This window comes from Dermacentor andersoni, chromosome 1 (genome assembly GCF_023375885.2).
Source record: "Dermacentor andersoni chromosome 1, qqDerAnde1_hic_scaffold, whole genome shotgun sequence".
Lineage (NCBI taxonomy): Eukaryota > Metazoa > Arthropoda > Arachnida > Ixodida > Ixodidae > Dermacentor > Dermacentor andersoni.
Window position 1 is genome coordinate 101032305 of NC_092814.1, and position 107528 is coordinate 101139832.

A 107528-nucleotide genomic window follows, 5' to 3' on the forward strand; every position below is an offset into this window, starting at 1 on the left:
CAGACGTAGCCTTCAATAAACGGTGGGTCTTCTAGATCCCTGAGATGTGTTTCGCATAGCGCGTATACACCTACTTCTTCGTCCTTTAACTGCTGTTCTATTTCTAACCATTTCGCTCTCTTTCTACCGCCTTGCATGTTTATGTACCTGATCCTGGTGTTAAATTTCTTTGTAGTTTTCTTCCTGGACCTCCTAGTGGCCATTTTATTGGCGCCAGCCTCTATTGTTGCACTTTCTACACTGTTTCTACCTACCCCTACGCCCTGAGGCGCAGTGGACCCCCTAAAAAAGCTACTGCCCGGCCTGCCAGGCGCCAGCCGTTCTCAGCTCCTAGCCTTCCATTAAAGTGGATGCCATCTCATGTAAAGCCTCCGCCAAAGCCTGCTCTATGCACTTCTCTGTTTATGTCTGCCACTTCAAATCCTTTCTCCTGGCTTAGCTTTCTTATCTCACGATTAACAGCCACAACGTCCTTGGAAATTGCTCCGTTCCTTCCTTGCACCTCCGGCACTGTGCATACCACGATCTGGACTTGCTGTGCTATCGCCCTTAAATCGTCAACTCCCTCCGCTAATCTTTCCACTACTTTTGCGGCTTCACCATTCAAGACATCATTTAGCCCCGCCGCTACCACTACCAAATTGCGCTCTGCAACATTCTCAGAAAGCTCGCTTTTTGTTTCTCTCAGTACTGCGTCCATTGTCCTGCCTGGGAACGTCCCGACTTTTACCCGCTTATCACCCTTTGCACACTCCATTATAGCTCTTTTGCACCTCCTCATATTTGAATCACCACCGATAAGTACTAGGGCATTCGTTCCCTCCCTCCTAACTTCCAGGTTATGCTTATCATTGGCTACGAGCTCATTCCTTTGGGTTAGCTTGTTCCCCTCCTCTCCACTGTCATGGCTGTCACGAGCGCCCTCTAGGTACGAGAAGCAGACGAACGATCAAAGTAAAGCCCCTCCATCCACGTGCCACCGCCGCTTGCGTGCCTTGAGACGACGGTTTGTGGTGGTTTTGATGGCGGTATTTTCGTGAAAAGGCCGGCTAGTTGTGTTGCGTATTGCACACAAATTCCTTCACTAGCAAACGGAGCACGAGTTTATTTCGATTTCCGTCCTAGAAGAGCTGTCCGGCGAGGAAAGCAGCATGGATAAGCGACGGCCGGAGATGCCATCACAATACAACTTGCTCGCTCGATCCTCGCAGAGCCGGTTCTCATCGCGCTGCTTGCGGCTACTGACTTGTCTTATGCCAGCGCCGCGAGTTTATTTCGGCCTGCAAGATTCGAGGCGCCCTTAAACACAGCCGCGTTCTGCCGGAATGTGGAAAGCTCAAGATGGACCAGGACGGACAGCGCTTGCGAAAGCGCAGTGGTGTCCCTCAGTTGTCGCGGACATGCGACAAAATTTCTGCAATATTTGAGCAAAGACAGTGCAGCGGTGTGCGCAAAATCTTTTTTTGAACACGCACAGCCAAATATTAAGGAGCAAAAGCCATCTGCGACATCTACCCCTGGTGCGGCGACACACACCCTACACTCTTTCACATATCGTGGGGGTGCGGGGGCAAACCTCAACATTTAAAGACGCCTAGCACGTCATTTGAGGGGTGGGAGGTACAGCTGACCGGCGATACCCTGGCGGGACAAGAAGCTCTCGTCCAGCAAGTACGTCGAGCAGCCATGGCCAGTGGAGTCCTGGAATGAGGATACCACCCACTCGATCTCGAGAGCAACCACCTCGATGGTCCGAATAAATGTTTTCTCTCTCTCTCAGATTTTCTCGCGCTCGCTCTTACTCGCGCCTGCGCACAAACAGCTGGCGATTCCTCAAATGAACTTCTCGACGCATTCATACGCTGTGCACGTGATCAATATGGCATCCTCCAGCTCTCCATGAAGTGAAGCGTGTTTGTTGCTGTTAGGTCAAGCTGGAATCAGGTCTTCTCGAGTTGTATAGGCTTTTAGTTTTTCCTATCTCTTGCATGAATGCATCTCTTATCCACAGTGAAGAAGTGCACAGCAGAACGTGCTTATTGATAGGTGTCTATGTTAAATGGTTCAGAGAGTTCAGAGTGCTTACCGACTACGTGCTTGTGAAGTACAAGAATGAAAGCTGCGAAACACACTCTACGCCGATCAGGGCCGTCCTGTAGTGGTGAAAAAACTGCGCTGCGCCCAAACGTCTACAATGTTGATGCTTCCGTACGTGGATACGCCGGCCGAGGTTCGAATCATGACAGCAGCAACCATGCGCAGTTTTCACAAGCGCACCACGTTGACAAGGACACCAAATCGTACTTTACGATGGCGTGTGAGAGATTTCAGGAAGAGTTCGAGGACGACGAAGATAAAGGTAGTTTCCTTGATATTTTGTGCACTGGCGATTCCGATCCATACAAACCACGCTTATCGGCACGTGTCATTTCAATCGTGGAATAACTTGAAATACTGCACTTTAATGCTGCAAACACAAACTGTGTACTGTCGGTGGTCTTGTAAGCCGTGATGGATGACGTCAACTGCCTTTCTGCACATGCATGCAAAAAGGGTGGAACGGTGACTGCGCCCAATGAGCGTTGTCCATATTCAAGCTATGACAGGGATAAAATGTCTGGGAATGTGGGACTACCGAAGTGGACCAGTGGCTTCCATGCATTTCAGCAAAAAATATAGGTGGACATGGCAGTACAAATCACAGCTGGCACAAATCATAGCTGGCACACTACAACCACAGCTGGCTAACACTTCCAGGGTTAGTTCTAATAGTAACACGTAAATACCCCAGAAAGTGGTTGGGAAGACGGCGCTGCAGTAGCTCAATTGACAGAGCATTGCATTGTAATGCAAAGACGTGGGATCGTTCCCCGCCTGCTGCAAGTTGTTTTTTCATCCACTTTCAGTTCCATTAATTTATAATTTCTTTATTTCAAGTAGTAAGTAGAAGGTAATTTCCCTTGTGTTGTCCTTGGTGTTTTTGTTTGTTAGCTTGTTCTGTGTAGTTCTTTCTTCATCCTAGTTGTTCGCAGCTCCTGTTACCATGAATCAACACCAACCTACTTGCCCAATTTTTCCATTCTTTTGAGACTCTTGAACACTTACTGCCTTGTTACATTGTTCACACCATGTAGCCCACCCATTGTGCACACAACTTGCGTATTCCAAGAATGTGTCACAAGGAAACTGAACAAAAAAAAAAAAACACCTAGTATGTGAATATACGTGCGCACTGTGAAAGAAAATTCAATGATAGCTGGAAAAGTTAGCCGAGTGAAATGTTTAGCATGGTATTGCTCGTTTAATAAATTGCAACTGATTAAAAAAAATGAGGAAAAAAGTGCACACACGTCCACTCTCACACAAACTTGAAAATGCAGGCAACAGTGAGTGCTATGAACAAAGTGGAAAGTGTAGCTTCATGGCACCATAAATAAACAAAATGTTATCCATCTATGTCCCTTTGACTGCAGCAGCACACACCCTGTTTAACATAATTGAAAAAAAAAACAGCTCTTAATAGCTTAGAAACGTAGGTAATGATATTCTCTCAGGAAACAACTATATCATACAAGGGCAGAGGCTTGGGCATGTTTGTAATACATTGTAACACAAGCACAGCGCAAAAGACAGGGACAAGATAGACACGCGGTGCCAAAAGTCGTCACCATGTGTGTTTTCTATCTAGACACCGCCTTTTGAGCTGTGCTTGTGTTACGATAAATATCATATCTTTTTTTTCAATACTGGACCTAAAGCCAGTCCGACTCTCGGTTATTTATTATATTGTAATTATAATTATATTATAATTTATTATGTATTTATTAGCTTGATTCATTGATTGCATCATTGTTTTGGGGCCGTGATTCTGAGTTGTTGCACTCGAAGTGAGTGGACATGCGTTTCAGTAGTTGGTTGCCGCTTGGTGTGCGACTTCAGCTGTGCTCAACAGTGGGAGCTTGGCAAAACTGTATCTAAGATATATACATATCTTGCACAGCATTTTTGTCTGTTTGCAATTTACAGTGCATGCGACTAAATCTGCCTTGCGTGAACACGAAAGTCTAATTCACACTGCACTGCAGTTCAGACTGACATATATCATGGGGCAAATCCTCTATTGGGCAAATCCTCCACCCTTTTCAGGACATGCAGCCAGCTCTGGTATTGTTCCTGGCTGTCTGGCAGGAACAGGTTGCAAGTGTGTGACCAAGCTTTGGAGGAATTAACTTTGCTTCTGGCTTTTGTGTTCCAAAAACTTGCATAAGCAGTTCACTGTCTCTGCAGCTGTAGAGAAGCGGGTTATTGATGAAGTATTTTGAAACCTGCTGCTCTGAATTCACTGCCAGGGCTGCCTGACACTTTTCACTACCTTGGTCCAAGACATGTCTGATGTCATGGAGTGGCAGCTTGGGTGTTCACACCTGTGAACTTCCCCAATTTTTTATTATTATTATTTTTTAATGTTCACATATTTGGGCTCATTCTAGGAGTTTATGAATGGTTGTGTCAAGTTATGAAAATATAATATGTTGACCAATGGGGCAGTACATGATTGAAAAAGAATGCATAAAAAAAATAGTGCTGGTAGCTGCGCTGTCTAAGACACCATATACCAGAGGCATACTTGCTTTGAAAGTGTTTGTTCAGGCAAGTCCTTGGAGCAGGCCAAATCGGTAGCAGCAAAGCCACTATGATCTCGAAAAATTGTGTTGCTAGTCCGTCTCTGATGTTCCACGTTTGCTGCTGCTTGTGTGCTGTGTATAAAGATAAATCATCCTTAATAATGTGCTTATGTATCCCACAAAATGTGTGTGCTGAGGGCAAACATTTTACTTTAAGAAATGCATGCTCCCCCTCCCTGTCATTTCTGTCATACATATTTACAAATATTAAAGTTCACAGGTTGGCAGGTATTCTTATTCACTTTTTCTGTGGAAAACACAAAGCAGTTACTTTGGCACTTGCTTTTAAATCCTGTACATGAGGGAGCAATTTTGGGGCCATGAAGTACATACATCACTAATAAATTTATCCATATATAGTGCAATGAAAAACACTTGGATTCAAAGTCTTAGGCACCAAAATGTAATATCAGAGGCAAATTTGCCACGCCAAAATTTGGAACAGGACCTTGTATAATATGGGGGCTTCTGTGGTATTCTAGTAACACCACCCTCCCTTTCATACTGATAGAACTTGAATACAATTTACTTAACAATACACAGCGTATTCTTTGGTTGACAGTTCAGATTGGGTCTGCCAATGTAGAAGCAGTAATGTTCTCTTTTGTGTTTTTATATGGCAAGACTTTCAGATCTGTAGAAGGGTCACATAGGTTCCTGGATGATACTAGTTTTTGTAGGAAATTGTGCGTAAGTAAATAAAAAGTAAATATGAGATCGGCAGCTACATTTATCGAATACCTGGACAGTAGTGAGGAGGGAGTACCCGCTGCTCCTTGCTGTCTGTGTTAATCTTTACTGCTAATGCTCTCTGTGGGGAACTTGCTTAGGTTAAAACCTTTGGATAAATAGTATGATAAAAAAGAAGTTTCCATTTTGAAATATGGCTTTGTGATTCTTAGATGTCTTTTTTTTTTTCTTGGCATTTGTGCTGCTATGTGCAATTTTTAATTCGCTGTGGTTCTCTCCCCATAACTAGCGCTCTTCTTGGAAAATGTAGCTGACCAGACCTGTGGAAAGGAGGTGCAGCTCTCGTGTGATGACTCAACAAGCCGCTGTATGCAAATGCTGCTTATTAATACAAGAAGCATCAGTGTACTGACTCGTTTCATGTCCTCATTCTTGGACAATGTTAATTTAATGTGTACCGATCACAGTGGGGCCTTCGTGATACAGACTCTTCTTGAAGCTGCATTGAGGTATCTACAGTCACCCACCACTGTAAGTTGGACATCTATATCACACTATATGTTGTGCATGTTCTGAATATAAATGGGCTGCCTTTCATTGTCACCATTTCAGAATTACCATGAAAGCAGCCCAATTAAATTATGCAGCATTATTAGGCAAATATATCATGTCAATTATAACTTTTGTTATCACTAGTTAGCGAACATGAAAATAGAAAATTATTCTGGATTGCATTAACCACTTTCTTGGCCCAGACCACCATTGTCTGCACAGCTAGTGCTAATTTACGGGAACCCACGCTTTGTCTGGGTTTTCCTGTTATTTGTATTAACCATACTTTTTTGCTTTAATTGTGGAAGAATTAAACAAATTCTGTTGGCCAGGGTTTTCTTCACGGTAAGTAGTGTAGACAAACTCGCTGCCCTTCACCAGCCGATAGTACCTACCATTGGTGCAATATATGGCAGTGGTGTGCTGCACACTTGTGAACAACCACTGGGTGCACAAGAGATGCATTGTGCATATAGTTTTCTGGATGCATTGTGTGACACACACAGCATGTAAGTGCATGCATTTTACAGCAGGATGGGTACCCAATGAATTTGATGCTTCAGCAGTTACTGCTGCACATCATCGATTATGTGCATCAGCAATTACTTCTGTTCGTGATGGGTTGGTGACTTCTGTTAGTGTCGCGGCACCACCATGAAACCCATAGGGTCAATGTATAAGAACATCTGAAAATTTCGGATGCAAAAAACCTTCGCCGTCCGACTTTCTGGACTTTTTTCCATGACTGCAGGTCCGAAACCGCATTAATTGAAGCCACCACAACCGCCATTTTGATTATTGCACCATCTCAAGCCGGCACTCTCGCATGCAGATCCGCTGGCAGCCATTGTATGGTGGCTAGAAGGGGGCAGTGTGACAGGCGGCTCATCTGTGCCGTGCGAGGGAGAGGCGCAATGAGCTATGAAATTTCCTGGTGGCACTAGGGGCGCTGAAGCGTGCTGGTGTGCACGAGGTTATATTTGAATAAAAAAAGAGCGTGAAAGAGAACTAGATGGAAAAGGAGCTGGTGTTGACAAATTTCAACTGGAAGAAAGCCGAAGAGAAAATTCCTAAGCACACAGCCACAGGACTAGATGAGGTTCCCGTTAGGGTGATTAATGAACTAGGACCAAAAAGTAAGGAATTCTATGGCGAAAGCAGTGGAAGAAACTTTAAAAGATAGACGAATACCAGACAGTTGGCGACAAAGTAGAATGAATAAATAAATTATGGGGTTTTACATGCCAAAACCACTTTCTGATTATGAGGCACACCGTAGTGGAGTACTCTGGAAATTTTGACCATCTGGGGTTCTTTAACGTGCACCTAAATTTAGGTACACGGGTGTTCTTGCATTTTGCCCCCATTGAAATGCGGCCACTGTGGCTGGGATTCGATCCCGCGACCTCGTGCTCAGTAGCCCAACACCATAGCCACTGAGCAACCATGGCGGGTGAAGTAGAATGAATTTATAAAGGTAAGGGAGAGAAAGATGGAATTCACTCGTCGTATAGACCGTTGACCATTACATCGGTAATATACAGGTTAGCAATGCAAGCAATTAAATTAAAGCTGCAAGCATGGGCAGAGAATAATGGCATTTTGGGAGAACTTCAGAATGGCTTCAGAATAGGTAGGTGTTTGAATTATAACTTATTTGTTCTTACTCAGTGTATTGAAATATCAAGAGTAGAAAGCAGACCCTTATATGTGGCCTTTTTAGACATTACAGGAGCGTATGACAACGTAGACCGCAACATTTTGTGGGATATTCTGGAAGGGGAAGGCTTAGGCGACAATTGTCTACAGCTTTTGAGAGAGATTTACCTAGAAAATACCATTTGCTTTGAATGGGAAGGGATGAGGAGCGAGGAGAAAGTTGATATCAGCAAGGGACTAAGGCAGGGGTGCCCTTTATCCCCACTGCTGTTTATGATGTACATGGTGAGGATGGAGGGGGTGCTAGAAGGAAGTAATATCGGGTTTAATCTCTCATACAAACAGACGGGTACAGTAGTAGAACAGCAGCTTCCAGGTTTATATTATGCGGATGACATTGTGTTGCTAGCTAACAAGCAAAGTGATTTGCAACGTCTGGCTAATATCTGTGGAAAGCAAGGTGAGAATTTAGGCTTGAAATTTAGCTTTAAGAAATCAGGTGTTACGGTATTCAATGAAAACAGTGAACAGACACTAGCGATAGAGGGCCAAGAGATACCTCGGGTAAAAGAATATAAATACTTTGGTATATGGATAAACGAAGGCAATATATATATGGAAGCACAGGAAAAAACAATAGCAGTAAAACAGAGCGCTGTGGGGATACAATAGGTACGAGGTGCTCTGGGGTATGTGTAAAGGTGTAACGCTTCCAGGACTTACATTTGGAAATGCGGTTGTTTGCTTGAAATCAGGGGTGTCCTCAGGACTAGATGGCAACCAAAGGTCAGTGGGACGCCTCGCTCTGGGTGCTCACAGGAAGACTACAAATGAAGCTGTGCAGGGTGATATGGGCTGGACTAGTTTTGAAGTGAGGGAAGCTCACAGTAAAATTGATCATGAATAACCACTGAGGAATATAGAAAAAATAAAGGGGCTGCGAGAGTGTTTAGATATTTGTACAGGAAAAACATTGACTCACAGTGGAGGAAAAGAACTAGGAAACTTACCAGCAAATACACAACCAGTATAGTAAGTAACATGGCAACTAAGAACATCAAATGCAAAGTGAGAGAGGCTGAGATAATATCATGGGTGGTGGCAATGGATAAGAATCCTGCCATGAGTAACTACTTAAGAGGAAGAAATGAAATCAGGAAAGAAACAATTTATGATAACTCAAAGGGAAGCTCATTTACCTTTCGAAGCAAGATCAGGATGCCTTAGAACACGCACCTATAAAGCGAGATATAAGAAGGAAGAAAAAGCATCTGCTTGCTGTGGTAAGGCTAGCGTAACGATGGAGCATGTTTTATGAGAATATGAAGATATCTGCCTAGCGATCGATTTAGGCACCACTGGCCTCCTTGAAGCCCTTGGGTTCAGCGAGAGTAGGGGGAAAGGAAACATGTCCAGAATAGAGATTAGTAAGAGGCGATTCGAAGATTGGTGGAAGTAGGGAAATGACAAAAAACGAGGACATACAAAAACAAAGTTCACAATAGGGGGTCAGAAAATTTGGTTATGAGGATTCATTGTGTTTTATTCTTTTTTTTTTTTTTTTTCCTTCTTTAACCTAGGTAGCACATTAGGCAGTATAATAGCATGAGCTTGGTGGCGCAACCCACCGCTCTGTTCCAGAGGGGGCGCTCATAACATCCATCCATCTATCATGCAAGGACAAGCCGCAGCGCATCCCTTGCCAGTGTAGCACCAGCGAGGTCTGCCAGGCAAGCCTAGGCGTCTAGAGTGCACTTCTTTGCACATCAGTCACAATCACTTGGAAGCTGGGAAGCATCACACATGTGCCACTGGTATTATTTTGAGGTGCGTAGTGCACGATATTGTGCTGTTCATGCGTTATGTATTAGACAATGCGGCGTCCCCTCATGGCGTCGAATGCGCGAACATGTTTTGTACAGTTTAGTTTAATGGCAAAATTTCTTGCCAACGCTGTGGTTCTGGCCTCACATTCTCCGGAGAAGCAGCTGAATGCAATGCAGACAGCGTGTTCATGCAAAAAATTTGACAGGGAGGCCTATTGTACCCTGGAACACATTAATGTGCTAGAGGATGCATTCACATTATTTTTTTCAACAGAGAAGCTTTATGCTTTCAGTGTGCATAAATTTGTGCAGTTCTTGAGCAGTTTAACATTCTGCCAAGTGGGATGCGAGCTCCATTTCAAAGAGCTCACTGCAAAAATTATACAGTTTGTGATGTTAACTAGGCGGCACTTTTTCACAAAATCTTTGAACAAGGACAAGGCTCTTCAAAGGGAGCGCCAGGAAGATTTGAAGTTAAGGAAAATGAAGTAGAGCCTACTGGTGAACTCAGTCTGATGCGTGCATGTGGATTACTGTACTGTGTAATTAAGTGTTTCCTCTCTTCTTGCGGACCTGTTCAACAAAAGCAGGGATAGAAAATAGTGTTACAGAAGGATGAAAGCAGACAGAGGAGGAAGAAGATCGCGGGACGCTGGCTGCTGCGTGTTGTTGGTGGTCAAACATCTTAACTACTCTGACTCATCCTGTATATATATTGTAAATATAGTCTTTATATACTCCCAATATCCCCGTAACAATAGTTAGGGCGTGTTGAGGTTTGCTAAAGCGCCCACATATCTACCTAATTTTTTTTACAAAGTTAAAGCTTTTTAAAGGGCATGTTGCTGGCGCATGCGGACGCGGAGCGTGAACTGAACTCGACAAGGGTAGCTATATAGGCTTGTTGGTCGGTCATCATTGAAAGGTATCTGTATAGTACAACAAAACAAGGACAAGAAAAAACGAAGACGTCTTCGTTTCTTCTTGTGTCCTTGTTCTTTTTTTTTTTTTTTTCGCTATACAGATACCTTTCAATGGTGAACTGAACGACGTGGTGATGCTATTCCCCGGTTTATTGTGCGCAGATCCAGCGTTGTTTTTGTCCATTTGCGTGCACGATTTTCTCTGCGCCCAATGACTATATTTGCGGCAGATGAGCCAATGAAAAAAAGGATGAAAGTCGGCGTTTCGGGTTGTTTGTGTTCGTGGTCCACATTAACACGAAGTGTTTTAGTGAGAACCAACTCGTCCAGAGTGGTCTTCAAATGTGATCTTCCTCCTTTTTTAAATCGCATGGCTAAACATCTGTGCGTTCCGGTGTTGCAAATATCGCATCTTTCCATTCTCTGCTTCCCAAAGAAGTGTAACCCTTCATAATAATGCATCTCTGAGTTGCAAACGCTTTGTTTGCATCGCACATCACATTAAAAATTCAAACGCGACTCAAAGTGAACTGACGTGCGTGCTAGCTGCCACGCGCCACCCCCTTCAAAAGCCGCGAAAGCTGCACACCAGCTGCATGTAGTGCCATCTACAACTTTCATCGCTCCTCTGTGCGCCCCGCCGGCTCCCACCCGTCACACTGCCCCCTTTTAGGCACCATAGCCGTAGCCACACCACGGCAACGCTAGGCCTTAGCTACTTCGATGTTCGCTACCAAGCTTCTTGCTGTTCAGTGCCGTGTTTTTCATTGAAACAATTCACCACTGTTAGCAATAGTGCCGTCTCCGCCTTTGTAATTTTTGCCACTGTCTTCGGAGTGCGGAAAGCACGGCGCAATGCATAATGTCGGTTCCCGAAAGTCAACTTTGCTCCAATACAGCATCTTAAGCGGTGGAGCATACCAAAAGTTCGAAGGGGCAATTATCATGGGACATATGTTTCCTTTTATTAGAGAGTTTTAGAATTGGGGGCCCAAGCGGCTTGGGGACCCAAGAAAATTGCGCGCCACAAGTGCGCATGCGCAGAACCCAAGCCAGTCTTGGGTTCTTGCATTCGCGTTAACCCAAGACCCAAAAATGGAAAACTAGCGTGGGCCCCCAAGCCGTCTTGGGCCGCCCTTGCGGGTGACAACGATGGCGTACAGCAGATGGTCGCAGTGCAACTTTCCTGTACTTTGACTGATTTTTTGCCATTTCATGCAGGTGAACTCGCAGTTTTTTCACACTGCGTCACAAGAAAACACCAACTAAGAGCACTTGGCTTCGATTGGCTTTGCTTGGCTTAGAATTGCACACTTAATTCACAATACTAACCGGTACTAACACAGTGATTACGTTTCTTACATTTTATTGTTCGCTCCTCTTGCTCAAAAATGCATTCTGTTCGTTTTCACTTGTAAGAGTTTTTTTCCTTTCAAACACCTTTCCATTTTCCACACTGCGGCCTCCCGAGCGCTCAACCCAACGCTGTCTGCATTTGACCCAATCCTCAAACTCTACTGCTCCTCTAAACCCAAGAGCAACCGACGCAACGCCGCTTGGGGGCCCAGAGCTTTGCGCCCCAATTCTAAAACTCTCTATTATACGCGCATGCATCCGCCGCCTCCTATTACAGTATGAGCACCGATACGTCTAATAACTGACTGTAATTTGTAGATACGTGTGAACTAATCATGTGAACTTCCTACTTATGTGTTAGCTCAGTGCACATGTGGTAATGCAGGAAAGTCCTCCATTCAATTAGCTTCCTTTAATTCGAACTTTTTTCAATTCGAACAAATTTTTGCGACCCTTCGAGTTCAAATTATCGAAATTCGGCTGTGTGTGTGTGTGTGTGTGTGTGTGTGTGTGTGTGTGTGTGTGTGTGTGTGTGTGTGTGTGTTGGTTTTCGTGACGAAGGCTAAACCTGTATGTATTTAAAACACCTTGATCATCTAGAGATACACTCATCTAATGTATATTTTTTATGTATTTACAATAAGAGATACTCATCTAATGTATATTTTTTATGTATTTACAATACTGCTACTCTCATTTGAGAGCGTGGCAATTGGGTGATACAGTATACATGTATATCAGTACGCATCTAGGCAGAACAGTTAATTGAAAAAAAAAGGAAGAAAAAGAAAACAATTGCCCAAGGATGGCAATATAAGAAGGAAGCTGAGATTAGGAAGAAAAATGCAATTTTACACATGACAGTTAATTAACATGATACTAGCAGTGAAGAACATGTAAGTAACCAGTTATGCATGACATAGGAGCGAACTGAAAGATAACACTTAACGCATCAAGAAATTTTAAAGTTGTGTGAAGAGATGCACTTAAACATATACACTTTGAGATCGAATGGAAAAAAAGAAATCTAGGCAAGCAATTAGCAGGAAAACGGCAGTTACGACAATCATCTTAGGACTAGAAGTAATACAGTAATGAAGTTTTATTTTGGGAAGAGAGTGTACCATATGTCCGCATAAAGACAACCAACAAAAAAATGGAAAAAGAAAAGTAGGATGTCAAAAGCAGCACAATGCAAAATTTGTGACGATGACACGTGCGATGATAAATTGTTTTATTTACGCACTGCAGCTTCTACTTGTGAGGTAAATTCGGACAACGATTCAATGGCGGTTATAGCAGGATGAAGTCAGTTCCATTCAGCTATTGTAAGGGGGAAGAATGAATACTTAAACGTGTCGTTGTTATGTGTTTTTCGAGCCTCAGAAAATGAAATGTACCTGGACACATCTATCTTATAGGTATTTTTTAGAAGCTGAAACAAGAACTTCAGGCGAGCGTGTTTTGCCCTGGTAGATAGCGTTTGCAATCCAGACTGCGTTAGAAGATTAGTCGGCGAGTCAGTGCGTTTATATTTGTTGTGAATGAACCTTATAGCCTTTCTTTGTACTGCCTCTAATTTTGTTGTTAGTCTTTGTATGAGGAAACCAGACTGTGTTTGCATATTCGAGAACTGGCCTAACGAACGTTGTGTAGGCCAGTAGCTTCGTTGATGTCGTAGAGAGCGCAAGGCTTCTTTTCAGGAAGAATAGTTTGCGTAATGCTCCTGCTGTGATATTCGAAATATGTTTATCCCACCTGAGGTCTGAGGTTTATGTAACTCCCAGGTATTTATGTTGTTCAACTTTAGTTAGTGGTATGCCATTAATCTCATATGTAAAGTTAGATGGTCTTGTTTTCCTTGTTACGTTCATGGCCACAGACTTTTTTACGTTAATTGACATCTGCCAATTAGAGCACCAAATAGCTAGAGTGTTGAGGGATGTATTAAGTGCAATGTGGTCGCTATAGTTAGTGATTTCGCTATAGATAATGCAGTCTTTGGCAAACAGTTTTATATTACAACCAATGTTAGCGGTGATGTCATTAATATAGATTAGGAAGAGTAATGGCCCAAGAACTGAGCCTTGGGGAACTCCGGAAGTAACGGTGACAGTGTTAGCATTTTTTCGTAGATTACAACATGTGAACGATTGGCTAGAAATTCTTTTATCCAGGCTGAAAGGAGCCCTTTCCCAACAACACTTTCAACTTTAGCGATTAATTTGTTATGGCATATACAATCAAATGCCTTAAATAGATCAAGTAAAATCATGTCAGCCTGGCTGCGGTGATTGATAGTATATGCAAGATCGTGGACTAGTTCTGTTAGTTTGGTTACTGTTGATAAACCACTGCGAAAACCATGTTGGTAGGGAGATAACTATATAATATATATATATAAGATAAATATTATATAATTCAAAAATAAAAGTTCTTGGCAATGGCTGAGTTATTTGAAGAAATCTGCGTTTAAAATTATAAATCTGTATTCGACATTACGGCCGGGGACTCAGCCAAAATGTCAAAGATAAATTTGCTTTGTTTTTCTTCATGGATTATTGCAAAAAAATATATAGGAGGTTTGAGGATTATCATTGCATTAAGAGAGGCAAAAAATTATCAGCAAGAGTAATCTTTGTCATTCACAGGCCTGATAATCAATCACACATGAAGAACCATTACAATCTAGCTTAGCCAAAATTTTGAGATGTGTTTCGCTAAAGTGTGACAAAAAAAGTCATTAAAATTTTCTAAAACTCTCAGGTGACTTTTAAATGACGCAGGCATCTTAGAACATAATATAAGCTAACATGAAGTAAATCATTTACCCAGACGTTTCACTTTTGTCAAATGTCCGTGCAGGTGACTGATAAACAGTGAATTTACCGACAGGGTGTAGAGGATATTCATTCATTTATTTACTTATATTGCAATCCCCATTGGGGGTTTGGCAATGTGGGTTATAAAATAAAACTTTTTGCAAAATCATGTTGACCCTAAAATGTAAAAAGATACTACTGCCGAAGCCAAGTAAAATATTGCTAAAAATAGGAAAACGTGTTTCGATTGTCAAGACGCACACAGCTTATTAAAAATAAATGACCTAACTTTGTACTGTAGGGATGCTTATCTATATTCTCATCTCGAAATAATTTGCATAAAAGAAAAGGGGTAATGTTCATTATGTTTATTTGTGAAATATCCATGTAATGATAGCCAAAATATCACTTGCCATTTTAGTGGTGGCGCTGCTGTGAGTAGATCAGAATAATTGAGCGGGTCCAAAAGGTAGGGCTCGCAAAAGTTGCTCAACTACTACACCGCATGTTTTATTTTAAGATTACCAGAATTATTAAATATCGCCTGTGGCAATTAGTAAAACTCTACTTATTGAACTGGAATACTAAAAGAGGTGTATATTTTACAATGGAAATCAATACGTATAATTGACTAAATAAACAAATTCATGAATTAACTCAACAAATTGGTTTTACACGTATACTGCATAACGTTAAGAGACCGAAAGAGAGTGGTTTGGATCAGAGAGCGAATGGGTATAGCAAGTATTCTAATTGACATTAAGAGAAAAAACATGGAGCTGGGCAGGTCATGTAATGCGCAGGTTAGACAACCGTTGGACCATTAGGGTTACAGAATGGATACCAAAAGAAGGGAAATGCAGTCAAGGATAGCAGAAGACTAGGTGGAGCGATGAAATTAGTAAATTCATGGGCGCTTGTTGGAATTGGTTGGCACAAGACAGGGCTAATTGGAGATCGCAGGGCAAGGCCTTTGTCCTGCAGTGGACATAAAATAGGCTGATGATGATAATGATGATACTGCAATTTTGAGAAAAGTGCAGTCATACTTGCAGTAAGAATGAACCGTTGTTCCACTTAACAAAATGCCTTTTTATGCATTGAAGCTCAGAAGTTACTGGACCACAAATGCATTTCGTCATAAAATTTGAGAACGCATATCTTGAAACTGGTGTCATCCTCAGCATTCATTCCAAGTAGATACGACTTTATAGGTCACTGGCTCCAATTCCTAAATTGTAAAATGTGATGTAATTACTTGAAAACTTAATTAGAGAAAATTTCTTCATAAGTCAAATATTCATTTTAATTTTTTGTTGAAATGTTTGCCTCTGAGATTATTCTAACTCAAGAAGTATAATTGTACTACATGTCATGATTTAATAAAAAAAAATTCTGTTAACAGTAAAAAAAAACACCTTGTATATTTGCATTCTCTTGAGCCCTAAATAAGACGCAAATGAAAATTATACATTAAATTATATGACAATCGTAAAACAAGGTATAGAAATCGGTCACTTTCCCATATAATAATAAATGTTGTCAGGCATGAAATACAGACACAAACCACAGGTTACAAAAGAAAAAAACACAATTTCATGACTATAGTTTTGAAGCGAAAGGTCACCACTTGGTGAAGACCTTCATTATTAGTTAGACTGTTCTACTTATTTATGACTGGGAAAAAAGGAGTATGTGAAGCAATTAATGCATGTGCGAAAGGGAGATACTGTTCAACTGTTCCTTTGTCTGGTAACATATCCGGGTGACGAAGAGATTACTTTTGATATATCTGTGGTTTAGTTAGTGCTCATTAATGAGTTGGTAAAATAAATTAAGATGGGAACAGTGGTTCCTCTGAGATAAGGCAGGTAAGTTAGCCTTGGTGAAAAGAGCTGTTATTGAAGATCGTCCAGAACTGTTATATGTAAAATGGACAACCCTTTTTTGTATTTCTTCTGTTTTGTCAGTATCAATTTTTGTAAAAGGGTCCCAAATTATAGAAGCATATTCTATAAGTGGTGAGACAAGCTTTATAGGCTAGCAACCAAACAACAGGGGTTGATAATTTTAAAGCTCTATGGAGACTGAACAGTTTCCCGTTTGGGTTAGCTGTAACGTGGTCAGCGTGCTTTGACTAATGAAGGGTATTACTGATCAAATGTCGAAAGTACTTCAAGTGAGTGGTTTCATCAAGAAGCAGATAATTTCCAGACTAGCTAAATTTTAAGGGTTTTCGTTTTAGAGTAATAGTGATAAAAACAGTATTTTCAAAATTGATCTTCATTCGCAGTAATTGAGACCATTCAGTAATATTCTGGATGTCCTGATTCAGCTTGTGTTATTCAGAAACACACAATTTCATTTTAAGTGAAATATTTGTTACTATGCCAATAATGAATACAGGAAATAAAAGCAGTGTAAGCACACATTCCCTGTGGGATGCCAGTGTACTGAAAGTCATTCTAAAAAGTGGTCTTTGTAATCAACGTATTGCTGCCAGTTCCTTAGCAGGGTGTCTACCAACCGGGAAAACCGGGAATTCTCAGGGATTTTGAGTAGTCTGGAAAAAGTCAGGGAAAACTCAGGGAATTTGGGCCTCTATCAGGGAGAATTAGCGGCAATTTTATTGAAAGGGTCGAAAGTCGCGGTAATGCTGGCTGGAGTAGCAGACAGGAATCATAATGAATCGTCTTTGACGCCCTGTCGTCGGCAGGAGGAGTTGCCAGTGTACAGTCAACGAGCGACTTTCCGGATTCCCGATAATTTGGACGGCTTCGCGGCACCGCCACGTACCCCATAGAGTCAACGTATCAGAACGTGTGAAATTTCCGACGCAAGAACTCTTTGCCGTCCGATTTTCCGGACGTTTTGCCGTGACCGCAGGTCCGAAACGGCAATAATCAAAGGCACCACCGCTGCCGTTTTGATTACTTCGCCACCTCGAACCGGCTCTCTCGCACGCAGATCCGCTGGCACCCGTTGCCACCACTGCGGCAACGCTAGGCCTAGCTGCTTCGACGTTCGCTATGAAGCTTCTTGCCGTTGGGTGCCGAGTTTTTTATTGAAAGAATTAGCTGCTGTCAGCAATGGCACGCACTCCACCTTAGTGGTCCTCGCGATTGGCTTAGAAACTTAGAAAACACGGTGCGCTGCATAATGTCGGTTCCTGAAAGTCAGTTTCGCCTCTGTACAGAAATGTTACTTGGTAAAGCTTACGGAAAAGTATTGCAGTGAAGCATAACAAGCGTGGGAAGGGGCTATTGCCACGGAACACAGTATGTATTCCTTAATTATACACCCGGGCACCCGGTATTTCCTGTCAGAGTACGAGCACCGGTATGCCTAATATGTGTACCGACAGGCCTTCAGAGCGTTTTCGAACGTGCCTGTGGCGGTTTGAGCCCCTAAGGGCAGTAAATGACACGCATTTATTTTTTTCCAACTGGCCGATTTTTCGGACGTTTTCGCGGCCCCTAGGGAGTTCGAAAAATCGGTCGTGGACTGTGCAATTGATCAAGATGCTTCAAATGGTCCTTGGGGCGAACGAGTGGCGGAAGGCGGACAAGAACAGAAGTGACCTACGCATTGAGGAATAAACGAGAAAAGAAGCTTGCTGCCGCCGTTTTGAAGGAGCTTGAGCTCAAAACAAAGTTTTGGCTTATGCCGAGATGCACGTGTCCCTCATCGAAACCAAAATAAACTCTTTAAAGCAGTGAAACGCAACACTCGGGCGTCGTGCGCGGGCTGAGAGTATGTTAGGACTGTTGAGGTTGACTTACGAGCTGTTGAGAGAGAATCTCAATTGTGACAGAGTTCGGGCCTCATCCCACTGAGGTTGCTATCAGTTGATAGAAATAGCTCATATTAGAAAATATTTGCTTCTATATGCATCTCCTTTTTATTCGTATTTGATAATGTCCGACCCCATTTGCAATTTTTTTCGAAGACACTTTATTTGCTGTGCATTTTACTAACCCCTGCCTTCTATTCTGTTTTTGAATAACATAAACACTGCTCCTTAGTATTCAAATTGGATTAAGTCGCTTTGTTATTTTTTTCATGTGCTTACTAGAGAGTAACAGCATCAGGCGGTATGGTTTCAGTCCGTCTTGACATAAAACATAGTTCTGCATCACTCAGGGAAATTTGCAATGGCACTCAGGGAAAACCTGGAAAACTCAGGGAATTTGGAAATGTCAACTTGGTAGACACCCTGCTTAGGTAGGCTGACAGGAACATTATGAATTGTAGATATTTGAGGACTTCATTTAATTTGTAATGTAACTTTTTGTGGGAAATATTGTCGAATGCTTTGCTGAAGTCCATAAAAATTGCGTCAGTTTGGTTGCCATTATTTGTTATTGCAAAATTATGAACAGTTTAATTAGCTGAGAATAGCCTTTTCTAAAACCATGTTGGTATGTTATTAATATATTTACATGATGGATGATGGCAGCTGAAATGCTGCATTTATTTTCAGATTTTAAGGTTGAAAAGGCGCTCAGTCCACATTATCCCTCATTTTTTCTTGTGCTCGATGTTCGCTACAAGAGAACTAAATTCATTGATCGTTCAGTGCATGTTCTTAACATAACGATGACAGCTACCCGAACTTTTTACAGGTCAAATACTACACTTATGTCGTGCTACCTGAAATCTGTTGTGAAGATTGATTGGTATGAAAGCTGGGAAGCGATTTGTTCCAATTCATGTGAACAAGCTCAGCTGCTCCGATATTTTTTTTTTTTATTTAGGAATACTGTGAACCCTCTCTTGAGGGTCATTATAGGGAAGGAGAAAATTCTGCATACAGGCGTTTACACATATGCACACACTTATATACATATATGTATAAAATAAGTAATACTACCAAACAACAAGACCATAGCTGAAGCTCAAACTAATCATCAGAGTTAATGACGTAAATGCACCTCAAGTAAACAAATTAATTCAGAAGCATCATTTGTATTAACCAGATATTTTGTAAGGCTGTTCAATACCTCACTTTCATCAGGAAAAAAGAATATTGAAACACATTCATTCGAGTGAAATAAGGCTGAAGCACTAGCGTATGATTCGCCCTCTCACTTCGTTTCCCAGGCAATAGTAAGTAGTCGTTTTTTTTAATACTAAAATCTCCTTTCATCAATTGAAAAAGAAACTAAATTCTAAAAAAGCAATTCTAACTCACACGATCTTAACATCGCTGTAACTGAGTCATCCTTTGTGTACTTTGAACATATAAAACAGGTCGCAAGACGTATTCTTTCTAACTTATTTTTTAATATTTTCTGATGAGGACTTCAGAAAACATGGGCATATTCAAGTATCGGTTGTATAAACATCTTAAAAGCAATAACTTTTATGTCCCTACATGCGTCCGGCAGTTTTTTCCTTAGAAAATATAGCATCCGTGATGCTTTGGAGCATACATTATCAATGTGTGTATGCCACTTTAAGTTTTGCATAATTGTAACACCAAAGTACTTGAAAGTATCCACTGTCAACAAGGCATGATTGCCGAGGTGATATTCAAATGGAATTATCTTTTTCCTTTTCAAAATGTGAGTAATTGTTTACTTTAAAGAGACCCTGAAACGCTTTTGACGATATTCTACAAACGTACTGAGTCGTTAGAGTAGGTCCTTCTGATCATTAATTGACACATCTATAAGTGCTCCGCGTAAAGCGTGTAATTTATTATAAGGTTTTAAAAATGCACATCGCTGCCGATCGCAGCACACTGCTCGGCGGAATTTTAAGCCGCCCCTACCCATATGACCGAAATCACCCATTTGACGTCAGCGGGGCGAGCTATCCGATTGGCTGACCAGGGCGCGTGATCGATAATTTTTCCAACTTTATGGTAAACAAATGATCTTCTTAATAGTTGGAATGTTAGTTAATTTGTTTTTATAAAAGGAAAGTAACATAAGGAGAATGAACAAGAACAATTTTTCAGTACACTTAAGCACTCCTTGCAAACAGCAATGGACGTCTGCTTGTGTACAACGTATTCCATTTTGACGAGAGCTCCGCGGTCAGAGTCGGTCTCAGTCTTTTCGCGAGCACTATGATTCGACTTTGTTGCCATGTGGACTGCAAACGTAGTGACTGGCAATATATCAAGCTGTGACATCGTGTCCCTCTGCAAGGCAGCGTACGAGCAAACCGGCTGCTGCGCATTGGACTGCCGCTATCCGATCGGCGCCAGAATTTGCGCGTTTGTGGCCGTCACTTTACACCGGAAGATTACTAACGCAATAGCGTTTCGCGAGTTCGGTATTAGGGCAAACGCAAGCGCAAGGGGACAGGGTCTGGCCGCTTGACTGTGCCGTAACGGGATGAGCCATGAGATGAGCAGAAGGGCAAATGTGAATGGTCTGCACGGTGCAGCCACCTGGTGGCACAGAGCTCAACCATACCTGTAGCAGCAACGAAGTGCATTCTTATTTGCTGCTGGTGTGTATTTTTCGCAGGAGTGTAATCATCAACATGTTGTTTTTATAAATGTTTAAAATGTTTTACACTTGGTTAGAGCAATATTAGCGCTTTGTTTGGCTGGTAAAGCGCTGCGCCAACAAGTGTCTAGACCGTGCAGACCGATCAGGCCGCTCACGTACGTCTACGCTAAAGTTCCTTCATCAGCTTGAGTTTATGCCTCCAGTCATTTGCCGAAATGACCAGCTTGCCCGTGGTTACCGGAATACCAGACACGTTCGGCGCTACGACAGAATGCTCGCAACGCACGCTGCTTCGATAGCTCGCGCTTGGGGTCGACGGCCAAGCGGCTAGGTCTCGCGGGCGGCGGCGGGCTCCAAAACAACCGGAAGTGGACGATGTGACGTCGCATCGTGACGCAGAACCAGTGAAGGCGGAGCTTAGCCCCGCTCGCTCGGCGAACGAGTTGAGGAGGAAAAGCATGGCTAGGGAGGAGGGTAACTTCTAATCGTTTGTAGCTCCATTAATACGTAACGCTTCACTTAAATTGTGGTGCGAATGTTCAACTTAAGCTGTACCCTACGCGTCTACAAAATTTGTCCAAACCGTTTCAGGGGCCCTTTAAGTCGTTCATTTCCATTCCCCAAGTTTGACAGCACGAGTGTATGCCTGTAGACACTGGTTAATTTTTAGCTGATCATCCACATTAGCTGTGTGTAAATTAAACAATCGTCTGCAAAAGTTTGAGCTTTACAGGAGGCTTTGCTATCTCTTCAAAAATCATTAATGTATGTGAAAAATAGTAACGGCCCAAGAACTGAGCCCTGCTGCGGGACTCCTGAAAATACTTCTAGTGAACCAGACACGATATCTTCTATTTTCACGTATTGTTTCCTATCTTTCAGGTAAGCTTCGATCCAACACAGCACAGATTGACTAAGTCTGACAAGACGGAGTTTAATCATCAATCTATCGTGAGGCACCTTATCGAAATCTTTAGCAAAATCAACACATATGACATCAAATTGTTGTTGCATGTCCAAAGCAGTCGCAATGTCATGAATCGTTTCAATAAGCTGCGTTGTAGTTGAAACACCGCTCCTGAAAGCATGCTGATAAGAATAAAAATAAGTTTTTCTTTCTAAAAATGCAGTAATGTGCTTGGCTATGACGTGTTCTGTTTTGCAGCAAACGGATGTAAGTAAAACCAGTCGGTAATTGTTTGCAGAGAATCGATCACCACTTTTAAACACAGGAATATTGAAAGTTTTGCTCCAGTCACATGGTACCAAGTTAGTACAAAGGGATTTTTGGAAAATAATTTTCTAGTGTGATAACCACTCTGCTTAACGCTCAAAAAAAAAAAAAAAGGTGGGTATTTCATTGGGCCCACTTGCCTTTTTTGAATCAAGAGACAGAAGTTGTTCAAATAATCCTTCTTGGCTGATAATAATATCTCCAATCGATTAAGATAAGTAGCATGCCATATCCACGTCTCCCTGGTCACTTTTGCGTCGTGTGAAAACTGGCTGAAAAAAACAGTTCAGGCTGTCTGCAATGTCAGCCTTTTGGGTAAAAATTTAATTACCACATTTGAGTTCCATAATGTTGTCCCACCTATCAGCCATATAAAGCCAAAACTTTCTAGGTGAATGTTTAAGAAAAGTACTGAGCTTGTGAGTAAAAAAATAGTGCTTAGATTCTAAGAGCGCATCCTTCAGTTCCCTTCGTGCACATGCTATTTCCGTTAAGTGATACTTTCTTTTACGCAGTCTATTTAATTTCTGCTTATGAACAATATCTCACATTATTCAGGGATTACGCTTCTTTATTTTATTCACTCTGCTAGGAATGAATTCGTGAAGGCAATGTTTGATTATACCTTTGAAGCACTGCCATAATTCTTCTACAGTTTCCTGCTCGGATATATGCTGGAATTGGATAACTGAATACCCTGGTGTGTCAAGAATGGAAGTGTCATCTGCGTTTGTGTAATGCTTCACCTGTACAGTCTTATAAGATCTAGTTCGCGACACTTAGTGGAATTCTAACAGAAACGATCAGCAACACCATCATCAACATACATCTGATAATCATCTTTTTATATCTGTGCCTTTCTATACAGTCGATCTATCTTAGTCACTTGCTGTTTTCTGAGGCCAAACATAAAATTGATTCTGCTTGGTTTTTTCTAAATTATTTTACTGCTGCACTTGCGGATGTCTACCAATCGAATGCACTTAGTGATGTTTGCAGAATGTACAACGGTTAAACACATTCAAATCGGTTTTGTAAAGAACAACAACATCAAAAACATCAATTTTGTGAGCAATCTGTAATGACCACTGTGCTATGAAGTACAATGTGATGAGTATAAATGTGAAGACAACTGTTACTTCATCATACTTCACCGATACTTCAGCCTGTGTGTCATAAAGCGAGTTTAGGCCAATACAAATAGCTGTTGAATATTGCACTGCATTCTAGAAGACCATGCTTTAATCAACTTTCCTAACTTCGAAATGACTGAAATGTTGCCAATTGTTTGTTTAAGCCACCAATGAATCACCAATCGCTAAATAGAGAACTTTGTTGTTAAACAGACAATAATCTTGCTTAATTAGCAACAAAATCGCTAAAATGGCAACACTGATTCTTTTATTACTATGATTTTTTAACTCATTATTTGACACGTGGAGCCGCCTGCGTCAACCTAAGGGTTGATCTTCAGGACATTAAATAAAGTTCATCATACCATACCAAATCTGTTTAAAATATTTTTAAATGACATTCTTACACTGCATGTTCTGCGTTAGTTCTATCTAGTATAGCACATGTCTCCAGGCCCTTACATTAAAAGGCCCTGATGAGGCAGTAGTGCTACTGTCATTTATTCTTAATATATCATCTTTTCAAAGCACATGTTCTGTGTTCCTATTACACCTCACAACTTATTGTCATTATTTTACTGTGTATATATTCTAAGCAGTTTACAGTGAATGTTTTTAGGACACTTTACAGCCACGTCACATCTACCTCTTGTAGTTCATCACTCCATTGCCAACTAATTAACACTGGCCTGGCGCTCTTTTGCCATACTTGGCCCTTGTGCCACAAAACATTACATTAATCATTCATCATCCATGCCGATGCATAAGAATGCTAAATATATTCTGTGTAACTCAAACAATAGTCAAATAGCATGGTAGCTTTTGTTATAGTACACATGACCAAGTTTGTATATTGGAAGTTGTGGCAAAATAAAGTAGGGGCAATTGTAAAAATTACAGCTGTGACCAAGCCATTGTTTTGATACTTTTGTTATCATTATACTCCTCTCTAACATTTACGTTCACTGCACAGGTACAACAGCCAGATCCCTGTTGTAAGGTGCTGGAGGACAGAAAACTTGGCACTTGTGTAGCTTAGTTATAGATTTGGCCAGTTGTACACTTGCCGACAAAAGTTTTTGGAACATGGAAACTGCTCAGGTATTTCATGGTCTAAGTGTAAAGCCTGCAGTTAAAAAGTGCAGTTCATAGGCCATGCACTCAAGTGCAGACAGAACGCAGCCATGAGCTGTGTACAGGTTGCACATTTAGCTAGCAAAGTAGTATTCAAGCTTTTTTAGCAGCTTTTGCATTCTGAAAAATTACGTGGGCAGGTGTACATGTGGCATGAGCAGGGCCAGAACAACATAGGAATTCTATTCCCACTCTGTTCCTTTTCATGTGTCATATTAGCCTCAGCAGTGTACCACCTATGTTATTAACTACCATAGTTGGTTACTCTAAAGCAGTGGTTGACCGGAATGGAGTATAATTGGGCAACAAGAATTGTTGCATTATATTGGCTCATAGGTAGTCATGCAGTATTGTTGACATTCAGAAGTTGAGTACCAGTGCATGGCCAGCAGAGTGAAAAATGGAGTGGCTAAATGAATCAGTGCTGTTGCCTACCTTTACTTGCTATACTTTGCCGTGGCATGATTTAAAAAATAAAATATCACCTGGAGAATTAGTTGTCATATGTAATTGTAGTGGGTGCTTTCAGTGTCAAGGATCCTGGAAGTAAATAAAGAAAAATAGATTCTGGGACGTTACGTGCCAAAACCACGATATGATTATGATGCACACTGTAGTTGGGGGCTCTGGATGAATTTTGACCACCTGGAGTTCTTCATGTGCACCCCAATGCACAATGCACAGGCGTTATTGCATTTTGCCCCCATCAAAATGCAACCGCTACTGCCAGGATTCAATCCGGCGCGCTCGGGCTCAGCAGTGCAACACCAAAGCCACTATGCCACCATGGGGGGTGATCCTGAAAGTAAGGTCATACCTCTCAGTGCAGTCAATAGCCAGTGCTAATTGAATGAAAAAGACTTCAAATGCCAAGGAAGTCTAGTGGTAGTCTTTCTTTCTGTGGCATTTAACTTCACTTGTTTGCTTGCTTTCCAATAACATGCCTTATTTAATGTTTGGCCTTGCAGTACACTGCATCTGAGGAGGACTTCAAGTATACTGAAGCGATCAGTAAACATGGTGACAATACTGCAAAGAATGGGGCTGTAGGAGGCAAAAAATGCTTGGGTACTTCACAAGACAACTTGCAGGACATTGACAATTCAAATATGAAGAGTCTGGCAAGCGGTCATGACAAGGTATGTTCATTATGTCAAATGTACTACATGTGTTATAATGAGAGCTGCAGAAATTGAAATTTATTATCTATCAGGCCTTGTTCTCATTTGCACTTAAGTATTGGGGCTTATCACAGATTATTACATACTGTTGCGGTGTGACACATCTACATGAGATGGCAAACAATTATTATGGGAGCCTTAGGTATGCTCAGAATCTAGGTGATTCATGGGTTCCCCACTGTAGTGCAGCAGTGCCCCCATCACAGATGATGCCTGTTGAGCAAGTCAGTCGTAACTTAAATTACAACTGACTCCTACGACTTATAGTATTTACAATATATTTGATTTGTGATGAGTTCTCTCATTGCAAATTACTCTCGACGAGCAAGTCAGTTATGTAGACGTGCAGTTAAGTTTGCAGCATACAATAAACATTTATTCCACACCCTTTATATTGGTGTCATGAAGTGGCACACTGCTTTGACACTGTCACATTCTCTAAGAAATGTCAAGTGCCCACGTTTTGTACAATTCCAAAAAATTTCCATGTAAATATTGCTTGCAAGCAGAAAAAAAAAATACATTTTTCGACATGTTATTCTGTGAATATAGGGCTTCAAACAAGGCTGTGTTCTTAGCCTAACAACTTGCACTAGGACATCATTTCAGCTTGAGTCCAGTAAATTTCTATTTAATATTTAATATCAAGCTTAGAAATAAACCTAAACTTAAGCTTTGCAGTTCGTTTACATTATAAAATAATTTATGTTTGCAGGAATCATATGGACAGACTGAGCAATCGCATCATCCAAAATGTAGGGAAATCCAGCAGGGTGTCTACCAACCGGGAAAACCGGGAATTCTCAGGGATTTTGAATAGTCTAAAAATCAGGGAAAACTCGGAATTTGTGCTTCTGTCAGGGAAAATTAGCTGTAATTTTATTGAAAGGGAACGAAAGTCGCGGTAATCCTGGCTCGAGTCACACCGAGGAATCGTAACAAATAGTCTTTGACGCCGTGTCGTCTGCTGGAGGAGTTGCCAGTGTACAGTCAACGACCGATTTTCCGTATGCCCGATAATTCGGACGGCTTCGCGGCACCACCACGTACCCCATAGACTCAATGCATAGGAACGTCTGAAATTTCGGACGCAAGAACCCATCGCCGTCCGACTTTCCGAAGTTTTTACCGTGACCGCAGGTCCAAAACGGCATTAACCAAAGCCACCACTGCCGCCATTTTGATTACCTCGCCGCCTCGAGCCGGCGCTCTCGCACGCAGATCCGCTGGCAGCCGTAGCCACTAACGCCGCAACACTAGGCCTAGCTGCTTTGACGTTCGCGATTAAGCTTTTTGCCGTTCTGTGCCGTGTCATTTTATTAAACGAATTCGCCGCTGTCAGCAATGGCACCGACTCCGCCTTTGTGGTCCTCGCGATTGGCTTCGAAGCTCGGAAAGCACGGCGCGTTGAATCAGCCGGGTCCCGAAAGTCAGCTTCGCCTCAATGCAGAAATGTTACGCGGTGAAGCATAAGCGTGAGAAGGGGTAATTGTCACGGCACACAGTATTATTCCTTAATTATACTCGCGTGCACCCGCCACCTCCTGTCACACCGATATGCCTAATAAGTCTACTGGCAGCCCTTCGGAGCTGTTTCGGTTGTGCCTGTGGCGAGTTGAGCTCTTAAGAGGAAGCTTTAGCTCGTGTACTCCTATCTAAATATATGTAAAAGGAGAATTCGTTTTTCTCGGCAACCACTGCACCAAATTTGACGAGGTTTGTTGCATTTAAAAGGAAACCTTAAAATCTAGTGACTGCTGGTTTCATATTTTTTATTTAGATCGTCAATTTTTTTATTAAAAATTGACAAAAATCGAAAATTTCCAGAAAACGAAACTATCACATTTACAGCTCTGTAACTCGACAATGAAACACGATATCACAAATTCCGTGAATTGCATCTAATAGTACATCTAAAGCGGACAAAATTGATATGTCACACATCAATCTAAAAAAATTTAGTAATATGGAAATACAGCTTTTGCAGAACCCTTCTACGCAACGTAACAAATTCACGTAAGATGTAAAATGACATATAGAATCGGTCTGCTTTGATTGGTCTAATGGATGCCGTTTACAGAACCGCGATATCTGTTCTTGATGCAGAGGTATTTATTTGTAAACTTCGTGCGTCTACTCTTTTTGAACTTTCAAATTTTTGAAAATCTTTTTCACAAAATTCAGGCCCTAAATCAAAATTCCGCTTCCAGCAGTCACTAGAACTTAACTTTCTCTCTCAAATGCAAGAAATTTCATTAAAATCGGTCCAGGGGTTATCTCAGAAAAGCGTTTTTGCATTTTACATGTGTTTGAATAGGCCGTGGCGGAGCTGCACCCGAGCTAAAGCTTCCTCTTAAGAAAGACATGCATTCATTCTTTCAAACTGCCCGATTTCTTGGACGTCTTCGCGGCCCTTGGGCAGTCCAAAAAATGGGACGTTGACTGTACAACTGACCAAAAGGATGCTTCAAATGGTCTGTGGGGGGAATGCGCAGCACAAGGAGGACGAGAACAGGAAGGACGTGCACATTGAGGAATGAATGGGAAAGGAAGCGTGCTGCCACTTCTTTGAAGGAGCTTGAGTTCAAAACACAAAGTGTTGGCTGAAGCCGAGACGCAGGTGTCCGTCTATCCAAATAAAAATAAACTGTTTAAAGCAGGGAAACACAACGCTGAGACATTGTGCACGGGCTGAGAGTATGTCAGGGCACATCATTCTCTTGATAACAGTGCAAAGAGACATGGACAAAAGGAAGAAACATGACAAAACAGGCACCATGTTGTCGTGTTTCTTCTTTTTCTCTGGGTCTCTTTGTGCTGTTACCAAGAGTATGATGAATCCCTAACCAATTCGCCCTCCCCACTATATTGCTTCAGCATGCGTCAGGACAGTTGTGGTTGACTCACCAGCTGAGAGAGAATCTCACTTGTGACAAAGTTTGGCCTTATGCCAATGAGCTTGCTATTAGTTGTTAGAAATAGCTCATGTTCGAAAATATTGGTTTCTGTATGCATATCTATTTTATTCATATTTGAGAATGTTAGGCTCGATTTGCAATGGGTTTTACCATTTTTTTCTAAGATATTTTATTCGCAGTGCATTTTACTAACCCCTCCCTTCTGTTTTCTTTTTCAATAAAATAAACACTACTCCATAATATTCAAACTGGATTATGTCATTTTTTAAATTTTTAATAGGCTTACTAGAAAGTGAAAGCATTGGGCGACATGGTGTCAAGCCCGTCTTGACATAAAACAAAGTTCTGTTTCACTCAGAGAATTTTGCAAAGGCACCCAGGGATTTTAGAGATGTCAACTTAGTAGACACCCTGTCTTAGGAATTGTTTATCCAAGTTAGGAGAAAACTGACTTTGCAGTTTGCCAGCACAACATCCTGCTGGGATTAAAATGCAGCTTCTATGGCTCACCAGGAAGTTTATTTGCACCGTTTGGAATTTTAAAGTGGTTCTGCTATGCCTTTTACACAGCTGTTTCTTGGCTCCACCCCATTATCCCTCTCCTTTCTTTGGAAAAATGCTCAGTCAGGCGCAGCACAGCACATGCAATATAGCTGCAAAACTCACCTAGCCATCTGCAAACACATTTTGCCATTTGTCACTCCCATAGTCAGTGGTGCCATAGCAGCCATTGTGATCTAATAGAGATGGTGGAAGGTCACAAGAGACTGAAATTTAAAGGCAAGCAGGGGTTTTACAGAGCCCCCTTAAAAAATACACTGCCATGGTGTTGCAAACTTTGAAAACCATCTTTTTTTTATCTTTTGCTTGGCAGTAATAAGTGACATCTCCTCCTAATATACAGTGAACTCTCACTTGAGTGAACTTCAAGGGACCGAAGGAAATAGTTCACTTAACTGAAAGTTCACTAAACTGAATATTCACTAGACCAGCATAAGACATGTCATACAGAGTCAAAAGTTTGAAGTGCAATTCATGGAGCAAAAGAAATGGCATCCATAGTGTTAGAAATGTGTGAAATGGAATTTGTACATATCAACAAGTACAAGGTTCATAACAGTTATAATGCTGCCTTTCTCACTCAGAAAAAGAATCTGTAATCTTCTTCTGCACTTGTACTTTTAAAGCACAGGCAGTAACAAACTGTCCAAAGAGTCAATGTTCTTGTACACTTCTTCTGACACAGCTTGCTGTTGAGACACAGTATTTCAACTTTCCAATGTACCCTACGACCTCAGCTAGAGTTATAGGGCTTGAATCTGGCTCGGCAGTTGCCTCTTCTTCGTCGCACTCTTCTTCTTCTTCAGGACGAACACTGGAAACAATCTCCAGATCCGTCTGTCCAGCACAGGTAATCAGTGCACTGTCACACTGTGCATAATCTTCAAACAAAGTATCTGATCGTAACTGATAAGTTACGATCAGATAACTGAGTAAGTAACTGATCGTAAAAATAAGCCTTGGTCCTCTGAGCGAGTTCGTTAAACTGAAATATTGACTTCCGAAATTCGTTCAAGTGAAACATTTTTGCATAGAATCTATAAGAAAACTGCCGGGGATTTTGAAAAAGTTCGTTATTCTGAAATATTCGATAAACCGACATTCATTTAACTGAGAGTTTACTGTAGTTGTTCTTGTTCTGTGACCATTGTGCCAACTCTGTGGTGGAAAGACTGTTAAAGGTTAGGCTTGCCCTTTTCGAACCAGGGAGACTATGACTACAACTACAACTTAAGAATGAAGTCATACTCTGCCTGTTTTTTTTTTAACCTCGCAAGGAAGAATCTCATCCTGATCATTTGCTTCCCTGTTTTTGCCCATATGTCTTTCAGCAGCACTCTGTCCTTGACTGCATAGTGAATTCACTTCTACATGTACTTTAAGAAACATTGCCGTTTTTACTATTTTCAGGTTGTATCTTGGGTACTTGCTATAGGACGCTTCTGCTTAGAAAATATTAAAGAGTTTCTCTTCAGTGGGATGCCTGCTCATGTAACTCGCAGCGTTGTTCAAGTTTTGGGAGGATGTTACGTGGAGCGACATCTTTCACGACACCAACCCAGCCAAAAGAGACGGAGGACAAGTATGCTGACTTTTTCTTATCTCCAATATCCTGACATTTAGCTGCTGCTAGTTTGAAGACTCTTCTCCTACATTCATTGGTTTCATTTAGTGGGAGAAACTGTAGAATTAAATAAAATCATTAGCTAAGGCATAGTATTAACCCTTTAAGTGCTATGCAAAAGTATACTCGTCTGACTGCTGGTGCACACCGCTGGCTGCACCTGAGATAATTCACGAATGTGAAACATCTGTAGACTGGTTGTGTCATCTACTCAGAAGTTGGTTAAACTGAAATTTTATGGTAGGTTTTCTTTTTGTTCAACAGATGGTGTTACGAAGCTCATCAACTGTCAGTCTTACTTGCCTCTTTCATTTTATGACATGGTGGACCAGTACAGAAAGCCAGCATGTTTTTAACAATTCAGAAATTCAAGAACTTCTTATGAACTCTGATTTAAAGGACCTTGGTGTTGATTACAAGGTGTCTTTCATGGACAGTGACGACAATTAGAAGACCACATTGGCATGTTGCCCAAGAAACACTTATCCTAATTAAAATCATTCATTAGCATACCTTAATTCTTTTTGAATTTTCAGAATAAGAAAGCACAAAATGCTTAGCAACATGTTGCCAATACATAGCATTTGAATTTAAAGCCTGCTAATATGTTGCTTGGACAGAAATTGAATTCGTTGCACTTTGGAAAAGCACTCGGCACCCAAAGTGTTAATACCTATTTTGCTAGTGGGCTGGGAAAGACTGTTTTCTCAACCCCACCTTTGCATGACATATCTGTTAAATAACATACGATCGAATGAATTTGTAGACCGGTAGACTTGAAGAAGATAGTGCTGCTGCTGCTGCTATACTTCTCCATATGTGACACACAGTCAGCAGTGTGCAGTTTCTAAATTGTCACTGGAGTGACTGCCAGGGCCTGTATTGCATTACAAACAGCTTGTCCTCTGAGTGCGACTTCATTGTTTGCATGTTAATGTCTCATTGCAAAGTCATGTGGCAACATGTATGTGTCAGTTACTGCCCACCATGGTGATCATATTTTATTTCGCTTGTCTGCATATACATTTTTTGTTTTACTACATAAATGGCAGCATTTTGTCAGCATTCGAAGGCTGCATTTTTGGAATCACCTGCTTTTTGAACCTTTTGGCAGATTTAGAATGATGGCGTCTGCCACTGACAGCACGCACATGAGTCGCTTGTGCAAAGGAAGCGGCTTCTCGACTCTGACAGTGAGAGTGAGTGTTGCACTAGACTTTTGTTCTTCGAGTGAAGAGGATGATGATAGCCTTCTCATCGCTTCTTCCACTGAAAGCGATGATTCGGAAAGTGAAGATGACATTGACTTGGCCCGGCAATGGTGCTGCGTTTTCACACTTAAAATATGAAGCAAATTGATTGCAAACGCTTTAGAAGGGTTATCAATGGAGTGAAGTTTGAAAATAAGCCATGAAGTAAGCAAAATGAAGTAACTTTCGAGAGACGGGGAATGGAAATACCAAGTAAATCAATGCTTTAATACTGAAGAGGTGGCTGAAAGCTACATTTGCATCTCTGATAACGACGGAGACCTTGGCAGTAGCCTTGGATTTGCCAGATATAGTTTACTGAGCATGCATAACATCAAGAGAGTACTTCAGAACCTCGAGCTAGGATGTCCAGAAAGCCTTTTGAACAAGCAACTAAAGCAAGCAAATTATGAACACAGACAATGGCATTTGACAGCTGCAAAGTTGATAAGAGAGGTGAAAGCTCAAACCATTTGCTACTGAGCCTAGCTGTGTTGAAAGCATGGGGAAAGAATAAATTAAGAGGCGTAACTCAGCTCTTACCAGCGTCCTCATAGTGTCACCATGGCCACTGGATAAAAAAAAGAAAGATGCGGCCTGTCACGTCAGGCGGGCTCCAATAGGAGCGAATGTCTTAGCCTTAGTTGTATTCTTGGTCGCTTGGCTGGGCCGAATGGCGCTAACGGTCGGGGGGACGGGATGCATCGGTTTCCATAGGTGATGACGTTCGAAGCGCGTTCCTTATGCATTTTCTATGCTGATCCCAGACAACAGTCCCCAACTGGTGGCGCCGCAGCAGATGACAGCATTTTCGATGCATGTGGCAGGCAGCAACTTTTTTTCTTATCAGCGGCCGTGGTGTCACGCAGGAGCGTGACGGCGGACGCCGTGACAACGCCACCTACCGAACAGCAACCGAACTGTGCTACGGCGGACACCTGACCTACGGTCACGTGACGGTTCGTCAAAGTGATGCAGCGGATCCGTGTGATGCAGGAAGCGCAGGTCCCACTCTTGTTGTCTGCTCTTACACGGCTGCTTGATGCCAGAGCGCTGCCCTTGCATTAGGTAGCTATAGCTCGAGTACGCTAGCTCGTAACAGTACTCGTAACGAGTACTGTCAACCTTCGCTCGTTTGGTGCTGCTTTCACCGGTAATTTTAGGGATCTTGCGGCCCGCTTGGTTTCTTTGCTGGGCACAAGTCAGGTGACACTTTTGGAATAAGGGAAGATACTGCCCTAGGGAGCAACAAGGACTTCTTCAGCTGGTTAAGAATGACTGCGCCTTCAAGCTCAGCGTAGTACGTATTTACACTTGCTGACCATTTTGGTGGGAAATTCTTTTCGCAGACGTAGTCGCTTGTTGTCAGTTTTCTATTCTCTTCCAATAACTCTCGTCCATTCTTGCAGACGTTGTGGGTCATTTGGAGATTTAAAACTTGAACGTTTTCTGTGCAGGACTTATATCCATTGTTAAACTTTGAGACGAAGCATGGGCGCCCCATCATCGATTATTAGAGAATGCTTACATAGTGAACACTTACATGCAGAGGAACAGTAGAGGAACTACAGAACTTAGGTGATGATTGTGACTGCTCGAAGCGAGTGGCAGACTCCATTCGCTCTGATGTCTGCCCAAATGTGCTGCAGGAATATTAAATATTGCTTCCCTGCACAGTAGCTAGGTATCGCATAGTCTGATCGGCATTTTTTATGGTGCACGTTAATAAACTAGAACAAATTCTTGTCTTTTGTTATGTCTAAACATTTGAAAAGCACCAAGCGCAGTTTTCTATACACACCTTGCTACGAATGCAGATTGTCTGCTCTTTCAAGTATGCTAGTTTCTTGCTCTCATTGGTGCATAAAAAGCATTTGATCCTAAATATATATCTCAGAACAAACATTGGTACTAAAATTGTCGACAGGTTTTTTATTCCTTGAGGGCAAACCCAGCTGGCGTAAAGCTTTATTGGCGGCATCCGACAACCTAGTGCAAGTGGCCATTAGCTGATGAGGGACAACAAAAGTAGGTCCTTGGAGTGCTGCAAGGAGCGGCCACGCTTCCGTTCCCCAACCGACAATAGCACGCCTGAAGCTGCACGCCTCCTCCTAACCCAGTGTGACATTATTGCGACTCACGCTCACACTGGCGCTGGCCAATAGTTTTACCCATTGTTCTTTCTCCATAGTTGAAGGTGACCCAACCTATGCAGCAGGGGCCTTAGATTGTTCAGTATTGCCCTGAAAATAAAATGATATGCTGTGCAGTCTATAAATAGTACTTCTTTTTTTAGGGGGAATTTACACTGTTTGGTTGAACTAAGTCTCTAGGAATACTATAGTTTCTATACTGCATTGCCAAAGTCTCCTTTCAAGCTTGTTTACAGACTAAAGTATTGTGAGGAAGAAGACTATGTACTTTAATTCAGAAATTAAAGTACATATAAAAGAGAAAAACAAAATCCGTATCTCTGTAATACAATGAAAGAAGACACTCATTTATCAAGTGATGCAACTTATACAAAATAAAAAAGGCACGAACTGGCATTTGGGTGCCCTTTACCATGCTAAGGACATCTGCTGCTAAGGACTTCTGTTAACAAAAAATAAACATATTGCGACACGCTGACGAAGAAGATATTTTCAGCTTGGTCGGAAGAAGACGACGCTGTGGACTTCGCGCGCTGTCTACCATCTTGTCAGCTGCTACAGTTATTGTAAACATCCTGTAAATATACGTTTGACTGTTTTTAACCCTGTAACATTTTTAGTGGAGGTTGTGGGATCATTATCAAGACGGATTTACGCAGTGGGGCTCCTTGGCTGCATCTACAATGCCAGCTCAAGGCGAGGATGCTTCGAGCCCGTCGGCACCCACGCCCATCGTCATTTTAGCACAACCCCGCGGCCCAGGAACCTTTTTTGGCACCGACGACACTGATGTTGAAGACTGGCTTCAATTATATGAGCGGGTGAGCGCCAGCAACCACTGGGATGAGACCATCATGCTGGCTAGATTAATATTTCACCTCACGGCACGGCACGCATCTGGTTTCAGACCCACGAGGAGGAACTTACCAGCTGGGACATTTGTAAATTTTTTTTTTTAATTATGAGGTTTTACGTGCCAAAACCACTTTCTGATTATGAGGCACGCCGTAGTCAGGGACTCCGGAAATTTTGACCGCCTGGGGTTCTTTAACGTGCACCTAAATCTAAGTACACGGGTGTTTTCGCATTTCGCCCCCATCGAAATGCGGCCGCCGTGGCCGGGATTCGATCCCGCGACCTCGTGCTCAGCAGCCTAACACCATAGCCACTGAGCAACCACGGCGGGTGGGACATTTGTAAACAGAAGCTCAAGGATTTGTTTGGCAAGCCTGTTGGACGTCAGCGCGCCGCCCAAAAAGACCTCGCTTCGCTTGTCCAGACGTGCACTGAATCCTACCTCACGTACATCCAGGACGTGCTCACTCTGTGCCGCAAAGTGGACCCGAAAATGTCCGAACCTGATAAAGTTGCACACGTCATTAAGGGCATAGCAGATGATGCCTTCCACCTCATTGTGCTCAAGAATTCTTCCACTGTGCAAGCCATTGTTACTGAATGCCAGCGGTTTGAAGAAGTCAAGAGTCGCCGCATTGCCCAGCCATTTCCCCGCCTTCCCAACATGGCTGCTACGTCCACCTGCTGAGACCTCCGCAGTCTGCCCATGCCCAATCGCTATGATGACATCCTACATATCATCCGACGTGAAATAGAAGCTGCTTCTCCTGTCACAACCCCAACCCATGGCCCCTGTAATTGCCAGGCGACCGTCTCATTGATCCAGTCCGTCGTGCACCAAGAATTGGCCAACGTTGGCTTGACAAACATCTGCTCAGTTAATCGGCCTGACTACACTCCGCTCAGCACTGTCATACACACCTGCAGCCTGAATGCCCCAACGCAGTATCGCAACCCGGCCGAATGGCGCACTCCAGATGACAAGCCTCTATGCTTCACTTGTGGCTGTATCGGCCATATTTCACGTCACTGCCGGTCTTCGTGGAATTCGACCCCCTGGCCCTACCTCCCATCCCACGGCCCTCATGCTGCTTCTCGGTTCCCCCCGCAAACGCAGCCAGTAAATTCTGGCGACACTTCTCTTCCTACCCGCTCTAGCCGCTCTCCTTCGCTACGTCACCGCTACCCTGATCGCCCCCATCTCGTCGGTCACCGTTCCCTAGCTCCTTCTGGCGCACCCTTCCGGAAAACTAATGGGTGCAGCACCTGGAGGTGATGCTGCCAAACCGACCCGACGCAAAAATCCTCTTCTCACCTTGCCCACACATCGGAACCTCATTAAAGTGAACGTGGATGGTGTGCCTGTTACGGCTCTAATTGACACTGGCACGCACGTATCTATGATGAATGCTCAGCTTCGGAATCGTCTCAAGAAAGTCCTCACTCCTGCCCCGTCACCTGTGGTCCGAGTCGCCGACGGTGGAACACCAGCCGTTATTGGCATGTGTCCGGTTTGCGTGAGTGTCGCCGGACATCATACTTTGTTTTATTTTATGTTCTAGAGCACTACCCTCACAACCTCATCCTGGGCCTTGACTTTCTGTCTACACATTCTGCTTTGGTAGACTGTTCTGCTGGTGTTGTGCAACTCGCTCTACCTGCTGCTATTGAACCTCCCTATAGTGCTCCGATACGGCATGTTCCACAGAGCATATTCGCCTCCCTCACCATGCCGTTACCTACGTAGGTGTTTCACCCGTTCCACCTGTACCAGACGGGGACTACATCGTATCCCCTAATCCGGATGTCCTGCTCTCGCATAACGTCGCTTTTCCTCACACCGTCATTACCGTTTCGGACTATACGTCCTGCCTTCCGCTTGTGAACTTTGGACTTTGTACACAAGTACTGCCGCGCGGAATATCCCTGGCACAAATAATGCCGGCCAGAGACTACCACATTTTGGCTTTAACTCCTCATGTTCAACTCTTGCTTCGCCCCCATCCCTTCAGAATTTAATGCCCTAACAAAAATGATTGCTCCCAACCTTCCGCCTAGCGTGCTCAAAAACTGTGTTGCCTCCTTGCCTCATACTGGGACATATTTGACCTTGGAGAGTGCCCTCTAGGACAAACATCTGCCGTAAAACATCGAATAAACACCGGTGATGGGAGGCCGATCCATCGGCGACCCTACCGCATCTCGCCTACTGAGCGACACATCATCCAACATGAAGTTGACAAGATGCTTTCTCGAGACATCATCGAACCTTCTTGCAGCCCATGGGCATACCATGTTGTACTAGTTAAAAAGAAGGACAACAGTTGGCGATTTTGCATAGATTATCGACACCTCAACAAGGTAACAAAGAGGGACGTCTATTCGCGACCACACATTGACGATGCCCTGGATTGCCTGCATGGAGCACAATATTTTTCGTCCATCGACCTTCGCTCCGGCTACTGGCAAATTGTCGTCGATGATACAGACTGTGAGAAGACAGCTTTTATTACTCCCGATGGCCTGTATCAGTTCATAGTGATGCCTTTCGGTTTATGTAATGCCCCGGCCTCATTTGAACAAATGATGGACGCCCTCCTACATGGTTTCAAGTGGTCCATCTGCCTCTGTTACTTGGATGACGTGATAGTTCTTTCTCTGACTTTTGCGACACACCTTGAACGCCTCTCAACGATCCTATCTGTTTTCCACTAGGCGGGGCTACTACTAAATTCGTCCTAGTGCCACTTCGGTCGTCGTGAAATTTCTGTGCCCGGGCATCTCGTTGATTCTTCTGGTGTATGCCCTGATCACGACAAAATACGGCTAGTGAAAGACTTTTCCGTGCCAACATGTGCCAAGGATGTTCGCAGCTTCTTGGGCCTTTGCTCCTACTTCCGTCGGTTTGTCTGAAATTTTGCGAACGTTGTGCGCCCTCTTAATCAGCTTCTCAAGAAAGACACTGCATTAATTTGGGGCCCTAAGCAAGCTGGTGCTGTCACTGAGCTGATTGGGCTGCTTACGTCCCCGCCCATTCTCACTCACTTTGATGCTTCAGTCCGTACCGATGCCAATGGTCACAGTATTGGAGCTATCTTGGCAAAGAAACAACAAGGGCGAGAATGTGTTATTGCCTACGCCAGCCGCCTTCTTTCCTCTGCTGAGCACAATTATTCTATCGCTGAACGCGAGAGTCTGGCACTCGTTTGGGCAGTGAGTAAATTCTGCCCCTATTTGTACGGCCACCAATTCACAGTCATCACTGATCACCACACTCTGTGTTGGCTTTCGTCGCTCAAAAGATCCTTCAGGGTGCCTTGGCCGCTGGGCTCTGCGCCTTCAAGAATACAACTATTCAGTTGTATACAAGACCGGCTGGTTACATCAAGATGCGGACTGCTTGTCGTGCCATCCTGTCGACCCTCCTGACGTTTCTGCGGCTGGCATACCTGTCATTGTTCTCTCTCTGGCTGCTTTTTGCGATATTAAGGCTGAACAACGTCGGGACGCCTCCTCACAAGACCTTATTCAATGGCTCACTTCAACGACGCCCGATCCTTCTCTTCGCATGTTTGACCTCCAAGATGGTATATTGAACCGCTCTAACATGCGCCCGGATGGCCCTGCCCGACCCTTCGTTGTGCCTGTGCATCTGCGTCAGACTGTTCTCGCCCAGCTTCATGATGTACCAACTGCCGGTAACCTTGGCGTGTCACGGACTTATGACCGCGTTCAGCGGCACTTCTTTTGGCCTGGTCTATGCCGTGACGTCTGCCATTGTGTCGCTGCGTGTGACCTTTGTCAACGACGCAAAAAGCCGACCACACTCCCTGCGGGTCGCCATTAACCACCTGACGTACCATCAGAACCATTCTTCCGTGTAGGTGTTGATCTTGTAGGCCCTTTTCCTACGTCTGATTCGGGAAACAAGTGGATTGCTGTAGCAACAGACTACGCCACCCGATATGCAATCACACGGGCTCTTCCGAAAAGCTGTGCAACCGATGTCGCCGACTTCCTCCTAGAGAACGTCATCCTTCACCACGGCGCCCCTCGACAGCTCTTCACCCACCGCGGCCACTACTTTCTTTCTAAAGTTGTCAACGACATTCTGCACTCGTGCGCGACTAAACACAAACTTGCTACTGCTTACCATCCACAAACGAACGGTCTAACCGAGCACCTTAACTGCACCCTTACTGACATGCTGTCCAGGTATGTCTCCGCTGACCATCGCAACTGGGATGTTGCGCTGCCGTTCGTTACTTTCGCCTATAATTCGTCTCGCCATGATACCGCCGGCTTCTCTCCATTCTTCCTCTTGTTTGGCCGCGACCCTACGCTACCTTTCGACACCATTCTGCCTGCTAGCCTGTATTCCACGTCCGAGTACACCCGTGAAGCCATACTCGAAGCTCAAGAAGCACGCCCTATTGCCCGACGTCGACTTGTGGAGTCGCAGGACAATCAGCGGCGCTTATATGACGCCCGCCATCGTGATGTCCATTACACACCGGGCACCCTGGTTCTTCTTTGGTCGCCGTCGCGACGCGTTGGCCTCTCGGAGAAGTTACTTTCACGCTACTCTGGCCCTTACCGTGTCTTGCAAAAAGTAACTGACATAACGTGCGAAATCGCCCCTTGAGCCAACCGTTGCTCAGCATCGCTCCGACGTGGTCCATGTCGCGCGTCTTAAGTTGTATCACTTGCCCGCCTCCTAACCAGCACCGAGCCGGTGCTTCCGCTGCTGGGAGTCATGTGACACACTGACGAAGAAGATGTTGTCAGCTTGGTCGGAAGAAATTGACGCTCTGGACTTCGCGCCACTGCCATTTTGTCAGCTGCTACAGTTATTGTAAATATCCTGTAAATATACGTCGTAACTGTTTTTAACCATGTAACAATATATGTAAGTTACTTTTCAAATAGCAGTTTTCCTAACTTGTACTATGGATATGTGTTAACAAAGAATAAATATATATAAGCTATTTCTGAAATAGTAGTTTTCTTAAAGTGTCACTCATTTGCTCAATATGATGAGCATAACTTTCTTTCCATTTACACTATGGTAATCACAGAGTATGTTAATTGCAGTGAGGTAAGTGGTTCTCAAAAGTGTAATATCGCACTGGTTCAAGAGTTGACCATCCAGTTTATCATCTTCACTTTAAGGGCCCATCACCAGGCCTCATAGCAAATTTTGGTTATATGCCGGAAATTATGTGCCCTCTAGGAGTGTTTTAATCCAAGAATTTTTCAGATTAGTTCATTTATAGCAGAGATATAAATATATGAAATGCCGTGAAACCATGATCTTAAGGGGCGAGTGCCACCTCCAAAATAGACTCTGTCCACTTGCCCCGCCTAGCCTCCGCAAGTGAAATTCCTTCCCTGCACTCTCCCATACTAGAGCTGGAGCATTGTGTGACAAATACATCATGGGCCCTGCCTTCTTTTTTTTCTCTTTCTCTTTCGCGTTTTTGCTGAGTGGCGCACTTCTGGTGACAGTCTTGCGCGCGAGCTGTTGTGGTTGCTTGATTCGCACAGCAAACAATTTTGCACGCTCTGCATGAGAGCACCTGATTAGCTGTATAAGTTACTGTCACTATCACGAGCAGTGAGGCAGGCGTGAGAGGATGAAAGGGCATGATTGCGGCGCTAGAACACAGTAGAAAATGACAGTTTCATTCTCTGCGGACGCGACTGCACGACATGGGAACAAGCAGACGGAACGAAGTACATATCTCTTGGCACGGTATAGAGGAAAACAAAAACATGCAGACATTTGGTTTGTATGTTTTGTTACTTATCTAAATTGTATTTCATATATTCAAGCAACAGATTAAACATATAGCTGGTGTTGCCTTGAATAATTCTCGAAGTCGCATGTCACTATGACTGACGTCACAGCACTGCCGCATACATAGGCGCACTTGCGTGATAGACATAGACTCTCTGGCTGGGAGCGCGGCACCAGCGAGGAGAAGAGCAAATGGCGTTTGGTTTGAAATTTAAGTTCTTTCCGCGACACATAGGGATGTAATACTTAGTAGACACGATCGTTAGCGCGCATTGTATACACGGCGCTTGTCGCCTCAAAATGGCCAGACCTGGTGAGGGGCCCTTTAAAGCAAGCCTTGTTCATCTCGTGAGTATGTTATTGACCATGTAGCAATACTCAAGGTTAAACAAAGAATTTCGTTATCATATTTCAATGTTATTCTGCTTTTAATAGTACTTGGAATTTGTTTTAGATGTTTCAGTGAACCAGGCCTAATGTGCAGAATGCAGTAGGATTTATGGAATGCATTTTTCTTTGGCTTTTCTTTTGCTTAGGAACAGAGGCACAAAAAAATGCAGTTGAAGTTGTTGAAGTTCCTGAAGAATATGATGAACTCTTTGGAATATATGTTGAAACTATAAAAACACAGTTTGACATGTTAGGTAAGTGCATTTTGTATATAAACAGTGGTGCCCTCTGTATCTCTTGTGATTTTTATTTTATTTGAACATACTGCAGGCCCAACCGGCCCTTGCAGGAGTGGTTACAGAGGTGGAAAAGAAAATGAATGAAAAATTGCTGCGTGACTTGCTGCTCGAGGCGCTTTGCGTGTATTCGTGGGCTTCTTTCATGCTCAGAAAAACTCTCTTATGTAGCATGTATATTGAGCAACAGACAGGGAGTTTGTCATGTTGCTCTACAATTTTCTCATTGAAACTTTTCATCTAATTATGTAGTTAGGCAGGGTGCAAAAAGTAATCTGAGTATCTCCAAGCAATGGCAGACAACATTGCCTGGGCTCTGTTTAGCTACGTGGCATTTGCATATTTTTAAGGTTTGGCTGAAGTGTGGGACACCTTGTATATTAAGATACATGCGGGGTTGTTCCCGAATAAAGTGTTCTCTCTTAGTTATTATTTCGTGTTGATGCCGTACAATATAACTGCAATAATTTATTGCGGGAGACTTGTTTCAGAATGTCTTCTGAATATTTCCTACAGACTGCCCAACATCCTGTTGGTAATCATTCAGGTATTTGGGCCTAAGTACGAATGTGATTGCTTTCAATTGCTGTGTGCATGATAACCATAAACCATATCTCTACTTGTGAAATAAAATATTTCATGCCTGCCTACCAGTGGCATAGCCAGAAATTTTGTGGGGGGGGGGCTCATGCTGCAGCTCTGCCTCCTCCTTATAGAATTTGTTGAGGAATCAAATACATTAATAATAACTGCATTGCCATTGCCAAAGATGCTGTAAGCGAATTCTTGCACGCTATGCATTGTCAAGACAAATAAAATATGGATTTTTCATAAAAGAGTATACTCGCATGTCTAAAAAGTTGGGCCCGAACTAACCAATATCAATGCTTACATGTTTTCTATCTCTTTAATGAGAAAGTATCACTCGAACTTAAGAACTATATCAGTTTGAAACCAGCAAAGCAGTGCTTGCCACTGATATGAAAAATGTAAAGGCCATGAAATGAACAAGTTGAGGACAAATATTTTAAAGCAACGTTGTTAACCTCCCTGCCTTTCTCTCATTTGCATCTCTCTCTCTCTCTCTCATTCAAAAACCTTGTTTACATTTTTGTACATATTTCATTTCATTTATTTTCATTTATTAATACTGTCAGCCTCATTCAGGGGCTGTAACAGGAGTGGATATACAGCGACCAGGGAAAAATCTCAGTGACGCTGTGCTTTGTTACAATGTATTTCGCAGGAGCAGCTGTCACAGGTCGTGTATTGTGAGTAATTGTGCCGAAATTATAGTCTCAACAGAGAGCACATATAAAAAGCAGGAGTTCTGCATAATATACGAGGGCGAGTCAAATGAAAGTGAGCCATTGCGAATGTATGACAAATGGGGTACTTTATTTAAAAGTAGTCTGCATGAGCATTTAGACATTTGTCCCACTGATTAACGAGTTGTGTGATTCCCGTCTGATAAAACACTTTGGGTTGCTGCTTCAAAAAGTCTGACTGACCCTTTCACATCATCATGTGACACAAATCTGGTTCCCTTGAGCTGTGTTTTCAAATGACCCAAAATATGGAAGTCGCAAGGTTACGGGTCTGGACTGTATGGCAGATGTTGCTGCGTTTCTCACTGGAACTTTGCTAGTGTTGTGTTAACCACATCAGCGACATGCGGATGGGCATTGTTGTGGAGCGAAATGACCCCGTTCCTTAATTTTCCACGTCATTTGTTCTTGATTGCGACATGCAGCTGATCCGTCATTTCGCAATATTGGAAACAATTGATAGTTTCTCCAGGTTTAGCAAATTCGATCAAAAATGGCCTCTGACGATCGGAAAAATGTCAACAACACCTTTCCGGCAGAAATGACGGCCTTTGCTTTCTCTGGGGAATGTTTCCACTGTAAGCATTGCGTCGTGTTTCAGGCTCGTAATAGTGGCACCATGATTTGTCCCTGCTGATAATTGCAGACAAGAAGTCGTCACCCTCATTGTGATAGTGGATCATATCAGTCAAGGCAGCGCCATGGTGGTCTTCTGGCGGTGGTTCAAAATCTTGGGCATCCATTGAGCACACAAGAGCCAATAACCGAGATGTTCATGAATTATGGTGTGACCCGAACCGTGACTGATGTTCACACGCCCTGCCAATTCACAGATGCTTATCCTCTATTCTTGTCTAATCAGCCTTTGCAATTGTGTTGGGGTTATTGCACGGTGGCTTTGGCTCGGTCTTGGATCGTCTTTTCAACTTTCACGTCCGTTGAACCGTTTCCTCCAATGCCTCACAGTGGCCAATGAAATGCAATGTTCAATGTACACGGCAGCCATACGGCAACTAATTTCTTTTTGGGAAACAACTTCAGTTGTCAAAAACCTCACGACACCACGCTGTTCAACTTTTGGAGCACCCATTATGTTGTGCAACCATGTTCAACCCAGTGTATGAGAGCATTAAAGGACATGGAATCAATGGAATCTACAAATGCGAAGATACAGCTTGATAAAGGGCAAAAAAGTGTCACTGGAAAAAAAGTTCACTGCACGCGTATACACAAAACTTCGTAACAAGATAATTAAATATACGTATAAGTCTCCAATAAGTATACTTAATAAGAAAAAGTCACTGTATATAATGCGTCAAACAAGGCAAATAAACATGTTACACAAACACAGATTCACAGATCACAGCCCCCCTCTCCCTCCACTCCCCCTGATGTATTGCGTGCGGCAGGAAGCGGTGCGCTTTCTCCTCGCTTTTCTCCCTTGTGCACACAAGACTGAGCCACCATAGGCAGCTCACCCATGCCCCCCCAACGTTTTCGCTTGCATATACAGCATGCGGCGTGCGGTCACAAAGTTATCGCCCTTGGACTTTATACGGAACATGACGGCGACGGCAGGAATGTGCCTGGAGTGTCCATATAGTTTCTATTCTAATAATATAATAAGAGTATCCGGCAACTGAAGCGTCCCGTGGCCCATTACTTTCTGCAAAAGAAGAAGTAACAAAATCGAACTTTCACCACACGACAACTCGCTCCGCCGCAACAATGTCTTTTTTTTTTCTTTTGTGGGCGGAGGCACCGAAATTAAAAAAACACATAGGAAAGCATGTTGGCCACAATCGAATGCCTACGTTGGGCACCTGATGTGGATACCGAAGGGATGTCAAAGACAAAGGGAGACGCTTGGTCCACAGAGAGCCATAAGCATACTGCTCGGTTATCCTACACCGGCGAGACAAGACTTTCCGGAGAGGTTGCGCTCAAGTGAACACGTCGCAATTCGTTGAGTCCCCACAATGATAGTGGCGAGCGGCAATGCATTGTTTCTTTTTCTCGTCTGCTAGCCAGAAAGCGTCCAAAACTCTTTCAGGCAAAAATCCATTCGGCCAAAGAGAAATGAACACGCATTGAAGTATGCCGCGCAGTCGTCGGGGCAACACGAGAAAAATGCAAGCGCTCTGGCTGGTTCCGGCAGCCCGCGGGTAGCAAGGGAAAAAAATAAAAAAATAAAAAAATGAGGAGGCTCAATGTGTGCTCACGAATAAAAGTTAAAGTAGAAAAATAAATAACAACATAGTTACCCTCTGCTGGCTTTAGTGTCTTGACATGGTTGCTTTAGCACAGGTGAAAAAAAAATGTTGATATTCTTTTCTGTTACATGATGGCACAAATGAACCACCACAACGCTTCGTCTCATCAAACCTCGCTGCGTGCTTTGTCAACTTGTCTGATAGTGTTTTGATTCGGCTTATCTCATTGTATGGTTCGATGTACGACTTTAGAAAAGTCAGTGCACTTTTGGCATCAAATGTTTATAACAACATTAAACCTACAATGTTACGGAATTGAAAATGTAAAGCACGACTTTGGAAATGTCAATGCACCTTTAACATCAAAAGCTTATGGGAACTTTATGGCCATAAAGTTATGGAATTGAAATCCATGCATTCCGTAGATTCCGCGGCCTCCACGAGATGTCGCTACAAGCCCGCTCGCCATAAAAATGCCTTTGAAACTTTGCTCGGATGGGGGTCCTTGCGTTACGATATAAGGCTCCCGGTGCATGGACGTTGCCGCGAAATCCAGCCCGATTTCGCAGTGTTCGCTCTGAAATGTCTTTTCAAGCATGAAATAGACATTTTAGACAAAATCCAGCATGATTTCCTTCGCCAGGTGTTGTTTTGGTCGACGGCGCATGAGAGCACGAAAAAATTTCGGGGGGGAGGGGGGGTTACGCGCCTGATGCCTACAACACCTAGTTTATGTCTCAGTGTTACTTGTTGAGAAGTGAATAGCAGTAGTCATGGGAGGACGCACCACAAATTTTAGGTTTTGGTTGCCTTGAGAACTTTCATTGGTGTATGTCATGCCTCTGTGCATGGTGCGTGCTGCAAATACGGGGTGTCCTAACTAACACAAAGCGAGTTTTATATATATATATATATATATATATATATATATATATATATATATATATATATATATATATATATATATATATATATATTGTTACAAGCACGGGGAAAAGGGGTTTATTTAGGCGTGCGAGAGCAGGAACGGCAGGCTACGAAGAACAGGAATGGCCGCTGCACAGTCTTCGTTCTCCTCTTCCCCTCTCTTCTTGATCCCCGCGTCCCTTTGACGCGCTTGGACGTAACATACCTCCCCCCGCAGACAAAGCCCCCTGGGCGAGTCAACTAGCTTGTCGTGGCGTGCATGATTTCAACCGTGCGACATGCGCGACTTGTGTCCTAGCAGAACGTCTACCAGTGATCGTGAGGCGCGCGAGAGTATAGTTCACTTCGCTGACTTTGTCGATGACAACATACGGTGCATCGTAGTTTGCCAGCAGCTTTTGACACAAACCGCGCTTCCTTGTGGGAGTCCAAAGCCAAACGAGATCACCAGGGTGATATGTAATAGGCCGATGTCGTGCGTCGTAGCGGGCTTTGGAGTTTTCTTGTGATGCCAAAGTCCGCAGACGCGCAAGTCGCCGAGCCTCTTCAGCGAGGCATAGCGTATCGGCGACCGTAGGATTGTCGTGGTGGTAAAAAGGGAGGACAGTGTCGAGCGTATACCGGGGCGGCCGAGCATATAGAAGGAAGAAGGGGCTGTAGCCGGTTGTCTCGTGCTTGGCGGTGTTGTAGGCGTAAGTAATAAACGGTAGAACTTCATCCCAATTCTTGTGATCGGACGCTACATACATGGAAAGCATATTGGTGATTGTTCGATTAGTGCGCTCAGTGAGGCCGTTCGTTTGCGGATGATACGGCGTCGAGTGCCGGAGGTGCGAGTTACATAAACGCACAAGCTCTTCCACGATATCCGCCGTGAATTGACGTCCCCGGTCGCTTATGATAACACCAGGCGGTCCATGTCGTAGAACAATGGCGTGAAGTAAGAAATCGACACTTCGGTGGCAGTTGCTGATGGTATAGCCGCCGTCTCGCAATAGCGTGTGAAATAGTCGGCGCAGACAATTATCCAGCGGTTCCCCTTAGATGACTTTGGAAAAGGGCCTAACAGATCAATTCCAACTTGCCGAAAGGGTGAGCTGGAAGGCGGCACAGGTTGAAGGAGACCAGATGGGGCAGTGGTTGGGCGTTTCCGACGTTGGCACTGTATGCAGCTGGCAACATAAAACTCAACCGAATGTCGCATGCGGGGCCAGTAAAAGCGTTCTTGAATGCGATAAAGCGTGCGCACAGTGCCTAAGTGACCGGAGGTAGGGTCATCGTGTATAGCCTGAAGGATTGCTGGCCGGAGACGCTCCGGCACCACTAGAAGGAAGCGTGCACCCGTGCTTGAGTAGTTCCTTTTGTACAGGAGCCCGTCACGTACACAGTAGCTGCTTGTTGCACTTGAATGGGCAGAAGTAAAGAGTGGCTCCAATTTAGTGTCTGTCCGTTGTTCTGCTTTGAACGCATCGATATCTGGAAAAGCGGGCGTCACAGAAGCGACGAGATGATCAAAATCGCCTGCGTCGCAGTCCGTCGTGGCAAGCGGCATACGGGAAAGGCAGTCTGCGTCAGCGTGTTTTCGGCCACTCTTGTAGGAAACAGTGAAGTTATATTCCTGCAACCTCAAAGCCCAGCGCGCAAGGCGACCACAAGGGTCGCGAAGGTTCACGAGCCAGCACAGGGAATGGTGGTCTGTGACGACTTGGAATGGGCGTCCGTACAAGTACGAGCGAAATCGCTGAACTGCAAAGATTACAGCGAGGCATTCTTGCTCTGTCACCGTGTAATTCCGTTCAGGTTTGCTTAATGAGCGGCTTGCATAAGCAATCACGTGCTGACGGTCGTCATAGCGTTGGACCAATACGGCACCCAGACCAACGCCACTTGCATCTGTGTGGATTTCTGTCGGCGCAGTAGGATTGAAGTGGCGAAGGATAGGTCAGGAGGTTAACAGGAACTTCAGCTGACGAAATGCAGAATCGCACTCGGGTGTCCACTCAAACCGTGCGTCTTTATGTAGCAGATTTGTCAGAGGATAAGCGACGTCAGCAAAACCTGGAATAAATCGGTGAAAGTAAGAGCAAAGACCCAGAAAACTACGAAGTTGCTTCACTGACTGCGGTGCACTGAATGCCTCGACAGCTGCCGTCTTGAGGGGATCAGGCCGGATACCGTCTTTGTCAACAAGATGACCCAGCACAAGGGTTTGACGGTCACCAAAGTTAAATTTCTTGGAGTTCAGAACCAGGCCAGCGTTTTTGATGCAGTCGAGGACAATATCCAGGCGCGTATTGTGCTCATTGAATGTGCGCCCGAATATAACAATGTCGTCAAGATAGCACATACAGATGTTCCACTTTAACCCACGCAGAATGGTGTCCATGAACCTTTCAAAGGTTGCTGGAGCGTTGCACAACCCAAATGGCATCACATTGAATTTGAATAATCCATCCGGGGTTATGAAGGCTGTTTTCTCCTTGTCTGCCGGGTGTATCGGGATTTGCCAATATCCTGAGCGCAGGTCCACTGAAGAAAAATAAGAGGCCGAATGCAGGCAATCAATTGCATCATCAATCCGGGGCAGGGGGTAGACATCCTTCTTAGTCACGGCGTTTAATCTTCGATAATCGACGCAAAATCTCCAGTTACCGTCTTTCTTTCTGACAAGTATGACCGGAGCTGCCCAAGGACTCGAGGACTCTTGTATTATTCCATTTTTCATCATGTCACTCACTTGTTCCCTGATTATCTTCCGCTCGTTAGGCGACACGCGATAAGGCTTTTGCCTGATCGGGCGTGCAGATCCCGTATCGATAGTATGGCGTGTTCGTGACTCGGGAATCGAGAACGCTTTGTCCGGCTGCGCAAAGTCAAACACTGACAGATGCTTAGAAAGCGTATCTACCAAGGTATGGTGCTCCCTTGTGCTGAGTGACTTGTTTATCATAGACAGAAGCTTTTTGTCTGAGACGTGGCGAAGGTCAGCAGGTTCACACAGCGGATCTGTTAGTACGGCTACGGACGAAGACGTGTATTCTGTAAAGTAGGCGAGTTTCAAGCCGTCTGGAAGCAGGACGGGTTCTGCCGAGCAGTTGGCCTTCCACAAGCCAGCACGCCCGTTGCCGATGGATACCACACAATGAGGGACAAAAATGTTCTTCTTCATACAATTTAGATGCATTGGCTCTACGGAGGCATCGAAACTGTCTGGAACTTCACCGCAACACACAACCGGCACGCACACAGAGGTGGACGCAGGCACAACAGTATCTGCAGATACACAAAGTTCACCTTGACTGCAAGTCTCCTCTAAGAGCCCGGACGAAACATGGCCATCGACGCAAACTTCCCCCATGTGACAATCGACGGTTGCACCACACTGTCGTAAAAAGTCGATGCCCAAAATCACTTCGTGCGTCGATCGGGGAATAACTACAAACTCCGTCGCGAAAACTCCACCAGCCAAGGATACGTCAGCAGTGCACACACAAACAGGGCGCAACGACTCGCCGCTCACTCCACAAAACGTTGCAGCCTGGTCCCACCGAAATACAACTTTACGCCCCAACCGACCTTTAAAACCGAGACTCATTACGGATACAGTTGCACCGGTATCCACTAAAGCCATAGTAGAAACACCATCAACAAGTACATGCACTTTGTTCTTAATCATAGCAACTGCAGGGGGCATTTCTGTCGATAGCACGTGTCGAGCGACCTCACCCCCATCGGCCGCGCTAGCTAGTTTTCCGGTTGTGAAGGCGAGGCGGAGCGGCGCACTGGCGATGGAGATTGACATAAACGCGGTGGACGAGAAGTTGGCGGTGGCGTCAAACTGCTGTCAGATGCCGGCGAGCGGCTCGGAAGCTTCTCTGCCAGTAATCGTTGCCAGGAGGGACGCCAGCTGACCAAGAGGTGGTGTACGGCTGTTGAGTTGTCCTCGTAGGAGGTGTGGGCCTTGTTGAAGATCCGGATCGACCATTCCATGTTGTTGGGCGACAATTGCAAAACCTCGCTATGTGGCCCGCGACACCGCATTGGAAACACACCGGCAGATGCCTCAAATTGCGATGTTCTTCCATGTAGTCGCGCATGTTGCTGTCGACTGCATAGACAGCAGGTGGGTGACATTCATCATGGCTAGGCATCAGCCGCTGGGAGGCGTGCGTGCGGCGTGGGCGTTGGTCGTAGTCATGACCTTGATAGCTCATGGTCCCTCTCGTTTGTGGGGTAGACCTATACTCGATGGTCGCTGAGTGAACCGTGGGTTGCCATGACGTCGAAATGGCCGTGTTTCTCATATCGTGTGGTGAGTACGCGCCAGTGATGCCGGGTGTGCAACGGTACACCTCTTCCTGATGGTGGAGCAACTCTTCGCGAACAATCTGCCGTATAGTGGATGGAAGGTCAACACACGAGCTCGGGTCTACACTTGCCACCGTCGTGACATTAGCCAGGCGACCAAACTTCGGTATTATCCGTCGCATCTTCAGCGTCTCAAAGGTCCTGCAGTGGCGAATGACGTCAGACACGGAATCCAAGCTTTCCTTGCCGATCAAAAAATTGTAGACGTCTTCGGTTATTCCTTTCAACAAATGTCCAACTTTGTCATCTTCAGACATTTGAGAGTTGAGTATTTTACACAGTTTCAGCACTTCTTCGATATAAGTCGTACAGGTCTCGCCGGGAATCTGAGCTCTTTGCGAAAGCGTCTGTTCAGCGCGTTTCTTTTTTGCGCTAGAGTCTCCAAAACACGCTCTGAGCTCCTCGACGAAAAGCTCCCATGAAGTGAGCGTGTCTTCGTGATTCTCATACCAGACGAGCGCTGTGTCGGTGAGGGAAAACACAACATTGGACAATTGTGCAGTCGAGTTCCAACCGTTAGACCGGCTCACCCTTCGGTAGTTCGTGAGCCACTCGTCGACATCTTCTCCGGCTTTTCCTACGAAAGTGAGTGGCACCCGGTAGTATTGCCACGGAACACCAGGTGTTGGCCTTGAAGCCGCGTCAGATCCTTCGGGAATCTGGCAGGTGTATTCAGGCATGGCAGGTGAGGGTGGCAGAAGTCCGGCAAGTCGACGGCTTCGGTGAAGTTGTAGCAGCGTAGGCTCCGTGGTTACGAGGTGTACCCCGCACCGTCCACCAATTTGTTACAAGCACGGGGAAAAGGGGTTTATTTAGGCGTGCGAGAGCAGGAACGGCAGGCTACGAAGAACAGTGTTGTGACGCGAAGCGCCAACTGATAAGACAAGACTATGCATTGACGGGGAACCACGGAACTGCCTTTATTCTGATGGCAATCGCTTATATACACTTGATATAATTGACAGCGCCCCCTATACACAACACATTCCCCCTCATTAACAAAAAAAAGAAAGGAATTAAAGTCAATCCACTTTCGCGCACTCACTTCACATCACATGACACGAGCGATGTTCTTACTGTCAGGTAAGCTCGTAGTCTTGATATCGCGCTGGCACTCTTCTTGTTCGTTCCGGCCTGGTGCGAGATGGTGCTGTGGTTGTGGCCAATTGCGATCGAGAATTGTCTTGCTGATCGGGAACCTCTAGAATAGACTCCGTTACTGTGGGCTGTGCACCGTCAGAATGGCTGGCGCTTCTCTGGATGTCTTCTGATGGCACCATTTCAGATTGATTCTCGACGGTAGTAGGGGTATTTTGCTCCGCCATCTTCCCTATGTGAAGATCCAGATCACAGGAAAACCCCGAGGCCGCACTGCGTTGCGCTGTGACCGCGTCCGCTAGTGCCTGTCCTGTCCCAACTTTACCAATTACTGTTAGTTTTGATGCGTTCCATTTCGTACCGTTTGCCAGCAAAAACGAATTCGTGCCCACTCGTCTCTTCACCTGGATCGGCAAAGAAAACTTGTGTTTCGTCTTTGGTCCGCCTTGCTTTATTTTTACGAAATCTCCTGGCTCAATGGTAGACGCTCTGGCACCTCGTTTTTCATCGGTGTACTTTTTTGTTCGTTGTTGCTGCTCCTTAATGCGCTGTTTCAACTTTTCCATGGCGGCACGCGGCTCCTCGAAAAATTCCCTTTCTGGGAGGCCAACAACATCTAATCTTGTTCTGGGTCTTCTTCCATGCAGTAGGTAAGCCGGTGACGCTCCTGTAGTTGCATGTGGGGTGGCCCTGTAAACACCCAGGTAGTCCCAGATTGCCTCCTTCAGTGGTCTTCGTTCCAATGCCGCAACCTGAATATATTCCTTGAGAACGCGGTTGAACCTCTCAATCTGACCATTGCATTGCGGGTAATACAATGTTGTAACACAATGCTGGATTCCCCGATCTCGTAAAAACTGCTCAAAACATGTCGACATAAACTGACGCCCATTGTCAGTCACAATGCTTTTCGGGTACCCTTCTCTCGCAAAAAGTTCCAAAAGCACTTTCACTACTGCCTGTGCAGTGATTGTGGACACAAATGCCACCTCGGGCCACTTGCTGTGGTAATCAATAATAGTGATTGCAAACCTGCACTCCGGAGGGGCTCGCTCCATCGGCCCAACGATGTCGATTCCCAGCTTTTCCCACGGCTTCTCGGGCCACTTTACTGGCTCCAATGGGGCCATTACGGTTTTTGCCGATTTATCTGATGCTTTGCAGATAGCACAATTGCTAACCAGCGATTCCACATCCCTGTCCATTCCGGGCCACCAGTACTGTTCCCTTAACCGTTGTTTGGTCCTTACAATGCCTGGATGTGATTCATGTGCCATAATGACCAGCCTGGAAGTGAGTGTCGATGGGGGAACGACCCGTTCCGCGCGAAACAGTAGCCCGTCTATCACCGACAGCTCTTCTTTTATACGAAAAAACAACCTTAACTTTCCAGCTAAACAGCCCTTTTCCGGCCATCTGAACGTAACATGCTGCGCCACCTCATTTAATAATGAATCCTCAGCTGTTTCTGCTTGCAACTCACTCTTAGTGATCATGCTGGAAACCACAGCAACTGCTTCCTCCACCGGTTCGTCCTCTGCAGAGGTCAAAGGTAACCTAGAAAGTGCATCCGCAACGACATTGGTGTTCCCCTTTGTGTACTGCACAGTGAAGTTGTATCTCAAAAGTCTAGCACACCAGCGTTCAATACGCAGTGGGCGTCTTCCAACCCCATTTGTGGACAGCAGTGTCACCAAAGCCTGATGATCAGTTCGTAAGACAAACCTGCGGCCCCACAGATAAACGTGCCAATGTTCGCAAGCCCATAAACATGCCAGCGCCTCTCGTTCCCCGGTAGAGTACTTGCGCTCTGTAGGAGTTAGTGTCCTCGAAGCGAATGCCACTGTACGTACTTCTCCGTCGACTACCTGCTGGAGCACAGCTCCCAGTCCATATGCCGAGGCGTCAGTGGTCACTTGTACAGGCAAAGACTCGTTGAACATAGCCACCACCCCGCATGATGACAGCATCTCCTTGATCCTGCAAAAGCTCTCCTCGGTGCTCTGATCCCACACGAACTTCTGTCCTTTACGAAGGAGTCGTCGCAGCGGCTCCACCACCTCTGCATAATTGGGAAGAAAATGGGAGTAATAGCCTACGAGCCCAAGGAAAGACCGCAGCGAGACTACATCGGCAGGCGTTTGTGCTTTAATCACAGCATCCACCTTTGACTTGAGTGGGGCAAGACCACTTGCACTCACACGATGACCCAAAAAGGAGAGTTCCTTGACAGCGAACACGCATTTCTGATTTAGCTGCAGCCCCGCCTCAGCGATCCGATGCAATACCTCGCGAAGGTTACGGTTGTGCTCGTTCTTAGTCTTTCCAAAGACTATGATGTCGTCGATATAAAACAACACGCCCTTGCAGCCCTTCAAGATTTCTTGCATCATTCGCTGAAACGCGGCTGGTGCCGATGCGAGGCCAAAACACACTCTGCGGAACCTAAATAAGCCTTCGTGCGTAATAAACGTCGTTAATTCGCGACTATCTTCGGCTAATTCCACTTGATGGTAGGCTGCAGCAAGATCCAGTTTCGAGAACCATGCTGCTCCGCTCAGCGCATGCAAGAGTTCCTCAGTGTGCGGCAAAGGGAATCCATCAATGACTACTGCTTTGTTCGGCTCGCGTAAATCGACGCATAGACGAATAGTTCCATCCTTCTTCTGCACAACCACTATAGGAGACACCCATTCCGCAGCACTGACCTTTTCTATAATGCCTGCATCCAATAATCTTGCCAGTTCAGCCGCTACCTTCTCTCGCAGCGTCAGGGGCAACCGTCGAACCTTCGCTGCTACTGGTTTTACATCTGTACGCCGCTTCACAGAATGTACGAAGTTTTCCGCTAATCCCAACTTATCAGCGAAAAGAAAGGAAAACTCACATAATTCAGGAGGAAGCGACTGGGGGCTGACCGTGATTTGCAAACACTCCAGTGTAGAACCGATGATGTGCAATTGTAGCTGGTGGACCCCATCCAGTCCTAGTAATGCCATGCCTTGGGGAACAACGTAAAATCGAAGGCAAGCCGAGTTGTTCCCGCGTACAACTCTGGCTGTGAACCATCCCAAGACCGGAATTTTCTTCTGTGAAAAATCCCGCAGCGTCGCTGAAGCCGCAGTCAAAGGAAAGCTGTTGGCGAACTTGGCTCGATAAACGTGGTCTGGCAAGATAGACACCGACGACCCAGTATCTACCAGCAACTGAAGTGGCTCGTTCTCAATAACGACGTCAACGACCAAAGTCCTTCGTTCCACTTGTCTGACCGCCAGTACAGTGAGCACGTCCTCCTCGCTAGCGCCGTCGTTTCGGACCGTCCGCACGTCCCGCTCTGCCGACCTGCCACAGACCGCTCGAAAATGTCCCATTCTGTGGCACTGGGAACAACGTTTCCCCCGTGCTTTGCATTCCTGTGAATTAGCTAGGTGCCTTGTAGAGCCGCACCGGTAACACTTGCGCACCGGCGTCATTGCCGCGTCGCTGTCTGGGCTTTTGCCTTGAGATACATGCTGCACGATGTCCGTTTGTGACGACCCTTGGTCATAGATCGCAGCCCCCTCCGCTGCCTGCTCGTACGTCTGTAGCATTTCCACTGCCTCTGCGAGCGTAAGTTGTGACCCCTTCACGAGCAATTTCTGTCGCAACTCAGTGCTCCGTACTCCGTCAACAACCCTGTCTCGTAGAGCCGCTTCCAAGAATTGCCCGAAGTCGCACGTCTTTGCTAACTGTCGGAGAGCACTGACGTACTCTCGTATCGGCTCGTTCGGCAGTTGCCGACGTAACGTGAATCGACGTCGCTCGACCAGTACGTTGACGGTGCTTGAGAACTGCCGCTCCAATAGGCTCAACGCCTCCGTGTAACTATCCGCTTCACTTGCCTCCGTCCTGTCTTTTCCTGCTGGTTTGCTTGTCTCCTGCCCGGCTTTTGTCGTGTCTGACGTTCGTGCCGGCTCTGGGCCCAATGTGCGAAAAACACGGCGTCCCTCGACCCCAAGACATTGCAGCAGAATGGCCTTTTTCCGTAGTGGCGGTTGCGCGTCCATCCCCGTCGCTTCAAGAAAATTTGTGAAATCGACGCGCCACTGCTCCCATGGAATTGTCGCATCTCCAGGAGTCTCCAGGAAAGGCGGTAATGACGGTAGTCCGTACGCTGCCATTTCGTAGGTGACGCCCCTTGGAACAGCACGGAGCCAGGTAAGGGAAAACAGTTCGTCGCTAGCTCGCTAGCTTCGCCGACTGCGCCAGATTGTTGTGACGCGAAGCGCCAACTGATAAGACAAGACTATGCATTGACGGGGAACCACGGAACTGCCTTTATTCTGATGGCAATCGCTTATATACACTTGATATAATTGACAGCGCCCCCTATACACAACAAACAGGAATGGCCGCTGCACAGTCTTCGTTCTCCTCTTCCCCTCTCTTCTTGATCCCCGCGTCCTTTTGACGCGCTTGGACGTAACAATATAAATAAAAGGGAAGCCTTCTGTGCGAATGAAGCCAGAAAGGGGGAAGAAAAGGGGGAGGTTAAGGGAGAGGGGGATGAAACTAGCTGCATGTTGTTGGCAACCTTCTGAAGCAGCGTCTAGTATTTAATATGTTCTTATTGATTAGTAAGGGTCAATTAAATAACTTTTTGATTTTTTACTTCACAGTCACAATGTCAGTACATTGTTTGTAACTCTGTTTCATGTGTAGTAGGCAATGCTATGAAGGTTAAAGAAACTTCTCTCACTACTCACATTTGCGACCCAATAACGGTTTATATGTGAATGAAAGGTAACAAGTCTGCATCAGGTAATTCACTGCCATTAAGGCTCATACTTTCATGTTGTAAAATATGGCAGGAAAGTTTTTTTTACCCTTGTATTTTATTTGTTTTAAACCCTTACCTTGTTCATTTCCTCGTACTTCATGAAATGTGTTCATTGAGCAAATGGCTTAAAAGGCGGAAGTTTGGGCTTGCTGGTAAGCTTAACTTTTGATGAACAGTGCAAAACATGCACAGGGGACAGAATTTAGGGCTATGTTTCTCTCTTTTGCAATTCTTGCTCTGATTGTTAAATGACCTAGAGTCATGCGAGTTTTTCTGGAGCTCCTGAGGAAATTCCTTGCACTTTTGTTTTCCAATGGCCTCATCTGTTTTCTAACAACCAGTGAAGAATCGTTCGTTGTATCAGTACAATGCTTTGAAAAGTAGTCAATGTATCTGGACTTGATTTCAGTGGGTTGCTTCTTTAATTTGTAGTATGAGTGAAATGTTGTTATAACCAATAGGTTGTTTCTCTTTAGTTTGTTATAAGTTGTTTTGACTGCCATTGTAAGTCATTAAGCCTCAGGAAGCTGATCCTGCATTTCACAGCACAATGCAGACAACATTGCATGTGACCTCTGTGTTCTTAGCTATGTTGAAACCATTGTAGTAAGCATACTTTGCACAAAACTTCAACACTCTCATGCATGAGGAATGCCATAGTTGTTGCAATTGTTCAATTGTACAGAAATAATGCCTAGTATAAATGCCTCATAAAGCATTCAGTAGAGTAGTTGAATTTTCGAATGGTAGTTGGTGTTGCCATAGTTATGCCAAAAATTGTGCTAAAGACTCATGAATTCGCGAAAAAGAGTTGTAAACTGGCAGTTTTTTGGTGGTACAAGAATCCATTATTACGCTAGCTAAACCACAATATGCTAAAAACCCACATGTATCTGAGTGTGGCATCTTTTAATGTAAATAAATACTAAGCGGTTGCTGAATGACTTCTGAAAAGTGTTCCATGTTGTATGAAGTACAATGCTTTGGAAAAGTTGTATAAATGTCATTGTATCTTTCATGCGCTACATTCCCACAAACTGGCACTACTGGCGTGGTTGGATTTCAGCTTGTATGTAAAATGCCTCTTTAGAATAATGCACATTTTGAAAAATTACGGGTTGACATGCTGAAGCTTCCATATTTTGAAAAGTCCCAGCATGGTCCACTGGTGTAATTATCCATCTTCTACAGACTTTTGAGCACTGCACTAAAGCAGGACAGGCAGAAGGGCATGACTGAATCTGCATTAATGCATCTTCTTTCTTTTTCTTTATTCTACTGGACCTCAAGACTTGGCTTCTCAGCACAGGACCATGCAACTACTTCTAAATACTTATAATTCACAGCAAATGCCACACTGAATAGATGTCAGTGTTAGTAATCAGTGGAACAGCACATTGTGGAAGTTTGTGATAAAATCAGACTTTCTTGTTCCTTTTCAGCCTTGCACGGACAGTTGTGATTGCCATTGACTCTGCTTGGAACCAGCTTTATTGAGCAGCTGAATTAATTTGCTAAGAATATGGCTTGCTGATATCTTTGAGCTTAAAGAACTATGATCAAGATATTTCCTGTGTGCTTTTATGTTTATGTGCTTTCGTTAGAAGATGGGAATAATTACTATATCTTACAGATATCATGGCCAACAACGTAGCGTCAATGATTTTGCAAGCCTTGATTATGATACTACAATTGAAGAATCCAAAATTGCTATCTGTATTTGTGAAGCATATTGCCAAGGCTGTTTTCTCACAAGCCCCAAAAGATGAAAGGTATGCATTTTGTTATTCTACATTTACTTGACTGCATTTAGTGAAGCAACACTTGTGCCTTTGTCTTGTGTTGTACAGCTGGATGGTGTACATAGTGTGGCTGAAAGCTTTTGCTTTGAAATGCTAGTATGTGCTTACATGCTTAATCAAGCAGTTACAGCTCGGGGAGAAAATGTTTCGAAGTTTTGCTTATGTTGATACAACGCAAGGTTTGCACTCTTTATTCAACTTACAGAAAGCTGGCTTTTCAAAACATATTATGCTGAGGTGACTTGGCAAGGCAACTTAGGTGCATCAACTTAGTTGCAAGGCTTTAAAGCTTCAAGAGAAGTTCTTGGCATTTACTGACGAACAGTAAAAAATCTTGGTAGCAAATTCGAGTTAAAATGCAGTTAGTCAGACTCGCCACATTTTTGTTTCACATTTTCCCTCTTGTAACCCATCCCCCTTTAACATCTCTCGCACTGAGGGTTGAATAAGATAAATCATTGGAAATAATTGTTGGTTTTAGAGATTTGCAATAGATGGGGGTGGGCATAGGGTATAAAATTTGTCACTTGCATTTGCACTTAGACATATGCTCAGTTTACAACAACCAGATTTAGTAAACTGTTGGGATGTGTACTGCCTTTTCTATTCTCTGAGAGCAAGTAAAGGCAATAATGGCATCACCGAGGATAGTTTACCATATTTGTGTTGAAATATGGTCTTTCTTGACATTCTGTTCTTGCTATTCTTCACATATTTATTTGCTTAAAGAAATTGAAGTTTTGAATGAAAACATTTTGTTGAGCTGTTGTTTTACACTATTCTGCAGAGCGTGACACATTTGTGATCTGTGGCGTTCATTACTTGTAGACTTGTGCAATGTCAAATTTTTGGTTCAAACTAAAGTTGAAGCAAATAGTAATAGTGGTGGCAGATAGTTTTAATAGTTGTGGTATTTGCATAAAACTTTGATGCAACAGTTGGAAGTTTCCAAATAAAAGAAAAAGAAAAGGGCTCTTCACTAACAAAAGTGAAGGCATTTTCATCTACAGAATCAATTTATTTTCATAGTGCTGCTTCCCAGATATTTTTATGCAGAAATGCAAGTTCAACTTTTTTTACAGTGCCAGCAGTACAGAAAATGAATTTACAAATTTTTTGTGGTTCAGTTTTACTTAAAATTTTGTGGTGCTTCAGGCTGTGGGTGCGTCTTGCATTTGCGTATCATCACAATGCCAAGATGTGCGACCTTGACTGCGATGGCAGCAGTTGAGGCTGTATTTTACAAATTCTTCTCAGTGCTTTCTGCCTACACGTGAGCTTAACTCATTCTGTTCAGGAAGCACACAGACAAAGTTGGTAAGCATGGTCACTGTAATTGTCAGTCGCGGACCCAAGCACTTCTATGGCCCTCATTTGCACGTGCACATTATCTTGGGGCCCGATCGTTGATGAGTCCTTCAATGAGTGGCAAAATTCTTGTGATGGTTTGCCACCCACCACACGCTGGCCAGTGGTGAATTTTCAGTTCGGCCACACTCCGTTGGCTATATGCTGAAGCCTAACCAGCACTACTTCACTGTGTGTCAGCAGTTAAAGTTGCAGCTTGGTTCCAAGTCGAAGCAATCTATTTGCTTCAGCCATATGGCTCATGGAAAGCAAAGGAACCACTTGACCAACAAAAGCAAGAGTACGAAGGTCAACCTGAATGGTGCCAACTTGCTTAAAGGCCAACTGTGACGAAATTTCACTTGGGTTAAATTGACTATAAATGCCTAGCGTATACTCTCAAAGTAATCTTGGCAAATCCACAGGGCTGGTAATTGCCTAATTTTGTTATTAGCAGCTATTAAATAGTGCCTATAGAGACGAGGCATACACCTCATGGCAAAGCAGTAGTGATGCGGATATGGCAAATATTGAAAAACCATACGCAACTGTTCATCCCTCTGTTGCACCATGTTGTGCCTAGGCAGCCAGGCGCATTGCTTAGTCACCATTTGCGAGTTTATGGATGTTTCTCTGTATGTGTGCTCTCCCTGTTGCGCTCGTGATTTGAGCTGTTGCAAGGATGCCGATGTGTTTTGTGGCCATCGGGTGCTCGAATGCGTACTCGCACATGAGCGATGGCTGTGTAGTACACAACGCTGAGTAGGGGAAGGCTGAACACATCTTTTCTGTCCCAGCTTTCAGAGTGCAAGTTTGCACTGCGGTGCAGCAGGCAAGTGCGATGCAGACCAGCCAACGCACACGAAGCACGCAAACTGCGGTTGACAAAGCTGCACAAGCTACATTTCAGCAGCAGTCACTTACCCATCAAGATCTGCTTGGCAAATGCTTTCTCAAGGTGACTACGAGTGCTATAAGCCGCAATGGCGCATGAAAACCAAAGGGAAGTTGTATTCAGGGTCGATATTCTCGAATGATCATTTCCGATAGTGCATCATCTTCAACACTTCGCACATTTCTCCATCGAATGCGTCGAAGTAGATGAACAAAAGCCTTTCTGACATAGCGCCAGAAACGAACAGGAATCGCATGCTGCATTTGTCATGAAGGAGAACGCGATGCGGCGGCCATGGTGTAGATGGGGCAGCAAGCCATGCAGGAATGCACTGCCATAGGATAATGAACCAACTGGCAATGCCGCCAGAACGAAAGGGGCCGAGCTTCGTCGCGGCCACAGTCCGGCCTGTCTGGCCGTGAGTTTGTGCGCACTTAGCACCAAGCCCTTCTAGCCCAGCTATGACAAGCCTCAGCTACTTATCATCCTTTGCTACAGATGGCGGTAGTTGTCTGATTGGTTTGATTGGTCGATGAGTCCGGCACTTCCAGCGTGTCAGGTAGCGGCTGGTGAAGTCGGATTCATTGTGCCGGAAGTGCTAAGATTGCTAAAATGTTATGTTGTGCTTTAAATGTGACCTGCAGCCGCGCGGCGATCAGTTGTTGCTGCAACGCTAGTGGACAAGTGCGCGGCGAGTGCTTCTTTGTCGAAGGCGCAAACGCAACACGCTCTCTTCAGTGAATCTGAACAGCGTGCTGCTGGTCAGCCAAGCTGGCGCGCGATGCACCAGGTTCCAGCTGCTCCTGCGTGCAATAAGACATGTTCTATTCCCGCGCCAGCCACACTAGACTAGAGCATCCAATTTTCGCCCATGTAGCGTAACTGCGCCATGCGGGGATTGCATTCGCCTTAAGCCAGACTAGCTTGGCCACCCCAATGCGCTCTTGTTTGAGTGGAGGCAGAACGCATCGAGGCCCTGCTCTTGAGCGTAGAAAACCAGCTGGACTCGGAGAATACTTTGCATTCTCTGTGGCTAGCAGGTGTGCAAGACGTGCTCACTGATACGCCGGAATGGAATACAGTAAAGCTGGTTAATTCACAACTCGTTAATTTGAAATTTCGGATAATTTGAAGTAGCCGTCACAGTCTGTCCAATAATGTATTGAAACAAATATGTAAAGCATCCCACTAATTCACACTGAAATCTGCACCGCAACCGATAATTCGAACTCTGCGCCGTCGTGGATAGGGAGAGTGCTAGTGCACGGGAGCACGTTGGTGACGCTGGCATCACCGCGCGGGCCGTGCAGCTTTGCTTTTTCCATCAGTGGCAAGGACGATAACACTGTCACTGCGCGCCGGGTTCTTTGTGTACGAGCAAAAGCGTGCAGGGGTGAGCCGGCAAAGGCAGGTCAATCTCGCTTGCGCGAGTGAGAAAGGCTTCGCGGCGCGCACCCTCTCCTGTTGCGCGCGAGGCACGGGGGTGAGGCGAGGGAGGGGGGGCACGTTCTTCCCTGGCGGCTGCTGTGGCTGCTGCTTATGGTGCAGCCATGCGGGCGGCGCATCTTGAAAGCGATCTGCGACGTGGCCAAAGTACACGCCCGCATGGGCCTCATCTTCAAAGCGATCTGCAATGTTTGCAGAGTGCGCGTTGTGCGGGTAGCTTCGTATGCGATGTACTTTCTATGTTTAGTTCGTGTTGAAGCGAGAGCCATACGAGGGTCAATTCATTCGCTGCCACTGCTGCGTTTCCTCCTGCGTTTTTCAGCGAGTTTCCACGGTCATCGAGCAAGATGTGTTTATGCTTACCTGTGGGCGCGTGGCATTGTGCTTGTCAATTAAGTTAGTAAGTGAATGTTTACAAGTTTCTATGGCCAATAGAACTACTATCCTTACTATGTATAGCTATCTACTAATTTGATATTGCAATCGATGCTTCGCTTTTCAGCCGAAACTGCAACATTTTTTTTTTTTATTCTCCGCACCAGTCAGCGTGACGAACACGCGAATAGATGAAGAGCCATCTCGACGTCGGGCACATCGGACCGCATTGGCTGCGTCCGGTTACGTTGGCTGCGCCAGTGATTCGAATTATAGATGTTGTTCACACCACTGTGATGTAGCATGTGTGAACGCGTGCTCATGCCACGTCGGTCTATATATTGCTAGGATCAGCCTGCAGCTATTTCAGCCCGCTGCAGGTGCGTCGACCGATCCGGGGTGATGGCGCCCTTCGGAGAACCAGCGAGGACAGCACTAACCAACCATGAACCTACTTCAGAGCACTGTGGACAACCGGCAGCCACACGGCGGGGGTCAGCACAGGGGAGTTCTCGAGGGGAGGTAATTGGCGGAACCTCCCCATGCGCTTTTCGAGACACCAGACAATGTGCAGCGGCGGAGGCCGCTGTGCGAGGTCCGCTCTGGAATTTAGAGACGCTGGCTGGGTTCGGGCGTGACCACCCGACTACAGGGACGCCAGACAATGGATACCACGACAACTGCGCTGCAAAGGTCGTCGGCCCTCGGAGAGAGCACCGAAACCTGTGCCGCATGTGTGTGCGTTAAACCCCTACCCTCTTCTCACAAAGGCAACCACGAGGACTTTCTACGGTGACGTCGAACGATGACGTCGAACGGAGTGGTTATAAGCGGCTGTTGTCGGCTGCTAGGGTGTGCTCATCGTCGTGCTCTGTGCTCGTCAATGTACTCGTGAGCTGTGTGCTCGTTTTGCTGTATGCTTTGTCTTGCGGGCTCCATTTGGGAGTCACGCTAGACTGTCAATGTATGTCTTGTTTAAACTGTAAATAATGTAAATAAACCCTGCTCGCCTAGTCCTGTCACCCCAAGTTCCTCCGATCGTCCTACAAGTCCGACTCCAAATCTTACAATATGCACCTTAACTGAGTGATTTTTTCTCCAACTTTCATTTGTTCGGATTTTGTATAATTCGAATTTTCGTAGCATCCCCGCGAAATTTGAATAAACGAGCTTTTGCTGTACTAGCAAGGAAAGCAGACAGCGCGGGCACTGGTTCTCCACATTCTTCACTGTACGTCACTTCCGCCGGGCAATAATGGCGGCGCTTTTTTTTTTTTTTTGTCAGTTTCCATATGAAAAATATCAATTTTTGCTAGCTCTTTGTGAAGCATTGACCTGTATTTCAAGCATAAAATTTTGCACAGAGGCTACTGTTTGTCGAATTCATTTAAAACTGGGCTTATTACCTGGTTGAAAAAGTTGTTGCAGTTGGACTTTAACAGCTGCCATATTTCTGACCAAATGCACACAGATAAGTTTGACAAATCTAGCAAGACACTGTACAGCATTCAAAACATTTGTCACCATTATACATTGGTTCAATAAAGAAGGTGGAGGTGCTGCAGGAATGTTTGAATAAGTGAGCAAGTTCTTAAAATAAATTTCCAACTGTAAACAAAGTCTCTGTTGTTGGCTTCTCCTGGCTATGAGCTTTTACAAACATGCAACTTGCTCACTGATGCGAAAAGTGTCGGTTGCACGTTTTACAATTTATATTCTTTTAAAATTTATATTTGCTTGAATACTTCGAAAATTCTTAGTACTGAAGTCTGAATCGAAGTGATAATCGGATAGCATAATAATCAATTGAATATTAAAAAATATAGACTATTCACACAACCCTAATTATTTGACACTTGATGGCTTGTAATTCGATTGTCGTTTCAAAGATCAAGTGTAGATAAGTGATTTATAACTGCATACTGTTAATGCATTTACTCCTTGACAGATTTCAAAGGCGGTTCTGATGTTTGCCTTCTAGCAGACTTCTGAGATGGTTACAGCAAAAGTGTAGGGACAGAAAAATTTAATGTTTGATGCTGCGGTATTGAAGGTGTGTTAAGTTAATTAACCGGTCTCTTAAGCTGATTAATTACAGTTACTGTTGGTTGTTTGAAGAAAATAAGGTTAAATACAAACAATTGCTGCAGTCATTCCTTCTCGTCAGTTCAGATTTCGGAATGCACTCCTTTGTGCATGCTTGCAAGGTTTTATTTTTGTGGTGCTGCCAGTGACGCATTGCAGTGCAACTAAATGGAGAGTGCTGACGAGCCCGTTTTTTCATTTGTAGGGTGTTACCACCTGCATTTTTGGACCCAAGTGCTTCATTCACAGTGGAGGAACTGCTCAAGCGTTGCTCTGCCAAGACTTTTACTAAATTATGGAACAATCACATTTCCGGCATCCTACTTCAGATGTCACTTCATCCTGTATCTACATTTTGTGCACAGCGTGTCATCGAGTATGCTACATCATCAGAGCAGGTTTGTTGAACACCGTATATGCAAGACAGTGAAGAGAATCAGCCATTTCTCTTTCTTCTTTTTTTTAAACTTCAATTCAGTCCATGAAACACAAAAGACTCATTGCCTTTTCATTATGAAATTACCTTTATTGTGCCTAATGACAACTCCATGGTGGGGGTCAAAATGTTTTATTTTTTTACATATGGGTCCAACTTTCCCCTGTTGGTACTTTCCTTGCTGGTATTTGGGGAGAAAGGGAATGGGATGGGATTCTCGGGAGGGGTTGCAGTTAAAAGCACATCAGCAGTGATGGTTCTTGGAAATATTCTATACAGGAATCTAAGATTAATTTTCTGTGCTGTGGTTCCCGACTAGGCCTTATCTACTGCTGAAAATTCGCTGGCCATAGTGATGCAGGAAGCTTCAGCGTGCTTTTCTCTTGATGCCTCATGAACTATAGGCAATCCCAGAGAGATTCCAGATCCCAGACCGGAGCTCGGAAAAAGTACGTACTAAACAGTAGTACTGCTTAACCGAAATAGCATGAGATTGCCCACTTACCTGTCAAAAATGGAACTCGGAGAGAGTGCGATGAAAAGGCAAAAACGTATCCCACGACCTCCTCTATAAAGTTTATATAGGAGGTTGTGATTAGCCCACTTTGTGCGACAAAAGTCTCGTTATTTTCATTTGATGCCGCCACGGCCTAGCAGCTGCGAGCCAGCTTTTCAGCTTGCCCCCTCTTCTTGGCAAACACTCGCATGGCGGATTCCTCGTTGGTGTTGCATATTCTCCATGCACTCACGCCGTAGCGCTACAGATGTCGCGGGGCACCTTTTTCATTGTGGGGTGCTGTTGTCGTCACGACGATAGCATTCGTGTGGCTGGCGTAACGCACAGCTATTGCTGTGTGCTGTCGCTTTCCGTGTCATCCTCATCACTGTCGTTAGGCGACACTTCAGCAACAGAGGCAACGATGGCGAAAAGTCGAATCTCGTAGCCACCATTTTTCCATGGTCACAACAGCGCTGCCATGCAACTTCTTCGCATTCCAAATGCCACACACTGTAGTCAACGATAGGTCCCTGCCGCGTGCCAGCACCGACTTTTTCGTGCCATGTTCAATGGCACGAACGATGCCCAATTTTCTATGCTGAGCACCCGGTGTTTTTTTATCCCAGCTTCTTCATGATGCCAGTCCTTGCTTGCACGATGCCGAAATGATGTTGATGTGGCTTCACGCACAGATGCACAGGGCGCTTAGAGGCTATTGCTACGATCTCTGAGGCTTGTTGTTCTGACGGGCCGCCCAATGGGGACGACGCACCACCGCCACCGTGATTGCGCAACGAAAAGTGGAAACACTATGTGTTAACCAATATGTACGCAATAAGCTGGTACGGTCTATGTGGATACAAAATGCGTTATGTTCAATGGCTGCTGAGTTGTGGATTTGACTTTACTACTTTTAAAACGAAACTACTGTTTAAGCGGATACGGTTTAACGAGGCTTTACTGTACTGCATTCATGATAGTTTGGAGTATGTCTTCATTCGTTCCCAAAGATTTTGGCATTACAGGTAAACCTTGATATAACGAACTTCAATATAACGAAATTCTCGATATAACAAAGTATTTAGCTTTTCATAACCTCTTATCCATAGGAAACCATGTATTTAGAACCTCGATATAAGAAGATTTCAATAAAACGAAATTTCACTTCTGCCGCAAAGGAATGCCGAGACAATTAATGGAAACTTCCTCGGACGCACATGGGCGAATGATTGAATTACAAGTGACTGCTTGCAAACGCACCTCTCAAATTGCGCACGGCGCGACAAAAGCAACTGCCGAAGTGGAGCAGCATCATACAGTATTCCGTATAAAATCCAAGTGCGATAACATCCTATCGCGGCCCGCACGCTTTGAGCTTTAGGTGCTAGTGAAAGTGTACGAGAGTGAGGCAAGAATGATGGTGGCTTCACGAGTCCCGCCTTCCCGCGCAAGCAAAGGGAAAGAAGGGGAGGGGAGTGAGCTCGTGGTAACACAATCAAGCGCATGTGAGGGACTGATGGGGGAAGGGGGGTAGTTGGCGCACATTGCAATGCGTATATGCAAGTGTATATGCCGCCGTGCACCTTGCTTTAGAGGTAAACTGCTGCATGTACAGAGTGGGCGTGTCGAGATGGCGCAGTATCATGTAAGCTGTCGTGTCGCGCATATTGTATTGGAGGTTGCGTAATCTTGAGTTTCGGTGGCTCGTTGAAGCAAGAGGCAGACGAAGCATTCGCTGCCAGCGCTTTTAATGATAGTGTCGTCCCAGTGCGGGCGACACTATCAGCCGCGAGGGCAGAGTGCATGCAAAAGTGTGGCTCTCTTCGCTTAGTTCGTACCGTCGATGTGAAAATATCGTTGACGTGGCATGAAACCATACCATTGGTCGATGACTCCAAATTCATCAAAATGAATTGTTTTCTCATTCAAATTTGCTTTTTTGATTGCCTGATAATTCGGAAAATTCTGTGGCCCCTTTCTATGTAAGAAAAAGCGATCGACGACTGTGCTATTTACATAAGAATTTCAATACAACGAAATTTCAGTATAATGAAGCAAATTGCTGACTTTACCTACTTCATCATATCGAGGTTTAACTGTACAGTAAATGCTCGTTAATTCGAATTCCGTGAAAATGCTACGAAAATTCGAATTCTACAAAATTCGAACAAATAAAAGTCAGAAAAATCGCTCGGTTAAGGTGCACATACAGTCCGACGTAGCGTGAGCACATGCTACGTCTATAGTTCGAAGCACTGGTGCAGCCAATGTAACCAGACGCGACCAACATAGCCCGACGTCGAGATGACTCTTGCTCCATCCGCGCATTCATCGCGCCGACCAACATTGCATGGCGCTGAGAAAAAAGGTGCTCAAGCCGCTTTGCCGACAGTCGCAAAGTGCCATTCAAAGTGTTCAAAGCGGCGCGCAGGTTGGGGATCGTTCTACGCATGTTCCAAAGAGAGCAGCTGACGGCTCACACGTCGAAGTCTAGAGGGGACAGTATTTCGGCTGGTGCAGCGCAAGCAGTGTAGTGCAACTGGTCACAAGCGACACGCGCCTGAGACATTGGACTTAAACGTGCCTGTGCGTCGCCAGCGTTCGCCGCAGGAATAAGAGCTGGGCTCTAAAATGCACTCGTGAAATGCACCACAACCTGCTGTGACATTGGTCACCATTGTACTTTCGTAGCTGCACCAGGCTGCACCTGCTGCACGCTGCCGAGTTCCACTGTACGTATAAGGTAACGGCCAAGCACGTATCCCAGCGATGCTTTCCTTTGATCCACGAGTCTCAAAGGCTATGCTTTTTGGTACTGCAAGGTGCTGATAAACGTCATGGCCGCCATATTTCAGACATTACCTGGTGCCACATCTTGGCAAAACACCTTGTAGAGAAAGAGCATAGCTTCCAAGATGCAACATGAAAAAGACGAAGAAAAAATACATGCAGTGCCACGTCTGTGTTTTTATCTTGGAGGTCTTGAGAGAGGGAAAGAAGCGACCTGCAACATAGGTGTTGGCCATGGCTGGCGAGGCGCAAATGTGTCTCTCCATTTGGGGCTAAACAAAGGGCCGCAAATGGAAAGAGCGAAGCTGTGTGGCGACACCAGCATCACCAACGTGCTCCCATGCACTAGCACTCTCCTTATCCACGGTGGCGGGGAGTTCGAATTATCGGTGGCAGTGTGGATTTCAGTGGGAATTAGTGGGATGCATTACATATTGCTTTCAATACATTGTTGGACGGACCGCAGCGGCTACTTTGAATTATCCGAAATTTCAAATTAACGAGCTTTTACTGTATTTATTTCTCCGGTTCAGTCGTGCTACATTTGCTTGGCCCATGCGTTGGCTCTGTCTTGGTCAATAAGCAGGTCAAGGACACAAGGGCTGCCCATTCATGTCCTTGTTTGTCCTACTAGTCAGAGGGCGGCTTGCAATCTTTTATAATTTTTGATGTCGATCTTGTTTCCTATGATAATGCTGGCCAATTTCTCTGGTGACCGTGACATACCTGACTGGCTGAGGAATTTAATTTATGTCCAGAGCCTCTTGTGTTTATTCTGCATGTTGTGTGAGGGAGCTTTGGGTTGTCCAGATGGTGATATCATCTGCGTAGATTGCAAATTCTGTCTTCTGCTTGGGCCATTTGATGTGGAAGGTCTGTTATTACCAGAATGAATTGAGTTGGTGACAAGCCAGAGCCTTGTGGCACACCTGTATTATTTCGTGTTAGCGTGCCTAGAGTATTTCTGACCTTCACCTGAAATTTCCTATCCTTCAGGAAGTTGCGGATGAAATGTAGTGTTTTACAGTGATTACTTAGCTTTTTGCCCATTTTATGGCCATAGCATGAGCAACTACATCAAAAGCCTTCTTGGGATTGATTGCCATGATGATGGTTACTGTAGTGGAATGGCTGCACCAATTATTGTATTTACTCGATTCTAATGCGCCCTCGATTCTAACATGCACTTGTTTTTCGTGACCAACAAAAAGGGGAAAAAACCTCCCTCGATTGTAACGCGCACCCGTTTGACGTGACCTAAAGAAAGAAAAGTCGTTTACAGTACTGCCCACCTCATTCTTTCATACAGAAATGCAACTTTCTCTAATTTGGAAAAAAAACGAAGATTTACTCCCAATGTGTTAAAGTTGCAATAAATAAAAAAAGTCGCAGTTTCGTGCGAAAGGTGAAGCATCGATTACAATAGCAAATTAGTAGACAGCTATACGTATAAACTTTTAAACATTTGCTTACTAGTAACTAAATTAACAAGCATGAACACGTCTCACTAAATGACCGCAGAAACTCTTTAAACACTGGTGTGAGGAAGTGCGTTAGCAGGAGTGAGGGAATTTACCTTTGTGCGGCCTCTTGCTTCGACGCGAACTAAGCAACGAGAACACAGTGCCGTGTGCCTAGATGCGTAGACCCTTGTCTCCGCCGCAGATCGCTTTCAAGATAGGGGCCGCGCGGCCATGCCGTATGTAACAGCCGCTGGTGTAGAACGCCACTCGTGTTTGCGCCAGTCCAGCATGCAAGTTTCGGGAACTTCGAACGCCCGTGATGCGGCCCGATTTCTGTCCGTCTCCGCACACGTGATTGCTTTCATTTTAATCGCAGCATCGTGATCAACTCAGCATGTCTTTGCAGTTGGCACTTCCATGCTGATAGAGCAAACGCAGAAAATGGGAAGATGGACGGTGCACTAATCTAAGCCAAAGGAAGCATTGCCTAAGCACATGTACTGCAGTACATGGAAAAAGTTACGGCAACTAGGCTCGAAGCGCGTATGAGGTAGCCATTTTGAAATGCCGATAGCGATATGGTAATGCAGACTTAGGGTTGTATTCGATTCTAACGAGCATGCGATTTTTGGACCTGTTTTATCAGAAAAAAAAAAAAGTGCATGTTAGATTTGAGTAAATACGATACACCAAATTGCACCGAGCGTGGGCCTGCACCAAAACGGCATTTTGGTGAAAATTTGCACTGAGCCTGCGCCAAAGCATGTAATGTTTATGGGTGATAACAGGGTTTTGCAAAATAGCCTCTGTGATCAGAATCGCGCGTGGTGCATAGTTAACAATGGTATTGTCGAATGAGGTTGAATGTGGTACGTACACTCTGAGAGCCTGCACTTTGATGAGTATTGCCATGTTCGTTGACCTGAAACTTTCGTGTCGAGCGTGGGTCACTGCGCTATTTTGGTGAAATAGCGTCGCTGACACACCACTGCGCATGTGCAGTGGCTCTCAAGCTTTTTTTTTTTCTTATTCTAAAACTCCCTAATGTGCCTGGCATGACATGAGTATATTGCATGAGGTCATGTTCCCCGTGTACTTAGATTTAGGTGCACGTTAAAGAACCCCAGGTGGTCGAAATTTCCGGAGTCCTCCACTACGGCGTGCCTCATAATCAGAAAGTGGTTTTGGCAAGTAAAACCCCATAATTTAATTTTTTTTAATTTTTTGAGGTCATGTTCAGTGCAGGCGCGCATACTCGATCGGTCTTGTGGTGAGCCTTTGCGCACAAGCCGTGACTGACACACTGTGCTGCATGCTAGATTAATAAACATGCGTTTGTTGACGATCTGTCTGTGGTGCCTTCTCTGCGCCATATCGACGAACCTGGCCATGTATCGCGGTGCGGAAGAGCATCACATCCTTTCCTGACTGTGCTTGCAGGGTAAGACTCTGTCAAACCTGTCTCCACAACATATCAACTATATCAGTTGAAATTTGCATGGTATATGGTAAGCACATGTGCATTGGACCCTGCTCCAAATGTGCTTGCTGCTGCACGAAATCGACTTTTTCCCTGTGCCAGGACCTGCACCGAAAGGTGAAATGGCTGTCCCACCACTGTCTTTGGCTTTGACAGCTTGGAGGGCTTGACAGCCTATTCAGAAATTAACAGCAGTGCTCCTTGGAGGCTAAGGAGCCTTAGGAAACCCAGTAGCATATAATGCAGTGTATTGGTTGACTTGAGTGTCCACTCGATGCACCAGAGTACCATGACTGCGCAGAGGTTTGACATTAAAAAGATCGGTCTTAGGCTCATGAACTATTCAGGTTTATTGCCAGGTTTTGGAATGGGAATTACTCACGAAAGTCTCCAATCATCCATAATATTGCCAGTGGCCCATATCTGCTTATTCTAATCGAGAAGTTAATCCTTCTGTTGTTCTGGAAGATATTGTATTGCTGTGTATCCAATGCCATCAGGTCGTGGGGCACTGTTTGTCTTTAAGTCGAAGATAGCTGTTTTCAGTTCTGCTTTGATAAATTGGATCCATGGTCACTTCATCTTTGGAGTTGGAGAGTTATGTTCAGGGTGCCTACCAACCGGGAATTCTCAGGGATTTTGAATAGTCTCAATATACTCAAGAAAAACTCAGGGAATTTCTGCTTCTATCAGGGAAAATTAGTTGTTATTGAAAGGGAACGAAAGTCGCACTAATGCTCGCTCGAGTAACAGCGAGCATTAGTGCTGCGAGTGCTGCTTTCCGAAGACACGGTGCTGCTTTCCGATGACACAGTGCTGCCATCTTGGTATCGCCGTAGACATGAGAGATCAGAGATTCAAATAGTCGCAGCACTGTATTTCTCTATCCAGAAATGAAAGTAACAAAAGTGAACACGCATAGGGAAAGCTAGTGTCGCAATTCATTGCGGCATTCACTTGGCACACCGGGACCGCTCTTATTGGCTGACCTGAACTTGAATCACTGGTGCACTTGTTTCGTGCACTTTGTGTGTTCCGAGGCCAGCATTTCAAGATCTGCCTGGTTATCTCGAGTTTATTTCGTTGCTGCGTCTTTGCTGCTGCTCGATGGTGATAAGGCCATGATTTGCGCAAGATAAGGGAATATGTTTACTTTTCCCGAAGCTACTTCATATCATGCGATCTGACGGGTGCAGAGTAGTACAGTAGAACCACGTTCATACGTTTTAGAAAAAAACCGTGAGAAAAACGTACGATCCGGATAACAAAAAATTTGACACTCATCTACTGTTGACATCTATGTAATGCGTCACGTGGATCGTTGCGGCACGAGACGGCCTGGTGTCGAGACGTGTCGAGACGTTGCGGCACGAGACGTGTCGGCCTGGTGGTGTTCCGGCGACCCGAGACGTGTTTTGTTGTTTTCCTATTGCATGGTGTTTTAAGAGAGTGACGGGAAACCGAAACGAAATCGAGCTGGTGGGCCACGCCAGATGCCACCGAAGTGAAAAGCAATGCCCACATCACGCCGCCTGCAGCAGGGAAAGGAGGCGCGTTTGGATTATCGCCTACTAAAAGCGTGCAGTACGCTACCAATGGCTTATCGCAATAGGTTTGGTGGCGATAGCAGTGAATGTGGCGGGCGACAACCCGGGAGGAGATTTGCTGGTACCGGAATAAGAAACTGCGCGCCTTCGTTTTCACAGAGACGGGCGGCTATATACCATTCTTGATCGCGCGCCTTGCGCCGTTTCTTGTTCACATGGGATCTAGTGACCGGAAAATGTATACGATCGCAGTCTGCAGAAGGGAACAGCGGCGTGTTTCGGTTATCGCCTATTAAAAGCGCACTACGCTTCCGACGGCACTCCGCGCTGAACAGATAGCCGAAAATGCTTATCGCAATAGGATTGGCGGTGATAGCTGTCACTTCCGCGTGCGACGACCCCGGAGAAGATTTGCTGATACAGTGAAACCTCGCTAAACTGTAGTTGACTGGAGCTTGGAAAAAGTATGTACTAAACTGTAGTACTGCTTAACCGAAATAGCATGAGATCGCCCACTTACCTGTCAAAAACGGAACTCAGAGAAAGTGCGATGAAAGGGGAAAAAACATGCAGTATTTATTAACTTGGCACGACAAAAGTGTTATTTGCGTTTGATGCCGCGGCAGCCTAGCAGCGACGACAGCGGCCTCAAACTTGCTGAAGCCGCGAGCCAGCTTTTCAGCCAGCCCCCTCTTCTCGGCAAACACTCGCATGGCAGATTCCTCATTGGCGTTACGTATTCTCCGTGCATGTGCGCGGTAGTGCTGCAGAAGTCATGGGGCGCCGGTTTCATTGCGGGGTGCTGTTCTCGTTGTGATGATTGCATTCGTGAGGCTGACATAACGCGCAGCGTATGCCACTGTCGGGTCTGAATCGCCCGTGCTGTCGCTTTCTGTGTCGTCCTCATCACTGTCGCTAGTCGACACTTCGGCAACGATGGCGAAAAGTCGAACCTCGTAGCCGTCATTGCTTCGCGGTCGCAGGAGTGCTGCCGAGCAACTTCTTCGTATTCCAAATGCCACACACCGTAGTCAACAGCAGATCCCTTCCGCGTGCCAGCGCCGACTTCTTAGTGTCGCGTTCGATGGCACGAACAATGTCTAATTTTTCTTCTATGCTGAGCACCCGGCGTCTTTTTTATCAGAGCTTCGGCATGACGCGAGCCCTTGGTTGCACAATGCCAAAACGCTCTCTGGCACGGCGCTGACATGATGTTGATGTGGCTTCACACGCAAACGCACAGGGCGCTTGGAGGCCGTTGTTCCGATCTCTGAGGCTTGTTGTTCTGCTGGGCCGCCCGATGGAGGTGTTGCATTTTATTTTTCTTTTCCTCTCTCTAAGATATTGTCATACAAACACAACGGTTTATTTTTGGTCATACAGAAGGGAAAAAATGACACGGATAATGGCAAATGATCTCATGGTGTGGTCTTCACATTCCTATCTAACAAAAGAAATAAAATGCGCTGCAGGCTCAAAAACATCATTGTTCTCGGTACTTTTTTACGGTCTGAGTGTCAGAATTGGAAGCAGTCGAAGTTTCTTCTTCCTTGGACAACGCGCTGAGACCTCTTCAGTCCGAGCTTCCTGTATTCAGAGTCTGAAGAACTGCCGCAACAGTCAACAGTTGAAGGTAATGCGCAAGCAGCCATCTCAAAGAGGTCATGTTGCCATGCTCAAGGAAGAAGTGCTTTTGTTTATTTGAAAGTGATCAGACAACACAAAGAGAGCAACAGATGAAAGGGATGACAGAGGGCAGGGCCATCCTAGAAAAAGACGAAAAGAGCATTCTTATGACTGGAAAGGAGGCGCATCGTAGCAAGGACAGTGGGAGAGAGAGAAAACAAGCCTTCTGCAGTAGTCTTCCGTTAATTCAACTCTGGTTAATTTGATTTTTTGGTTAATTCGATCCCAATCGAAGGTCTCAGCCAGCGCCCATGCATTTCTATGGGCCCAAGCTTTTGTTATTTCGAGCCTAAAATTGGCCTTCGCTGGATAAGTTGAACTTGACCAGCCAGTACACGTGCACCTGACCCCTTTAGTGACCCCTTTAGTGGGAGTGTCTGTCTCAGCGGAGCTTAGGGGACAGGGAATACATTGAATACACGCCATCTCTCGTTGAAAACGCCTATTTTCCGCCCTCCCTACGAAGATTTTCAAGCAATAACCATAGCGTACAATGTCATATTACGGTATTTACCTGATTCTGATGCCTGTCTTTCTTTCATTGTTTCAAAATATTTTTTAAAAGAAAATTGAGCTGAAAATTGCCTGCGCAGTGCAATCAGACTCGAAACCAAAACCACCTTTGCAATGGTTGTACACTTTACCATATAACAGAAGCGTATCGCGGCAGAGCCGACTTTTAAAAAATAAGCCACCGTTGTGCAACAATATTTCTTGCTAAAAAAAATCGGGTGTGCATTTGATTTTTACCTCGTTTAGGAGCTTTGATGTAATTCCTATGTTATTTTATACTTAATACACATATAAAGTGGGCGCGCGTTTGATTTGAGGATGTGTTAGAATAGGGCAAATACTGAGAAATACATCAGGTGTGTATTTTGGCATTTCCTTGTTTAATTCGACTTGCCATAGAATTTAATCAATTTCGTTGGTACCATCCAGGTCAGATTAACAGAAGTCGACTACGAAACATACGAAAGTTGGCAGAAACGCGCAAGAGTAGTGGCCTTGCACTATGGTGCGAATATTTGAACAGAGAATTGTCATCGTATGATTGTACTAAGTCAGGGAGCCAACCCTCCCATCTGTGGATGCTCTCCGCGTGGCACAACCATACCCACAAGGGGTGCGTTCCAGAGCCTCTAACAAAAACCCATGCCGAGCAAACCCAGAGAGAGGAGAAACTATGCAACAGATGGTGAAGCCACCTCAGAGCTTGCCAGTTTCGTGTACAGCGCACATCTGAGAGGAGAGAGTGACCAACGTAAGGGTACGTCAGAGTCGTGGCGGGACAGAAACACGGAAACGTACTCGTATGTCACTGATGCTGAAAAAGTTCATGATTTTATTACGTGTAGAGTGGAATTTTAATTAGGTCTGCATCGGTTTCCAAACTTTTTACAGAGATGATCACACCCTTGTTTTTAATACTGTGCTGTTGAGAAAATGTTAACCTCACTTGTGATTGCCAGTAGCATCAAGCAGAACTGTGGTGCCATAAAAAATCATACAGCAACTTAAATCATTGTACAGTACATACAAGCTGGAATTGAAGTGCTAAGTGTATGTGCAGTGCGCAACACCTAATTGCTTAAAATGTTTGTGTTGCAGTTTCAAGAAATGTATGAAGAATTGGAACCAGGATTTGATTCACTCTTTGACCATGGTCAAATGTCAATGCTAGTGTGCATTGCTGCTGCCTGCAAAGCTCACTCTGTGAACCAAGCAAGGTTTGTTAAGGTAAGAGAACATATTAAATTTAGTGTTGTGTGATGCAGGTGCTGAGGCCACTTCATGTAGCAGTAACCTCTTCATACAAGTGCATACACCACTTTGTATAAAATTTTTTTTATGATAAAAATGTCACTTGGCATTTATGTTTCTTTGTGCACTTAGCTCTCAGTGCCATGTGGGGACAGATGGTCTGGGCTAGCAATTTTTGAATGCATGCTAGACTACCTTGACTCTTGGCTTTTGCAACTGTCATTTACCAGCATTACTGCTCAGTTAAAGCTTGTGTCTTTTATGCTAATAGTGTTGCAAATAATTAACTGTACCAACCTATGTACGAACTTATGTTCTCCCTGCTCTGTCCTTGTGCTGCATTCAGGCTTTGATGACAACTCTGCACTGTGCGGATCCAGAGGACCGGCACCCCTTCCTGACACCTCTCATTCTTTATATGAAGAGATATGAAGAGTTTGATAAGGCACAGCAAGGAGCATCAGTAGTCTACCAGGGGAGCCTGCTGTTACAGCATTTACTTCGTTTTGGGAAGACTCAAAAGGTACCGTATTTACCCGAATGCAACGTGAGTTTTTTTACCAAACATAGAAGTGAAAAGTCACCCCCCGCGTTACATTCGAATACTAGGTATAAAAATGCTAAGAAAGGCACCAAACACTCATTATTATAGCTCGCTTAATGTGCCGCATTTATGTGTGTGCCAACTGACCTGCTCCTTCAAAGTTGCGCGTTCCAAATTCAGCGGTCAACCAATAAATGAACCACGGCCAGGGCGAGTCGCAAATGCGGTGCGAATGCGAAAAAGGCAGAGCAAACGACACCAACGAGAGCGCGCCAACAACTTGTCACCTTGGAGGGACCAAATGCGCGCATGAGTGTTGGACGATTAGCGCGCAATATGGACGCACCTTTTTCTTATCACTAGGTGATTCTATGATGAGCACCCCTTGGCACGCAAAATGGACGTGCCTTTTCCTCACCACTAGGTGATTCTAGTGACATAGCGATCCATTTGGGCCACCGGCGGCGCATCCTGGGCACTTGTTTCCACGATAGTACCACGTGATCTACGCCACCGAGTCCTCGGGCAGTGCATAGCCGCATTGTCTGTTCAGTGCTTCCAACACGTTGGTCTGTTCCTGCCTGCTTAATGTTCCTACATCCAAAATGGGGTGCTCTCGCACTCAGTATACCATTGGCTTCAAGTGCAACGCTATTCTACTCGCCGAAAAAGTCAGTAACTCAGCGGCCGCAAGAAGCCTGGACATCAACGAGTCGACGATAAGGGGGTGGAGGAAGCATCGCCAGGAGTTGTTCAATTGCAACAGTGATAGAAAAGGTTCCCGTGGGCCCAAGAAAGGCCGCTTCCCGGATTTGGCATCGTCTTGCGGACTTCGTTGGTGAACAACGCTCCCGACTTCTTGGTGTGAGCATTGAAATGCTTCAGTGCAAAGCACGTGAACTTGCACGAAACGTGGGCTTGGCGCCAAACCAATTCAAGGCATCAGGCAGCTGGATACAGAAGTTCATGCGAAGGGCCAGTTTTTCTCTTGAACGAACTACCTCGATTTGTCAGAAACTACTCAAGGACTTCGAGTCGAAACTTCTCGCGTTTCAGCAGTATGTCATTAATCTCCGCCGGTCTACCAACACGCACTTGGACACATCGGGAATGCGGACCAAACCCCCATGTACCTTGATATGCCAATGGTTAGGACAGTGCACAAGTCTGGTGAACACACACAAGTTCGGATTAAAAGCACTGAAAACAAAGAATCGTATAATAGTTATGCTCGCATGTTTGACTGATGGTCTCAAGCTCCCTCCCTTCATAATTTTTCGCCGGAAAACTATCCCAAAAGAAACATTTCCGAACCATGTTGTCGTACGCTGCCACGAAAAAGGCTGAATGGACTCTGAACTCATCATAGATTGTATTTCCAGCATTTGGGACCGAAGGCCAGGTGCATTGCTGCATCCAGAATCAATATTGGTGCTAGATTCTTTTCGAGGTCACTTCACACCCGGTGTGAAAGAAAAGCTGCAGCGTGACCGAACACATTTGGTTGTTATACCGGGTGGAATGACGTCCATTCTTCAGCCCTTGGATGTTTGCTTGAACAAGTCGTTCAAGGATCGCTTGCGGCAGCTGCATTGGGACTGGATTGAATGTGGATCTACCTCAACACCTGCAGGGAGACTGAAACACCCGAGTGCATCTACTGTTGTCCAGTGGGTTTCAGCTGCTTGGTACGGGCTGTCTCATGAAACAGTCTACTGCGCGTTTAAGAAATGTTCTATTCAAAATGCCCTCGACGGAAGTGAGGACGATCTGCTGTGGGAAACAACTAGTGACAAAGAGGAGTCTAGTTGTGATGACGACAGCGACGGCAACATCAGTGGCGAGGATGAAGATTAGGCATAGTTTGCAGGTACTTCAATAAGGCTGCTCTCGACTTTTCCTATAGTTTGTTTCCTGCGTTACATTCGTGTTCTATAGTTTCGGTTTCTCACGTTACATTCGCGTTTTTGCGTCTTTGATCTTGCACGTTCGCAAAGTCAACCCTCGCATTACAATTGTGTTCTTTTTTCCCCCCGGTTTCGCTCTCGCAAAGTCGACCCTCGCGTTACAATTGGGGTCGCGTTACATTCGAGTAAATACGGTATTCTCTTGATTTAAAGGGACACTAAATAGAAAAATTCATCAGCCCTTCCACTCTGTGAAGAAGGACGACCAGCAAGCTGTCATGTGTTTTACCTCAGTTGCCGTATCTATGTATATTATTATTATTATTATTATTATTATTATTATTATTATTATTATTATTACAAAGGTGGGGCTGTCTATTTCCCTCCTGTAGGAGCCCACGTATTGACAGTAGACGGGAATTCCACAATATTTACAACTTCACTGTGAACTACGTAATTATGAAAAGTAGATGAAACTTGGCGTTATGTTACAGTCGTCTTAGCAGCTAATTGTCATATAAGTTGTTTCGGGATAGTTTTGATAAAGCGGGAGTTACAGCTGTTTTGTGTAACCTTACTCGCTCTGTAACATTTACAATTTCACTGTGAACTAACTAAGTATGACAAGTAAAGGAAACTCGGTGTAATGATAGTCATCTTAGCGGCCATTTTCAATATAATTTTTTCCAAGATAACTATATTAGATTGAGAGCTACAGAGCATTCGCGAGAAACTGGAGACGAAAATTTTTTAGTGTCGGCGCGACGTGTAGACAGACGGACATCGATAACCGCCAGAGGGTAGCTATATACAGCTTCACTGTAAAATGATTTCTTCTGTATTAATAAATTGCCCTTACACAATTCCAAAAACACCTCTTACCATGAGAGATTGCTTGGTAGGCTACAAAAGGGGTAAAAACAAAAGGTGGGTGGCGACGCCGCCTTGAAGTTCCAGCACCAACCCGCCATGACGTCAGGGTTTTGACGATGTCTGCTATGCCCTAGGTAATTATCTAGTGGTAAAGGTCAACTACAGTCAACAACCGCTTTTCCGGACACTCAATTTTTCGGACGCCTTCGTGGCACCGGCGCGTCCCCCATAGAGTCAGTGTATAAAAAGAGTGAAGTTTCGGACGAAACAAAATTTCGGCGTACGAATTTCCGAACCTTTCGCTTACCGGACCGCTGCCATTTGGTTATCTCGCCGCCTCGAACCGGCACACTCGCGCGCAGATCCGCTGGCAGTCGTAGCCACCACCGCGGCAACGCTGGGCCTATATACTTAGGCGTTCGCTACTAAGCTTCTTACTGTTCGGTGCTGTGTTTTACAGCAAAACTGTTAGCCTGTAGTTGGTCGGCATTTTTCGTGTCTGCATCGTGCCGAACCTGGCGGCAGTGCAGGGCTAGGAACAGTGGCTTGTACCCCCGTAAGGCAGAGGCTTCAAGCAGTCAGCATTCTTTGCAATCACGCCTACAACATACATAACATAAGTTTCAATAAAGAACAAGCACAAAACAATCAATCGTCAGAACCACAGAATTGATGATAAGGTGCTCCTGAAACAATTCGAAGCACGCAGTGCTCCCCACATACGTTTCCTGGCAAAGATTACTGTTGCGCAAGCTGCCGCGCCGATGGCAGCCTGCGACGTGGGGAGTTAAAGTCCCTTGATAATTTGAAAGTAACGACACTCTTTGAACTTTGCCGCCACCGCGCGACCTCCTCGCCTCCTCCTCGCCCTTTGCGCGTCCCCCCACCTCCCCGCAGCAACCAGTTTTGCCCCCGTTTTTCTGCACGACGATTGGTCTCCCTGCCGTTGCCCTTGGAAACACGGGGATCTTGAGTTTTGCTTGTGTTTTTCTTTTTCGTTCACGCCATTTTCCTCCTGAGCACGGCTGGCACGGCGCTGTAGCTCGGCATAGTGAACGTTGTACACTGTGTTTCCTGCACTATGCCAGGCTGTTGCGCATATAACTGCAGCAAGAAGCCTGAAGATGGTTATGCCGTTTTTATGATACCACAAGGAAAGCGTGACGGCTTGCGCAGGAAGCAGTGGCTGCATGACATTAGCCGAAATAACTTTGTTCCGACAAAGAACAGCGTTGTTTGCGAGCTGAGGCGTCTTATAGCTCGTAGAAAAGCATCCCGTAATGCTGCCTTTTTTTTTTTTTCATTCTTCCGGCCTGCTCACCAGCATTTTTGTTGTGGTTGTCCTCAGTATGCTTAATATTCTGGGGCGGCTCCATCACCTCGCACGTCGCTAACTATTGTTATTCAGTCGGAAGTGCAGCATTATACATTCTACTTTGCGCCCTGAAAAAAATTAGTGGCAAGTATACCCATGGTATTGCAGGCGATGAGCGTTAGCTAGTCAACATTGAGTGTCTTTTTTTAAGTTTTAAGGCGAAAGCCTTTAGATCTCTATGTTGCAAGGTCGCGTTGTAAACTGGAAGTATCACGTGACCCAAGGAATGCCAGAGGTGACCAACCCTGTATAAGAGAATGATTACCCAAGTTAATTTATGAATCATTAGTGATTGACATAAGGTGGATTAGGGAGGATTAAGGTTGATTAGAGTGTATTAAAGAAGATTAAGGTGGATTAGAGTCCATTAAGGTGAAGGGTTGATGAAAGGGTATTAAGACCGATTAGGGTGGATTAGGGGACATAGACAAGGATTAGGGAGGATTAAGGTGGATAAAGGAAGATTAAGTTCGATTAATATGGATTAAGGTGCATTGGGGTTGATGAATGAGGCTTAAGACCGATTAGGATAGATTAAGGTGGATTAGGGTGTATTAAGGTAGATTGGGACTATGAAGCAGGATTAAGTTGGATTAAGGTGCATGAATAAGGATTAAGGCGGATAAAGGAGGATTATGGTGGATTTGGGTTGATAAAGGAGGAATAAGACCGTATAGGGTAGGCTAAGGTGCATTAGGGGCGATGTAGGTTGATTAGGTTGTATTAAGGTGGGTTGGTAATATTAAGGTGGATGAAGGAGCATTAAGGTGAATTAGGGTTCATTGAGTATTAAAACAGATTAGTCTACCCTAATCCTCCTAATGCACATTAATCCACCGAATCCACATTCATCGACCTTAATCCTCCTTCATTCACTTTAATCCACCATAAGCCACGAAAGTCCTCCTGAATGCACCCTAATCCACCTTCATCGACCTTAATCTACTCGAACCCTCCTTAATCCTCCTTAATCAACCCTAATGCTGCCGCATTCCCTTTAATCCACCCTAATCCTCCTTCATTCACTTTAATTCACGCTAGCCCACCATAATCCTCCTTAATGCACCTTAATCCTTCTTAATCCACCCTTATCCTTCTTCATGCACTTCAATTCACCCTAATCCACTATAATTGTCCTTAATGCACCTCAACGCACCTTCATCCGCCCTAATCTACCTTCAGCGACCTTAATCCAAACCAGTCCTCCTTTATGCACCTTAATCCCCTTCATTCGCCCTTATGCACCTTCATCGACTTTAATCCACCTTAATCCTCCTTAATACACCCGAAGTAATTTTAATCCAATCACTAATCAATCATTTCTTTGCTAATCATTAACCATCTCTTATACGCGGCTGCACATGCTTTGGTTCGCTTCCGCCTTCCTTCGGCCACGCGATATTTTCTGTAGCTCACAACGGGACCTTGAAACAGAGGTCTAAGGCTTTCGCTTAATAAACCGGAAACAAAGCGGCGTGTCACAAGCAATACTAGATCAGGCGCACGAAGTAAAGGATCTGACCATGTGGCAGAAAAATCGTCTGGAGTATAGAACTAGCCTCAAAGCTCCCTTTACATCGGTATACCCCGTTCATACGGCTTTAAGAAAAAACCAACTTCCTCGTAAACGTTGCCTCCAGCATTATTGATGCTGTTATTTGCATTTCTCAAAATTTTCTACCCCACCGGGGCGCGCAACTGGCCCAAAATAACACGCCTCCGTAGAATCCTGCGGCCCGTCCGCGGGAGCCCAGGAGGAAAAGCGCGCCGTGCGCAGCCGGCGGGCGAGGAGAATCGAGGAGGAAAGTGCCGTGAAGAGGAGAGTGTCGCTACTTTCAAATTATCAAGGGGCTTTACGGGGAGTGACTTCCGTAGCGTTTCGTATATAAAAGAACCAGCCTAGCAACTTATTTCAACGTTGTTGTAGCACGGCTATAGGCGGCAGCATGTTGTCAGGATTACCATTACTCCCATTACTGGCATTACTCCTAAGCAATAAAATATTGCATACCCCCCTCAGCAGTTGTGGTGCAGCGGTGGTCCAAATGCGCCATTTGCGCCATTTTGCTACAATTCGACTTGCCTGCTCCTGGCTGCAGCCACTCAAATGCCATTTGCGCCAACTGCGCAAAAGTGTGGTATTTTCGCGTTTTCACGGCAATGCAATGTTTTCAGTAGGGTTAGTCAACGACGGATGTTGCGGACGCCCGATTTTTGGACATGCCTGATAATTCTGACGCCTTCGCGGCGCCGCCGCGGTACCCCATAGAGTCAATGTATAAGAACGTTTGAAATTTTGAATGCAAAAACCCTTCGCCGTCCGATTTTCCGGACTTTTGTCATGACCGCAGGTCCGAAACAACATTGATCGAAGCCACCACCGCCATTTTGATTATCTTGCCGCCTCGAACAGGCGCTTTGCCGCCACCACCACCGCGGCAACGCTAGGCCTAACAACTTCGACGTTCGCTACCAAGCTTCTTGCTGTTCGGTGCCGCTGTCAGCAATGGCGCCGACTCCACCTTTGCAATCCTCGCCAATGGCTTCGAAGTTCGGAAAGCACGACGCGTTGCATAATACCGGTTCCCGAAAGTAAGCTTTGCCTCAATACACCAATGTTACGCGTTGAAGCATACGCGAAGTATTGCGGTGAAGCATATCAAGAGTGGTAAGAGGCAATTGTCACGGGACACGGTATGTATTTCTTAATTATACGCGCGTGCACCCGCCGTCTCCTATGACAGTACGAGCACCGATACGCCTAATCAGTGTACTGGCAGGCCTTCAGAGTTATTTCGGACGTGCCTGTGGCGATTTCAGCTCTTGGGGGCATTAAAATGCATGCATTTTTTTTTTTTTTTTTTTTTGAGAGCCCGATTTTTCGGACGTTTTCGCAGCCCCTAGGGACTCTGAAAAATCTGACGTTGACTGTTGACTGAGCAAAAGACTGAGTGTGGCAAGTTTTGGGAATTTTTACTGAGCCAACCCCACCTGATTGAGAAAAATTACTTTGAAATTTGTGACGTCACACTGACGTACAGGCGTGCAGGTAGCGGTGCAAAATTTGAATAATGAAACTGTGATCTTCATTTTCACTTCTAGCAATCAACCTGTCATCGCGAAATTACCGACAACAGAGTTTTCAAACACTACTTCATCAGCCTAAACTTATTCATTGTTTCACTTTAGTGTCCCTTTAAAATTTGTGCTTCACATTTTTCGACATGCATACAAGGCTGATGAACAGGCTGGAGAACCAGATCGAAAGGTTTGAAGTTTGAAGTTTATTCTGGTAAAATGCATGTACGAAGGTGGGTATGATATTGTACAGGAGGAGGTCCCATAGTAAAAACAATCAAATGTTTGATTGGTTATTAGCAAAGTTGACATTGGAGTTCACTTTGCTTATGATGAGTTACATAAAAATAGCAATGCTGCATTCAGTAGCAGGTAACAAGTAGTGCAACATATTTGCCTAAAGGAATTGATGTTCTTTGCAATCTGCTAGTGGCTCTGTGCAATCATCCAGTAAGTACACAGGTGAACTTGGTATACATGGTTGTGGTACTTGCCAGCTGGTCATACGTGGATCCAAACACCGCTCCTACAGCCTTCAGACCAAGTCATGCACATGATGGTCTGAAGATCAGGACCAATTGCTGATGAGCCACTTGTAGGAACATATTAATGGCAGGTTTTTCAAGATGGCTTGCCGCCCATTACTGCACGAGCCAGTAACAAACTTTTACTGATAGCTTAGGTCTAAGCAGCGCCGCTTCATCAGGTGTCAAGCTTTCTTTTCTCCGTAGTGTTGGCAAACGAAGTTATGGTTTAGTGCTAAGATGATGAAGATCTACAGGGTGTTTCAGCTAACTTTAACCAGAGTTTAAAAATATGCCGATGCACTCTAAGACTACGTGACGAAATGCATGTTGCTCACTTTTGTATGTAGTGTGTCATGCTATATTGTTTTCCTAATTAGATAATTAGTCAAGATTAATTAACCAACTTCTGAAGTGACAAAGCTAGGAAAAAAATTCCAATTAGAAAGTTGCAGAGCGGTTTGCAAAACGTCCGAATAAACAGTTTCTGTCTTTCTACCTATTAAGTATTTGTATTTTTCAGTTTACTGCGGATGCCCGCGAAATACAAAAACACATGACATGCCCACTTGCACATCGTGATTGCACTGCTCCCAAGCATTCCGCACATAAACGAACAACATAGAATTTAGCCGGGTGTGCTGCCACTGCATCTGCTTATCACTATCATGAACCGCCGCGAGGGAAGCACATCGCTGGCGTAAATCACACAGCCAACGCCTTCGTCACTGCTCTGTCACCTTTTAAGTGGCAGCACGTGCTGCTAGATGCTATGTTCATTTGTACGCGCACAGTTTGGGAGCACTGCAATCACGGCGTGCAAGCAGTTATGTCGTGCGTTTTTTTTTTTTTTTTTTTTTTTTTTTGCGGGCATCCGCAGTAAGCTAAAAGACACTAATACTTAAGAGATAGAAAGTTAAAAACTGTCTAAGCCCACTTTGTCAACAACTCTATGTGTCACCAATGATGTAAGTAATCGACAGCCTTAAAGATTTGTTGAATTGGAATGCGCTACGCATAGAGACCCTTAAAAATGTTCCAAACTTCTTGTCAAAGCACATTTCAAGTTATGCATTGTCAAACATTGCAAACCTAGCAGCATGTGTAAATGCAGCTTTTCAGTTTTTGTAGTCTGTAATTTAGAGTATTATCTTTTTTTTTTTTTCAAGGTCACATTAACTGCAGGCCCCATTCATTCTGGATTTCAGGCAGTTTTATACAAAAATATTGAGCATGGTATATATCTAGAGTGGCCACCCTTGTTTGGTCTTATCTGAAAGCAACCTGTGGAGAATCCGTCAAAAAGTATTTAAGTTGCGCTGTCAGCATCCCACAACTTGCACTCTTCCCAGTGCATACCTGTTTTAATGTCGCAGCTTGTGTCACGAGAAGCAGCTTTCTGCAGGATCATGTTTTGGTTTTAGTGTGTGCATGTGTTTTTACTTTGTCATTTCTGCATTTTATGTAAATTTAATTTTCTTACATGGGACAGGAGGCACAAATGAATCAGAAACAACCACTTCTCTGACAAAATGAAAAATATTGCTAGAGTTGCCTTTTAAAAAGAAAAGAAATGCATTAAAACGCACAGAAAATGTTGATGCTGATGTCTCTGAGCGTGTTTCTTTTCTCTTACTTGTCCTTATGTTAATGTGTCAGCTAAAAATATCTCTTGAATTTTACTTATTTTTACAGGTTTCACAAAGTCTGTTAAATATGGGCTCCCAAGCGTTGAAAGCAATTGCCTGTTGTCCGTGTGGCTCCCATGTACTGGATGCATTTGTGCAAAGTGATCATGTGAAGAAAACAAGCAAGGAAGAACTTATTAGAATGCTTAAGGTGGGTATTTTGGGCCTAATAATCAGCTTTACTTTGTTCCCCACTGCTTTCCTACATTCCAACTCCCTTGTTTGTTCTTGCTGTTTCTGCTATGCTACTTTTCATCACCAATTATAACCGGTATTATACTTAACCATTGCACTGATAACAATACTGTTTGTTATATCGTATAGACTTTTGTAGGGCAACAAGCCCTTATAACAGTTGCTTATAACCTCGATGCATTGTGCTTTGTGAAGCTTCTACAGTGCGGGCAGTCGCTTTCCTTTCTTTTTTGAGCTGTTGGTTACTGTTGTGTTATATTTCAGGGTAAAGGTTTAACAGGGTTATCATACCAGTTTTGGTGGACAAATGGAGTAACTTCTTTTCTCTCTCTTATCTGTACTAGATATATTCCCTCACCCATACCAAGTGGTATTCTATTGCCCTGCATAGATACTGTGTTCAGAGGCCTTTAACACTCTTCATTCACTGTGTGCACTGTGCACCAAATGTGAAAGGGGATACTTGATCTGTTTTCAGTTAATTTCAGATTCCTGCAGACATGCAAGTTCGGAACTGACTCTCCGACACCTCTAACTTTGTTCTTGTGATGAAGAATATGCTTCATGCCACTTTTCTGATTTCAGCACAATAATGAGGAAATTATTGGTGTTAAACACAAATCTGGCAAGAAAAAGATTAGCAGCTTTACATACCAAAATCACCATCTGATTATGAGACAAGCCGTAATGGTGGACTTCTGATTAATTTTGACCACCTGGGGTTCTTTAATGTGCACCCAATGAATGGTACACAAACGTTTTCGCATTTTTCCCCTATCGAAATGCAGCTGCTGCAGCCAGGATTGGACTTGCAACATCGAGCTCTGCAGCGCAACTCCATAGCCACTGGACTGTTGCTGCGGGTTACAAATCTAGTGTTCCCTTCAATATTGGTGCTATCTGTGCTTATAATTTGTAATGTCCTTGTGCGCGTACTGGGTATTTCAACAAAGACATTGAGTAATATATTAAAATAGGGTTTTTGAAATAACTTTCTTAGGGGTCGTTGGTGGCATAATACACAAATAAAGGAGCCATGACACCAAATTTTCAAGCTTGAATTGTGCATTACATGTTGAACTGTATGTGTCCCACAGCAAGCTGGCAAAATTTGAGTGTACTCTGTGTATTAGAAAATTTGTATTTACATTTTTTATATCATGGTTATACCACACAGCAGTCAGGCAACACTAATAGGTGACAAAACAAAGCCACACCTCCAGTGACAGCTCCCTCAAAATAATGAAAGCTAATCTTGAACATCATGCTTTTGTGTACTGCAAGTGCCAGAAGTGATTGCAGGAGCCAGAAATATGATGTGGTCACCATGCATGGTTTCATTCTTGCATGTGTGTCTTGGTGGTTAGCTTGGTATATTTTCTGCGGGTGTGCTCTTGTTCGTGCTGTTTTTATTGCACGAGTGAGAGAATTGTTAACAAAACCTGCCGACCGAAGAATCCAGGAGCTACTTCAGGGTGTAAGTTTCTGCTGGGGCACTCTCACAGCTGTAGGCATGCACAATCTCGGCATGGCAGCATATTGTTTCGGAATGCTTCGGAGCAAGCGACACTGCACTGGCCCCACACTTTTTTTTCACGTCATGCAAGCCTTGGCAAAATTGTGGTCAATGTTAGTGGGATGGGCTGAGAGGTAGTGATTTCATATTGTAACTTCGGATCTAAATGTGTGCTCAAAGCTCAATTTTTGTGTGTTTAAGTAAATTGGCCACTTGACTAAACAATTTACTAAGAAGTTTTGAAGTATTATAACAAGGTGCATTGTTGCAATTGGGAAATTTCAAGGAAGCTGCCAGTACATGCCGTATCATTTAATTAGAAAAAAAAACAGTTGTGAACACGGTACACAAAGGAAAAGGATATGAGCTTGCCATGTTCTTTTTCTTCGTGTACTGTGTTGGTCGCTGCTTTTTCCAATTAAGCATGCACTAACAGGTCCAGCTCTCTGTTTCAGTTTATCAGTTTCAGTTTCAGTTTAAAAGGATACGAGCTTGCCATGTTCTTTTTCTTCATGTACTGTGTTGGTTGCTGCTTTTTCCAATTAAGCATGCACTAACAGGTCCAGCTCTCTGTTTCAGTTTATCAGTTTCAGTTTCAGTTTATTCGTCATTCCAAAAACAATAAGTAAACAACAATAGTATGCAGGCGAGGGTCCCAAAGTCAATGACTGCAACGGGACCCTGTGTTGCTACTATGCCATCTCAAGTTTTATAGCTGGCTTTGGCTGCTCAGTGACACCTCCCAGTGATGTCTGCTCAAGGGTACAGCTATGCGCTTGTCATTCTCGAAGTTTTGGTTTCACGAGCTTGGTGAGCCACACTCCATCATGACACAGGCAGGGCTGTGGCATTTTTACCGATTATGAATGGAGATACGGTGTGTGTGTGGGCACTGGCTTCATTTTCCCACTCACAATGAGCCACCTAAATGTGAAGTTAAAAAATTTATTAGGTGGTTAGTCAACTTGCTTATTAACTTTATCTCATCTGTCCTCCGACGTCCACTACTACTGACATGCTTCTAAAGGAATCGCCTTATTCCAAAAAACCTATCTTTAAGTTATTACTTATGTGCAGTCATGCACATAAGTTTGTAGACCATGGGAGCGCAGGGAAAATGTCATGTGCAGCGTCACATGGTGGCCTGATGTCTGCTGTCGAGAGTGTTGGAATGTTGCAGTACGCATGTGTGTCCATCCTTACTCGCTGGCATGCTTGTTTGCTTGCTCTGCGCCAACACGTACCATTCATTGGGAATCGCTGCCACACCGCTCCTTCACCGTTCACTATTGGCAGAAGCTGCCATAAATTAGGGTTAACGGCACACTCGTTGACACGGAGCGAGCAAATGAGCAGGCCAGTGAGTAAGGATGGACGTGCATTCACACTGCAACACTCTCAACAGCAGGCACCGCGCCGCCAGACGGTGCATACAATTAGCCACACGCTCCCATGTTCTCCAAGCTTAGGAGTGGGACTGTACCACGTGATCTAAAAGTTACAAAAAAATTACAAATTCACTCATTTGAAAAGTATAAAAAGTAGCATGATGCTGTTTTCACAGAAATGCACAGAAATACAGGATATTTTTTCAATGAAAAAAATATTGCCAGATCAGTTACATTTGCCACCAATGGGCAGAACTGTGTATAAACTGTATATGAACTGTGAATGAACCGTGACAGAGCTTTGGGACTACTAAAGCACCACCTGTCAGTGGCCAATGTAAATATTTTGGAAATTGTATTATTAATTATAAAATAAAAAGATTCTATGATTTTCTGGGTAAATTGCATCGTGACACTGTCTATAGTTTTCTAATCATTTAATTTTTACATCTGTTACTTTAGGATCATACTAGTGTACATTCGGGCATCTGTACTATGAAATGACCCACACAATGTAGGGGAAAGTATGGCCTGGCCAGTTTTCTGTCTTCTACGTGTATCGTGAACACTGCTAAAAAGAAAAGTTTACAGTGAATTGTATGCATAAAGGGACACTAAAGGCAAATGGTAAGTCAAGCTAAAGTGATACACTAGTGCTCGAGAATCTCTAAGCCTTCAATATTATCACGAACAGAGCCTAAGTAATCGAGAAATTGAGGCAACACGATTAGAGACTCCCCCAGGATGTTCAAGTTCTTGCCCGATGACGAAGGCACTCCTCATTTATATTCTGTAACTAGTATTCAACCACTCTTTATAAAAACATCATTGTATTGCATTGTAAGACGGAAGAAAATTGTACTTGTCCAGTTCTATTAAATTTTTAGAACAAAGAACTCATTGGCGTGGGCGGTCAAAAGGTTTCGTTTTCACTTGACTCTGTGCCACCTGCGCTTTCGTGTTCCAGTAGTTTCGTAATCGCACAGTTCTGCGCCGATTTTTCTGGCTCGCGAAACTCACACGAACTGCAAGTAGCAGAGAATTCCACTTCCATGTGATGTCGCAGGATGCCCGAACAATCCACGCAACTTGACCAAAAGCAGCTGCAATGGTGAATCCACAGCTCTGTCTTGGCCCTGTTTCTCCATGCTTGGCGGCACATTTACATTTTGTGTACAAAGCCCTACCGCCATCTGTCAGGCGCCATTTTACTCACTGACGACAGCAAAGGACAGTAGTGACGTATGCAACATCACCACTCCCTAGTTGGGTAGTGGGAGATTTGAATTGTCATAAAGGTATCCGGACCCTTCAGGTGCAATGTTCTCGGAAACTGAGTCTTTCTTAGAACAAAACAAGCATTGTGAGGTTTCTGAAATGCTATTTAAACAGTCCACATCGACTTAGTATTTGCCTTTAGTGTCCCTTTAACAAAATAAATTGCATGTCTCATCCATGTTTTGCTAACTTATTATTAACATACTTAAGACAGACACATACTTAAAAAGGCAAAACACTAGCTGTCTGAACAAGATGCATACATAAACACAGTATGTGCAGTCTGAATTATGATGTCAATCTTGCTCTCACACTATTTTTCTTACACAATCATCTTCTCAACTGGATTCTTAAAAAAAAAAAAAAAATCGCCTGGGGCTGTGACTTGTTCTGATTAAGCTCCAACACATGTGCCCAAGAAAAATTATCACTCATTGAATTTTTGCACTAAATAGGCATACAACTGCATCTGCAAGAAAGTCTTGCAACGGTGTGATGATGCTGCACTCTACATATGTATGTGCAACAGCTTCCAAAGGCATAGAAAAGACATTGTGTGCAAGCAGGCTGCCTGTAATTCTATAATTTTGCCTCTATGCATTTCATGTACACCTGTGTTATTTAGCACTGGTTCTTGTGCAATGCATTTTAGTTACAACTTTCCATGCCCAAATGTTCCGTGCCCCAATGTTCTTCCACAGCCCACTACAAAAGAAACAGCAGCTCACCCTGTACGAGGAACTCAAAAATTGGCATTGTTCAGAGAAACACTTCTGAGGGGCTGCAGTAGTGCACTAGTGACTGTATAAGGGAAATATTTATGGTTCCAAACATTACAATAAAGGTTTTCAGCTGTATGCGGATTATATATTTTATATCACCTTAATAGAAATACAGAGACTTAACGACCCATAAATGCCACAAAACAGTTTCAATTTGAAACAGCAGTAATAATGGTGTAAAATAATCATCCACAAGTTTATTGCTGAGATGAAAGATGTTTCCAAATTATATTTTCACTTTGGACTGTTACATAGGTAAAGCAAGGTTCTACACAAGTGGGAACTGTAAAGACCCTCTAAATAAAATTATGGGGTTTTACGTGCCAAAACCACTTTTTGATTATGAGGCACGCCGTAGTGGAGGACTCCAGAAATTTTGACCACCTGGGGTTCTTTAATGTGCACCTAAATCTAAGTACACGGGTGTTTTCGCATTTCGCCCCCATCGAAATGCGGCCGCTGTGGCCGGGATTCAATCCCGCGACCTCGTGCTCAGCAGCCCAACACCATAGCCACTGAGCAACCACGACGCATTAAAGACCCTCTGTTTGCTAAACTAATTGCTAAATGTCAAGGGCTGCCATGTGCAGTTATACCGGCTGGAACAAGCAGACGACAGACACTGCAGCAATTTTTGAAAGTGCAGGGATTACTCGAAGGAAAACAAAGTATTTTTGATGGCCAATGTGGGGGGTGCAGTCATTATGCAAATAAATATGACAGCCATTCATAATATGGCACGTCAGAGGCTCACACACACTGTGCTGTCACTGCATGTTCACATCTCTGTTTTGCATTTTTTCAGGGTCAATATGCAAGCCTTGCAATGGACAAGTATGGCAGTTGTTTTGTCATGAACTTATGGGACATTGCAAATATAGCACAAAAAACAGACATTGCAGAAGAACTTTCTGACAAAGAGAGTGCCCTTGCAGCCTCCATATGTGGGAAATTAGTCTCCAAGAAGCTTTGTCTTTATCACTTCATTCATCGCCGAAATGATTGGACTGAACTGCAGAAGACTAGCAAGAAGACATCTCTTCTTTTCCAAGACATCCTGAAAGAAAAATAAAGCCGTCGATCATAAAATATTTTGCAACTTACTATCAAAACCCACACAATAATCATAGGTCATTAAAACGTAACATGCAAAAGCACTGAGTGAGGTTGCAAAAAGTGTAAGCAAGAATAAAAATTCTAAAAAAACAAGTACCCTAATTGTGCCTAAAGTAGATAAGCACTGTGAAAACACTGTCAGTGTTTGCATTGTTATTGTAGGTGACAAGACGCTATAGTGGGAATAAAATTTTGCTCAGGTGTGAGTTTCTGTTACCACCTTGCTTGCCAGGGACACTTTGGTTTTCTTTAATTCTGAGAATCTGTAACAAGTCGTAAAAGAAAAAAAATTGGCAGTTTTGCTAGATGGGCAAAAGACTGAAAGTGATAGCAAAGTTTAGCCTTGCAGTCAAGCTCCTCAAACGGTGTGAACAATAAGTGGGGACAATGTGTTGGCAATGCAGCACACAAGGCACCTGCTTCTGCCCAGCAGAAACAGCACCCCGGCAGATACAAAGCATCTCTCAATGCTGGCATCATGAGTTGCCATTTCAAGGCAATGGCCTTGCAGCCATCACCTCTAGATGGTGCAAGAGATGAGACCGACGGAAAACCGTCGTCGGCTGTCAGTGCCCTTTGAAAGGATTAGATATATTTAGCTTGATGTTTAGTGTGCATTCTGCTTGGACCAGTGTATGCACCTAGGTGTGGTATGCACTGCACACAGCTGCTGAGCAGGAGTGCTAATGCGTGTGTGTTTACAACACTCATGCAGCAGCAGAAGGCAGATGACTGCTCTAGCTCCGCTGCAGGGTCAATTGAGCGAAGCATAATGGTGTGTCAACTTGACTTCATTGTTTTTGCAGCCAAATGCAAGGCACATCTCTGGAGACTTTTCAACCCTCCAAGCGCAGGCCATGTATGCGCTGTCGATAGCATGACAGCGGCAACAGGGGAGATTCAGAAAATTTTGCATGAAATAATGATTATACATATGAAGCCAAGGAAAGCATAAGAGAAGTTATCAATAGTTTTAATTTAAATGTAGAAATTATATATATATATATATTTTATACATCCACCCAATCGTAGCAATTGCTACGATTGGGTGGATGTCTCATTTTCCCTTAATTACTTCTCTCCACCTTGCGGGTTTCCATAGAACTATTACGTCAAACTCTTGCCTTTGCTTCGAGTTGTTGACAGATTCGACTTCGCCCTTTCATCTACTAGCCGCCTGGTTAGCTCAGATGGTAGAGCAGCTGCTCCGGAAAGGTGGTGGTCCCAGGTTCGAGTACCGGACCAGGACGAATTTTTCTTCAGCTGCAAGGCTTTTCTTTTGAGGAACTTGTATGGGTTTCCTTTGTAGCAATTGCTACGATTTGGTGGATGTCTCATTTTCCCTTAATTAGTTACCCTGTATGTATACATACATATATAAATTTGAATGAAACCTAAGTTGAAAATACCTTTCTGCACCTGAACCTTGTTCCACATCGTGGGCTTACACTAAACTGACTTGCCATATTAAGCCTATACCACACTGCAGAACTAAATATTATTTCTTGTTTTGGTGACATATTTTGAGACAAACACCCCATCAAAATTCACATAGTGCACTCCTTCTCTTTTAAGTAATGTTTAAACATAATTTCTGTAAGCTGACCTGAAAACAAAAGGCTGCTGTGGCTACCATTCGTTTGGTTGGCAGTTCCAGGTAAGCGGGCCCGGGGGCGGGGGGTATGTTACAACCCCCTCCTCATCAATGCGCCTTTGAACGGTGTGAACACACCTCTAGTGTCTGTGTGATTGCTATTGCAGTAAAATCAGATATACAATCAAATAAAAGCATGCACCTCTACATTGTGCAGGAGGAACTGCAGCAATATCTGTGTTAACTTGTCCGTCACCTAGGGGTTATAGTTGTCAGGTGCTCCTGGCTTCAGTCTGACCTTTTTAAGCATATTCAGCCTGATGGCCCTTGTTCCATAGCACAGCCAAGACAGGTGTCAAACTTCTGTCATTTTTTGAAAGACAAGGATAGCAAAGGGAAATCTTGTAGTCCCTGATTATGGCTCTTTGGAGTCCTTGAGAAGGCAACTCCCTTGGTAACCTTCCTCCCAAACAGTCTGCTGTACTAACATATAAACAAAACTAATCACTTGGCAAAGTACTGGTTTTTTTCAATGTTGAGTTTGTTGCTACAATATCAAATTCTTGCAGTGCTTTTTGTGAAAGAATTTTATCCTTTCAAAACAAGGTGGCTGGTTACATTTTGTCATCACAAGGTACCCACAGGTCTTTGAAATCTTTGAAAATCCTTGAAATTTAGAAGTATGCTTTCAAGGCCCTTGAAAGTCCTGGAATTTCTTGATGCCGCATAGCATGACTTCATCGCAGTCATACCCTCTCGTGCTTTCTCCCGTCTCCCTTCCACCCACCCGCCGTGGTTGCTTAGTGGCTACGGTGTTGGGCTGCTAAGCAAGAGGTCGCGGGATCAAATCCCGACCACAGCAGCCGCATTTCGATGGGGGCGAAATGCGAAAACACCCGTGTACTTAGATTTAGGTGCACTTAAAGAACCCCAGGTAGTCCATATTTCTGGAGTCCCCCACTACATCGTGCCTCATAATCAGATCGTGGTTTTGGAACGTAGAACCCCATAATTTAATTTTTTTCCCTTCCACCATTCCTCTGTCGGCACTGCTGGACTTGTGTTTCAAAAGGGTGGAAGGGAGACAGGAGAGAGGTGTGTGAGGCTGGCGACGCGGTGAAACCCTGCCGCATTGGGTGCACGTCACAAAAGCGAGTGCGGCAGCTCGCTTTTTCTTTTTCACACGGCCACGCTTTACCTTTGAAGTTAATCTATGGCAGGTGCAAAGTCATCCCAGTGCAGGCGATGCTATCAGCCGCCATGGCACAGTGGACTTGAAAGCTTCTCAGGCTTCGTTTCCTACCGTTAATGTAAAGACATCATCGACATAGCGTGAAAGCACATCTTTGATCGCGGACTCACAAATGAAAAAAAAATGTCTTTTTTTATCGTGAAATTCATTAATTTTTCTGGTTGAACAATGATGCAAAAAGTTTTACGGCCCCTTCTGTGCAAGAAAAATATGTTGGTGACTGTACTTATTTGCATAAAAGGTTCAGTTTCCATATGACAAAATGCCAATTTTACCAACTTCGGTATCTCTAAGCTAGCTGTAGTGTTTTAGAAGCGTTGTTATTGTAAAGAATTGCTGCATGTGATGCCACTGTGCACCCTTAAATAGCTTTGACAGGGCCTTGAAAGTTCTTGAACTTCTGTCTCTGAGACCTGTATGAACCCTGCATCACTTAAGAGGTATGTGGCTGTGAAATGTGCAGCAGCACAGATTTGTATCATCTCGCAAAATGTGCTGTACAATGACTTGCATTTTTAGTCCAATAACTTCAAGATATTTTTGTGCTTGCCCTGCTTTGTTTTCACTCAAACTTCACAATAATATTAAATTTTTTGCTGTATAAGGTGCGCTTAGAAGACAAGGACAGAGAGAGGCACACAAGGACACATGGGAGTGCTCTAGCAACTGATGTTTATTCGAAATTACATGTGTTCATGTAATACATCATCGTACAGCCGTGTGACATGCACCATCTACCTTAATGCAGAGTTTAAGGACCAAATTTTTCTTCCAACAACAACGCTGTTGCAGGGGCGTAGCCAGGGGGGGGGGGCTTATGGGGCTTCAGCCCCCCCCGAAATTTTTTCGTGCTGTCCATGCACCGCCGACAAAAGCAACCCCCGGCGCCGAAAATCATTCTGGACTTTGTCTAGAGCGTCTTTTTCACGCTCGAAAAGCCATTTCACCGCGAAAATTGCGAACTCGGGCTGAATTTCGCGGCAACGCCCATGCACCGGGAGTCACATAACGCAAGCAACCCCATCCGAGCACAAAGTTTCAAGCATGTTTTCATGGCGAACGGGCTCGCCGCGGCATTCCGTGGAGGCCGCGGAATCTACACTCTATCATGGAATTTACGGAGCGCGTGGATATCAATTCCGAAACTTTATGGGTATAAAGTTCTCATGAACTTTTGATGTGAAAGGTGCATTGACATTTCCAAACGTGTGCTTTAGATTTTCAATTGCGGAACTTTGTAAGTTTAATGCTCCCATAAATATTTGACGCCAAAGGTGCATTGCCTTTTCCAAAGTCGCACATCGGGCCATACAACGAGACAAGCCAAATGAACCTGCTATCAGACGAGTTGACAAAGCCCGCAGCGAGGCCTGATGAGACGAAGCGTTGTGGTGGTTCATTCGTGCCGTCATGTCACATAAAAAAATATCATTTTTTTCACCTGCGCCAAAGCATCCAGTGAAGACACTAAAGCCAGCCAAGGCAACTACGTTCTTATTTATTTTTCTACTTTGACTTTTAATCGCGAGGACACATTGAGCCTCTTCAATTTTTTTGTTCTTGCTCCCCTACTCGCGCGCTGCCAGAGCCAGCCAGAGCGCATGCGTTTTTCTCGTGTTGCCCGACCACCGCGCGGCGCACTTCGGTGCGCGTTCTGTTTTCTCTGGTCGAGTGCATTTTCGCCTGGCAGAGCTTTGGACGCTTTCTAACTAGCAGACGAGAAAAAGAAACAATGGTCGCTAGCCGCCATCACTGCGGGGACTCGACGGATTGCAGCGCGTTCGCTTGAGCGCAACCTCTCCAGGAAGTCTTGTCTCGCCGGTTTAGGATACCGAGGAGCAGTATGCGCATGCTTCTTGTTGGACCAAGCGTCTCGTGTTTTCCTCCATATTGCTTTACTAGCCATATCAGTTGCCCAAAGTATAGGCATCCTATTGTGAGCAACATACTTTGCGTTCTTTTTTTTCATTACGGTGCCCCCGCCCCACAAAAGGAAAAAAAGCGTTGTTGCAGTGCAGCGAATTGTCGCATGGTGAAAGTGCTATTTTGTTACTTCTTTTGCGGAAAGTAATGGGCAATGGGACGCTTCAGCTGCCGGATACTCTTACTATATTATTGCGATAGCAATTATATGGACACTCTAGGCGCATTCCTGCCGTCGCCGTCGCCCTCATGTTCCGTATAATGTCCAAGTGCGATAACATCGTCACCCGGCGCCGCATGCTGTATGTGCGAATGAAAGCGTGTAGGGGGTGGGGGGAATGGGTAAGCCGACGATAGTGGCTCAGTCTTGTGTGCGCAAGGGAGAAAAGTGAGGAGCAAGCGCGCCGCATTCCGTCGCACGCGATACATCGGAGGGTGTGGATGGAATGGGGGCAGGATCTAGGATTCTGTGAATCTGTTATCGCGCAACATGTTTATTTGCCTTTGACGCATTATATACCGTGACTTTTTCTTAGATACGTAGATTTATTGGAGACTTACTTATACGTATGTTTAAACATCTTGTTGCAAGGTTTTGTGTATACGTGCAGTGAACTTCGTTTCCAGTGGCACTTTTTTGCCCTTTATCAAGCTGTATCTTCGCATTTGTATATTCCATTGCATCTTCGCATTTCTAATGTACGAGGGCGAGTCAAATGAAAGTGAGCCTACCACGCCGCGCAATTATGGTTCTGTTCATTATCTGCAAGGCCTGCCCGTAGCACACAGGCATCTCTCATTTACAAAAGTGATACGCAGGTGTGAGGATAAATGTTATTTAATGCTCTCATACACTGGGTTGAACATGGTTGCGTGCCGTAATGGACTCTCCAGAAGTTGAGCAGCGTGGTGCCGTCAGGTATATTGACAGCTGAAGGTGTTTCCCAAAAAGACATTAGTCGCCGTATGGCTGCCGTGTACATGTAACATTGCATTTCATTGGCCACTGTGAAGCGTTGGAACAAACGGTTCAAAAAAGGACGTGAAATTTACAAAGACGATCCCAGACCGGGCCAAAGCCATCGTGCAATCACCCCTAACAAAATTGCAAAGGTTGATGAGCTGATGAGACAAGAACGGAGGATAAGCATCGATGAACTGGCAGAGCGTGTGAACATGAGTCACGGTTTAGTTCACGCCATAATTCATGAACATCTCGGTTATCGGCTCTTGTGTGCGCAATGGATGCGCAAGATTTTGAACCACCGCCAGAACACGGAGAAGATCAGCGCTGCCTTTACTCATCTGATCCGGTATCACAATAAAGGTGACGATTTCTTGTCTGCAATTGTGATTGGAGACGAACCATCATGCCACTACTAAGAGCCTGAAACACGACGGCAAAGCTTACAATGGAAACATTCAAATTCACCTTTCCCAAAGAAAGAAAAGGCCGTCATTTCCGCCAGAAAGGTGTTGTTGACTTTTATTTTTCGATCGTCAGGGGCCATTACTGATAGAATTTGCTAAATCTTGAGAGACTATCAATTGTTTCCAATATTGTGAAACGCCGGATCGGCTGCGTGTCGTAATCAAGAACAAACTACGTGCAGAATTGACGAATGGGGTCATCTTGTTCCACGACAGTGCCCGTTCCCACGTCACTGATGTTGTTAATACAAAACTGGCAAAGTTCAAGCGGGAAACGCTGCAACATCTGCCATACAGCTCAGACCTGTCGCCTTGCGACTTCCACATTTTGGGGCAACCAAAAAAACAGCTCAAGGGAACCAGATTAGTCTCGGACAATGTCGTGAAAGTCAGTTGCAGACGTTTTGAAGCAACAACCCAAGGAGCTTTATGGGACGGGAATTGCGCGACTCTTCAGTCAATGTGACAAATGTCTAAATGCTCATGGGGGCTACTTTTAATTAAAGTACCCCGTTTGTTATATATTCGCATTGGCTCACTTTCATTTGACTCGCCCTCGTATATTCTGCAGAACTCCTGCTTATTATACGTGGTCTCTGTTGCGACTATGATTTCGGTGCAATTACTCACGGTACACGACCGGTGACAGCTGCTGCTGCGTAATACATTGGAACAGATGGCAGCGTCATTGAGTTTTTCACTGGCCGTTGCATATGTACAAGAATGTAAACAAGGATCTTGAATGACAAAGTGTCATTAACATATTTGTCCTGAACTTGTTCATTTCATGGCCTTTACATTTTTAATATCAGCGGCATGCACTGCTTTGCTAGCTTCGAACTGATGTAGTTCTAAAGTTCGTGTGATATTTTCTTTACTTATTAAATAGGCAAATACATGGAAGCATTGGCATCAGTTATGTTGGGCACAATTTTTGGCACATACGAGTGTATTCTGTTATGAAAAAATACATATTTTACTTGTATTGACAGTGTGTAGCGTTCAACAATTCGTTTGCAGCATCTTTGGCAATGGCAATGCAGTTATTATTCGTGTATTTGATCCCTAGGCAAATTGTTTAAGAGGAAGCTTAACTCGGGCCCAACTCCGACGCTGCCTATTCAGATACATGTAAAACGCAGAAACGCTTTTCTGAGATAACTCCTGAATCGCTTTTAACAAAATTTGTTGCATTTGAGAGAGTATGTTAAATTCTAGTGTCTGTTAGAAGCGGAATTTCGATTTAGGGCCTGAACTCTGTTTAAAATATTTTGAAAAATTCGAAAGTTCGAAAAAAATAGAAGTACGAAGTTTAAATATTAATAGCTCTGCATCAAGAACAGATATCGCGGTTCTGTAAACACCATTCAAAGCGGACAAATTCGATATGTCATTTTGTATCTTACATGAATTGGTTATGTTATGTACAAGGGTTCTGCAAAAGCCGTATTTCCATAATACTTAATTTTTTGAGACTCATGTGTAACATATCAGTTTTGTCCGCTGTAGATGTACTATTATGTGCAATTCACAGAATTGTGATATCAATTTTCATTGCTGATTTACAGAGTTGTAAACTTAATTGTTTCGTTTTCTGAAAATTTTCGATTTCTGCCACTTTTCAGTAAAATATTGACGAACTAAATCGAAAATTCCAAGCAAACAGTCACCAGTATTTAAGTTTTTCTTTTAAATGCAACAAACCTCGTCAAATTTGGTGCAGTGGTTGCCGAGAAAAAAGAATTCTCCTTGTACATGTATTTAGATAGGAGCATCCGACCTAATGTTTCCTCTTAAGGAGGAGGTCCACCTGCAACGTGAGCCCCCCCCGAACGAAATTTCTGGCTACGCCACTGCGCTGTTGGCGTACTGACACACTTGGCACCTTCGCTGATTGTGGCTTTTGCCTCATAATTTCACTAGTACATTTATCTTAGTGGGAGCTGATCATGTTGCAGTTTCAAAAAAGCGGTAAGCAACCAGTTATTGCAATGAGTTGACAGGTGCCTACCTGTGTAATACATAATGTATTGCTTGTGCTCTCTTGCATCATTTGCACAGCGGCCTGGCCGATGTAGTTTCGGCTACATGACAGTGGTACACTGTAAACCACTCCTTGTGTGTGAGGAATGAAAAGGCTGTGGTGCTTCTACTGGCACCCTCCTGGTTTTTCATAGGCAGGGTCATTTAGCCAGCACAGGCGGTTTAGTGTTTCCGGTGCCAAAAAAATTACCTTCACAATGACCTAAAGGTGTTCACAGGGACGCCTTCTGGGTTCTGCGCTTTCTTTAATATGTTACTTATGACTGAGACGAGCACCTGCGGTGAGTAGCCTGCCGACATTAGCTGAGCTGCTTATTCTTGTAGACTAGAATCAGCAACATGACAACAGGAATTTGATACAGCATTTGTGAAACACAGGTTAACAATACCATGCTTGACCAACTTCGGGTGTGAAGAACTGTATGCCAGGAGTGGTTTGCTAGCTCGTGGCTGAAAGACCCAACATACATGTTTGTCATTAAATGTTGGTCAAAGATTGAGAACCTGCTAGGTGATATCAAAGATACTTAGTGCATAATTGAATGGTGCAGACTAAAAGATGTGATCCTGCTGTGAAATCCTGCCAAAGTGAAAGAGTAAGCACAAAATCTTCTTTTAACCCTTTCCTTACTGGGCCCGAAGAAATAAATTAATTTGATCAACAGCTTTTTGACACATTGTTAAGCATTACTGTTGGAATTCTTTCACGAGCAATGTCGTGCACCATATAAAATGATGACTGCACTTTAACTATTGGTCAGATTTAACATTTAACAATTTTTGGAACATTGAGGAGTCTGTAAAAATAAAACTTCTATAGGTGGCATTATTGATACTAGCCTCCAGCACTTCTGCAATAAAACAATGCAAAATTTGTGGTCTGGTTGATGCGGTGATATAATTTTTAAATCATAGCAGCAGTGAAGACACAGCAGCTTATGTCGGGTGGTCTAATTTTGCAATCCAACATCTGCACTGCTCTACCGATGCCTCAAACATCAGTACTTGCTCAGGAGTGCGTGTTGTCTTGATTATTGTGTTCGACTAATATCAAGTACAACTTTATTTGTTCACGTCATGGGTTGCTTTTATCCACCAGCGTGTCAACAATGTATGCACAACTTTTATGAGCAATGGTTCCCAGTGTGTGAGTTTCACTCACACGAGAGCACGCAGTCAATCTAAGACCGGCCTTCAGCAGAGGCTTGACTAGCAATCTAATCTCTTACTTTTGAACACTGCCTGTGAAAATGTCCTTATTCATTACTGTATAATTCTGTGCAACACTGTACATTACAGCACTCTACAGGCACTACAGTCGACTCTCGTTACAACGGACCCTGATAATCTGACAAAAGACGTCCGTTTTATCCGAAGTCCGTAATATCCGAAACGCGTCACTTCCGAAATTTTTGTCACAATGTATAACAACTTTATTGCAAAGAGTGAGTGACGAACGTCCAAAGTAAAAAAAACAAGCGAAAAAGTTGCACTTTCACCCAAAAGGCGAAGCATCGATTGCGATAGCAAATCAAGCAAAATAAGCGCGGCAGCAGCAGCAAGCGCATTGACCTTTGTGCTTTCTCTAGCGTCGAAAGCACAGAGCATACAAAGCTACCGGCACTGGGCGCACTTTGACCACATCACAGATCGCTTTGAAGATGAGGCCCGTGCAGGTGCACACTTCGTCCACATCGCAGATCGCTTTCAAGATATGGTGGCCGCAAGCAGCAGCCGCTCGACCCCCCCGTGCCTCGTGCACAAAAGAAGACGGTGTGTTTCCGCCCCACTTTCCTCCCTCGCACGCGCAATATTGGGCTGCGATCATCGGCTGACCCTCAAAAGTCAGTTGTCAGCCCGTGTCGACATGCCAAAAGTACGTTTTATACAGCCGATATTTTAAAAAATTATCGCTAATTTCAAAATCGGGCGTATAAAACGTCCTTTTGCCGTGTCGACATGGGAAAAATTGCCGCTAATTTTGGAAGCACGGAACGAACGTACTTGTTCTGTGGTTCTTTGAAGTTGTGTGACTTCTAGCTATCAGAGGCTTCACCGAAGATGTCGTCCTCCGGGATGGGGGACGGAGAACCTCCACGCCCTTCTGACAAGGCGAGTCCTACGGTATAAGCCCAGCCCTTGGGAAACCGCGACATCACAGATTATAGGCTTCCTGACTCATCTGACAACTCAATAGCAGCAGAGATGGACTGATGGACTCGGACAGTGATTACACACTAGTCCAATCTTGCCACTTGAAGTGCAAGCTTTACAGGACATCAACAGACAGTGATTCCACTGTGGCAAACGGGTCTTCTTCGTTGGCTACACGCCAACTATAGCAGGAGCGAATATGAATTCGTTGAACAGGCAATAGCTGACCGAATATTTCAATCGAATAGCTTCCGGACATGTAAAAGAGATCTGCAATAATGCTTGGAATAACATTCTGACGGTGGATGTCAGTTCTCAAGCAGTATTGGAGGCTTTGAAAGCTATTTAAGCGGTTAGCAACATTGCAGTTCGCATTCCTAGCGCACGGGAAGGACACCTGCACTGGTGTTGTATCAGACGTCGACACTGACATCAAGGATGAAGACCTGCGATCTCTACTATTATTGACAGTGCGAATCCTTGACATCCACCGATTCGGCCACTCCCAGTGCATGAAGTTGGTCTTCGAGTCGGACTCTTTGCCAGCATCGATCAAAGTAGGGTGTGTGAGGCACTCTGTATGACCATATGTGCCACGACCGGTACAGTGTCAAAAGTGTTTCAGACTGGGCCACGTAAGTGCTGTGTGTAGGAATCCTGCATCGTGTCACAGATGTGGTGGTACTCGTCAGATAGAATCCTGTGAGGCTGAAACCCTGAAATGTGCAAACTGCTTCGGAGCCCATGAAGTGACATCCAAAGATTGCCTCAATGTGCCAGAGGAAAGACAAATTCTGAGAAATATGGTCGGAGAGAACTCCACGCAGAAGGAGGTTGCCGATGCCTTCCGCAAGAAAAGGCGGCGGTTGCGGCCATGGTGTCACTGCTCCCAGAGTAAGTCCCAGTTGAAAGAGGCACTTCCTTTGTGTCCTTGGCTGCAAAACATGCCACAAAGAAAGGCCTACACACACAAGGTATGCCTCCCCCAGTACCTCTGCGCCCGCCAAGGAATGAAGCGTCCTCCAACGTGCGTTCAACCTCTGTAGCTGAGTGGCCTTCGCTACCTCAAAGGGCATCAGGTGGAGATATTTCTTCGGCGTTCCCCAAAAGCCAAGAGGGTAATGAAAAGCTTGTGAATGAAAAGGTGATAGGCATGCTTAAACAGCTAGTAAATACTATGCAAATATTGCTCTCCGGGTTGGCAATGCCAACTGCAGTATCTGTCGTGAAGGCGTTAGATGCTATGGAGCCGCTATTAGCGGCTCTAAAATAAGGGTGGCAATCATGGCTCTGACAATAAAACACTGGACATTGCAACAGAAGATGCATCATTCTTTTATAATGTAATGGAATGCTCGAGGTCTAAGTGGCCACATGTCTGACTTTAGGCAACAGGTTTTCATATACCACTTTCCAGTGATCGTGATATGCGAGCCAAATCTCACATCACCATTTCGCCTTTTTGGATACGTCCAGCTGTGGTCACGTGAAGATGGGCATAAGAGCAAAGTGTTGATGTGTATACGCAATGACATGACGTCTTTTAGGCAAATGGTCACTCCACATGACAGCATTGAGTATGTGTGTGTGACATTAAAACTTAAGCTACAGGTGTTTTCGATCATCGGTGCCTACATACCTCCTACACAAAGACTTGAGCTCTCCTACTTATCGACTGCGTTACAAGGTTCTCCAGGCCCTCAAGTTGTTATTGGAGACTTCAATGCTCACCATCCTTACTGAGGAAGTGCTGCAATGAACTGTAGTAGTAGGAACTTGATGGATTTCATAGACACTGAAGGTCTGACTGTCATCAATGATGGGTCTCCCACCTACATCCGCGTCACTTCCTACGGCAGTTGCTTAGACCTCACTATTGTATCTCGGAGCCTCCCGCCCTCTGTCAGTTAATTGGTGCTCACACGTAGAAACACATGGGAGCAATCATATGCCAACATATGTACAGATGAAGTGGTTTGTGCAATCAACTGCGTCTGCTGTACGCTGCACTGATTGGTCGACATTCTCTACATTATATTATATTTTACAAGTACTGCCAGCCTTGTTACCAGGCTTTAGGCGGGAGTGGGCATTTGTAACAGAACAGAATTAGCGAACAAGATAGCAGACACTGAACAGTAACCTGCGTAATAAACAGCACAAGAAAAATCTTTTGATCAACATGATTTGACGGGCAGAGATAGGGGATGAATGCTATGGTTTATTCACAAGTGCAGGAAGAAATGATAAAACCGCTGGGCAGTGAACAACTGTGGCAGGTAATGCATTCCATTTGGAAACTGTGCGCTGGAAGAATGAATTTTTAAGAGCGTTGGTTCTGCAGGAAAAATCAATCTCTAACCTTTTTGTTGTGATAAGACCATGTGTAGCGGTAGCTAGCCAGTAGAATATATAATGCTTTATCTATTCTTAAGTGACTGTTATAGATTAAGTAGAACATTTTCATTCTGTCATGGTAACGCCTTGTTGCAAGGTTTTCCAGTTCTGCAGCTTCTAGAAGAGATTATGGGGCCGTGCACCAGCTGTACAAATTGAAAATAAACCTAGCTAATTTTCTTTGGACTTTCTCAATTTTAGCGAGATATTTGAGAAGGTTTGTGTGTGTGGATCCCAGACAATCACAGCATACTCTAGGATGGGTCGGATAAATGCTTTATATGCTAAAAGCTTTATTTCAGGTGAAGCGTTTCCTACTGATCGCCTTAAAAAGCCTAGTTTCTTCATTGCTTTATTATAAATGTATGTTACATGCTCTTTCCACCTAAGATCTGATGTAATTATTACTCCCAAGTATTTGTATGTAGACACGACAGATAAAGACTGGTTGTTAACGCTATAAGTAAAAGTTAAGGGATTTTTTTTTTTTTTTTCAAGTAATGGTCATTGCAACAGTCTTTTTGAGATTAATAGTCATCTGCCATCTTGAGCACCATGTTTGTATTATAGACAGCGAGGTGTTTAAGACTTCCTGATCATTTGAATTGCGATGTATTTCGTTATACAAGATGCAGTCATCTGCAAAAAGCTTTATCTTGATGCATATGTCATTGATGACGTCATTTATAAATACGAGAAAGAAGAATGGCCCTAACACTGATCCTTGTAGAATGCCTGAGTACAGTTGCGGGTATTGAAGAAGCTGCATTGTTGACTTGAACTCATTAGAATAGCAGCTTGGGCTTGCTGGTTTTCCATCCTGGTGTTAACAGCACTTGTGGTGTTGTCTTCTCTTCTCGTGTCCCGCCTACATTTTGCACTGTTGAACACATTGTTTCCGTCATGAGAGGTATGCTTCAATCCAGTTAACTAAGGTGTCGTTTTTTAAAATGGGTTGTAGCTTAAGCAGTAATTTTTCAAAATTGAAAAATATTAAGTCAATTTGGCCTTGTCTATCTAGAGCTGTTGCTAAGACATGAACTGTTTCTACGAGCTGAGTTACGTTCGATAAGCCTGGTCGGAAACCATGTTATTTTGCTTCAATTATTGCATTTTCATTTAGAAAGGTGGAAATGTGTTTGAAAATTATGTGTTCAAGGGATTTTGCACATGTGCAGAGTAAAGATATTGGCCTGTATGATGTGAGGAGAGACGGATTTTCGGTTTTTGGTATGGGGATGACTTTTGCCTATTTCCAATTGGCTAAGATTTCTGCGCATGGCAGTGATTTCTCGAATATTAAGGTTAAATACTTTGAACACCACTAGGTGTACTGGGAAAGAAACGCATTTGGGATTTTATCAGCTCTGGGCGATTTTTTAGCCTCGAGGTTAAGCATAAGTGCTAACACACCTTCCTCAGTAAATCTGACGTCACCTATTGGCAGAATGTGTTCACAGCTAGGGAACCATGAGGGAACTATGGGCTGATACCGTCATCACACGCAAACACTGGGCAGAAGTATTGGTTGAGTGCATCTGCGTTTTCGGCACTGTCGGTTAAAAAGGTATCACCAATACAGAGTTTGGGTGCAACTTTCTTATTTAGCGATAAATGCTGCCAGAACTTTCCTGGGGATGAGACAAGGAAATTTTTAGTGCTATTTGTTGGTAGTATTCTTTTGCTTTTTTTTATCTTATCAGTTAATAATGTACGTAAGCCGAGAAACTTATCGCTCGTGGGAAAAGTTGGGTGTTGCTTGTGTTGTTTCCTTGCCTTTTTCAGCTTCCGTTTTATTCATACTATTTCTTTTGTTACCCAAGGATTGTGCTTCCGCAGCACTTTTCGCTTCACAGGTACAAAGTCACAGATACAGTTCAGAACCAGGAACTTGAAGTAGCCCCATATTTCATCAATAGAATGTTTAATTCACACATGGCATGAAATTCAGAAAAAAAGCCATCTAGTACGTCCAATACATCAATATCACTGGCATGCGCAAAAACTAGGACAATTCTTTCTTGTTTTTCAGTCTGTGGAGCAAAATTCACTTCCAACGTAAGGAAGACAATGTGGTGGCCTGATATACCCTCGAAAACCTGAATTTTCGGGTTGCGGTGGACAGCGGCAGCATTTGCCAGGAAAAGGTCCTGAATTGATAGTGTATTGTTTTGAATATAGGTAGGTTCTTTGACCAGCCGTGAACGGTTGTGAAGCACTACTATATCTACGGAAGGCTCAGAAGCACTTGAGAGGGGCTCAGGGAAATTGTTAATCCAGTTTACAGATGGAACATTAAAATCGCCGACAAGTAGCATACTGCAGCGCTCATTGCTATAGGCGCACAAGAACTCATTAAGGTTTACGAAGAAGGTGGTGTCACAATTTAGAGGCTGATAGAACCCTCCTATGTTTAGATTGCACTTGTTAAGAAAAATTTTCAAAACAACACATTCAATTCCTGTAATATCAGGCAGCCTAGCAACACTCAATGTTTTTTGGAAGAGAATTGCAACGCCGCCACCATGGGAATCCCTGTCATGTCTGTAGATTCCGTAACCGTGAGGTGTTATTTCAGAGTCTGCGACATCAT

General features: G+C 44.3%; 1 protein-coding gene across 1 annotated transcript; it reads left to right on the forward strand.

Annotated features, from left to right (window-relative positions):
- The first annotated feature begins 1860 nt into the window (after positions 1–1860).
- On the forward strand, positions 1861–92114 carry LOC126545467 (nucleolar protein 9). Its single transcript, XM_050193345.3, has 11 exons — positions 1861–2359; positions 5665–5906; positions 25450–25620; positions 30552–30723; positions 41360–41467; positions 57896–58034; positions 64418–64610; positions 75725–75853; positions 76224–76400; positions 85874–86017; positions 91831–92114. The coding sequence occupies exons 1-11, from the start codon at positions 2113–2115 to the stop codon at positions 92095–92097; spliced, it is 1989 nt and encodes a 662-aa protein (XP_050049302.1). The 5' UTR covers positions 1861–2112; the 3' UTR covers positions 92098–92114.
- The last annotated feature ends 15414 nt before the right edge of the window (positions 92115–107528 follow it).

What these genes read in the sequence shown, in the direction of transcription:
- LOC126545467 (XM_050193345.3), top strand. Translation starts at nt 2,113, where the DNA reads ATGAAAGCTGCGAAACACACTCTACGCCGATCAGGGCCGTCCTGTAGT. An exon ending in ATCTACAGTCACCCACCACT is followed by an intron (nt 5,907 to 25,449) that starts GTAAGTTGGACA and finishes TTGGCCTTGCAG; the next exon opens with TACACTGCATCTGAGGAGGA. An exon ending in ATGCTACATCATCAGAGCAG is followed by an intron (nt 64,611 to 75,724) that starts GTTTGTTGAACA and finishes TTTGTGTTGCAG; the next exon opens with TTTCAAGAAATGTATGAAGA.